Here is a 144,179-nt window from a genome sequence, read left to right on the forward strand (position 1 = left end):
TGGAAAAGCTATTCTTGGTCAAACTAGTGTTGTCTTCCGAGCTAAGCATAAGCAATACTCACACTAGCTTCCAGGGATGCCTTAAAGTTTCAGCAGCCCTCAGAGGGACTTGTCTTCTGAATAATAACTTCAACATGGTCACCATGAGGACAAATATGAACAACAGTTTTTGAAGTGAATTCGCACCATCAGTGCCCCCTTTAGCACCTCTTCCAAACAACTTAACCCTGTGTCTATAGGGCGGTGGGCATTATAGACACCATTCTTCCTTCTCCCTTGCTTCTTTGGAAGCCCACTACTGGGGTTCTGAGGTTGGAGAGTGGAAGGAAGCTGAAGGGGAAGAACAATGGATCTGCCATGTTACTGGCATGCTGTAACCATACGGGGGAAATATAGTATAATTATATATAAGAATTTAGAGAACTCTGCTTTCATGAAGCACTTGATGAGCTGGAAGAAGGATTAAAGCCTGAATATTGCACTGTCTTGACTGTGTGAATGTGAAGATAGAGTACATTGTGTCAGAAGTGAGTCAGCTCTTGCAATTATGCCAAATGAAACACTAGAAATATTGCAAAAAAGAAAGAAAACAAAATCCAGATACAACATAATAATCACTGTAGCATACCAGATTCCTTATCCAAAACAAATAGGCAAAGAAGGGGACATGCTTAGCAACTGGGCACTCTTTAGATCAAAATGGGGAAAACTATGATATTGTAAGAGGACCGACTAAAAAGGAAAACAAAATAAGAGAAGCCACACTGTTAGAGCTAATGGGCAAAAGGCTGTCATGAGCACCAAGATAGATATATCAGCTGCAGGCCAGGAGAACCCATTCAAAATCCTAGAAGTGCTTTTGCAACCCGACAGCAATCTTATATGTGAAAGGTATCTCTTCAACAATTGTAATCAAGAATCTGGAGAAGCAACAGAAGGGAAAGAAGTGTCCCTTTCAATATGACCCAGCAATCTTACCTCCACTCCCTGAGGCAAGTTTTTATGTCTGTTCCTTGGGAAATATCTTACCAGGCTAGTGCTGAGGATCTTCCTTGAGACAGTCCTCAGCCTTATTGTCAGCCACCCCTCTCTGCCTCAGTGCCACCATTTTATCCCAACTGTTGCTAGTCAGACACTTAGTCACAGCTGGGGAAGTTACTCTTCTGGCCATTAGCCCCTTCCTGGCTGCAACCCTGAGAGGTTTATAAAACTCATCACAAATGGATTTGGCAAGGGTTACTGATCAGGAAAGCAGCTACCTCACTGTTTTTGGACACCAACAGGTAGGTACACATGGGTGAGTGTGCCACATTGGATCCACGTAGCAATGGAAGAACATCAACGTCACCAGAAGACATACTAACAGGACTTACAGGCATCACTTATGAGGACATTCTGGTATAGGGACACAGACACGATAGTGGAATTTGTTGAAGATCATGACCACAAACACATCTGTCTGTTACAAAGAGCCAGGGAAGTAAATCTAAAAATAAGATGAAATTGTGATTGACTGCAGTACCATACAAGGGACACTTGGGGACCTCTCAAGAGCTATGACCTGACCCCCAAAAGATAAAAGCAATTCAGCAGATGGCTGCACCCAAAAATGTTATATCAATTCAGAGACTGTTCAGATTAGTAAAAGATTTGACACAATTTCTTCCAACCCTCACAGATGTGTATGACCCCCTGAGGCAACAAGACAAAGACGGAGTATGGACATGGTGCTTCACATGATGCTGCCATAACTTGTATCAAGGAACTGGGGACCAACTATTGTATCTTGAAATACTACAAAGTAAATGAAAAGGCAACCGTACAACGTTACACCAGTGAGTACAGGGCTTGGGGCAACACTCCTACCAAAGGGAGAGCTGTTAGCTTTCTTGTCAATGATACTATCATCAGTGGAGCAAAGATATGCCCAAATTGAGGAGAAATATCTGGTAATAGTATTCACATGTGAAAAGTTTGACCAGTAAATTCAAGAATAGGAAGACATTCATATAGAAAGTTACCATAAATCACTAGAGAGCATTTTTTAAAAGCTATTGCTAGCTACTCCAAAATGCCTTCCACACATGATACTGAAACTGCAAGGCTACAGCTTAGATGTAGGCTACAAGAAAGGGACGGACATAAGCATAGCTGGCTTCTTAACCAGAGCAGCCTGGAAGTATGAAAATATGACAATTGAACTAGAACATGAGATTTTTAACCTGACAAATACAGAAAGGCACAGAAAGCATAAACCTAGGCAGTCACAAGCCAGTTTCAAGGTAGGGGGTAGAAGGAATCAAACTATACAAGGTAAAGATTTGTAAGTGCTCACATCCATCACTCTTAGGATGGCAAGACACCGGGGAGAAGCCCCATCTCCTTCTGAAAAGTACTAGAACTACTGAGATGACATGAGCACACACGATATCATTAAAGCTGGGCAGGAATTCAATAAAAGGCTGTTTTATCAAAACTGAATTTTGTGAAAATATAAGTTTTTACTAAATTCTCATTGGGAAGGTTTCTCAGGTCTTGGATGGAATTTCTGGTCAGAACAAAAGAGAGAGAGAGAGCCAGCCCTGAATTAGAGTGTCACTATATGGATTTACACTAGAAGGATGTAGGGACCATCCTTTATGTTAAACCACATTTGTGGTCATAAAACTATCAAATTAACATTAGTGAAATATTGTTGTTTTACACTTCAAGCTGTCATATAAACTGACTTCAGACAGTATTAGTCGTCATCATTAAACTCCAGTCATGTAACTGGCATCACTGTTTCCATAGTAACTAATATACTCCAAAAGAGAATGAAGGAGAGAGCGAGTTAACAAAAGTGAACAAAACAGCAAACAAAATTAGTCAATTCCATCATTACACTGGAAGTGATCAACGAAAGGGGCACAATCCAACAGGCCATCCGTTTGCAGAAGTCCTGTCAAAGGACCTACAGGAATTACTTACTGTAAGAAGAATTACAATTATGGAACACAGATGCAATTGCACCCTCAGTTTTATTGTGTGGGGTGCTATAACATGTCAAGATTAATGGGGTTAGCCCAGATGCTGCATCAGTACAATGTCTCAATTTTGGTCTTTTCTTGGGAGTCTATTACATACCAGAGCACAGGAAAGATCTTTGTATTTCATACACTCAAAATGGCTGTCTGATTTCTGCCTTCCTTCTGAATCGACTGATTTCACACAAAAAAACCAGATTGACAGAATTGTTATTTGCCTTCTCATTTAATCTTCTGTATGCTTTATCCCTATAATACACTTCATTTAAAATACTTCTTTGTTGCTTCACTTCATTTATTTGGCATAATAGAAATCAACGTTCTATTTAGTGTGTCACAATGGTGAAATGGTCCCAGCTTTACAATAAAACCAGAGGTGTTTATTATATAATGGTAGTTTTTTGTGCCGCCGGAACATGCACTAAAAATGTCATTGGTTTAATATATTAGAATCTGATATTATCAGCCCTGTATTACTTACCATCTGCAAATGTTTCCAAAGCTTATTACCAAAGCTTCAGTTAGCATGGTTTGGAATGTACATTAAAAAAATACCAAACCAGAACTGTTTGCAAAGGATGGATTTTATTGTCATGTGGTTCTACTTCGCACATTTAGGATTCTTTATATGTTACTTCCAAAAAAAAAAAAAAGGCGTAGCTGCAAATATTTTCTATTTATGATTATCTGCCTTTACATTAAAAAAAAAAACCACCTAGGTCCTGATTATTTCTCACTGTAAATGGAAATCCAGAATGTTAAGTAACACTTGTCACTTCTTGTTAAAATGTTACTAAGCACTTATCAATGTTAGTCAAGCGTTGTGTAACAATGAATTAATGTTGGCAATGTCTGTGTGATGCAGGTAAATGTTATTATTTGTTTTGCAGATGGGGAACCAGAGGTAGAGATCTGAAGTGACTTATCCCGAGCCATTCAGTGTTTCACTGGCAGCATTTGGATTGTAACTGTGCAATTGCTGGGTTCAAGTTACTGCTACTTCTTACAGTGTATGTAACATGAAACCATGCATAGACAGCAAGGGCAATTAAATGACTTCAGTGGGCACTGGATCGGGGCCTAAATTACTGTAATAAATTTTGCCACGATCAGTCTGACGTAAGTAATAGTTGATACTGCCAGACTACATAAGATGAGTTTTCTCAATTCATCCCCCTGAGGATAAAGAACATTTATAGAGTACCCTAATTAATATTTACAGAACAAAGAATAAACAATGTGTCTGTGTTTATACTATTTTCACAGGACTGGTGAGTGTTTCCCTGTGCTGTTATCCATCATAAGTATTGATCAGCTATTTAGGTGCATATTATATCATATTGTTATCATTTAGGACATTACAGTACTGAAGATCTGCCACAGTATTAGTACATTTGGATGGCTGAACACTACCTGGCATGTTGCTAGCTTCCTCATTTAAAAGGCAGAAAGAATAATACCAGGAACAGTTCTAAGGAGCAATTCAGTTTTGGAATTACTAAAGGCTTCTTTTGTATTTGTTAGGGGAGTCCAAAGAAGTCATCATTCATTTTTCTTTCACTTTCTCTTTCCTACTTCTCTCCCCACCCCTCCTTCCCCCCCAACATAGATTAGAGCTCAGATAGGTTCTGGCTGCCAGTAAATCTTTATGTTCCCACTGACTAGTGAAGCCCAAAAGATAGCACATGTAACACAAATCCTTTAAAGCTTTTATATCTTCCATTATAATTATCTTTACAAATTAGAGCTAGAGAAAAATCCTCTCAATTAGACACAAGAATTTTAGATTAAAAATAGCACCATTTAAAATGACTACTGTGTCATATTTAAGCAACCTATTAATCCCCTCCAGTGGAAAACAGTGGCTAACAAAATCAGCTATTTATAATCAGAATTTTATTTAGATGTTTGCCCTATATTGTCTTGCCATTAACAGCTTGTTTTCTTGTATCTTCTTTGTGTATGCACTTTTGTTGTCTTTAAATGTATTAAACACAGTGGCCTGGCTCCTTATACCCTGCCCCCACATTCCAAGATTCATATACAGAGAGGATCCTCTGCACCTGGACTTCCCCCATTCAGTATGAAAGACATACCATGCTGTCTTTGCCAGGATGTTCCCCAGTGCCTGTGGAGCTGGTATGTAGGCACAGGTCCCCTGCAAGAATGGTGCTTGCTCCCACAGGTCCTGGGAATGGGAATTTTGGAGGGCTCAAGGCCTTTTCTAAGGGAAAGAAGTCCTTGGGATGGGGTGCATAGGCCCCACACTGATGAGGAAGAGGGGCCCTGTGGGGGGGCTAACCCCACCCCTGTCAATCATGTATGGTAGGGAGGAGACCCTTAAAAAGGAGGAAACTGCAGTCAGGTCAGGAAACTGCTGGAGTGACTCCTGAAACTGCAGGGGGAGCTCCCATCTAGAAGATCTCCACCCCAACCCTATGGAGAGTGCAATGAACGATCAGGGTAAGCCTTAAAGAGCGAGTCCAATTCAGCAGCCCAGCCAGACGTAGTCCCTGAAACCACTATGCAGGCAACCCTGAAGTAAGAAGATACTGTGGACCTTTTTCCTTTTAAATTGGCTCCTGGAAGACATTCTCAGGTCCACTGGGACATTTAACTTCCTTTTTGATTCCCACACCAGAAGATACTTAAGAAGGCCTGCAAAGGGCAGGGTCCCCTTTGCAAGAAATTAGAAACTGGGGAATGTGTATAAGTCACCCAGTGTAAATAACGTCATGATCAGAATCTCCCACCATTTGGGAAAAAAAGCTAAGGGGGCTCTTGTACAGCCCTTCCCCCCCTCCCCAGAGTAGTGATTGGGGGGGGGGGGATATGCAAATAGTCCAACATTATCATTTATCATTGAGCTAATGCCTAGTCTTGACTTCCCATCCTACTTCCAATGCTAGATACTGCTGATATATATGAGTTCTCTTGTTACCACTTCTTAATCTGATAGCACAATACAGATTACATCAGTGTAGATAGTTAGAAAGGCTAAATACATAATTTTGGAAATTTTTAAAAATGTGTTTTTTATACTGTTTAACTTTAAAGATCAGTATACATAGAGGCATGATATGTTAAATATATGGGACTTGACTCAACAGTGCAGATGCAGGGGGATGCAATTTGCACAGCCCTACACTCTTTAAAATACAGTTATTTGTACTTATTGATATAGTCCTGGAGAAGAGTGGAACATATCACAAAAGTAATATTCAACAAATTTGCCCTGTGCAGTTTGTCATTAAATTTATACAAATAACACGAGTAACATCAAATTGAAATAGAGGGAAAACTGGGATAAAAGAAACTAGGGCAGAGGAACCTTTTCTATGGGTACTTAAGGTTATGATAATTTGATTGTCATATTAACTTCAAGTAGCAGGAATGGCAATGAGAATCCACAAGAGAAGATCAGCGGGGAAATTGATTTTGAGGAGGGACTTGAAGGCAGAAAGTATAATTACTAGGTTTTCAGGAGGAGGGAAGCTGAAAGAAGGTACAGAATCAAGAGTGGGAGAAGACAACATAGGGAGCATGACAGCAAACAGAACTGGCATACAGAGCAGGGTATACTAGGAGATGTGAGATGAGGGATAGAGTAATGGAGATTCTGGTGATGACGATATGGAATTTGACTATGCTGTAGAAGGAGACAAAGAAAAATGACACTATATAATCTATGGTATTTATAGATAGCCCATCATCATAGTTGCTAGGCACTAAATAGATTCATGTAGATTTGAATAATAGATCCACAGAGGATACCATGAGAATTTCTGGTTTTTGCCTGTTGGTTATGGCAAGAAGATTTTGTTGTGAATATGTCCAGGCTTTTGTTTCACCTTTTCTCTTCTGGTAGCATGTGCCAAAACCAAACATCCTTGGCTGAGAATTCTTTATCTATCACTCATGAATTGTACTGTAGGTTTTGTTGGCTGTATTGTTCCAGGCACTGAGATATCATGATCTTCACATCCAGGTTATGACAAAATCTTAGATTCTTTCTGCATAACATCTTTAAGATACTGCCTTTTCTATCCATCCACACAGCTAAAACTCTTGTCCAAACTCATATAATTTCTCATCTCAATAATTACAACATCCTTCTCCCTCACCTTGACAAATACAATCTTGCCCTGCTCATTTGTATTCAAAATGCTGCTATTGAGATTTTCTTAGCCCATCTCTTTGATTATATCATTCCTATCTTTGCATCCCTTCACTGGCTACATCATATTAAACATAAGTTACTTGTCTTCATTTTAAAAGCCCGTCATGGTCTATCCCCACCCTACCTATCATCTCCCATTCAATACTGAAAGGTCAACTCCCACCTCAGATCGGCCCATAATGCCAGCCTCCATTGTTTACTTGTTAAATTTTTCAAAGAGGAACCTTCATGCTTTCTACCAAGCTGCTCTACATGCCTGGGAGAAGCTAACTTAGTCTACCTTCAAAGCCCTCCTGAAAACTCTCCTTTGTGGTGATGCATACAAAAATGTTAAACAGCAGTGAAGCTGTCGCTGGCTGAGACCACAGTCTATCATGCTGACCAACAGTGCCTCCTTGTATTCCCTCATCTCTCTGTATCCATCTGTTGTCTCTTGTCTTATACTTAGATTGTAAGATTCTTACAGCTGGAACTGTGTTTTTGTTCTATATCTGTACAGTGCCTAGCACAGTGAGGTCCTGATCCATGACTGGGGCTCCTAGGAACTACAATAATACAAATAATAAAAGAATAAATACTTTGATGGGTTACATAAAATGGATAGTTAGATAACCACACAAGTACAGCTATGGCTGTGTATACAGAAACTGTCTCTGATGCCAGGTCTGAAACAAGTAGGTCCTGCACAAGTTGGAGTCCCGATGTTATTTCTACTTTCAGCCCAAACAGTGAATTGCAGTAATCCAGTCTGGAGGTGATAAAGGCATGGATCACTGTGTTCAGGTCTTCAGCTGAGAGAGATCCGTGCAGTCTCCTTGCACACAAAGGTGGAAAAACTTGTGTTTCTCACCATCATTGCTACTTGGGCATCTACAGTCACAGCAGAGACTCCAGCTGAACCCCTAGGCTTTCTACTACATTGACAAACAGAGAGCACATGCTCTTGATGTGAGGACAGGTCAGACTCTTGATTAGTTCCTTGAAACACTTCTCCTTTTTGGCCAGCATTACTTTGGTCTTACCCAAGTTCAATTTCATCAATCATTTCAAGAACTGACTTTTCTGAAGGCACTGTGACATCTTGTTGACAGTAGTGGATAAGTCTGCTGAAAAGAAAATCCAGGTTCAAAAGTCTTATATAATAGCGTTATTTCCTAGGTAGATTCAGAGCTATTGCTGCTTACTTTAGGGACAAAATTAAGTCTACCACTTTTTGCTCCTTTTAGAATTTCAGAGCCAACAGAGCTATGGGCAAATGAGATGGATTCTAGTCTGGCTCACATGTTGTCAACAGAAATGTGGCCTAAGATTTGGTATCAGAATCTGTATTTCCAATTACAATGCGTGAGCAAAGAAAGAGAGAGTGCAAATCCCAGTTTGAATTTGTGAGATAGTGGTTCAGAAAAAAAAATCTATATAGTTGGCAAATTTGATAGGGAATTTATTGAGAGAAAAATGGAATCCCATTAAGTAACTTGTGAGTAAACCACATTTTGACTGACTCAGTGTTTTGGTAGTAATATACAAACATGGCCTGATTATGAATTCCTTTTGCACCAAAAATTCCCATTGACTTTAGTGAAAGTTCTAGGCATACCAGGAGTGCAGGATATTTTTTTAAAACACATACTAGATGCCCATAATTATTGGACAGAATAGGGTGATTTAAGGACAGTGTCCCAACATTGTAACTCTTGCTTTTCTGAGTTTAATTCAGGTTCTTAAAGTTACTTATATAGAGATTTTTTTCTTAGTAGATTAATATTTATAACGTTTAAAACAAAACCTAATGAAATGAAAAATGTAAGTTAAAAGTGGCTCTTGAGTGTCTTCGGTTGTACTTGAAGCCTCAACCATCCAAGCACAAGAGATCTGGGGTATGCCAGCAACTTGAAGGCTTTGAACACATGCATGATATAACAGATTGGACATATTAGTAAAATAAAGAATTCTACTTTTATTAAAACCCAGTGTGGCACATTTATTTTAACTGAATTTAATGCTGCTTAATTTATTATTTGTGTTAATTCCTCATGAGACAGAACTAAAGGTTTCAAATCTAGCCCTGTAGGATATGGAAATATCATACTTGATTCCTTGATAATTCTACTTTTGTGGGTATGTAGGCGATAGGACATTTCCCCCTGAAAATATATCTATTTTCTAAATCTCCTATTTGTTTTAAAGGGAAACCAGTGGGCCAGATCTCAGCTAGTGTAAATTGACATAGCGGTGTTGATTTCAAATAGGCCAACTGAGGTCTGGCCTAATGTTTTCACCACTTTTGAGGAGACTCTTAAAATTTCTCACTTGTACCAAAGAGAGTGAAGAAGGATGAATGTAACTAACTTGGGAAACTCCTTGTCCTCTGCCCCACCTCTTTATACTGACTTATAACTGAACAAGCTCATTATTCTATAAATATATCATAGCTTTTTAGCTTCCTTCCCAAAGTTCATATTACTGACAAATGAGTCACAGCATATTTTCTTTTCTAATAATGCCACATTTAGTTTTCACATTACTGCAGGTTGAGCTCCAAGGAGATTTTAAGAGGGAAGTATTAAAGCTGAAAAGTTGTTAGCACATAGGCTATTAAACTCAGACACATTCATTCTTGCCATCTCAGTGAGTAGTTAACATGAGGTCACTGGACATTAATGAGCTATTTTGGAGACTTATAAAAGTCATTATATTTGTGCAAGGTCTCAACCTCAGAACCAGAGACACATGCCATTATAGATTTGTGTCCTGTATGTCATTTCCACCTCAAGTGATGCAGTAATCTTAGATTTTCCATCTTTTTCATGATAACTAATGGCTGTGATAAAGTTCTACATTTTGTTTGTGCATGTGTATGGGAGGAAGGGAGGGCCAATAGAAAAAAAGATTAGATGCCCTGTAGAGGTCTATGCTTGACAGTTCAGCTAATCTCTTTAATATGATTGATCATAAATAATTACTTGAACAAACTAGGATGTCTCATTCTTCTATGCAACACAGTGATAATCTTGGTCCCAGTTCCATATGTAAAAATCATCCTAATTGTTCACATTATAGACCAACTTCTTAATTAGTGTAGATTATTACTAAATTATTAACCACTTGGCAACAGACAGCCCTTTTTAAAAAATCATTAATTTGGAGTGAAGTTTTACAAGAGGTTCTCATTATCAGACAACAAGAATATTTTAAATTGAATATTACTAATATGGCTTCCAATTGCAGCCAAGTCATTGGCTGCAGAGGGGAACATTTAATCAAGTTTAATGGCGAGCACCGTATAAAGTACTGGAGAGATATAGCTTTGATGACACTTTCATTAATTGAAGGTTGCCATAACAACTGAAGGTCTGCATTGAAAATCCCTTAGTTACAAAGAAACTAGCTGTCCTCTATTACCTTTATACTCTTTTTTAACACTTGCACATGCATAGCATACTTAAGCAAGAACGATTTACATGAAGACTACATGGAGGTGAAAGGGACATGGCATAAATGAAAATACTGGCAACTTTTGAGAAGTGTCTGCATCCTCATTAATAGGCTCATGGCATTTCTAGGAGCAGAATGTTGATGCCTCAGTAATGAACTGACTTGCATAAAGATCCAGAGTCATCTTTTGAATATGAGAGTATATGAATATGCAAAACTAATACCAATGACAGTAACATTTTTGACCCTGTGTCAGAGGTACAGGGGTGGACAAGGTGTAGGGTTTGTTATTTTTTTTAGTTCAACATTGTCCTTGTTATAAAGAGTTGTTTTTGTTTTGAGACAACGTTGATATGCTATATTTATACCGGAGTATATGTGTAAAATTACCAATTTTCATGAGTAAAAACAGATTTTTCTGCAAAAATTTATGAGCACACTATTTTTCTCAAAACAAAACCATACAATTTAAATAGTAACTTCTCTGAATAATTGACTTCAGTGGAAATTACTTGTACCATGGAGGGGGAGAATTAAGTTTGTGATGATCAGTTATTAAAATATTAATGAAATTAATGTTTAAGAAAAGAAAATTAGGAAAGAAAACCACAGATTCATGGCAATGGTTAGGCCTGCTGCTGTGTTGTGTTTTGGCATGGTTGGAGAAAATGTTACTAATTTGCTGAACTTTTTTTTTAAGTGTCAAATTTAACTTACAAATAAAATGATGAATGTATTGTCCACAGTTATTTCTGAGTTTGGTTGTTCAGGGATCTGATCATGACAAAGCACTTTATAAATGCATACCATCATATAGATTATGTAATCCCCAAGGAGATTACATAGATTCCTGGGGCTCTGTCTACTGGCTGCTCAGTATGGAGGGGGAGCCAAGGCAGACTCAGAGTCTGCCTGGCAACCAACAGGTAGTGAGATACCCTTCCCAGGGAGTTCAGGAAAGGGGAGAAGCCATTTTTGAGTCAGTCTGGCACCAGCCAGAGCAAGGGCAGGACTGGCTGTGTGGGGAGCTGGTGAGTCCCAGGTCTGCATGCAGAGTTCCCCCTGAGAACTGGCCTCTAGGGACCCGACAGCAAGATCCCTTAGCTGGGCTTTTCCTTCTCCACTGATGATTCCCAGTTTCTAGAGTTTTGCTGGGAAACTTCCACAGCCAGGCTGAGTTTGCCCTCCAGCTCCCTAGGTGAAACCAGTCACCACATGGTCAGCTCTGCTCTGGCTACTAGTCAAGGGCTGCTGCGAGTGTGTCTGGATGCTGGGCTAGGAGATTATAGTTTGGATTTTAGTATAGTTGTGTAATTTGCACCTTGAGCCCTGCACTCCTTTGTGGCAAGGGGAAATCCTGGGACCAGAAGCAGCCTGACTCCTGCCTGAAGAGGATCACTGCCAGCAGACATCAGCCTCTCTGCAGTGACTGAGGAGTCCAGAGTAATCTCTGAACCTGAGGATCGTTCATGGACTTTGTTAGTACACCATCTTTTAGTTAGTCAGGGAACTTACTCAAGCCAGGGAGTAAGGGTTTGCGGATTTTATAACCTGCTGCATATTAAACCCATGGAGGGACTTAACCACCTCCTCCTACTTGTCAGTCCTTTGGGCTGCACTGAACCCAGTCAGCCACACTGCTAAACCACGGCAGAGAAGAATTTTGTGGTCATAGGTCGTCAAGGGCCCCAACAAAGTATGCATACGAACAGTACATTAATCTTACATTTGCTACATCAGGTCACGTGACTGGGGAAAGTCACAGGTATTATCAGCATGCATCCGATGAAGTGAGCTGTAGCTCACGAAAGCTTATGCTCAAATAAATTTGTTAGTCTCTAAGGTGCCACAAGTCCTCCTTTTCTTTTTCCTAAAAATAGTGTTTTACCCTGTTATATTTGTCTCCTGTTTAATATAATTATTGTGTTGAATATATTGTATGAGTTCATATTATTTCTTGGAAGTCTCCACCTATGTGGCAAGTAAGTGGGGATTACCCTGTGGTTAGAATTTTCCTCCCAAGCTGCCCTGGTGACCCTGCCAGGAAGGAACGAGGGAAGTGGAGGCACCACAAAATAAATTCATAGGAAAAAATAAAGAAGATACACCCTGCTGAGTGGGTGGCAGGATCCAGAAGAAACCAAACCTGTCCATCAACACCTGTAAGCAGATTGGCATTAACGAAGGTAACTGTGGAGAGGGGGTGCTACAATTATATTCTTGGGGGGGGTAAACAAACAAAATGATGTGTGGGTTTGTGTTTATGCACATGTGCACACAGGTGTGTGTGTGTAGTTTATATAAACGCTAATGCTAAAATGTCAAATCAGGAGACGGGTATACTGAAATAATACTACACAGTTAATTGTGTAACTACACATTAAAACTCATACAGCTTTTAATTATTTTTAAATATGGCAAACAAAATCCATATCTTCAGATTTAAGAGGAAAAAAATGTTAGTATAGAAACAAAGAGAAAAAGAAATAATGATCCTCAGAGCCCCACATGTCAAAAGAAACCTCATGGTTTGGAAATAGCTACATAAAAAGTATACAGTCACCAAAACAGTAATTTTATACCTCTGTGCAGGTTAATACCATGATACTAAAATTGTATGGGAAAACGATGACTAACAGCACAAACATTGAGGGGAGATTGACCAATTCTGTGAGAAGTAAAAATATGTTATATACACATGCAGCAAATTGGATGGCAAAAAGTATTGCGCAGAAACAAAATAAATGACAATTTAACATGGATTTAGATATGCACCTTCTATTTAATATGCCCCAAGATGTGGCAGGGATAACATCTCTTGCCTGGTGTTTTCAGGTTCTTAACCTCTATTTTGTCTCTATCTCCTCTTAAAACCTCCTGGGGTAAGTGGAATGCTTGAGAAGCCAGCCTTAACTTTGCACTCAAGCCATCCTTTACCCAGGTATCCAAGAACATGTATCCTTTCCCAATCAAAGGGCTTGACACAGCTCTTTTAAAATGGAGTCGGGAATCTCCACATATATAATAAAATCAGCTACTGCTCTGTCTTGCGTAACCAACAGTTCAACATTCTCTTTAATCTAATCTTTGAAATCCTTGCAGTTTGCAACATCTGTTAAAAAATTTCCAAGTTTTATTGTTTCTTTCCCCATTTCCTAAATCTGTTCTGTTGTTTAAAGACTTTTGTTCATTTCATCAATCCTTTATATTCCCTTTATCTTTTCCTGTTCTTGTCATGCCTTCTTTCTTTCTGCCCTCTCACTCCTCTGTAAAGTTGCTGATCCTGCTAAAAACTATATTTTCAGGTCTTGTCTGTCCCATTCAAGGGAATATGTGACCCTTATTAGTTCATTCCAAAACTATCATCTCATACTAGAATCTCTGATGCTTAAATTATGCTTCATCATCCTCATTAGTTCCTAGCTCTTAAACATTTGACAGCATCTTCAAATTTATAGAAAGAAACTCTTAGTAACCTGTACTGTAATTCTTGTTCTTTGAGATGTGTTTCACATCTCCGTTCCACTTCAGGTCCAGATACTAGTGCTCGTAATTCAACCACTCTCCTGGCAGAGACGATTGCGAACAAGGTGGCTACCATCATAGATAGATGGAAGTGAACAGGTAGCCATTGGTTCAATACAGGTCTATATGGAAAATGAATCTGGCTATCTGGGCAGAGAGACCACTCATGGTGACTAGGTAAAGATCTGCTTAAAGGGGCTGCCAGATTGGTTTGAATACCCAGAAATGATAATGGCCTTGAGATGGATTGAGTTGGTGATACAAAAGTCCCACAGCCACATTGCCTCTTGATATCGCAGAGTCGACTGGGCCTTTCCCTTCCTGCTAACATAGAACATGACCACTGTATTGTCTGAGAGTATGAGAGGAATTCTTCCCTTGACATGGGAAAGGAATGTTGACAATGTCCCTAAATTCTGTGACATTTATATGCCCAGTTAAATCCTGAGTCAACCATAACTTTTACATCTTCAGCAACCCCTGGTGAGCCCCCCAATCTAAGACAGAAGTGTCCATAACTAGTGTCAAAGCTGGTTGAGGAGGAGCAAATAGTACAACTCCCTCCCCCCCCACACACATCTGACAGGTCTGTCCACCAGTTTAGAGATATCAAAATTAGAATAGGCACCCACACCCCATTTCTAGGGGATGACAAATCAAAGAATACACCAATACCAGCCATGCTTCCATCTTTAGGAGACTGAGCCTGGTGTAGCAGGACAAGAGCCTGACACATAAGCCCTTTTATTGGAAGCCTGGTATAAGGCAGAACCTCCTCACAAAATCTGGCAAGAACAGTGCTAATATTGCAAAAATACACATTTCTAAAAAGTGCATCACAGAGTACTTATACAATGTAGCAGTGTCCTGCAGGGCCCTCCTGGCTCCTGCCCCCACTGGGCTGAGAAAGTCACACAGAGACCTTTAAGTGCAGTGCCCACCTGGGGTTTTTATTTACAGGCTGTGCTCCCACCACCTTTCCACCATATAAATAGTCCCCTTCTTGTAGTCCACCAGCAGGAGAGAGGGGGCAAGCTATCTCTCTCTGCTTCCCCTCACTGCCATTCCTCTACTGCAACTTTCCTCTTTCCAGCTCTACCCCCTCCCTGGCTTTCTTCCGCTGGGGCTCTTATCCAGCCCCAGCCTGATGAGGCAGCAGCTGTTCAAGCTTCCTCAATCAGAGCCAGGTGGTCTACCCAGCTCCAATTCACCTCCCTTAATTGGAGCTGGAGTGACAAAGCGTTGGCTAAGCAGTTTTCTGCTTAGCACCCTGTTGCATGCAAACACATCCCAGTATCAAGTGGCACCAGAACATCCCGATATCAAGGATGGTACAAAAACGTTCCCCAAGAACAAAAGGAACACACTGACCCCTCCTAAAAAATAAGGTCAGGATGGCAGTACATTATAAAAATGTTTTAATTAAACCAACATGTACAAGGTGATAAGTAATAAATAGCCATGACAGGGGGCAGTAACTACAGTAACTTTGTCAGAGGGGCAGTACTAACTTGTTTGTATCAAAATACAAAATGTATCTCAAAGGGAGTATCTTTGTCTGGCCTAGGGAGGAATGGAAAGTCCCGCCATTCACTGAGCTGGTCCATTTTTACAGGCATACATGTATTATTGGTCCGGTAGAGTCTGCGGAATACTAGTACCATACTTTGTCAACAATAAACGTGGTTGCGTGCTTTCATCCATTAACAGATCTTGTGGTCATTGGGCAGTTCGCTTGAGGTCTGCCGTGCCAGTTGTCTGCTCAGGGCTGGGACGACACACAGAGGGAACACATACATGCAGCCAAACATCTACCAACATCTAACCACACCATGTAAGCTGAACCATACAAGTGCATGAGGCCATACTGTCATGGTAGGATGGGCCTTCAGGTCTAATGCAATGGTCAGCATCATCTGAAATCTTATCTGTGAGAAAAGGCTTTGCCTTCTGCAGAGTCCAAGACCATTCCCATAAACTTTATATTTTGTACAGATGACAGGATTGCTTCTCCATGTTGATGAACAACCCTAGCACATCAAAGGTGGTTTGGAAGACAGATACTCTGGACAGTGCCTTAGCCTTAGACTGCCTCTCACTAACCAGTCATCCAGGTAAGGAAACACTTGAACTCCTGGCTTTCTCGGGAAAGCTGCCACTACTGCCATTCACTTTGTGAATGCTAATGGAGCTCCAGACAGCTGAGATTGTAAACTGGTACTGGGATTGATTTACAAAAAATCTGAGGAATTTCCTGTGGCTTTGATGTATTGACACATGGAAACAAACATCTTTTAAGACAAGGGCAGTATACCAGTCTCCAGGTGCAGGGTGGGGATAATAGAAGCCAGTGTGATCATAAAAAAACTTTCATTTCTTCAGACCTTTGTTGAGCTGTCAAAGGTCTAGTATGGGTCTGAGACTTCCCATTGCTTTTGGGATCAGGAAATAGTGGGAATAAAATCCATTCCCTATGTATAGCTGGGGAACTTCCTATATGGCTCCCAAGTGAAAAAAAGATTGCACTTCCTGAAGATTTCACTTGACCTTGTGAGAGTGATCTCTGTAAAGGGACAGGGAGGATAGGTGGGAAGGGGGAATATAAAGTAATTTAAGTGTTTATCCCAATTCCACCATGCTTAAGACGCACTGGGCTGTAGTAATGTGGGACAGCCAGTTGGCAAACAGGGTAGAAGGAGAGGCTGGCACTGCGAAAACTGGTAGGCTGTCCTCAACAAACACATCAAGATGTTTGAACTCCCAGGCTGTCTGGATGAACTAGGAGCTGCCTTGCAGAAGAAGGAGTGGGTGATCTTCTCCTATAACTTCTGCCCTTTTTCTTGGCTAGATCTTGGTGATAAGGCATGAAAGTAGAATAACAAAGAGGCTCTTGAGGATAGAGCTGCTTCCTCTTTGGTGCAGATATAAAAATGCCCAAAGATTTGAGTGTTCCCCTGGAGTCCTTTAGGCTATTCTGTTTGTCATCTCTCTGCTCAGAGAAGAACAATGATCCATAAAATGGAAGATCCTGTATGGTCTGTTGGACATCCTGAGGAATACTTGATGACTAGAGCCATAAGCATCTGCACTTTGTAATGGTCGATGCCATGTCTCTAGCTGCAGAATCAGCAGTGTCCAAGCCCATCTGAAGGGACTTTTTGGATACTAAATTATCCTCAAAAAGAAAAAGAGTACTTGTGGCATCTTAGAGACTAACACATTTATTTGAGCATAAGCTTTCGTGATGCATCCGATGAAGTGAGCTGTAGCTCACGAAAGCTTATGCTCAAATAAATGTGATAGTCTCTAAGGTGCCACAAGTCCTCCTTTTCTTTTTGCGGATACAGACTAACACGGCTGCTACTCTGAAACCTAAATTATCCTCATTCATCATGGCAAGAAATTCCTGCCTCACATTTTCTATCAATTTGTTTTTTAATTTTAATATATTGTCCCAGAGGATACAGTCAGAGAATCCCAGGAAAGCCTGCTGATTGCAATCTGAATGGCACAACAGCTGTTGAATAAAGTTTTCTGCCAGAGAGATCCAGCTTTCCACGAAAACTAATCCAGATTCTTTTTATCCTTTTCTTTTGGGGTAGATGCCTGCTGACCTTGGTGTTTTCTCACTGGCAGGTGCACACGCATGCTGTTAATTGGGAGCACACTCTAGATGGTCCCACAGAAGCTAAGATGTCGACCAGCCTCTGAGACCTTTTTCAACCTCTTCCACCTGAATATCCATGGCAGAAGCCACTCTTCTTTAACAGGTCCTGATGAGGAAACTTCCAATACCACTGTGTAGTGAGGCGGTGTGGTTCCCCGCTGCCCAGGAGAGAGACGTGCCCATCCGGACACCAGAGTGGGTGGAGTCGGGAGCTCTGAGCCCGCCCCCCAGAGGGTCAGGCGCTGCCCTGGAATTATAAAGGCCCAACCTCAGGGCTCACTGGAGAAGCAGCTGCTGGGGAGGCCAGACACCTCTGGCCTAGCTCGTGAGTAGGAAAGCCCAGTGGCCTGCAGAAGACCTGAGGACTGGCCTGACCTGACCTGCGCCAGCTACGCAGAGTTGCCGGGCCTGCCCCACACCAGCTACCCGGAGGAGTTGCCGAGGCTGCCCCTGGCCAGTTACCCCAAGGAACCCATGGTGCTCGACCCCCCTGAGGATACCACCCTGACCTAGGTACCTCAAGAGGGGGAGTCTGGAAGTAGCCCAGGGACAGCCGACCCTAGTCTGGCTGCAGCACTGCCAGAAGCCATGTTGGTGTGTTGTGGCCAGGATCCCCACTGACTCAGCAGCGCGTCTTCTGCCGCTGCTAGGGTCCCGGACTGGGATGCAGTGGAGTGGGAGGGCCTGTGTCCCCCCTGCCACCCAACTCGCGGGTGGCAGTCTCCCCCTCTCCCAGGCCATTTGGAACCTAGGGCCTGGGCCTATTGTTCCTATTTACTGTTGTTGCTCAGTCCCTGCCTGAGCGCTTGACTCACCAGTGCCCCGCCCTGACCCAGGGCCTGGGCTCACTGTGTTTATTTGTACCGTCACTAAGGCCATAGAGGAAGACTCCCACGGCCAGACTAATTTCCCTGCAAGAGCTATTCCCCAAGGTAGTGAGGCAGTGTGGTTCCCAGCCGTCCCAGAGAGAGACGAGCCCTGGCTAACCACTCTACACACTGCCTCATTAGATGATGAAGAGAAGGAAGCCAAAGGTGGCTGTGGTGGAGCCTCTACTGATTCCTGTGAAGGGAGATTCACAAGAGCAATTTCCTTCTGCTCAGTACTGAGTCTGGTACCAGGTGTGCTCTCCCGTTGCACCTGGTATGGTAAATCTTGGTACATCCTCCATGAAGCAGACTGAGGAGGGTGTGGTGACAACCTGGAGGCAGGTGGAAATCCCCATGGTGTCCAAAACAATTATTGATAAGGTCACAGGGCCCAACTTGTCCCTGACTACAACATGTAGGAGCTGACCTCATGAGTATAAAAACTAGTCAGGCTCCTCCAACCAACAGGGGATTGCTTCCATCCATGCCGGGGACTGATGTCAGCAGTCCAGAGATGGCAGAACCAACGGATGTGGGAAACTCTAGAAACAAAATGCTCTGTGTAAATAATTTTCAGTGTTTCCCAGACAAGTTTTATAAATGACACATTTTAATGGTTGGATTAGTTAACGGTTATGGGGATTTCGGTCATTTCACTAAGAAAACAATTTAGTGTCTTTAATCAAAAAGCACATGCAATCATTTGTTCATTACGCCCATATTTCTGCCATACTAATGTTTTTTGAAAAAATCTCCATGAACTTTGCCTGTCTGTTTCAATATTTAGAAAATACATAGGACTTGGTTTTCAGGGTTTATTAATTTCATTTGGGGGGCTATTTTTAGCAATTTGAGTTTTATGCAGCTGCACAAAAATCAGGGGGAAGGAGAGGTGGGTTTTGGTGTTCTCTTTGTATATAATGTAGTGAGTAATGTACATTTTTCATTACACGTGTATATACTGTAATGAGTAGTATCTTTGTAATGTTCCGTGTATATTTTAATGTAATACTCTTTCAAACATTAATGCACACTATTTCAAAAGTTAAAGTGCCCTAAAACCTTTAGTGCACACCAGCAGTGTCTACATGGGACCAATTAACGTACAACATTTTAGTTCCCTTTAGATATCACACCCCCATTGTCTGCATTACTGCTCTGTGTAGTCTAGCCCTTAGATACAGGTAATAATTTCTAGTGTTTATCCAATAAACCATTGCTGGTGTTTTTCAGTGTTTATTGGATAAACACCAACTGTTGGGGGAGATTTCCCTTGTCTGAGGAACTAGCGTTAGGTTCCATCCTTTAAACTACTTTGACACTTAATCCCACCTCCTCCCAGTCACCTTTGGCTCCCTGGCAGTTTGCTACTTCTATATAAAAACTGAACCTCACCTTTTGATTTTAAGAGTAAAATATTTTTTTTCTTTGACAGAGCTAAAGTTTAACCTTTTACCCAGATTTTTTTTTACCAAAAGTGTTATTCAAAGTTTAACTACTAGCCACAGCATCTCCAAAAAAATTAAAGAAGTTCAACAGAAGGGAAAGTTCCTTAATCTTAAAACAGGGAAGTTTGCTTTGTATGCATGCTGGGATCATGGGGATTAAGTGGATTTTTCATTATTATTTTAGTCCCAACTTTTTCCTAGCTTAATTTTTTTTTCAATTTATTTTGGGTTATTGAGTTAGAACTTTTGCAGAATGGTTGTAATAATGTTTGTGAACTTACCCATGATTGAGAAGAAATTATCAAAAATCTTTAAATACCGCAAAAAAAAAAATTGTGTGTGGATGAGATGAATGACCAACTGGCTAAATATTTTCAAAATGCTGACACTACAGAGATTTTCCAGGCCAATACTTCCAGATGGGGGAGGATCTTCATTTGCATACTGCACATAATCACTATGTGATACCAATGACATCAGAAGTGGAGTACTCCATTCTGATAGCAGTAGGAATGAGCCAGGCAATCATCTTTATAACCTTAAAGAAAAGAGGAAAACATTGCTTCTGGCCATGTGATGCAACCATATTTTAGAAAGAATCCTGTGCTTAGTCCTCCATCCTGGCTGGCCAGCAAGAGGAGCTCAATAACATGTAACATCAAAGATTTGACACCTACAAGCAGGAAACCTTTACCCTGATAAAAAGTCCATCAAAGTAATCACTAGCTAATGTTTTCAGTATCACATACCAGCAACAAACAAACAAACAAACAAAAAACCCTATTAGCAGGACACTCCTGTTCAGACCTGTTTCCATAAAGGTTTGTGTGTCTGTATGTGGTTTTGCAAGTGGTTGGAACCCACAGAATTTGTCTGAGAATGGTACCTCTAGAATAACTTTTCAAACATCTGAAGCAGTCCTAGGTTAAAGAACTTTGCTGTCTAAAAGATCACAAATGCAAATATTTTATAGATTGGGAATTATATGTTTAAAGCCTGCAGAACTGTTACCTTCACCTACATTTTTCTCTGTTTGTTAAATGTACCAAGCTGTGTTGTCCTGGATTCTAGTGGAACATCTCATGCAACATTCTGCTGGAAGGAAGAGAAAGCAGGCACCTGTATACCTGGAATTTGGATAGGGTGCCATAGCTGGCCTCAGGCCGTAGTTCACATATTAATTTCAACGTGGGAGTGATCAGACCCTCTGTCTCTCAACCATTTGTAATACAAACAGATACATCAGATGGCCCTGAAATTGATAATTCCCTGCTAATTTGGAGCTGATAGCTAAACAATGATTGTCACCTTCCGAAGTTAAGCTGATAAGCACTTGTTGGGTTTTTGGTATTAACTTGAATAAGATTAATTTAATTTCATATGAACTCATTTTAATTTGAGTTACTTAATGTTCAGTTAGAAGTAATTTTTGTGATGTTTTTTAAATATGTTTTTAAACAGTTGTCTACATCACAACACTATCAATATATATTGGTTTAGAGGTGGCCTTAAACCATAACATTGGGATGTAGATGTCAAATCCTCAAAGTGTGAGGATACTTTAATCAAGGGTTTTGGTTTGGCTCATTATGAAGATACTGGAGAACATCTGTGCCAACATACGGATTCCAAGTGTACAGGGCTAGAGATCCAAGATTTTGGCCCATGTCCATCTCTAAGATCTATCTATCTTAGATTATTAGAGCAGTACTAGAGCTATGGTCTGCCCCCTGTAGAAATAAATTGGACCATATTTTACCTACAGAGGTATTGGTTTGGAGACTGATATATTGATATCTGTCCCCTAGCTACATTCTCCATCATGAGCTGAACTGATCAGAGAATGTCTTTTTCCCCTCCCATGAAAATTTAAATGAAAATAAGAGAGCCCACAACAGTTTTTGTCAATTATCCACTGAAAAATTTGAATTTTCAGCCCCAAATTGAAAACTGAAATACTTTGTCTGAAAATCAAAATATTTTTATTTGGAAATGCTGCTGTGGTGCCTCATGGGGACTGTAGGTAGGTGCCTCATGCTCTGTAGGCTGGGCTTCCTGGTCAGACTGTCTCTCCCAGGATGCACCACAGTCTTCCCGTCTACTGATGGGAGGTGCTTGCATCATGGGAGCACCTGGAAATTGTGCATCACTGGAGATGTCATCTGGCTAGGGGGCTCAGTCCACAGAGGAGAATAAGGATAGGAGGAAACCAAACCACATCTTAACTGAAACATTTCAGTATTAGAGCTTTTTTTTTTTTGACAAAAAATTGAAATGTTTTGTGGAAAGCAAAGACTTTTTGCATAAAATTCTATTTTGCTGAAAATCTAACTTTCCGTTAAAAGACATTTTCAATTGAAAAATTTCACTGTTCCCTCATTAGATATATTCATGTTTTCCGGCTTGGCTTGTTGTTCATCATAGTAGCACAGTCATCTGTTCATTATTTTACTCAGTAGAAGCCAACTGGCTGGGAGATATAATGGTGATAATATTATAGTGTAATTCCCAACTGACATAACTTGGAGTTGACTAACACACAGTTTAATGATAGAATGATTGTTTAAGAGATGCCCAGACCTGAAAAGCAGGAAGGTTGGAATTTAGGATTATAATATTAAAGCTGTGTGGAAAAGGCAGAGCAGCAGCTGACTACACTATACTAGTCTATATCAAGTGTTATTATTTAGTAAGATCTTCACTTTTAAGAGTACCAGATCTTTCCAGAAGTCATTACAAACAATAATGGATCAAATACATATTTCTTTAAACACCAGGAACTCTGTTGTTTCATTCTTAAAAATGGAAATGGCTGTGCCACAAAAGCTGCAGGCCAGATAACAATTCTCACCTCAGAAAATCTTTTTTAGTTTAATTGAAATTCTTATCTTCTCCCTTTTCAAGTTTTGTTCCCTCTTGGGTCTTTCAGTTTTTCCAAGCTTAATTGGAGTATTAATGGATAAATGTCTTTTTATTCTGTTTTAAAATGTACTTTCAGGCAGAAAAATGACTGCATAAAAACAACACCTTAGTATTCAACTTATCTGCCCCTTGTGTGTCTTTGAGTATATCTGCTTATTTTGCTGAAAAAAATCATATTTAGTAGCATTAGCAGTGCAGTATAATTCAACCTGCAACTTGAATCCTTCATATAATAGGGCACTGTGTATCAAGATAATAGAAATAAAAAAAATAAAATTGAATAAAGCTGTCCCCTTAAAACTAACTTTTTTTAAAAGGGCAATGTCAAGGAATTTTTAATAATTTTCACATACAGATTTTACTTCCTTCTTAGTGTAAACCCTAGAACTGTGAAGTGAAACCTATTTGCTTACTGACTTTTTTTTCTCCATTGCTCCTAATTATATGCTGGACTGATTGTTACATTTTTCTCTTTTGAACTGAACAATAAATATGAAAAATGACATGGATTTTACACATACAACAGGAGAAGATTGTCATACTTGGGCTTGGTTACTGACACAACCAGCGTCTCTGTGACCATGTTTTTTAAGAAAGTACTCTCCCCCCCCCCAACACACACACACTAATTTCTAAGGTTAGCTAACCCATCATGCTTAGTTATCCATTAAACTGTGTAATGCATCCTCCTGGAGTACCACAGACATGACTCACTTTCCCAGATGAGACACTGGCATGGAAAATTCAGAGACAACAAATTTAATAATATTAACCTTGTTCCATCCAATGTATTAAAAATGTATATATCTTTTAATTATGCCTGACAACATATGGGTCATTTAAGTACCAGATCATCATTTTACTGCTCCTTTGGAATGGTACAAGTATCAGGAAGAGATCAGAGAAGATGGAGAGGCTTGCAGACTCATAATTTCTTTAGAGACTGAAAGTAATTAGCTCCCAGGAAGCAGTATTAGTTAATAATTCACTTGAAAGAAGGGAGGGAACAGGTTTGGGACTGCTGGTAATTGAAACCAATATGCTAACCCAATTAAAACAACTCTAACAGGATTTTTCACCATTTCCCATGCTGAAAAGCATCCCAAAGTCATATTCAAAAAGGTTTTTAAAAATTAAACAAAAGTAAAACAAATCAACAGCTTCATCCCAAACAACTGAACACAAGGAAATATTAAAATAGAAAGGAAAATTCACAATTATTTTTTCTTCTAAGACTAAAATAAAAATGTAAGCCAAGAAGCAGCTATTGTTGGAGCAACCAGTCAAAGGACATCTTCTGTTTGACATGCAAAAGCACAGCCATTCAGAAAGTAGCGGAAACTGGGATGACTACTTTCAGAAATCTATTGTCATAACAACAATGGATTTCTCCAGAGCCCCATGGCTACTACAATACTTCCAAAAGTTCATTATGGAGAAATCTCTTTCATTTTTACTCAAAGTTGACAATTAAAGAGAGAGTTCTCCACACCAAGCTCAGTAATCTCTCTCCAAATTAGTTATAAAAAGTCCATGAAAATATCCCAGGGTTACAGCTATTCAAACTTACCTGACTGATCAGAAAATAACACATGTAATGTTTGTTTTTAATAAGTACAAATATATTTGTTATGTTGTTGACCATACCACAGAGGATCCTTCACATAGGAGCAGAAGAAAGTGCCAATTCATGACCAACGTCACGGGCAGGAAGAAAGAGTACAGATGGTCTTAACGCATCAAAACATAAGGGTCTCCAAAACTAGGACTTTCCCAGACTTACCTTCCCAACCTTTTCCTTTCAACACTTTCTCAATACCCTTTTGTCTTTCTCCTTCTAAGCCCCTGATCTTCCTCCCTGGAGAGTTTATCAAGCCAGCATAACATCACCCTATCAGCTGGCCAGATTTAATTCTCTGTGACATACAGGAGGAGATGGTGATATATGGATGTCCCTTCCAGCCTTAAAATCTCTGAATCTATTAATTGACTGTGTGCTGATCTACTGATCACTGATTTCCCTTTCTTTTCCCCTCCTTTTTCATTTTGATTGTGTTTTGACTTTTATATTAAATATTAGTCTTAATATCACATTATTTATGAATGTCAATTATAATTTATTATCTTTATCTTTATATTTAATATTTTGACATTATTGGAACAAAATAATATGATTGTTGTAAATGTAATTTTTGTTCTTGAATTTTCATTCTGCTGGAAATTTAAAATGTCATGTTTTATGTTCCAGTTTGGAATGAGAATTTTTTTTCAAAATGTCAGAATTTCCCGAACAGTCTGAAAAGTGAACCCTCTTGAGAAATATTTTCTCTTTTCTCTTTTCAGACATACCATTCGAAAAGAATCTGCTGTGTCAGAGTCTGTTTTTCCTTTTTGGGGACACACACAACATTCAGTTCGATGGAGTATAAAAATACACACAGTTCAGATGATTATTATTAGGCCTTCATAACTCTATATGTATTTGCAAGAGGAAAGAGCATGTCACTTGTCTGACAGTAGTACATATAATGTTAACTAATTCGACACTTCTCACCTATGACAAGCTCAAAAAACCTAGACTAGAGTTTTATATCCACTTGATTATACCTTTCAACACTGACCACCCTTTCCTTTTAGTCCATCTCAGGTCACTAACAGTATGTGCTCTTGAAGCTGCAACAGGATCCTTAAAACAGGTTTTCTAGCACGCTGACACTGAGCACCGCTTGAGTCTGCTGCAAACAAACTTTTGCTAACAAGCCAATGTGCCGCAACCACGATACCTGCAAACTTCAGATGTCAAGAATTATAACATTCATAAACCAGTCGGAGAACACTTCAATCTCTCTGGTCACGCGATTACAGACATGAAAGTTGCGATATTACAACAAAAAAACTTCAAATCCAGACTCCAGCGAGAAACTGCTGAATTGGAATTCATTTGCAAATTGGATACAATTAACTTAGGTTACCTTGCATAATGACTTAGCCACTCCCAGTCTCTATTCAAGCCTATTTCCCCTTGTTTTTTATACCCCCCCCCAGACGTTCTTGTTAAACCCTGGATTTGTGCTGGAAATGGCCCACCTTGATTATCATGCACATTGTAAGGAGAGTGGTCACTTTAAATAAGCTATTACCAACAGGAGAGTGGGTTTGTGTGTGGGGGGTGGAGGTGGGGGGGAGAGAAAACCTGGATTTGTGCTGGAAATGGCCCAACTTGATTATCATACACATTGTAAGGAGAGTGATCACTTTAGATAAGCTATTACCAGCAGGAGAGTGGGGTGGGGGGAGGTATTTTTTCATGCTTTGTGTGTATAAAAAGATCTTCTACACTTTCCACAGTATGCATCCGATGAAGTGAGCTGTAGCTCACGAAAGCTTATGCTCAAATAAATTGGTTAGTCTCTAAGGTGCCACAGGTACTCCTTTTCTTTTTGCGAATACAGACTAACACGGCTGTTACTCTGAAACCTGCAAACTTCTGGAATCACTTCAGGAAAATCATTGTATAGTCCCTGAGCAAGTTGGCACATGTGACTCACTGTGCCCTCCTAAATATTCACTTTGAATTGTTCTGTTACTGACCATATGTAGTACACTCCTTTCTTCTCTGTGTGCTGGCACTGCTGTGATTTTTCACAGGATAAGCTTCAGGAAATGCCTGCAGGACATATTTATTAAGCTCTGGAATTACTTTTTTCAGTAATAACATATGGATGTCAGCATTTTCTCCAGCCCTTTTTAACAGGTAGTCTCTTGTTTGGCTTCACTGCTGATTTTGCTTTTAGCTGTGGATCTACTGCTGAGAGCGGGGTCAGTATGCTGCTCCTGGCATTGTCACTCTTCTCAGTCATGTTTTCTTTAACTTCACAGCAGTAATGATTTGCCTCCTTTTCTCATTTTAAAGTGCTAAGTTCATTGCAAATGAATTATGAAATTCAAATATTAGGCTCTTTCAGGTGCGAAAAGGGAAGTTCCTAGGGCATTCATCATAGATTTAAATTCTGGCAAAGTCCATGGAGGCTCCCCTAGGAAGAATCTAACCTTGTGCCTCCTTTTGCCTCTTAGGCTGACAAAACAAAAACATTTCCAGTAAAGACTAATGGGGAGAGGGACACCTACCAGAACACGTGCAGCTATCCAACAAATATCTGTTTGCCTCTGGAATGCCTGTCAGCAGAGAAAGGGAAGTGGCTGGGTTATCATGTAAAATTGCCATGTCCTGTTGTCTTATTCAGATTTTGGAGTGCAGATTTTGGGTAGGAAAGAAGAGACTTGAGGCTTTGGAGCTGCCTGACTCTGGAGAGTAGGCCAGGCAGAGTTGGGGCTGGAGTTTGGAACTGATGGTTTGAATTGTATGTGCTAAAAGTAACTGTGGCAAGGGTATTAGCATCCTGTTTACGGGGCATTCCTATTAGAATTATCTTGTGTTACTTACTCAGAATCTGAGAGTGCTGATGAGGATGTACCGAGCATTATAGGCTGCAGAGCCTAGTGCTTGGAGTGCTTTCAGATGTTGCCTCTTGTGGTACAGACAGCATCTTAACAGACATCCAGAGGGGACTGGTGTACTATCACAACCACAGTGATACCCCGAAGTAGAGGGGGTAGGTTACAGTATAAATTATAGACAGAGCTGGTAGCACCACCCACTCTTCCCATAATAAGACCCTATTTTCAGTTGCTTGTAACTATGCCAAACTAACTTTGAGCTAAAATTTTCCATGCTGGGTGTCTGCTTCAGGCTGAATTGTTTTGGAAAATGTCAACCAAAATGGGTTGACCATTTCTGAGAACATGGCTGGAGAAAATTACACGGTTTTCTTGGTGTTTTAAAAAAAAAATCTGGTGATCTTGTATTTCAGAAGCTCCAGCACCTTTATACTTTGGACTTTATATTTTGCTTCGAAATCTGGCAAAGGGTGATGGCCTTTCTGTCAAAGGTGTGCCTTTTGCCACTCCTGTGAAAACCCACCCAAATATGATCAAGTTATAGGCATATGAAAAATTATGGTTTGCACATTCTCAGTAGAGCCTTGCTCGAGCTTCACAGCTAAACATTCTGGAGTCTCCATCCACACTGGGCATGCTGCAGCCTGGGGATGAGCAGAACTTTGCCCTGCAATTGCAGCTCTCGGTTGTGGCAGAGCCAAGGAGGGGACTTTTCACCAAGGACCTGAACACAGAGCCAGGGAGATGTGAAATTGGACCAGAAACCCAGGGAAGGAAGCTGGGACTGGGAACCAGTGGGGATGGGGGAATATAGGTGGTGTTGGAAAGAGAGAATGAGTGATTCCATGAGGGGCCAGGAAGGGGAGCAAATTGGCATTGGTTGCCCAAGTAGATTGGAGATAAACCGCTGATGGGGAGGGAGGACTGGGAATGGATGAGCAAGGAACCAGGACTGCAAGTAAGAATGGTGGGGATAAGGAAGAAAGTATGAAGCTTGGGGGGAACGCCCAGTAGAGCACACTCCTCTCCTGGAAAGGAATCAAAGATTCCTCACCAGTCCTGTACTGTCAGAAAATTTCTGTGCAACTCATCAGCAAAGTGTATCATCACACTCTGGTAGTGGTCCACTAAATATGATAGCTTTATTTAGAATAGACTAGGTACTTTCCAAGCAAAGACTAGTGGAAGAGAAATCTGAAAGGCTCAAGGCTTAGCAACAGGGGAACAATTAAAAAAAATAATCTAAAATATTAACTAAAGTTGTGAATATAAAGTGGATTAGTTAAACTACATTAAACCTGTGTGACTTTAATTCAGTTTAGTTCCATGTACTACATTAAACTGAATTAAGGTCCCTTTAATTCTGAATAGCAGCATCCACACAGAGATGGTTAATGAGGTTTAACTAATCTGCTTCAAATTCACACATGTAGTTTATTTGGATTAATTTTCTTGAGTGTCCACGTGTAGACAATCCCTCATTCTAGCTAACCTAAATCAGTATTTCTCAAAAGGAGCCAAGGATTTGAATGAAGGAAACTAAGGGTTTTTTTTTTCTTTCATTTTTATTTACATGAACAAATTAGAAAGCTAGCATGGGAAAAGAGCCATTATGGGATGGACTGGACAAAGAGGTGGATTTGAAGAAGAATGAAGGATGGTTGCATGAGGAGCAATTAGTAAACCAGGAAATATAAGCCAGGGGCAGCATTAGAAATGGGATAGTAAACAATTTTGGAAAAAAGACCCTCTCTTATCCATTCACATAGTACTTGTTTGTTCCCATATCATTACATCAGATTGCTCTTTTCATCAAATCCTCAGAACCCTATCATTTGCACTGCAGCATTACAAAACTGTGACAGAGCAATTGATTCACTTGATTTGGTCCATTTGTCTGTTTGGGGATTCTCAGCAAACAGAAAAATGTTTCTGCTGTTTGAGCACCCTGCTCAGCCCATGCCTCCTCACTGCCTGCTTGTGTGGAGTGATCATTCAGTTTCATGTATTAATATCCTGAATCCTGCAATGCAGGTGCATTCTTATAACCACACAGACTCAAGTTAAAATCAAGGGGGATCCTAATGGGCACAAAGCTCTGCTCACACAGATCCTATTGCAGGAAGAGAATCTTAGTTTTCATGGAAATTACCAGATCTCACCCTGTTCTGTTCTTTTCCTGTCTGTAACACCCACAATCTCAAGCCCTCTAAATCAGTGTCAATGCAGTGGCTGGGTAAACACTTCTGGAGCACAGATATCCATTTACATAAGAAATGCTTTATTCCTACTGATAAAAGCTCCTCCCCAAACACTAATCATACAAATATCAGCAGAACAGTGAACAACAGAGATTGAATATAGCTAGATTAAATTGTTATTCCTATTTTGTGGACATGCTACCATATAATTTTCCTCACTGTTTTCTCAACTTTAGTTTTAATAGCTGCAGGACAATCTACAATAGATATACTGTGCTTTGAGGTCCACTCAAAATCTCTGGATTTGGGAGTTGCCCTTAATCCACTCGGGAGTGTGTAATATTTCTTCACTTGCCCTGTAGGCCTGTCAAAATTACAGTGGCAGAGACTCCCTGAGATGCCAGAAATCAATCTAAATCCAAAGTATTTTATTAGTGCTGTCTTTTTCTCATGCCAGTATTATAGGATAATGTTGTAAAAACAATGTAATTTACTAACAAAATGTCATATGTTTTTTGATGCAAATTTAGTTTGATGCTTTAATAATATATTATTTTAAGGCCCTCAAACATACTAAAAGAGCCATATCCCATTCTCATTATTAATCTGTAATAATGCCACAGTTTTTGCAAGGCAGTATTTTTACCTGGGTGCCATTTTCTTTTTTTCAGTGGTTCACAATGTGACAAACTGCTTTTCACCTGAAGACTCCATTGTTGGAAGAAAATGTTTTAGAACAACAAGAAATGTAACATGGATGGCGTAATTGGAGGTTTGAAACTAAGAGGGGACGAGGAAAGTATGAAATGAGTCAATTTGCCACATTATTTGTCCCTTGAAAGTCTGGGTTCATCAGTTTGGGTCACAGGCAGAATGAACTGATCTACATCCCAGAGGGCATTGGTCTGCTCAAACCACAATTCAGAAGTGATCTCAGGTCAAAAAAGAGCTAACCCTGGGATGAAAGGGATGTTCTGAATTGGGTATGACATGAATGGATAGGCAGAGTACTGCTATACAGTGCACCTTAAAAAACCCCAAAACATTGACTGACTGTACTGGGTTTTAATTAGAGCTTTGGGGCATTCATTTTCTGATGACATAAAGCAAAATTAATTTAAATTTGATTTTATTTCAAGTAACTTTTCCTTTCATAGTTAAATTATTAACACTTATAATTTTACCATCTCCACATTGTAAAAGGTTTTGAAAATACTTGCCCCCACATTTGTGTGTGTAACACTATTGTTTAGGGTTTTTTTTTTCCTTTATAAAAATCAGTCACCTGATTATTCACATTGATTTAGGTTTACACAAGGTCATGACAGAAACAAAGATGCACTGTGTGTTTAAAAACCTATCAGACGCTCCATCTTTGGATGTCTTGCATGTATGTACAATTTATTTTTACAAGTATGGGTATGAAGGATAAAACCTATCAGTTTTGATATCTTTTCCATCATGCATCACTGATTCAGACTGTACATTAAAGTCTATATCATCATAAATGGGCATGTACAAAGCATGCAGTAAATGTCTTTGAATTACTGAGGGCCGTGAAACAGTCTTCTTCCAGATTTATTTGTGCTGTTTTATGCTAGCCACTGCAAAGTCAGGCAGCTGTAACTTTCTTGGGAGTTGCATTTCATGGATTGTTAACTATGCAGTGCAGTCTGGGGAGCTGATGCAGTGAGACTGGGTGAGCCTGCTATTCTGTAAAAATTGGAACATCCCCTGGGTAGTTCATGGAATCCATTTCACGTTTCATCGTGTTAGGAAATGAGATAGAGAATCAGGGAACTTAAGTTATCAGAAATATCTCACAGGATACTCAAACGTCAGTCTTGTTAAAAAAATAATGGAGCTATATTTCCACAGCATTAATTTTGGATGATTAGTTTTAAGGGTTCTTATGTCATCCAGGTATGGGGAAATGGGGGATTTTTCACATACCCCCATTTTCTTGAAAACTTTTCATTTGGGGAATAAGTCCGTACAAAGCTGTGAGTGGATGAAGCAACTTGAAACATTATTTTTTCCTGCCTCATACATAAAGACACTGAAAAAGATCTGCTGCTTCTTTATATCAGGGTAGCTCCATTGAACACAGTGGAGCTATGCTATGTTAGATCTGGATCTAGTATTAGAAAATATAGCAGCTAGAGCACTGGACACCTGTGTTCTTCTGCTGGCTCTTCCACTGACCTGCTGGCTGACTCCGGCCAAGCCACTTTCCTTTCACTCTATGCTTCAGTTTGTCCGTCTTTAAAAGGGGAATAATGATATTAGAAACCACTTGGAGATCAATGGATAACAAAAGTACTATAAGAGCTAGGTAGTTTATTCCAGATTTAAAGACTTTAAGTTGTCATATTGCAGCTTTTCTTGATCCTGCTGAGGATCCTTTTTGATTTGTTGTTTCTTTGGCTTTAGGAGACTTTCCCTAATTTTGTCTGACATCTTGAGCCAGTTCCCACCCTCATTTGGATCTATGCAGCCCCATTTAAGTCAGTTTCCCATGTGATTTACCCCCTTCACATTCACACCTTGACAAGGAAGTGTGATCAGGCTAGATTGGGTGTGGTCTATCACATGCTACCTCCATTTGGATTGTGATATCCTAACAAACAAGAAAACAAAAGGGTTTGCAACAGAAGTTAATCATGGGACAAATAATTAACCTTGCAGTTATTTGTGAATAATAACAAATGTATTTTTGCTGAATAAATAATTTATTATTGTTGATCAAATTTTATTCAGTGAATTAAGATATTCAATTTATATGCAGGCCTCAAATAAATTATTTGCAAATATTTTTGTCATCCGTTCTTATGATGAGAGAGGCCACATTGTTCCTTGCAAATCATCACAGAGACAGGCACAATTGTCACTAGTATAATCTTTTTGTCCCCCAATATGCAGTTAATTTGTTAATTATCAAAAGCAGCTGAAGAACAACTAATGTAGGCAACTTAAAAAGGTGACTGGAAAAAATATTCTCCAGTCCAATGCTAATTCCAAAGTTAGAGCAGTCTCTAATCCTGCAAATGACTATATATCTAAGGTATTACATGGCCTCCATTATCCTAGCATCTGAGCAGTTCACAAGCTTTAATGTGGTTATTGTCACAACACCCTGTGAGGTTGTGAAGTACTATTATCCCCATTTTACAGATGAGGAACTGAGAAGCTAGGGGCTTGTCTCCAGGAACATTTAGTGCCTGGCAAGACTGCCTCATGTTAAGTTTCTGTGTGGGCCCCGCTGCCGCACACTAAAAGTTCTCTAGTGTGCTTTGATTTACAACCTAGGACTAGTCTACATCAGCTTTTTTCAAAGTTAGGGGGTCACGGCATGTAAGGCACTGGGCTGCTTTGGTCAGCACTGCCAACCGGGACATTAAAAGTCCCCTCAGTGTGGCTGCCCAGCTAAGGCAGGCTAGTGCCTACCCATTCTGACACCACGCTGCGCCTCGGAAGTCGGCTGTGGGTCGGCTTCTCGGCAGGGGGGCGAAGGAGCTCTGCACGCTGCCCCTGCCCCAAGCACCGGCTCCGCATTCCCATTGGCTGGAAACCGGCCAATGGGAGCTGAGGGGAGGCGGTGCCTGCGGCAAGAGCTGCACGGAGCCGGTTGCGGACCTCCACCTAGGAGCCAGACCTGCTGCTGGCCACTTCCAGGGCGGAACACTGTCCTCAGTGCCAGGACAGGCAGGAAGCCTGCCTCTGCACCCCTGCTGAGCCATGACCGGGAGCCACCAGAGGTAAGTCTGGGCCCCAACCCTGCACCCCAGCCCTGAGCCCCCCCAACCAGCGTCCCTTCTGCACTGCAAGCCCCTCATACCCAGCCCCACCACAAAGCCTGCATCCCCAGCCCAGAGCCCTGACCCCCTCCAACACCCCAACACCCTGCCCCAGCCCTGAGCTCTCCCCCAAACCCAGAGCCCCTCCTGCACCTCAACCCCCTCATCCCTGGCTCCACCCTATAGCCTGCACCCCCAGCCCAGAGCTCTGACCCCCTCCTGCACCACAGCCCGCAGCCCAGAGCCCCCTCCCACACCCTGAACTCCCCATTCCTGGCCCAATCCCCCAGACCTCACCCCCGCACTCCAACCCTCTACCCCAGCCCAGAGCCCCGGCCACACCCCAAACCCATCATCCCCAGCTCCGTTGGGTTGTGGGCATCAACAATTTTCTTCAACTGGGTCCCCAGAAAAAAATGTTTGAAAACCACCGGTCTGCACTACAGAATTAGATCAGCTTCTTTACATCACTCAAGGCTGTGAAAAATTTCACACCCTGTATGATGTAATTAAGCCACCCTCCATCAAGGCATAAACACTGCTAGGAGAACAGAAGAATTCTTCCATCGACCTAGCTACTGGCTCTTGGAGATGTGGGTTAACTATAGAGATGGCTGTCCTGCTGTAGCATTTCTATTGTAGACATAAACCCACCTTGCAGCAAGCTAAGTGTTTGTGTCGACAAGTCCTTGCCCCAGGTCACACAGGGAGTCTGGTATGTCTACACAGCCCACAGCCTCAAGCCTCCCAGCCCCGTACAACAGACTTCGGCTAGTGCTCTAAAAATAACTGTAGACAGCCCTTTGAAGTTGAGACTCAGGCTCTATTAGCTCACTGCCACAGGCTGCAAGAAGATACCCTCTATGACACATCAGGAACTTGAAGCCAGATCTTTTAAGGCTTAGGTTAGGGCACTCGGGCTTGGACCATCCTTTTTCTCAGTGCATGGACTGGAGCTCTATACAGGCATAGTAGTGAACCCATGCACAGCTATTTCCAAGACCGTGGATGTATTTTGAGCCAGGCTGCTCAAGGGTATGTTCTATGTGCCTTTCGCAGAATTTAACACATATTACAATTAATTTTAAGTAAGAAAAATGTTAAACTTAGGCTCCTGTAGTCATTCCTAGACCCTGACATATTGATCTTCTTATCAAATGTGCTGAGCCCCACAGCTCGCACTGAAGTCAATGAGGTTACAAAAATGCAAGTCCTTGGTTGGAAGGAATCCTTCCAGAGCTACAGAACAATTTTTCTAGCAGCCATGAACAAAATATCCATGAAGGATTTAATGTCTGAGACTTTAACCTTGAATGTAACAATAGTTGACGTAAATATTAATCAATGCCATTTTTTCCTTTATAATATTTTGAATATGATCTTTGTCTTAGAGCAGTTCATTTCCACCTCTAATACCACAGGTTAGTGACAGCATTTTTACTGAGGTAGACTGGCATTTGTGGCCACTATCTTAACAGAAGATACAGTAAAAACCATGCATTTACATGTATTTGCAGTATATTTTCAGGGCCGGAACAGCTTTTCTGAAAGAAACACACACGCCTTTTTTAAAAAATGTACCATATATGTCTAAAATGATTATTTTTGTTTTGTTAAAGAATGTCAAGATCTTGTTAAGTTTCCTGAACCAATGTGTCTCATGTCTGTTTATTCTGTCAGGTTTAGTTACTGATAGGATTGAGGACATGGCAACACCTGACTCATGGCACAGTAAATATGCAATAGCCTGGAAAATGTTACACCAGTTTTCTAAAAGCTGTGGTTAGAAGAACAGTGCAGTTTTAAAAACATAGGTTTTTTCACATTTAATCACGTTAATTTAGTTTAGACTCTAATCTTTCATAAATGAAAATTGTAAAAGACTTTCAAGTTCATGACCCACTTTTCCATCTTTGCAATACTGCTGTGTGGAAACTAGAGATGGGCCAAAACTAGCACCACTCTGTCCCCATCAAAGTTCAGAAAAATAGTTGCTGAAAATTTTCAGGAAAAATGTTTCTGTTTTGTGACCAGCTCTATTCTCCCTCCCTCACCTCTCAAATACCTCTCACACAGGCTGCATCAGACTCTGTGTTTATCACCTGCAGTAGCTCCTGATGCTTGGTGGATGTTTCTTCCTAGTTTTGTCCTTACCTTGCTGGCTGTTTGGTGCTCCCTGCCCTTCCATCATCCCTTTCTGCCTCTCCACTAGAAGAAGAGGGAGTGCAGGACAGGGAGGATGCTGACTAACTGGCATGGGGAACCGGTTGACAATTCCCACTACAGTCCACATTCACTCTGGCACTCACCAAAAGCTTCAGAGGAGGCAATGGAAGCCAGGAAACAGACAAAAAATATCAGATCCTCTGCCCAAAAAATCAGAACTTAGATCTATCTATTGTCCGGTCAAATCTGGCCTCCTAAAAATATACTATAAAAAAAGACCAAAATATTTCCAGGTTTAAAAAATAAACCTGATTCCCATTTAAATATTTTCTCTTTCAAAGCCCAGACACATAGCTGAAAAATATCTTTATGCAAACTACAAATAGTTGCTGGGCCAGTCATTCTAGCTCAAGTATGAGAGTGGGCGAGGGGGTTGAGGGAGATAGCATTGGTCATGGTTTGGTAGGTAGCTCATTTTACCTGGTAAAGGCACAAATGGCAGTTATATGCCTACTTCCCTTTGAAAGTTAAGAAGAATTTAGGCTCCTAACTATCATTTTGACTTTGAGATCTCTCCCTTTTAATGTGTGTATGGTTTTTTTTTTTTAATCTTTTGTGGACCCAAGCAGTGTGCCCTCAAGCCAAAGTCATATCATAGTATTGTACTCTGAGATTTCCTTGTAAAATCCAGAGACAGACAATGATCCACAGAGGCCAGAGGAACAGATCCCAGTCGCACATTTGGCAGCTATCTCCCATGAAGTTCCAGAGGTTCCTTGAGATTACAGGGAATTGAATGGCAACTGGAGTTCCCAGGCTGAATTTTTACTCTTTTGGAGAGAGAAAGAGGAAGGAGTTTCAGAGTTTAATATGGCTAAAACAGAGCTCCTAAGCTATATCTACCCTGCAAAGAAAAACCAGCACCTGGCCTGCGCCAGCTGACTCAAGCTCATGGGGCTCGGGCGATGGGGCTGCTTCATTGCAGTGTAGACTTCTGGGCTCAGGCTGCAGTTGGAGCTCTGGGGACCCTCTCACCTCACAGACTCCTAGAACTTGGGCTCAGGCCTGAACCTGGAAGTCTACACAGGAATTAAACAGCTCCTTAGCCCAAGCCCCTGAGCACAAGTCAACTGGCACAGGCCAACCACAGATGTCTAATTGCAGAGTAGACATACCCATAATGTTCCCCCAACAAGCCTTCCTTGATACCTCCTTTTTCTATCATTGTGGCCACAACTGCCCTCCTATGCTGCCTGTCACTCAGGTTGGTAACATGGACTTTGACTTGGATCTTTCTCTAGTTGCTCACATTCATGTTTAAATCTTGCCAATTCTTTCTGCATAACGTCACTAAGATTTGGACTTTCCTATCCATCCACGTAGCTAGATATGTGTGTGTTTCCTGAATAAAGCTGCTCGGGTATGGAGAGTTCATTATATTTCTTCCCCTCCTCTTGTTACCTGTCATACCCAACATGCTAATCTGAAATTGCACATTTTGCATGGAGATCGGAGCTATTTGTTTTTAAAAAACATTTTTTTTAAACTAACTTATTTCAAAATTGAAATAGTGTGGCCTAACCATTTCTCTAATCTTAATTACCAAAATTCAGCTGTATGCAGCAATGTAAATATTTTGGGATAAGAACTGGTCACTTCATAGTTGAATGTGAAACTCATGGAGTTTGTTTGGCAAGCTTGCATTCATGCCCATCTGTTAGAATCCCATTGTGATGCACTCACAAGGTATCACATTAGTTTCAAGTGAGCATAAATTGCAACAAAAGATTAGTTTAGGAAGAAAGAATTTAGAGAGAGCTCCTGCTGAGTGGCGGGGGGAGAAAAGCCTTCTGCTTTATAACAAGAGATTACATCTGTTGCCACTTGTAGGCTAATGCCACTAAAGAGCTGAGGTTTTTGTTGTTGTTGTTTTGTTTAAAATATATGCTAGGTATTGGGAAAACTAGAAAATTATCAATATGAATCTATAAAGGGTTGTCCTTGTCCAAAATACATCACAAACTAGTGCAAAAGTACAAATAAAATTTAAAAATGCTGGGAGAACAGTAGTTATTAGTTCACCAGCTTTTAATAAGGCATTTCATAAAGGCTCATGCAAAAGAGGACCCTAGTTGTCTCCATAAATGCTGATTCTTTTTTCCACCCATTTTTCTGGATTGCTGATACACAGTTTTTCCCTCATTGCTCCAGCTCTTTCCCTAGAGTATAAGGCTATGTCTACACTGGAAAATGAATGACAAAACCTTTGTCTTTCAGAAGTGTGAGCCCCTCCTCCCCTGCAAAAAGACAAAAGTTTTGCCAAGGACAAGCACCGGTGTGAACTGCGCTTTGCCTGCAGGAGCACTCTCCTGCCAATAAAGCTAACCCCGCTTGTTGGGGGTGAACATTTTTTGTTGGCAGGGGAGCTGACAAATAGCGGCTACACTGCACAACCTTTAGCCGCATGGCTGTAGCAACACTGCTGTGTTGCTAAAAGTTGTGTAGTGTAGACATAGCCTAAGCCCTGGTCTACACTGGGGGGGGGGTCCACCTATGCCTCTCGTGGAGCAGGAGTACAGGAGTCGACTGGCAAGCGCTCAGGGGTCGATTATCGAATCTAGACTAGACGCAATAAATCAATCCCCGCTGGATCAATCGCTGCCCGCCAATCCGGCAGGTAGTGTAGACATACCCTAAGTTGCTACATTTTCTTGAGAGCAATCTACTTAGTATTGTTTCCTAGCTCACCTGCATTCTGATCTCTTCTCCTTTCTAACCAACACCTTGGGCTCAGTAGTATCTGAAACTATCTGCAAACTCCAACCTCTCCAATACAGCTGATCAAGAATTTTCAGTCAGAATAATTTTCTGTATGGAGTCTAGTTGCAGCCGTGTTGATCCCAGTATATTAGAGAGACAAGATGGGTGACATAATATCTTTTATTGGACCAACGTCTGTTGCTGAGAAAAATGAGCTCTCAAGCCACACACAGCTCTTCTTCAGGTCAGGGGAAAAAATCTCCCAGCAAAATGCAAGATGGAACAGATTGTTTAGCATAAGTCATTAGCATATATTCTAAGGACCATTCAAGGTAGAGTGGCCTCTCAACACCTCTGCAGTCATAGGACAAAAAAGGGGTTAGTGGGTTACAGACTGTTGTAATAATAAACAAATAATAAATAAATAATAATAATAAGTCAGAAAATGCCCTTTTCACAAAACTGAAGTTTTCTGTGGAAAAATTTCAATTTTGCTGGAAAAAAAATCAATTTTCCATTGGGAAAAGTCAAAATGACAGATTCCCGCAGGGAGACAGTGAAATTGACAAGAACCTTCCTGGTGGCCAGCAAACAAGCTGAAAAATTCCACTTTGGTTCTCCTTAAATGGATTTTTGTCTGGAACCCCTTTCTGAAAAAAAACAACACATTTTTTGACAAAAGTTTCAAAAATGTGATTTATTTTATTTATTTATTTGCAGTAATTGATTTCCGTTTTCTGGCCAGCTCTGTTCTTCTGATATTACCACTACTGGCTGTCTCTCTAACTGCTTCTTCTTCTCCCTGTACTTCTCTCCAGCTCCCCGTTCAACTGTTTCTTCCTCACTGCCCAGCTTGCATCCTTCATTACTGTCCCTTTTCCATGTCCCTGCTGCCAATACTCAACCAGCCTTCCCTGCCTCAGAAAGCTCCTGTCACTGAACTACATTAAAACAAAAGTTAGGAGTTAGGAATTTACGGGTTGCATTTAAAACACAAAAATAGACACCTAAGTAGAGATCAGCAAATAAGCTTGCATAGGTAATTGCAGGTACTCACACTGAAGTTTTTAAAGTGGCCTACAGGAGTTAGTCACCCAACTCACAGTACCTTTCACTAGGTCATTCCCATTGACCAACTCCTTAGGCCCCTTTGAATATCCTACACCACATGGATAGTTGGACCTACCACTTCATATTTTTGCCTGGATGTTTACCTGATTGCTCACATTCATGCCTATTTGGCACACATATGCTTTCAAACTGTGGCCCTAATGATACAAGGTGATTTTCTATTTAGTTCCCCCCTCGCTTATTGTTACTCGTGTTCCCTGTCCACTGTGGAATAATGGTCTAATCTCTATGTGAACAGATAAGTGAGTGGCTCTGTACAAACTTAACACGTTGCCCCATTCTTCACTCAGGAAATGCTGTAAGATGTACTTAATTATTTTGCATAACTTGGCAAGGCTTTCCCCACACTTTTGAGGCAGAGTTCAAAGCTCATTTTCAAGTAGTGTGAGCAGATGTCCCAATTTTATAGGGACAGTCCTGATTTTGGGGTCTTTTTCTTATATAGGCTCCTATTACCCCAGACCCCCTGTCCCAATTTTTCATATTTGCTGTCTGGTCACCCTATTTTCAAGTGTGAACCCCTAACACAGAGTTATTTGGGCTAATACACTAACACAGAATACATGTTTTTAATATTTACTTAATTGAACTGTACTAGTGTCTCTCTCACAAGAAAAAAAAAGAAGGGTGTTGAACATAGCTTGATCTCTGGGTGTCAATTTAAATTTGATTCATTTTCACTGGGATTCATTTTCTATTTAAAATTCTAATATTGCTCCCACTTTTCCAAAAGAAATGGTAAACTTCTTTCAAGAAATATTTGTGAAGACTTTTGTTTATCGGACTCCTTAGATCTTACTTCTTCATATCACGCTAAATTAATATATATTGCTGCTCGGTTGATTTCCTTTATGGCATATGCCAGCAGTAGGTGCAGATATGACTGACAGTTCTGAAGGCAATTACTAAAAAAAAATTAAAACAAAAATTAGGGACTACAGTATCAGGTTCACAATATCAGGCTGATATTGAGTATTATTCTTCATCAATATTTGTACTGTGGCAGTGAATAGGAGCTCCCATTCTAGACTGGAACACAACAAAGATGGGTAGTTACCAGGTGGAATCAGAAGGGAGATATGGGCACAGGCGCTCACTTCTGTTTTTGCAGATGGGTGCTCCTCTCTGCCGCCTCCCACCATGCAAGCAGTGGGCAGAGCCTTGGGGGCAGGAAGAGGCTGAGCTGGGGCAGGGCCTTGGAACAGAGAGGCGGGTGCTGCCTTGGGGCAGAGTTTGCACATGGGGTGATGGTCCAGGTGCCGGAGCCCACAAAAGATTAATCCAGTCCTGTGGGTGCTGAGTACCGACTTTTTTTTTTGGTCCATGTTTGAGCCCCAGAGTGAGCACCTATGGATATGGGTACTTTTTTGATAGTTGTCCACTTTAATAATATATATTTTTACTGCATTCTCACCTCTGGTAACGTGATTCTGAATGCCGTCTGAAAATAAGGTGAATTAGTAAATTCTGCAGAATTTTAAATGTATTATTTTATCTGTAATTATAATATACAAGTCTGAATTTAGCTAAATTCTCTTTCATGACCTCCCATGAGAGAGAACTTTTTTCCTTTAACTACGGAAGTTGAGCTTTGGCATAATTTTATGCTGCTCTATATTGTTTAGTAAAAAGTAGATAGATAATGCAGTTTTAGCCAAACCTTTGTATGACCAAAGGAGCATACAGATACCTTTTGCCTGATGCAACACCGTTTGTTAAATTACTTTATTGATTGTGTAGTATTGCAATGTGTGTTTCATTGCTTCTTTGACAAGTTTATAGATTTCCTTGTAGTGTATTGTGATTATATGACATGTGGTATCAGTGTATGAAAAGCCTCTTGTTTCCTTGTATCCTATTAAGAAATTTTAATATGGATGTCTCTTTTAATTTAGTCATACACATGGTGAAAGCATTTCATGTCTTTTTAGAGCAACATCTATCAAAATATCTGCACCCAGTACTCTGGGAGAGAGAAATTCGACAGCGTCTCACTTTATGAACAGAGCGTGCTCACCTAGTAGTAGCTATTTTGGTGAAGTATGTTAGCTGATATTTTAAAGATGGCTGCAATCTTCTCCGCTTCCCCATCTGCTCAGCGGAAGTTTCACAGGGGCTACAGTAGCCTCACAGGGCTAGATTCTGCCAGTGTAGAAAAGGAGTAGGGCCATAACCTGGAAAAAAAATAGTCAGTCCCAGTCCAGTCAAAACTGGGCTGTGCTAGCCAGGGAAGGAGCATGATCAAGATACCCAGATATGCAATTATTTTCAATCTTATGAGAAGTCTTCACCAGCATAGAGCCTATAGTACAACTTCTCCCCTAAAAGAAAGTCCAGAGACTGCAAGATGCTTATGTACAGCCTGCCCACCCTCAGGTTAACTATTCCTTAGGGCGTAGGGCTCTCCTTTTAGCTGTTATTTTGTTGATATGCCAGAAATGGTCTAATAGGTTAGAGAGGCATAAATATCCTTTAAAGCAGCCATGTTGGTTTGTCCCTATCATATGATGATCAATCCATGCCATGCTTAAAAATATACTATATTCAAAAGTATGATGATGAAATTTGTGTGATTATTATGAATGTCAAGCCAAGTAATCATTAAAATATTCTAAAACTATGAAGATATCCTGCTCCTTAAATGAGCACATCCCCCTTTTACCAGTTGAAGAATATGATGTTCCACAAGAGCTAGACAGAAAAGTTATATTTTCCATTAAAAACTGGCCTTTTTAAAAAAATTGCTTTCTTTGGCTAAATCCAAATGTGATTTTTTTTGGGGGGGGAGGCGGAAGTGGGGGACTTTTTGTTCTCCTTCCTTCCTCTTTTTAACATTCTTTTACAGTAGAAAAACGGAAAATGCAGGAGAAAAGAAAAAAGGGAGTATCAAAGTGATTTAATTTTTTCCCCTACCATTCCTGTGACATGTTTTCACCATACAACACTACTTTTACAATCCTTCTCAGCTGGGGCAAACTGTCATAGCTCCATTGGCTAAGTTTCACAGGGATACATTTTACCTTTACATCAGATTCGCTTTGCGTTATCCATTCTGACTATCCATTCGAGCTTCAGTGGCATCCACAGCTCAGGTGAGCTGTATTAAATCTATCTGTCAATGTTACAGTCTTCCAGCTTATCCCCTTTGGTGCATCTGTTTAAAATTTAACTGTATGAAGCATGCCTGCTGTCAGAGGTCCAAACATCCTCCTGGTTGGTTTAATTTGAATAAATCAAATACTGCTACACATATTTACTAGCTATGTTCCTGTACTCTGTCAACCCGCTACAAGCTGCCTCTATAACATATGATGCAAAACTGCAGGTGTGGCATGTAATTATGCCACTCTCTTGAATAATTTTTTAAGTCATTTTAAGGGATTTGGTTGCTATCATCGATAGAGCAGTGTATCATTCCTTCAGCTTGCTAGAAGGCATTTTTGTTTTTGAAATAGAACATTCAACAACACTTTCTCCCCAAGTTTTCAACAGCTATTTTTATCTCCTCCCCTACAACATTGCATTGTATTAATCCATTTCATATTTTCCATGCTGTGTTGCAGGAGAGTGAATGGATGGATAGTTAAGTGACCCACATTGAAATGGGGAAAGACGAACAAAAAGAAAAAAAGCTATGACATCTTGAAGCTGACACCAGTTGTCCACACAAACTATGAATGGTTTGAGTAACATGTGAGCTAAGGTATATGACCTTCATGGAGCTACATGGCCCAGGTGGTCCTCCCCACCCTGGGGAGCCCGCTGATATCCTGATGGAAAGGCTTTTTCAAGGGAGGTTGCATATGCCTATGCAGCCAGCCAGCCTTGTGTCCTATGCAGAAATGTAGTGCTTGACTACTCTCTCCCTCTGCTGTATGTTGAAAGGATTCCGGAAGGCACTGAGCATATTCCGTATCTTCCCTACTCCGTGAGTCAGGTGGGTTGCCTCTTAATTGACCAGCTGTGGAGAAGGATAAATGGAGGACTAACAACTCCAAAAATGGAGGAGAAATATCTCCCACACACATAACAAATAAGGGAGCACTCCCCGAGTTAACTATGTTGTTTCACTATTACCAACCCCTCTCCACTCACGCTTCCCTTCTCTGGCAGTATCCCTTATGGAGATGGCCTACAGAAAAGAATAGAATCACCTTTCTACAAGTTTTTAAAACCATCCTCTGGGATTTAATTGAGAATTATATTGCTACTTTATACAAATAAAAGCTGCTTTGAACATCTACTCCTATAGCACACAACAGAAGCTACTCATCTGAGTCCTAATGTTTAGAGATTGTTCAAAAAGAGCTACAGCTGAGTCACTACAGATGTGATTTGGAATATAATTAAGTTCAACATTTCATAACTGTCCATTTTGCAGATTCTGCACTATCTTGTGAAGCACTTGCCAATACTGGTCGATATATTATGGCTGTTCCTATATTCCTTTCCTAAGGACTCTATTCTGAAAGGTGAGCACTCCAGTCCCCTTTAGGAAAGCATTTATGAAAGCATTCCAGCAACTGTTTCGGTTGTTTTCCAAATCCAGACCTGAAGCACATGCTTAAAATTAAGCATGACATAACTTACATTGGCTAGAATGGAAGTTAAGTAAATACATCAAAAAGAAAAGGAGTACTTGTGGCACCTTAGAGACTAACCAATTTATTTGAGCATAAGCTTTTGTGAGCTACAGCTCACTTCATCAGTGCTCTGATGGATCTAGGCCAGAGTGATCAGCACCTTGCAGGATCACATTCTATATCCTGAGTCAGAACATGAACCTGTACACCATGGTGCTGGGCACTTTCAACCTTCCACTGAAAGCAATGAAAATTGAGAGCACTCAGCGTTTCAGTTAAGAGTAGACATAAAGAGAGAAGGTGACATGCATTAGGCATGGAAGGACAAGGGCAATACTACCACAACTCTGAGATTTCCTAAATTTTAAGTTCTTGACTTTGCACCCTTAAAAAGAACACTGTTAAGGTAGTGTGTGTAATATATCACTATAGGCATTATATACCTTTAACTACCTGCTTTTATAAGCCTGTACATATACAAAATAAATATGCATTTGTGTAATATAATTACACAGAGGTCATCCTCTAACACCCTCTAGTTTATTCTGTAGAGCATAACTAAAATAATGGAGTGAGATTCAATTCAATTTACTGATGACTGACATGGGAGCTGTCACTAACAGCTGGACCTGGGTCAGTTACAGCAGGATAAGGAAGTTGAGACATGCAATATGATAGAATTTGCAGATGTCAATTATGTTAGTTCAGCCAATCACTGATTTGTATTTGTATTGCAGTACATCAGGGAGATGAGAAATAAACAAGCTTGATGGACAAGTACCATTTTAAAGTATTGATAATTTCCATGTAAATTAAAATGATATAGCTGAAAGGGAACTACCCGGAGAGATGTTTGGCAGTCTGCCTGCTTATTTCAACAATTCAGTCACCAAAGGAGGGTGTCAAGGCTATTTAGAATTACAGCTGTTACTTTTCTTTGATGCTGAGTGACTGGGGATTAGTAAATACTTCTTAGGGGCCAGTCTGGGGACTTGCTGTTGGTGCTGTTCACTGCACTGATAGTTAGGAAGATGGCAGAAAACAAAACTCTGTGTGTTTCACTTCTACAAAGCTGTCAATAGCACTTGTTGCACAAGTTCGTTCATGGTACAAAACATTTGCACTGACTGCAAGGGGAAGCCTCTACGGGTTGTGTAGACATGGTAGAAGAGAAGCTAAAATAAACCGACCAACCGAAAAATTGAAGTTAGTGACTTTGTTAAACAAAAACAGCTTTGTGATAAGAATCATGTATGCACACACAGCCATACAATTAGGAAGGGGAACAAGAAAAACCTAGGTAGAAGAATTTTATTTAAGAAGTGCAAAATTGATGAAAAATAACTACCTGTCCTCAAGCTTTAAGTGTTTTATTTCTCCTTTTTGTTTTTAGGGGCTATTAGAGAAAGTGGGTGAGACTACAGTCCATGGGCTATGATTGTGACAATAAAGCTGAAGACATAGGACACAGAAACTTCAATACCAGATCAAACCCACTGTCCTAGTCCAGTGGCTGATAATGGGCAGCATCAGGTGCTTCAGGTGCAATAAACCATTCATTTGACAGATTGGAGAATATGGGGCACATAAAGTCTCCTATTAAATCCTTTAGAGATTGGTTTATAATCTGAAGCAGGAGGTTCAATATCACCTCAAAAATGTTAGTACTAATTACTATAATTCTGGACATTTTTGTTATCCATATATTTGTAACTTGCTAAATTCTTGGCCACAAAAATAGCCAGTAACACTGAGCTCCACAGGTTAATTATGCATTGTGTGAAAAGTATTTCTAGCATCATTTTTTAATCTACCACTTTTTAATTCATTTGACTGCTTACTTGATTTCCTGTTATGAGTCAGGGAGAACAAAACCTCCCAGTCTACTTTCTCAGTACCATTCATTATTTTGGGTACTTTTATCAGGGTCATTTTATTCATTTCTAAGGTAAACAATCCCAGTCTTTTCAATCTCCCTTCAAATGAGAATTTCCATGTCCTTAATCATTTGTCACCCTTGTCCTTAATAATTTGTCACCCTGAACACCCTCCAATTCCACAAAATCTTTTCAGAAATGGGGTAACCAGCACTGCAGAAAAAAGCAAAGCCTCAATTGCGGAGTATTGCGAGGTACAGTGGACTAAATTCAGCTTTGTTGGTTTGGTTTATCCTTATGGACATTAATGCCATTGGAGGTTGCCTGGGTGTAAGAACATACTGTTGCCTAGAACTTTGGTTTTAATCCTTCCTTAAATGAAGTTGCTATGGGCCAGTGTAGGAAGTTGGTTAGTAGGCTAGATGGACTGATCCACTAGGTTAAACATGTTATGGAAGCAACTACAATTCAGATGAAGATCATTACTTCTCCCAGCACAAAAGTGTTCCTTGAAATGATCCCTCAAGAGTCCAAGTCAGAGTCAGGTGCTGATGCTATGGCTACATATTGCCCGGGTACCAGTAAGGCATACTTTGTCAGTGTGCCTGAATTAGTGTCTTGTCAAACCACAAGCAGAAGCAGTGTTAGTGGGCAAGACATCACTCACAGCCAGAACAAGCCACGAGGCAACAGTACAAAAAGCAAATGAAGGTTCCTTACTTGAAAACTGAGTTCTTCAGGATAATCTCTGCATATTACAAAGGGATCTGAAGAGGTTCACCTCCATCCATCTTTTGCTGTGGTTGGAAGGAACTGAAGTGGCAGGTTGTATCACAACCTGTTTTATAGCCTCACTCTCAGAACATTCTCAAATGCTGATAGTAAATGTTCTAATGGGCACTACCACCAGAAGATTCCTGTCCAAGGTGCACCAATCAGTGCATCCCAAGAGTGCAAATTTACAGAGGACACTGGAAGAATTTTAGAGTAGCAGCCGTGTTAGTCTGTATCCGCGAAAAGAAAAGGAGTACTTGTGGCACCTTAGAGATGAACAAATTTATTTGAGCATAAGCTTTCGTGAGCTACAGCTCACTTCATCGGAAGAATTGGTAGTTATAACATGACAATGGAAATAAAATGACTTGAGTCACAAGATGACAGCTAGATGAGCATTTTATTGGGTTTTCAGAAAAAAAAAGAACTTCAGAACAAAATACCTAAGCACGCAAAGATGGGATGAACACTAACAACATTGGCAAGTGATGCTATTTGTTTGTTTTGTTGTAGATCAATAGTTGTTTCAAGCTGTTTCGGGAATAGTTGTTGTCGTCATCATCACTAAGGTCTCATCCCACTCCCACTGAGGTGAAAGGCAAAACTCCCCTTGACTTCCATGGGAGAGTATCAGGACTTAGAACCCCACTTTTCGCTTTACATTAAACTACTTTAATAATGAAACAATTCAGTTAATAGAAAGCTCCCACAGTTAATGAAAAAAGGCATCTCAAAACTTTTGGTTGGGGAGTCTTCTAGACAACAGCCAAAGTACCGAACAGGCAGTTTTGTTGTGCATTCTGGATTAGTTACATTTCAGTCTTTCCATTTTTAAGAACTTGCTTCTTTTATTTGGGACAAATAAGTCAGTACAAAGAACAGATCAAGTCCCCTCATTCCTGAACCATGTGGACCACTATCCCTGGAAGATAGCCATACTCATTTCCATCACTGGTCTGTCTGGTTTATTACTGGCTTCTGTTTTTCTTCTTTGAAGAGGCTGTACATGGCTAAGCAGCTGTGTGCATGTGGACTATTGCTCACTCATGTAGACTCTGTTTCAATTTAGCTTTAGAGAACATTTTGCTTCCACATGAGTCACAAGTTGTTATCCCAATAATGAAACTATCTAACTGCTGCATTAGAGGATAGCAAGGTGCTGCAGTCCTCTCTAATGAAGGACATCCCCCCGACCCGTGGAAAGAAAATGAGGTACATTTCTGAGGTATAGCCCCAGACTACTCAAGAGAGTCTGCGTTGGATTTAACTGTGAAGAGTTACACAGGGATCTCACAAAACTGGGTGACTGGGCAACAAAATGGCAGATGAAATTCAATGTTGATAAATGCAAAGTAATGCACTTTGAAAAACATAATCCCAACTATACATATAAAACAATGGGGTCTAAATTAGCTGTTACCACTCAAAAAAGATCTTGGAACCATTGTGGATAGTTCTCTGAAAACATCCACCCAATGTGCAGTGTCAGTCAAAAAAAACTAACATAATGTTGGGAATGATTAGGAAAGGGATAGATAATAAGACAGAAAATATATTTCCTCTATAGAAATCCATGGTACATCCAAATCTTAAATACTGCGTGCAGATCTGGTTGCCCCATCTCAAAAAAGATATACTGGAATTGGAAAAGGTTCAGAAAAGGGCAACAAAAATGATGAGGGGAATGGAACAGCTTCCATATAAGGAGAGATTAATAAGACTGGGACTTTGTAGCTTGGAAAAGAGGTAACTAAGGGGGAAATATGATTGAGGTCTATAAAATCATGACTAGTGTGGAGAAAGTAAATAAGGAAGTGTTATTTATTCCTTCTCATAAACACAAGCACTAGGGATATCCAAATGAAATTAATAGGCAGCAGGTTAAAACATAAGGAAGTATTTCTTTGCAAAACACAGTCAATCTGTGGAACTCTTTCCCAGAGGATGTTGTGAAGGTCAAGGCTATAACAGGATTCAAAAATGAACTAGACAAATTCATGGAGGATAGGTCCATCAATGGCTATTAGAGAAGATGTGGGGGCTGGTGTTCCTTGTCTCTGGTTGCCGGAAGTGGGGAATGGGCAACAGGAAATGGATCACTTGGTGATTACCTGTTCCATTCATTCCCTCTGAAGCACCTGGCATTGGCCACTGTCAGAAGACAGGATATTGGGCTAGATCAACCCTTGGTCTGACCCGGTATGGCTGCTCTCATGTTCAGGGAGACGATAGTGACCAGGCTACCATCTGCTCAGAGTTACAGGTGTCCTTCCTGCCACAGCGGGATGCCATTTGCTCTCCTTGTACCCAGGGGCTAAGTCTGGCCCTCGGTATGTGAATGGAAAAAAATGCATTTGGTGGGCAGCAGTAAGACTACCAAGAGATAGAAGGAGAAGCAAGATGAAAAGTTTTCACACATCTTCAAGAGATGTATGTTTAAAAAGAGTTATTGTTCTGTGAAGGATGAGATATTTCATGGGCATTGAGTTAAAAAAAAAAACACCACACATTTCCAGGCCAGTTGGGCACAACAAAGTAGTCGTACTGGGATCCAGGAAGTGGGTGGGCAAAGCCCGCCCACTGATAAAGGATCCCCCCCCAGCCTAAGGGGGGGTCCACAGGACCTGTAAAACCAAATAATTACGGGTGACAACTAATGAACAACAGGGACAGGAATGCGGTCAAAGAGTCAAACAAAGGGAACCGGATGAGGACACCGAGCAGACAACCCCTGAGAGCGCCCACTGCTCCTCGAAGGCGTCAGTACAACAAAGTAGTAGAAGGCTGATCTACTGGCCACTGGATTAGCAGTTTTCTGTTCCCTGACTGACCAGAGCAGGGGCTGCTCCAGGCTAATGAGAACACCTGACTCCAATTAACCTGAAAAGAGTCAGGTGAGGCCATTAAGGTAATGTGAACACCTGACTCTAATTAAGGCCCTTCTGATTCTATAAAAGGGCTCACTCCAGTCAGGCTGAGGGGAGCTGGGGAGCCAGAGGAGAGGAAGTGTAGCTGAAGGGCTGGTTAATGAAGATACCCTCAAACCATTGGTAAGGGAGCCCTAAGGTAAGAGTGAAGAAGAGAGAAGCGGGAGAGCTGTGGGAAATGTAGCAAATGTAGAAGTGAGAGGCCCCAGGGAAATGTAGCAACTCTGGCAGTGAAAGGTCGGCTGCCAACAGCTGCTACCATTAGAGTCCCTGGGCCAGCACCTGGGGTAGAGGGCGGGCCCAGGTTCCCCCCAACCTGCCACTACAGAAACACCTCCTGGGAAGGAAAGACAAGCCCCTGTCAGGACAGGAAGCGCAACTGTTTGGGAATAAGCCCATAGGGACAACAGAGACTGTGGGAGTTCTCTAACCAACCTCCTTGCTGGCTTATGATGAAAAGGGATCAGTAGACTGTAACTCTGGCCCTAGAGAGAGAAGGGCTACGTGGAGGGTCACAGTGAGCCTCTGAGGCTAGCATAAACTGGCTAGAAGTGTGGGACCCACGGGGACAAGGTTGGAGCTCTGCCACAAGCATAAATCCAACTCTGCCCCCGCCCAAGGTACTTGATACTAAAATCTATACCTGCCTGTATACAGATGCTACAACCATAGAATGCCTTTTCCTGCTACATACTAGGTGTGACATTTTGCAACTACATGCAGCACATTTGGGGACCACATTGTAGTTTTAAGCCTAAACAGAACAATCTCAAAAAGCCATTATACAGAGATGGGTCAGACAGTATGAGCTATACTCATAGACCTCCATATTGATAAAGGTGGGGTGAGTGGGCATGTTTGTGTTTTCTTAGCTCATTGGAGATGGATTTCCTGAAGAATCTGGAATCACTAGAGAATTTTGCATTAGCCACCCCATAACACTAGCTATTCAAAAAGCACACACAAACACACACAGCTTTTTGAAGCTTCCCCCTAAGGAGGGGGCCACTGATCAAAGGCCCAAACAGCTGAAATGTTCCAAAGGGGGGGGCACTTTTCTGGTTCTTGAAGTACAATCTGAAATGAACTTGTAAGCGGAACACATCCAGTTGAGGGGTTTCAAAGACGGATACATACCTGTATGAATTTTTGTTTTTATACAGTCTCTGTAATGTTCTTGCCCTAAGAACAAGTGTATTTTGCTTTGTGAAGGTTGGTTGGTAACTTGTATATGCTACTGTAGCCCCTGGAGAAAGGTTAAAGAGTCAGACCTGCTGGGGAAAACAGTGAGGTTCAGACCGACTGCGCAACTCATCCCCCATTCTGGAGGGAGAGAGATGTGGGCTCTGCCCAAGAGAGGTAACTGCTCAGAAGCCACAAACCTTAAGTGGGTACCCTTAAGGAAGACCAGCTGTGGGGTTCAAAGGTACAGTTAACCCTGAAACTATGATAAGAAGAACTAAATATGTATTGTCTTGGTCTGACTTGAGCTTCATCTTGAAAATAGTCACCGTCGTCATTTAAAGTTGGATTTGCGGTTAGATAAAAGAACCACATTATCTAAATAAGAGTCGAAAGCTATCCATCAGTGTGGGCATCATTAAGTAACCTAACATGAAACAGCATTAAAATCAGCCAGACCAGTCCCAGATAATGTCAGGTTTTTCAAAATGAATTATACCAGGGAGGCAGTATTGCACAAAAATTACTTTATGGAACATTAATATGAATGAAAAGCTAAGAGCTACCCGGATGTGCTTTAACACAAGATGTGCCCAACACTGATTTTTCTGAATTACTTTTGGAACAAAAGCAATGTTTACCTTCATTATGTTGTTGGCCTTTGTGTTGGGCTTATCATCCTAACTATACATGAGCTGAATTATAAGGTTTTGAAAATAAAGCTCAAGTCTGTAGTTTAGCTCTTTCGTTGGTTTGATTCTTGCTTACTCTACCCTCAAACGAGTGGATGATACCTTGGCCCCATTGAAGTCGATAGGAGTTTTGCCATTAACTTCACTCTCACCGGGTGAAATCCTGGCCTCATTGATGTAGTAATCATTAGTTGAGAATGTGCAAAGAAAGAGTGGTGTTAATATTGGTTTCCTTACTTTCTGCAGGAAAGACAGGGAACTCTTTCTTTCCAAGACTGATTATATATTCTTTCCAAGACTGGTTACATATATTTGTACTCAGCCATTCATAAACATATAAGCAGAACCAAAAATGCATCATCAGAAAAGTTAATATGAGTTAAAGCCTCCAGGGGAAACATTTCAACACCCTTTATCCTATATACCCAATCACTTGGAATATGCCCTACCATATTCACTTGAGTCACCTAGTGCTGTTGCTATATGTTATACAAAATTCTCAGTAGTAATGGGGAAATTCAGTCACTCCCATTTACCCTCTCTCATAACACAAATACAAAAAGACATTCAATTAAAGTGAAAATTTTAAAACTGAGTAACAGATTTAAAAAACCCAATAGAGCATGAATAGATGTGGAACACACAGCTTCAAGATATAAATCAATGGCAAGAATTTAGTAGAATGCCAAAAAATATTAGATTACATATTTAAGGACAGGATCTGGGTTTTTGTGTGTGTTCATGATCCAGATTGGGGTCTCTGGGTGTTAGAATTCCATACATATTGAATTATAATGAAGATTAGACATTTATATAGATCTTTACAACTTCCAGTTATGTTACATAGGATACAACTATGGGATATAAACTCTCATTCTTCAGGATTTTCCCTCTAGGTATGTCATTCCACCACTAAGGGGTGCCTTACATCTTTTTTCTGAAGCATTTCATCCTGGCCACCATCAGAGACAGGATACTGGGCTAGGGAGACAAATGGTTTGATCCATTATGGAATTCCTCTGTCCCTGTTTTTGTTTTTGTTTTTTTTTTAATTGCCACACCAACAGTCACTTTGAACTGGATAATACAATGCAATTCTGATGTAACCCCAGAAATAACGCTGGTTGTTCAAGGGGGTTGAGAAAGAGGGAGAAGGACAGAAGCATGTGGATGGCTGTAACTCCAGACAAGGGCCTACCATGAGCAGGCCCTCAAGCCAGGGGGAGACTGAGCACCTGACTGGGGACATCCTAGGATGGGGGCCAGGAGGAGCACCAGGCCAGGAAGCAATCACCTGAGAAGAACAAACCAGAGTCAGACCCAGTATCACCTCGCCTAGATCCAGATGGGGCCAAGAGTACTGGGGCGTGTGCTTTTGGGAATAAAGAGAGGGGTTGTATTTAGTTAAGGTGGGACGTTGTTGATCTTAGTGCATTTATGGAGAGTGGAAAAAGAGAGCGCCAGAGGGGTTTGTTGGGGAAAGTTTACCAAAGATGACAAGGCGCACCCAAGGCTTGCTACCAGATTGGAATTGCCCAGCAGGCCCGAACCCTGAGTCTAGACTCAGTGCTCAGCATCTATCCTTTCGTTCTGTAGTAGTACTGGGCCTCGTGTTGGATATAACCCTGTTTTATCTCTCCCCCTATCTTCTTTCCCTGTTTTTTTTTCTATTCATTCCTCTGTAAATAAATATTTCCCTTTTGTATATGTGTTGAACTATTCTGGGGTGTGAGTGTTTGTGAGTTTACTCAGCAGAGGTGGTGGTGGGGAGGGGGGGGGGTTTGGAACAGATGCCTCTGGGATGGAAGGGAGTTTCCCTGCTATGTTGCTGTGTGTGGCTTTTCTTTGCTAGAGTCCAACTCCTGCACAGCAGAGTACATCTTGGCCACAAGGATGCTACAGTTACACCTTCTTCCCTTGTTACTGGGAATGAATAATACCCAATATAACAGGCAAGTCTTACAAAGAGTTTTTACTTCTGCTTAGTGAAATGATGCACTGACATTTTCAGCAGTGAATAATTTCACCACTGACACATTAATAATATTTAAATTGAGACAGGTCATATTGTACTTCAAAAAGCTTCTGTACATGATATTTTTCCCAGTGTAAAGAAGGCTTATTTCTTTTTAGGAGAATGAATTGGTATCTTTTATGAGTTAAGGCCAAAATTTAAAAAAAAATGTGTCCAAAGTTAGGTTCTTAAAACCATATGTAGGCATCTAAATAGGCTTGCATCTACATTGCAGCCTGAGGGGTAATTTGGATAGACATACCCACACTAGCTGTAGGCTAGCTAGCTGGTTAAGAACAGCTGTAAGGACATTGGTGTGGGCTTCAGTGCAGTCTGTACAAGTCCACCTGTCCCAGTGGGTACATGCTTGCATTGCTAGTCCACAGCACCAGGTCCTTATTGCTATTTTGAGTGAGTTACCTGTATTAGCTGTAATCTAGCTATGTCTGTATGAGTTGCAAGTCAAACCCTCATCTGCAGTGTATACAGAGCCTAGCAGGCTTGATTTTTAGAAATACTGGGCATCCACAGCTCACAGTGAAATAGCTGATTCCTAGCTTTCCAGTGAGGTGTAACAGGTTTTCTTTTGGGCCCAATGGAGCACAAAGTATAACTTTTTGATTATGTTCTTGCCTTCCCAAAAGGAGGGTTAATTAGTGCCACTTCAAATGGTAGTAACGTCATGCAGACATTTCTCTCCATTCAGAGACAGAGACAAGGAGGATGGATTGTGCAGTGGTTAGGGCACTACACCTAGGACATGGAAGAACTGAATTCAGATTCTTGGTCTGCCACACATTTCCTGTAGGACTTTGGGTGAGTCACTTAACCTCTCTGTGCCTCACTTCTTCATCTGCAAAATATGGATAACAGTACTTCCCTCACACAAAGTGAGTGTTGCGAGGATAACTACAGTACATTAAAGATTTCAAGTTGCTCAGGTACTGCAGGAATAGTGACCATATAAATAACAAATAGAGAGAACATTTTTTTTTGTAGACAGCCAAAAAACTGATGGTTGATAATTTGGTAACAATCTGACTTGGGCTACCTTTGAGCTAGTGACTTAATGGTTGTCATATAACCTACTAATTCCTTGAGCCATCCAATACCACTAAATTAAGTCCAGAAGGCAAAGTCCATTCGGATGCAACATCATTAAGTCAAAATACTTATTTTACACCTCTATAGCATCATTTCAGAGCATTTACACTATAGAATATCTTTGATGACAATTAGCAATGTACCAGATAAAAAACAAATCAGTAAATATAGATCTTGTATGTTATCCATGCATGTAAAAATATTGTTACCTTCCTAAGAGCTACCATAGCAGAATGATTAAGTCTGCAACTCAGTTGTAATGGGATCAATAATTTATACCCAGACAAAGTACAATGAATCAGAGTGCACACATCCAGTACTTTGAGTGAAACTGAACAAACAGGAATACTCCTTAAATTATTCAACTAGACTTATAGAATCTTTTTATAAGATAGGCTGAGTCCACTTCCAAATGGAGTGGTAATTAACCAGTAAAAATAGATATATTAAACATACCTGCAATGGTTTCACAATAATCAGGGCAGAAATTTTGTAAAAAATTACGAGTTAGCACCCCAAGTGCTTTTATTCAAATGAGTCTGGTTTTCGTTCAGGGCATTAGAGAACTCATCACATTTCAGCAAACACGGACTTAAATATAAACCTTATTTGTTCATTATTGCAGATCTATGCAGACCATTATTTTGAATGCTGGGTAGTAAAACAAAGATTGAAACACTATAAAGCAAAGCAGAGAATATCCTTTTAAAAAAATTAAATGGGTGGAAATGGAATGATTATAACATTAACTGGCAATACTAGAGGGATCTTTAATAATATTGTCAGTGTCAAAAGCAATTTGGTTTATAACAGCCCTCTGTGTTCCAAACTGTCCTTTCACACATGACCAGCTCTGCTGAACAGAGTTAGTCTTTTGGTTTTAATAATAGAGAGGGCATTGAGCCTGCAGGCCATTCTATTACTTTTGATCTAAAAAAAATCTTTATACTTATGATTTAGAACAAAAACTCATGTTCAATTAATGTTCTCCATGATGCCAAATTTAAAAGCTTACTTTTTCTTTTTTTACTCTTCTAAAACCACCATCTGGATAATTCCCTGCTGTCAAAGAAACCAGTGTTCTTTACAATGAATGATCCATTGAAAACTCTACAAATGCCACTTGGATTTCTTCCTGTTATTAGGGGAATCAAAATGGCAGCTCTGCTGCTGTGGATATCACCACCTGTGAGAAACTATAACTGGTCAGAACTGCCCCCTGCACACACACAAATTAATTGACACACCGAGTGAACAGTTGCCTTTCTAAACCTGCTCTCAAACACACTCTGTGCACAACGTAGAGTCAAAACTCACTCCATTTCTGAGATTTGGTTTTATTAACTCAAATTAACAACAAGGTATAAGAAGTTCAACTCAAATCTTCTCTCCCAATTTGACTGCTCCAAAGGTTTCTTCCTCTGGACTTCTGAGCTTGCAAAACTGCACCTGCAGAGAGGGAGCCATAGCCTTCAGCCCTTTGAAAATTGTACCCGTAAATTCTATTGGGGCCTTCTTGTTAGTATCAAGGCCAAGATTAGCAGTCACGACTTCCTTGTTCCTACAGCTGTTTTCCAGTCACTGGACCATAACTCCACGGCCCCAACCCCATCCCCTTACTTTTAACCCAGCAGCTGTACATTCCCATGATTCAATGATATACTATAAGGAAAAAGGATTTATACATAGATTGTCAGAGCAGCAGAGTTTTGGAGGGAAAATACAATGTTCTGGGGAAAAACACTTGTCATTTGCAGATGAAGAAAGCAAAATATGAACAGGAAACATTCATTTCATTGTCATTCTACAAAGACAGGTAAAAAGAAATTCCCCAATAGTGCAAATAGTAAAATATTCCTTTACACTAAGCTGTCTAATCAGTTAAACCTAAGATCATTTATCCCTTAAGGGTTTAAAGCACAAACATCACACCTTATATATCCTGCTTTAAAGTCCATGGGAAAAAGGAAAGCCACAACATGCATGCTTGATGCCTTCCAGAAGGGGGTGCTGGTTCTGACCTGGCCCACCGATGTTTAGCCTCAAGGAATCTTAAGGGGTCTATACAGATTATAAAAGACAGACCTTGTGATTTACAGCTCTTTATGAAAGTTTTTGGCCAGGGAGAAAAGGTCAGGACAACAGTATTGAAAATTCCTCCCTCCCCCAATCACTGGGAGGGACGGGAAGGGAGTTCTTAGAAATAGCATGAAGACAGTTCACTCCAACACCCCCAGCTTTGTTTTTCAGACAAATGCGTGAACCAGAGAGTGCCATTCCATAAAGTTACATCAACATTCTGGCCGTGGTTGGTCCAAAGCAATGGGAAGAGCTTAAAGAGCACAGACATGTGATGAATTTGAGTGAACAAAGGTGATAGCCACATAGAACTTCATGAAAATACAGTCAGTCTGGGACTTACACCAATGCCCATCCTTGCAATAACCTTTTATTATGGATAATATAAGCAGCTTTGTTTGAGAAAGTCTTTAAACTAAGAACCTCTAAGGGGGTTTATACCAATTATGCTTTCTGAATTACTTGTATAATTATGCCTGTTTAATGCTGTTATTATTTTCCTAGCAACCAAATGTGTCAACCCATCTACCCTGAACTATGCCGCAGTTGGAAGTTTACCACATGCTCGTAATGATTGGAAACGTGATATAAGATATGTAGATTGCTTAACAATGGGGATAGGAAGAAAGAATGTGAAATGAGGAGGAATTTTAGGAACCTTACTCTGAAATAGTGGCTATATGATTAACATAAAGCTATTTCTCCAGTCTGTAATTTTATGGTAATATTCTCTCCCCACATCCACCTGGGTTTCTATGTACTCCACCATCATTAAAATAAGCATACATTTTACAACAAAGGTCTGCAGGATCTGAAATACCTGCAGGTATGTGCTGGTCTCTGACAGGTCATTGCTCTCTAGTTCTCTAGAGTATTTTTGAGAGAGCAAGTGTTAACACAAACCTTTGGTGCCTTTTGAGAATGAAAGAAGAATACATATCATATTTCACGGCAGTTTATTTAAAAAGTACAATCTTGATAGCAATATTTTCCCCAAAATGGATGTTGGGTTAGATGGTGACATTAGCCAGAACTAAGCAACAGATGATAAAATTGCTCCACCCTAGGAATATCCCCAGGAGGCATCATCCATCAGATACATACCTCTGAGTCACATTCCTCCCCTGAGGAAGGAGGGGGGTTGTTGTTGTCAGCGGGTGGCCAATACCACCAGAAAGTTTCAGGAACCACTAGTGAAGGCTCAGCTGCACTGGTCAGCAAGTGTGGCGAGCTAGAGAAAAGGCTAAGATCTTCCCTGCTTTTAATCTACTGGCTCCAGGAGGAGGGGTAGGCTGTGCAGGCACAGTGTCTGCTTACACTGGGTCTGATCCAATGCCCGCTCAACTCACTGAGAGTCTTTCCATTGATTGTAATGGGTGTTGGATTGATCCCCCTCTGGGCTCAGACTTATATCTGGGTAGCTGGAAAAGGAGGCATAAATTGGTAGCTGGATAAGGGGGCATAAATTGGAGGGCTCTAATTTCCCTTACTTGGGCAAGCAGTCCAAGTCATAGAAGATAGCCTTTAACACTTGTAAAATTGCTGAAACAAACAAGAAGATTTCTACTTACACACAGAGGAGGTAGACCAGAAGTCCCCCCACTGCTCTGCCAACTTTTCTAAGTTACCATGGAGGCAGGACACCTGACTAAACAAATTACTTGTATGTTCCAAAAAATTCTCAAAATGAAGTTGCATCAGTTTCATAACATTACTGGGTGGCTACCATTGCAAGTCAGTGTCAATAGATGTGACCATACTCACATATTTGGGATATGAAAAGAAGTGTGAGAGAGGGGGGAACAGTTTTCCCTGGATGTTGACTTTATTTTAAATAGTACATGTGGGGGGGGGGGAGGAGCAAGGTTTTTTTTAAAGTTGGATCTGAATTTTAACAATGTAAAAGCTACATTGATCATATATATTGAATATTGTCAAGGGCATAGGTTAATCAATGTTTCTAAATTATGACCCAACATTTTTCGCACCACTGATGCAGTTTGAATTTACACTGAGAAGCATGAGGTAGGCAAAGAGCTTTGCAGACAGTATAACTGGCTTATCTTTCTATTAATAAATGACTGAAAATGCATCTGCCACTAGAGTTAAATCTAATTTTCTTATCTAATAAAGGGAGATAGATCACTATTTGCTGGGGGCTAGAAGATATTTTCTCAGGAATATTAAAATACATGAGTTAAAAATCAATTGTTCTCTAAATATTTAGCAATATAACTGTGACAGACCACAATTTTTATTAAAATACATTTATTGTCAGCCCTTTTCTGGCTGTGTGTGCACTGAAACAAGATTTCAGCAGCAGGGTTTTTATATTTTTTTATTATATACTTGAAAAAGAGAGGAAATAGCAGCTAAAGAAAAGTGTAAGCAAGGAACTAACAAACAAGGAGGTATGGCCTAAAATTAGGACCCAGTTCTGTAAGTGCAGCTTCCAACGGAGTTGAGGTCACACATGATAGGTTCCTAGTGCTCAAATAACCTGTTAACCTTTCTTTAGTCCCAGAAGCAACACTATTAAACAGCTAGTTGTTCACTACTTCTGACACACAGTATATATACAGATATTCCCCGACTTACGCAATCATTCCATTCTGGAAAGCCTTGGTAACTCAAATTTTGCATAAGTCGGAAATGTATACCCGAACATTTTGCAAAAACAAACAAACAAAAAAACCCTCCTATTTCTAGCTTACGGAAGTTTTTCCATAAGTGCGAATTTGCGTAAATCGGATCTTGCGTAACCCAGGGAGCGTCTGTATAATAAGACATACTAGTAGTTCAGGTCTGTCTGTGGTAGATTTTCTTAATGCTGATGTTGCTACAGTTCTGACAGTTTCCCTCCCCGTTGCAGAGAATTTCAGTTCTTTGCACTGGGCACAGGATAACTAGGAGGGACCATCACATAAGACACAAAGTTCCAATGTCTTTGGATAGTGTTTTGTTATTGTTTAATAAATTAAATACAGAAGGGACTATTATTATCACCTAGTCTCACCTATCACATAACAGAAGACATAGAATTCCTCAGTCAGTAATTTCTGCATCAAGGCCAATAACTAGAAAACCCACGCCCTGTGTTATAGAGGAAATCAAACTAGGTGAGCTAATGGTCCCTTGTAGCCATACATATCTGAGAATAAATGAGCTTGTGGTTGAACTAGAGCATACCGTTAGAAAGACATCCAGTCTTGATTGACAGATCTCATGTGATGGAGAATCTACCACACCGCTTGGTAAGCTCAATGATTAGTTATCTTCACTGTTAAAAACATGCACTTTACTTTCAGTTTTGATTTGTCTAGCTTCAATTTCCAGTTAGAGTCTTAACCTGCTGAAACTGTATAGTCAAACTGAACATGGTTAAGGCTTTCTACCCACACCTTCTTAATCCTTTGAACCCACAGCCACAATTCTTTAAAAGCCACAGCACAGAGTTTTCCATGCTGCACGGAGTACAACATAAAGAGCACACAGAAAACACATGAAGGGAAAATGGAAAAGAAGGCTGCCACCACCATTAGAATGATGTAATGTGACTTCTGTGCCCCACTCCAACGCAGGAAATTTGAGGCTGACACCTGATATTTCCATATTATATCATCAGCTCAAGAATTACTGGTTTACAAAAGATATTACTATGGAAGGAGGGAGAGAAGAGATTAGAATGACAAAATGTTGACTCTTATTACCAGGAATCGCCTCAGGGATTCTGTGGATGCGCCGGTAATTCATTCTTTTAAATTCTCACTTATAGCCAGTTGCCCCATGTAAGAATGGGCCCAACTTGTCAGAGTGCTATGACTTATAGTAACTTTTGTTCATTTAATCTATTCAGGAAGAACATGCTGAAGCTAAATATTAACTCGAACTGACAGACACATGCCAAGTGTACTTCAGTAAGACCCAATGAGCAGTTGCAGTTATGTAACTAGATGCTGTGTATCAGTAATTGTTTTTTATTTTCCACAAGGTTTTCTGTGGACCTGGGCAGTTTACTGTAATCAATATGAATTACTATGAGTTTTTGCACAAAAAGGTAAGTCAGAAGAGAAAGCAAAAGCCTAGTCCAATTGTTCTACAAATATTGTTTGTTCTTACGCACTACATCTTGGTCCCCTTTGCAAAGCCCGAATGAATGGGGAATGGCCTCTTCACGCAGTAGAGTGCCTGCACAAGTGTTTCACAGCAGCTACTACAGCCTATTAGCTACTGCAGCAGCCACCCCTGAACCACTGAGAAGGGGAACAACACAGTTCTAGACTCAGAAGCCAGCCCCTTCCTATACTCTTCCACCAAACCTCTTGTTCATCTTGCTGTGGGGAGAGCTGTCAGCATTTAGCTCCATAGTGGACAGGGGTACAGAGCTGCTTTGTGAGGCCTCTTCATCACTTGGCCTTTCTACAGCAGACCCACAGCTGATCCATTATATTTGTATGCTTCCTGCCCCCTCTTCCCCTGTGACTACAGACTTGGCTGTAAGACTATATGCTTCAATCAAGAAACTATACAATTTCTGTAAATATTTTAGATCAAACCAGAAAGTAATATAATAAAGTCAATAGAATAAGACTAGAAGTGGGCTTGAACCACAACACTGACTCCAAAGCCAGGGTTCATACATAAGTTTGTAGACAATCTGGATACCCCCAAACTTGGTAGAGTTTGTAGTGTTACCTAACATCTGTGCCTTCAAGTTTTGGTTCTACAATTAAGGCTTGTTTCTGCAGTGCTAAGTACTCCCAAATCGCCCTGAAGTCAATGAAGCTATGCCAGTTTACATCAGTTGATGATCTAGCTTGAAGTTTGATCAAGATCACCTCTAAATACTATTCATAATTACAGTTAAGTTTTCAGTAAGCGAGCAGAGATGCTGGATTGGTTGCTGGAAAATTGCCAGCATCTGAAAATCTGAAACTGTGGTCCATCCCTAACAATTTTAACGAAATTGTTACCAAAGTATTCCCTGTGCTGAGAAACTTCCACAAGTCCATGGCAACATTATCTAGTCAAAGCCAAACTAGTATATTTTAAGGGTGTCTGTTGTATTTGGGATCTAAAGCTATTTTCCTTGTAAAATTAAGGTATTGAGCTTTCTTTTTAAATTTTAACAAAGCAACACCATTGATCAAGTCTCTACAGATAAACACAAGTATTGATGTTTTCAGTCTATTTTAAACTGTTAATTATAACTTATACTAATTAAAGATTTAAAATTCAGAACTAGTGAATTACACTGTACAGCATATTTGAATTTTACTGACTGCAGCCTTCCAATAGGGACCTTTACAATGCACTGATCCCTTTCCCCCAGTTTAATTACAGAGTTTTGACAGGGATTATCCTGAGCTATAATTAAGATGTCAGAACTAAAGGGACAATATTATTAACTGAATTTAATATTACAGAGATACACATTTAAAAATGACTTCATTATAAGGCCAAAACATAACCAGTCTACCTGAAAAAGGTTTGATCTAGAACAGGAGTGTCAAAATCATAGCCATAGACCAGATCCTGCCCAGGTGATATATTTATGTAGCCTGCAAAATGTATTTAGATTGATTCTGCACAAACATTTCTTATATTAAAAAAATAAGCAGCCCTTATGAGTGTTAAGATCTCTTCCAAATGTGAGCCAAGTATAAACTGATGAAATGGTATCTTCCTGAAATCGCAGGAAATCTGAAACAATGAATCAAAGCGGTAAATTCTTCTATCACCTGTTCATTTAATTGGGGCATGACCTCCAATGCCCCATAATGATGCTTTAATGTAATCATTAGCTATTCCATCCCTGGTAATTTTAAGGTAAGGGATGATACATGGTGTGAGAATGAAATCCATGGCAGGGATTTGGAAGCTGGTGTAGGAAAGGAAATGCATCAGGAAGAACAAAAGACACACAAAAAAGACAGGGAAGACAGAAACACAGCAGAGGTGGGGAAAGAAGAAAAAAACCCAAGAGCAGGTTTTCCCATTGCTTTGGAGCTATAAAACATTCAGGGGCTGGAAAATCAGACAGCCTACATCTCAGGGGTTTAAGGTGGCAGGGAATCCAAGTTAAATATCAGACAGGTTTACAAAACCACATGCACCAGAATTCTTCAACTGCACAGGGAATAAGGTGGGTTTAAGGGATATATGGTTTTCTAATGTCCATATCAAAACATCCTTAATCAAAAGTCCTCAAACAAATTTCTATTTCTATTTCTATTCAAGACACAACAGGTACATACTTGGTAACTAGATTAATGAATGTGCACTGCAGCATATAGGTTTCATATGTAAATTTCATTAAAGTACTCTTCATAAGTAAAATGTGCATTTTGGTGTGTATTATTACTTATAACCAATAATGTACTCTGTGCTGTACAATAACATGAAAAGAGAGTCCCTTCCCTGAAGTAAGTAAGGCCTAAGTCCTGCAAAAAGATGCTTTTAGTATGGACCCTGCACCTGTGTGGAGTCTCATTTAAGTCAATGGAACTCCATGACTGAGGATCCATGCTATTACCTCTATATGCAGAAAGTAGCATGCATTGGGAAATCCAGAGTTGGGGATAACTAATAAATGCATAAAATAATAAAATAATAATAATAATAATATAATAATTTTTATTAAAAGCAGTGCTCTTCACCAGTAGGTCTAAGTTGGACCTCAATGGAAAAAGGGTAGAAAAAGGGTGGCTAACTGGGTTTTGCTGTGGGTTTTTTCTCTCATATTTTCTTTTCATTTTTGCTGTCTAGGGAGTTTAAAAAAGACCCACCACCATCAGAATATTATACACGTTTTTCTCCATTGAGTTTAACTGCTATTCAGCAACAGTTTGTAGCTATATACTTGATAGGTTTTCTTACCTACTTCTATGCTTTGTCTGAAGCCTAATGCACTGCAGCAGCAGATCCTGATTGACTTCAGTAATAGAAAAATAGATTTTTGAAGTTTGCTTTTATATAATTTCTCAGATTAAATAAAGATTTGATATAGACATTCAATAGAGTGTATTGAATGGAATAATGGTGATATTGTACATTGTATGCAACCTCATTCTTTTGCTTATAGGAAAAGGATCTTTCACTTAGTCTGAATGTGGCTGAGAGATAATCAGAATATTTTATTTGATTTAGTGAAGAAAGATAGAAGGTCACAGAATCCGCTTTTTATTCTGAGTCACTTATAGAGCTGTTTGATATATCCAGTATGTATTTAGCCCCTTGTGTAGTTAGAGAATTGCTCAGATATCTTCATTCTTTATAAGTGCTTACTAAATAGGTGGAATGAATTTTCAGACAATGGGCTGTTCACGGTCTGTTTACTTCAACGATTCTCTGGTAGTATTGTGGGATTGGTCTGCTAAACCACAGCTTGTGAATGGAGTATGAGCTGCCTGGGCTTGTGCCTTCTATATATCTGTATCTGTTGTGGACCTTTGATTCACCAGTAAAAAAAACCTGCACAGCCCAGAAGAGACAGCAATACAGGATTGACTGGGAATCCTCTGCCAGCTCAAGCACCTAGTGGAGAGTAAAAGGGGCAGATCCTCAGCTATGACAATTTACATCAGCTGAGGATGTGCCCCTGGGTTTATAAATGAGTATATAGATTATTGTTCAGACTAATTGAAGTTTAAGAACAATAGCATGTTTGTTTATTTATTAGAGGACTACCATTCAGCAGTTTCCAAATGATACATGCAAAGCAGGGAGATTCATGAAAGGATCAAGTAGAAAAAAAAGATTTATCACATCAGAGTTTTTAACTGAACTGACCTCTAAGGTGAGCATTTACTTTGATTTGATAAAATTGAATTGCATTGCAGTAGAACTACTATAGGCTTGGAGTCATACTCACAAATATAACAACAGAACCAATCAGGATAGAAAGTCAAGCGTTTAGCAGTATGAGCATGCTTGAAGCTATTTGTAAGGAATAATGTTGTAGAACAAACATCTCTCTGTAAGGGAGCTGAAAAATAACCTTACTGTATTCCCAATCACTGTGCATCAACTGTACAGACTGGCTGGCTGCCAGAGACAGGTTAAGTATGAAAGTTATTTAAAATTACATATAAAGCACTGTTAAAAGAATATTATTAAGGTTGCAAAGTCAAGAACTCAAAAGTTAGGAAATACAACCTTAATTTGACACCATTGTGTGTTTGCATTATTATATAGTCTTTAATTACATGATCATGTACTATTTTTCCACAGAATCCCTGCCTCATTCAGTGCCTGCAGCAACTGGCAACAACAATTACAGCCCTAGGGATTGGAACAGTCAGTCAGTGGGGATGGCACATGGACAATCTGGTCTTCACAGGAAGGAGCTTTGAGGGGACAGATCATGGTCAGTCACACTGCAGAAATGACAGGTTTCAGAGTAGCAGCCGTGTTTGTATTGGCAAAAAGAACAGGAGTACTAGTGGCACCCTAGAGACTAACCAATTTATTTGAGCATAAGCTTTCGTGAGCTACAGCTGGTGTACCTGCAGTCTGATCAGCACTAGAAGTTGTGAGAGGCTCAAGCATGCTCAAAGAGGACAGAATCTTCTGAGGTCTAAGAGGTCTCTAATGATCATGTACAAATTATTTTTTTTCAAAGATTTATAACTCGGGCAGATTTTCACAGGGACAGCACAAGCCACATCCCTTACACATAAGCCACTTACCTACCAAACTTCAAGTCCCTGCTCCAAAGCATGGGGGCACTAGAGCTTCTCAAAGAAAAGGCTTCCAGAATTTTTTAACAGAAAAAAAATGTTATTCCCCAGTTTCATTCTCAGAAACAGCTGAACTATTGGACGCACTTCAAGTTTGTCAAAGTTAAAAGCAACTGAACTAGGGTCTTATAATGTGAAATGCTGGCCAACCTTAATAATGCCTCATATATAACATAGAATCATAGAAATGTAGTCCTGGAAGAGACCTCGAGAGCTCATCAAGTCCAGCACACTGCACTGAGGCAGAACCAAGTATACCTAGACCATCCCTGACAGGTATTTGTCCAACCTGTTCTTTAAAACCTCCAGTGATGGGGATTCTATGACCTCCCTGTGAAGCCTATTCCAGTAATTAAGATTCCCTCAACTTCAATTGTTCTGTAATAGTAATGTCGGTCAGGCCTGACAAACTCACTACACCAAAAACATGGCTGTCTTAGTATTTATCTATGAAGAGCATTGTGTAAGGTATCATATGAAAGCTTATATATACTGGTCATCATAAGCATTATGCAATGTATGTATAGTTGGTGCGTAATGGGTTATGTGTATCTAGACAAACGTTTTAAACTGTGTAACCAGGTAGAGTTGACAGTTTGTTTTGCCAGACTAACTATGTTTAGTCACCTAGCCCTGTCTCTGAGGTAAATTAAGCATTATAAAACACACACAGTGGAAGCCACATTTTACATGTGAAAGTGAATAGGAAAAAAAGTCAATGGGGGGATGTGAAACAAACAGGATTATGGGAAGACTCTTGGGAGCCAGCACCTCAAGAAGGGAACCACAGTGGCCATCCTGCCTCTGGGGGACAAAATGAGTTTTGGGAAATATAAGGTGAAGCAAAAAAGACATTTTAGCATCTGTCATAAATATAAAGGGAAGGGTAACCCCCTTTCTATATACAATGCTATAAAATCCCTTCTGGCTAGAGGCAAAACCCTTTCACCTGTAAAGGGTTAAGAAGCTAAGATAACCTCACTGGCACCTGACCAAAATTACCAATGAGGAGACAAGATACTTTCAAAGCTCGAGGGGTGAGGGGAACAAAGGGTCTGTCTGTGTGATGTTTTTGCCGGGAACAGATCAGGAATGCAGCTCAGAATGCCTGTAAAAAGTTAGTAAGTAATCTAGCTAGAAAATGCATTAGATTTCCTTTTGTTCAATGGCTGGTAAAATAGGCTCTGCTGAATGGAATGTATATTCCTGTTTTTGTGTCTTTTTGTAACTTAAGGTTTTGCCTAGAGGGATTCTCTATGTTTTGAATCTGATTACCCTATGAGGTATTTACGATCCTGATTTTACAGAGGTGATTCTTTTACCTTTTCTTTAATTAAAATTCTTCTATTAAGAACATGATTGTTTTTTCATTGTTCTTAAGATCCAAGGGTTTGGGTCTGTGTTCACCTGTACAAATTGGTGAGGATTTTTATCAAGCCTACCCCAGAAAAGAGGGTGTAGGGCTTGGGGGGATATTTTTTGGGGAAGACGTCTCCAAGTGGGCTCTTTCCCTGTTCTTTGTTTAACATGCTTGGTGGTGGCAGCATAGGGTTCAAGGGCAAGGCAAAGTTTGTACCTTGAGAAAGTTTTAACCTAAGCTGGTAAGAATAAGCTTAGGGGGTCTTTCATGCAGCTCCCCACATCGGTACCCTAGAGTTCAGAGTAGGGAAGGAACCTTGACAGCATCCATTTACTGAAGGGTGGGGGGGGTATTCATAAAAACCTTGATCCTGTCTGAATACTAGCAGCCCTATCAAAGACTATATCCTGGGAGTGTATCTGCTCTATTAAACAGGAAATGCCACCATTAATAAGTGTAGACCTAGGATTGTGGTTTATGTTTAGTTTTATATATGTAACCAATTCTGCTTCCGGTATTTTTGCTCACTACTTATTTGAATATTTCAATCTCTGTTTCTGTTAATAAACTTATCCATATCGTATTATAAATACAACTCATTGCTGTGGCATTAAGCAAAGTCTGAATCCTCATTTGAATCAAACAAACTGGTGTGTGTTCTGTTTCCTTGGGAATAGTGAATCTGGTTATTACAGAGATTGTCCAGTGACAGGGGATGGATATTACAGGGGGACAGTTCTGAGGAGTTTGGGGACTCGGGTGCATTAAGTGTTCACTTGCGAGGCAAAGTAGGGGCTGGCCGAGGCCTGAAGAGAGTGCTTAAGTGGCTGAAGGGCTGGCCGTGTCAGGGAGCTGATGTCTAGCTACCACTGGAATGACTTGATCATGCTGGAGGCAGCGGGGTAACAAGGTGACCCACAGTCCTTGGTCCCAAGTAAGCATCACAACCAGTGGCATGCCATCTATATGTGTAAAGCATGCATTGCATGCCCCAGAATTCACAAAAAATGTAACTGGCAGCCTGTGGGCCACATCCAAACACATATCGTAGAACAAAATGGAGTCCCCTATATAGTATGACCTTGCACACACCAAGATCATGTTGCATGGAGAACATAATTTTGTGAAATGTCACTAAAAAAGTTGGACCACATAAGGCATGCAAGTATAAGATTGAATTGTCCATGATAGAACAGAAATAGCGGTGTGAACTCCTCATCAGAATGGAAAGTTTACTGCAAAATTTGTTCACTAAAATGTTGTTGCATGCATTACTAAAAATGTCACAGCATGCTACTGGTCACAACTATCCTTATAGTTAGAAAGACTTTCCTAATACCTAACCTAAATCTCCCATACTGCAGATTAAGCCCATTACTTCTTGTCCTACCTTCAGTGGACATGGAGCATAATCGATTTGTAAAAGCATTTAACATATTTTTAGATTGTTATCAGGTTCCACCTCAGTCTTCTTTTCTTAAGACTAAATATGTCCAGGGTTTTTTTTTAACCTTTTCTCACAGGTCAGGTTTTTTAAAACTTTTATCATTTCTGTTGCTCTCCTCTCAACTCTTTCCAGTTGTCCACAGTTTTCTTCAAGTGTGACACTCAGAACTGGACATAGTATTACAGCTTAGGTCTGACTAGTGCTGATGTGTTACACATGTCCATTCCACTGTTGGTGACTCACGAGCAGTCCCAACTGGAGGTGGGTTTGGAGTCTGTTTGAACAGGGACTGGAGGACCACGTGTCCACATTTGCATTGTCTATGGATTGTTGAAAGATAGTGTAGTGAGAGGCAAATGTGTGACCTGATGACCAGGTTGCTGCTTTGCAAATGTCCAATATGGAAACTTTAGCCAAAAAAGCCTCAGAGACCTAGTCTAATGGACCCAACACTTTATCCAGGGGCTTCACATTATCCTACTGGTAACATAGGCAAATACAACTGGATGTCCAACATGAAATCCTTTGTGTGGAAACACAATTGCCATTCATTCTGTCTGCAAATTAAATGAATAATTGAGTTGAAGCCCTGACAAGTTTAGTCAGTGCCAGATAAAACACTAAATCTCTTCTAAAATCCAAAGTGTGCAGTCTCTCCTCCACCTTATTATCACGAGGCTTTGGGAAGAAGGTCAGTAAGAAGACTGCTTGGTTAATATGAAAAGTGGAGACCATTTTCGTAAGAAATCTTGGGGGAGGATGAAGGTAGATTATCCATGTAGAAAACCATATATGGAGAATCCAATAATAGGGTACTCCCCCACAATTCCCCCACTCTCTTGGCCAATGTAATGGCTACTAAAAATGCTACCTTAATCAAAAGGTGCAACAGAGAACAGGTTGTTAGATGCTCTAAGGGAAGGGGAGGAACCACCAGCTTTTTTAAGACTAGATTCAGGCTCCATGAAGGAATAGGGCTATGTACCTGCAGATATATTCTGTCCAAACCCTTTAAAATTCCTACAGACTTCAAGATGGAAAAAAAGAGAGCCGTTATTAACAGGTGGATCAAATGCTGATATAGCTTCTAGGTGTGTTCTGATCAAGCTAATCACCAATCATTGATGTTTCAGGGACAGAAGATAGTCCAGTATGTGCTGAATAGAGGCAAGAAGAGGGAAACCCCTTTCAGTCTGGACCAGGTGAAAAACCTCTTCCATTTTGCCAGCTAAGTAGTGCTAGCTGATGGTTTTCTGCTACTCAGCAGCATGTCCTGAACTTCTCTAGAGCAAGACTCCTCCACCAATGTTAACTAGGAAGCCTTCCAGCCAGCAGGTGAAAGGCCTGAAGACTGGGGTGGAGGAGGCAGACGCGATTCTGTGAAATCAAGTCTGCATGAAGCAGGAGTGGCAGTGCGGGAGTGATGAAAAAGTTCTTGAGCTCTGAAAACCAGTGTTGACAGGGTCATACTGGGATTATTAGTATAAAATGTGCCTTGTCCTGTTGATATTGCATAGAACTCCAGGCAGAAGAGGAATGGGTGGGTGGGGAAAATGTGCTGTAGATCCTCTGACCACAGCAGCAGAAAAGCATCCATTAATGAACCTGGACTATAGCCCACATGGGCGCAAAACTGGTAACATTTTCTGTTGTCTTTTGTTGCAAACAGATCCATTTGGGGAATTCCCTGGGACTGGAAAATGGACCTTACTATGTCTAAGAGAAGTGACCACTTGTGGTGAGTGATAAACAGCCTACTTGGGTGATCGGACAGTGTATTGTAGACACTTTCAGAAATATAGTGTTGCTGATGCAGAAATCCCAAAGCATAATTGTTTCCCAGCAGGCTAATGAGAACTGCCCCGACCCCGTTTATTTGCATAAAACAGGGCCGTCTTATTTTTAGTCAGCACCAAAACACCCATTCCCCTAATGTGCAGAAAGAACATCATGCAAGCTAAATTGGCTAGCTTGCGACTCCCTGATATTGTGTAGACTATGGTGTTGGAGAGACCAGAGACCTTGATTTATGCTCTGCGGGGTTCCCAAGTGAGCCCCTCAACTCAGATCTGAGGCATCTGTTTCTAAGCTAAGAGATTGTTGAGGCAGGATGAAGGGAACTCCCTTGCAGACATTGGCCAGATCCATGCACCAATCTAGATATGTTAATATCCAATTTGGTATGTGGACTAACATGTCTATGTGGTGCCTCCTTTGAGAATATACCTCTCCCAGCAGCAGTTTGAAACAAGCATATTGAACTATATAATTGCATGCTGCCATATGCCCCAGCAGCCTTAAACAGTTTCTCACCATGGTGAGGGGATAAGCCTCTATGAAACCTTGCTTATGGTAGTAAGGCCCTGGCTATCATCAAGTCCAGGACCACTCCAGTAAATTCTATTTTTTGTACTGGAGATAGGACTGATTTCTCTGTGTTGATCAGCAGGCCGAGTGCATTGACTGTGGATTAGATTATGTGAATGCTTGACAATACCCATGACCTGGATTGATTTTGGGAGTTGATCTCAATAGGCCCACAGTGGGCTCTGGAGTCAACAAACTCCCTTGCCTAGAAATGTGCTCTGGACTGTACCTCTTCTTTGAGTGCACTCCTGAGTCTTTAGATAAGCTCCTTCAAAGACCCTTGTACCAAGTCTGATTTATGGTGCCTGTTCTTTGGTACCAGTGACACTGATCTACCTCTCGGCACTGGTAAAGTTGGTGGTGCACTACTAACTGATGCCAAGGTACCCAGACCGAGATAGATGGCTCAGATAGAGGATGTAGTGCTGATTCCAGCCGTAGATAGTTTAGGGTATGTCTACACTACGGAATAAGGTCGAATTTATAGAAGTCGTTTTTTTAGAAATCGGTTTTATATATTCGAGTGTGTGTGTCCCCACAGAAGTGCATTAAGTGCATTAACTCGGCGGAGTGCTTCCACAGTACCGAGGCTAGAGTCGACTTCTGGAGCGTTGCACTGTGGGTAGCTATCCCACAGTTCCCGCAGTCTCTGCTGCCCATTGGAATTCTGGGTTGAGATCCCAATGCCTGATGGGGCTGAAACATTGTCGCGGGTGGTTCTGGGTACATATCGTCAGTCCCCCCCTTCCCTCCCTCCCTCCGTGAAAGCAAGGGCAGACAATTGTTTCGCGCCTTTTTTCCTGAGTTACCTGTGCGGACGCCATACCACCGCAAGCATGGAGCCCGCTCAGGTAACCGTCACCGTATGTCTCCTGGGTGCTGGCAGACGCGGCACGGCATTGCTACACAGTAGCAGCAACCCATTGCCTTGTGGCAGCAGACGGTACAATACGACTGGTAGCCGTCCTCGTCATGTCCGAGGTACTCCTGGTCGCCTGTGTGAGGTCGATCAGGAGCACCTGGGCAGACATGGGCGCAGGGACTAAATTTTTAGTGACTTGACCAGGTCATTTTTTTTAGTCCGACAGTCAGTCCTATTGAACCGTCTTATGGTGAGCAGGCAGGCAATATGTCTTTCTGCACCGTCTGCTGCCAGCCAAAGATGTAAAAGATAGATGGAGTGGATCAAAACAAGAAATAGACCAGATTTGTTTGTACTCATTTGCCTCCTCCCCTGTCTAGGGGAATCATTCCTCTAGGTCACACTGCAGTCACTCACAGAGAAGGTGCAGCGAGGTAAATCTAGCCATGTATCAATCAGAGGCCAGGCTAACCTCCTTGTTCCAATAAGAACAATAACTTAGGTGCACCATTTCTTATTGGAACCCTCCGTGAAGTCAACCCTGTAAGCCGTGTCCTCAGTCGCCCCTCCCTGCGTCAGAGCAACGGCAAACAATCGTGCATCTGAGTTGAGAGTGCTGTCCAGAGCAGTCACAATGGAGCACTCTGATTGGGCTAAAACATTGTCGCGGGTGGTTCTGGGTACATATTGTCCGGCCCCCGTTCCCTCCCTCCCTCCGTGAAGGCAAGGGCAGACAATTGTTTCGCGCCTTTTTTCCTGAGTTACCTGTGCGGACGCCATACCACCGCAAGCATGGAGCCCGCTCAGGTAACCGTCACCGTATGTCTCCTGGGTGCTGGCAGACGCGGTACGGCATTGCTACACAGTAGCAGCAACCCATTGCCTTCTGGCAGCAGATGGTACAGTACGACTGGTAGCCGTCCTCGTCATGTCCGAGGTGCTCCTGGCCACGTCGGCTGGGAGCGCCTGGGCAGACATGGGCGCAGGGACTAAATTTTTGGTGACTTGACCAGGTCATTCTCTTTAGTCCTGCAGTCAGTCGTATTGAACCGTCTAATGGTGAGCAGGCAGGCAATACGGATTGCTAGCAGTCGTATTGTACCATCTTCTGCCGGGCAGGCAAGAGATGACGATGGCTAGCAATCGTACTGTGCCATCTTCTGCCAGGCAGGCAAGAGATGAGGATGGCTAGCAGTCGTACTGTGCCATCTTCTGCCGAGCAGCCATGAGATGTGGATGGCTTGCAGTCCTTCTGCACCGTCTGCTGCCAGCCAAAGATGTAAAAGATAGATGGAGTGGATCAAAACAAGAAATAGACCAGATTTGTTTTGTACTCATTTGCCTCCTGCCCTGTCTAGGGGACTCATTCCTCTAGGTCACACTGCAGTCACTCACAGAGAAGGTGCTGCGAGGTAGATCTAGCCATGTATCAATCAGAGGCCAGGCTAACCTCCTTGTTCCAATAAGAACAATAACTTAGGTGCACCATTTCTTATTGGAACCCTCCGTGAAGTCCTGCCTGAACTACTCCTTGATGTAAAGCCACCCCCTTTGTGGATTTTAGCCTCCTGAAGCCAACCCTGTAAGCCGTGTCGTCAGTCGCCCCTCCCTCCGTCAGAGCAACGGCAGACAATCATTCCGCGCCTTTTTTCTGTGCGGACGCCATACCAAGGCAAGCATGGAGTCCGCTCAGCTCACTTTGGCAATTAGGAGCACATTAAACACCACACGCATTATCCAGCAGTATATGCAGCACCAGAACCTGGCAAAGCGCTACCGGGTGAGGAGGCGACGTCAGCGCGGTCACGTGAGTGATCAGGACATGGACACAGATTTCTCTGAAAGCATGGGCCCTGCCAATGCGTGCATAATGGTGCTAATGGGGCAGGTTCATGCTGTGGAACGTTCGATTCTGGGCTCGGGAAACAAGCACAGACTGGTGGGACCGCATAGTGTTGCAGGTCTGGGATGATTCCCAGTGGCTGCGAAACTTTCGCATGCGTAAGGGCACTTTCATGGAACTTTGTGACTTGCTTTCCCCTGCCCTGAAGCGCATGAATACCAAGATGAGAGCAGCCCTCACAGTTGAGAAACGAGTGGCGATAGCCCTGTGGAAGCTTGCAACGCCAGACAGCTACCGGTCAGTTGGGAATCAATTTGGAGTGGGCAAATCTACTGTGGGGGCTGCTGTGATGCAAGTAGCCCACGCAATCAAAGATCTGCTGATATCAAGGGTAGTGACCTTGGGAAATGTGCAGGTCATAGTGGATGGCTTTGCTGCAATGGGATTCCCTAACTGTGGTGGGGCCATAGACGGAACCCATATCCCTATCTTGGCACCGGAGCACCAAGCCGGCGAGTACATAAACCGCAAGGGGTACTTTTCAATAGTGCTGCAAGCTCTGGTGGATCACAAGGGACGTTTCACCAACATCAACGTGGGATGGCTGGGAAAGGTACATGACGCTCGCATCTTCAGGAACTCTGGTCTGTTTCAAAAGCTTCAAGAAGGGACTTTATTCCCAGACCAGAAAATAACTGTTGGTGATGTTGAAATGCCTATATGTATCCTTGGGGACCCAGCCTACCCCTTAATGCCATGGCTCATGAAGCCGTACACAGGCAGCCTGGACAGCAGTCAGGAGCTGTTCAACTACAGGCTGAGCAAGTGCAGAATGGTGGTAGAATGTGCATTTGGACGTTTAAAGGCGCGCTGGCGCAGTTTACTGACTCGGTTAGACCTCAGCGAAACCAATATTCCCACTGTTATTACTGCTTGCTGTGTGCTCCACAATATCTGTGAGAGTAAGGGGGAGACGTTTATGGCGGGGTGGGAGGTTGAGGCAAATCGCCTGGCTGCTGGTTATGCGCAGCCAGACACCAGGGCGGTTAGAATAGCACAGGAGGGTGCGGTACGCATCAGAGAGGCTTTGAAAACCAGTTTCATGACTGGCCAGGCTACGGTGTGAAAGTTCTGTTTGTTTCTCCTTGATGAAACCCCCCACCCCTTGGTTCACTCTACTTCCTTGTAAGCTAACCACTCTCCCCTCCTCCCTTTGATCACCTCTTGCAGAGGCAATAAAGTCATTGTTGCTTCACATTCATGCATTCTTTATTCATTCATCACACAAATAGGGGGATGACTACCAAGGTAGCCCAGGAGGGGTGGTGGAGGAGGGAAGGAAAATGCCACACAGCACTTTAAAAGTTTACAACTTTAAAATTTATTGAATGACAGCCTTCTTTTTTTGGGGCAATCTTCTGTGGTGGAGTGGCTGGTTGGCCGGTGGCCACCCCACCGCGTTCTTGGGCGTCTGGGTGTGGAGGCTATGGAACTTGGGGAGGAGGGCGGTTGGTTACACAGGGGCTGTAGTGGCAGTCTGTGCTCCAGCTGCCTTTGCTGCAGCTCAACCATACACTGGAGCGTACTGGTTTGGTCCTCCAGCAGCCTCAGCATTGAATCCTGCCTCCTCTCATCACGCTGTCGCCACATTCGAGCTTCAGCCCTCTCTTCAGCCCGCCACTTACTCTCTTCAGCCCGCCACCTCTCCTCCTGGTCATTTTGTGCTTTCCTGCAGTCTGACATTATTTGCCTCCACGCATTCGTCTGTGCTCTGTCAGTGTGGGAGGACAGCATGAGCTCGGAGAACATTTCATCTCGAGTGCGTTTTTTTTTCTTTCTAATCTTCACTAGCCTCTGGGAAGGAGAAGATCCTGTGATCATTGAAACACATGCAGCTGGTGGAGAAAAGAAAAGGGACAGCGGTATTTAAAAAGACACATTTTATAAAACACTGGCTACACTCTTTCAGGGTAAACCTTGCTGTTAACATTACATACATAGCACATGTGCTTTCGTTACAAGGTCGCATTTTGCCTCCCCCCACCGCGTGGCTACCCCCTCAACCCTCCCCCCTCCCTGTGGCTAACAGTGGGGAACATTTCTGTTCAGCCGCAGGCAAACAGCCCAGCAGGAATGGGCTCCTCTGAGTGTCCCCTGAAGAAAAGCACCCTATTTCAACCAGGTGACCATGGATTATATCTCACTCTCCTGAGGATAACACATGAACGGATGTTGCTTGAACGCCAGCAAACATACACTGCAATGCTTTGTTGTACAATGATTCCCGAGTACGTGTTACTGGCCTGGAGTGGTATAGTGTCCTACCATGAAGGACGCAATAAGTCTGCCCTCCCCAGAAACCTTTTGCAAAGGCTTTGGGAGTATATCCAGGAGAGCCGCGAATGCCAGGGCAGAGTAATCCTTTCACATGCTTGCTTTTAAACCATGTATAGTATTTTAAAAGGTACACTCACCGGAGGTCCCTTCTCCGCCTGCTGGGTCCAGGAGGCAGCCTTGGGTGGGTTCAGGGGGTACTGGCTCCAGGTCCAGGGTGAGAAACAGTTCCTGGCTGTCGGGAAAACCGGTTTCTCCGCTTGCTTGCTGTGAGCTATCTACAACCTCCTCCTCATCATCATCTTCTTCGTCCCCAAAACCTGCTTCCGTATTGCCTCCATCTCCATTGAAGGAGTCAAACAACACGGCTGGGGTAGTGGTGGCTGAACCCCCTAAAATGGCATGCAGCTCATCATAGAAGCGGCATGTTTGGGGCTCTGACCCGGAGCGGCCGTTCGCCTCTCTGGTTTTCTGGTAGGCTTGCCTCAGCTCCTTCAGTTTCACGCGGCACTGCTTCGGGTCCCTGTTATGGCCTCTGTCCTTCATGCCCTGGGAGATCTTGACAAAGGTTTTGGCATTTCGAAAACTGGAACGGAGTTCTGATAGCACGGATTCCTCTCCCCATACAGCGATCAGATCCCGTACCTCCCGTTCGGTCCATGCTGGAGCTCTTTTGCGATTCTGAGACTCCATCATGGTCACCTCTGCTGATGAGCTCTGCATGGTCACCTGCAGCTTGCCACGCTGGCCAAACAGGAAATGAGATTCAAAAGTTCGTGGTTCTTTTCCTGTCTACCTGGCCAGTGCATCTGAGTTGAGAGTGCTGTCCAGAGCGGTCAAAATGGAGCACTCTGGGATAGCTCCCGGAGGCCAATACCGTCCAATTGTGTCCACAGTACCCCAAATTCGACCCAGCAAGGCCGATTTAAGCGCTAATCCGCTTGTCAGGGGTGGAGTAAGGAAATTGATTTTAAGAGCCCTTTAAGTCGAAATAAAGGGCTTCATCGTGTGGACGGGTGCAGGTTTACATCGATTTAATGCTGCTAAATTCGACCTAAAGTCCTAGTGTAGACCAGGGCTTAGTCTGTCTTCCCTGTCCCTCCTGGAACATTTGTAATACCGTTACAAATGCTACATATGTTGCTCACATGAGCCTCCCCCAAGCACTTAAGGCAGCTGGGGTGATGGTCATTATTAGGCATTGCCTTACCACAAGAGTGGCAGGGCTTGAAATCCAGAGAGCACACCATATCTCTCGTACTGGAGCTGGTACCCAGACTGGGTGCCAGAGCGACACAAAAACCATATATTTTTTAAACTACACCAACTAACTAAACTGCACAGAAACTATAATGGGCACTGTTTAGATGCTTGATGAAAAATCTTGCAGAAGCCAGGAAAAGGACTTCCAACAACCATCAGAGGTTGTAGGAAAGAACTGAAGGCGATCGGGGGCAGGTCCATCCTTTATGCCTCTCAGCCCAGGTCCACTGCCTTCTCTTGGTGGTGCTCATACTAGCATACTAAAAATAGCTGTGTAAATGTTTCAGCTCAGACTCTCAAGCCCGGAGCTTGCAGAGGTGATGGTGCAGATGCAATGCAGATATATCCTAGCTGCTTACAAATTGATTAATAATGTATTCCGTTATCTTCCCAGGTGTTGAAGTTAGACTGACCGGTCCATAATTCCGTGAGTCCCCTTTTGAATGATAGGCACTATGTTTTCCCTTCTACAGTCCCCTGGGACCTCACCTGACCTCCATGAATTCTCAAAGATAATTGCTAATGGTTCAAAGACTGCTTCAGAAAGTTATTTAATTACCCTAAGGTGAATTTCATCTGACTTCAAAATGTCTAAGTTATCTAAATATTCTTTATTATTTTCTTTGCCTTCCTTCCCCCTTATTGTTAATACTAATTGTGTTGGGTATTAAACACGTTGGGCTTCTTGATGTCATTCATTATTTTCTCTCTTCTCCCACTAAGTAGAGGATGGACACTATTCTTCACCTTACTTTTACTCTTAATGTATTTATGGAACTTCTTTTTATTGACTTTTATGTCCCTCGCTAAGTCCCTATAATGCTATTCTTTTGTACTCATCCTTCACAATTTCTCCATGTTTTCACTTTTTGTAGGATTCCTTTTTGATTATCAGGTCATTAAAGAGTACCTGGTGCAGCCACATTGGCCTCTTACTATTCTTCCTACCTTGCCTTTGCACTGGAATAATTTGCTGTTGTGTCTTTAATATTATCTCTCTGAGAAGAAGTGCTCTGTATAAGCCAGAAAACTTGTCTCTCTTACCAACAGAATTTGGTCCAAATAAAGATATTACTTCACCCACCTTGTCTCTCTAATAAGCCTCCTAAACAACTTTGTCCTCAGATTTTCTTCCCTGGGGATCTTACCCACTTGTTCTCTGAGTTTGTTAATATCTGCTTTTTTGAAAGCAGGGCAATGGACTTTTTTGAAGTCCATTGTCCTTATTCTGCTGCTTTCACTCCTTCCTTTCCTCAGAATCATTACTTCTATCATTTCATGACCAATTTCACTCAAATTTGCCTTCAACCTTCAGTGTCACAACCAATTTCTGCCTCTTAGTCACAATCAAGTCTAAAATGACTGTCCCCCTGGTTTCTTCCTCCAACTTCTAAAACAAAAAGTTGTCCCCAGTAGATTCCAAGAACTAACTGAACATTTTGTATTTTGCTGTATTAATTTATGAACAAATTTCTGGGTAGTTGAAGTCCCCCATTACTACCTGGTCTTGTGTTTTGGATATTTCTGATATTTGTTCTAGAAATATCTCATCCACCTCCTCCTCCTGATATGGTGGTCTATAGCCAACTCCTACCATGACATTGTCCCTGTTTCCCCCCCCTTCTTCAACTGGTCTGCCTCTCACCTCCTTCTGGACAACAGAACATGTGTATCTATTTCTGGTGTTTGTTAGTCTCTGAGGTGCCACAAGTACTCCTTTTCTTTTTGTGAATACAGACTAACACAGCTGCTACTCTGAAACCTATTTTTGGTGTATAATGCAACATCTCCTCCATTTTTCCTTGCCTGTTCTTCCAGTGTAGGATTCATAAAGGTTTATGCACTTGGCAACATTCAGGGCACACCCGGAGTGTTGTGTAGGAGTAGTGCACACACTGCTCCATCCAAGGGCATCAACCTTGGAATCTCGCCAAGATGACATGAACCGTGGGAAGCCTCTCAGGACTGGGCTCAAGGCCCGAGAGCAAGGAATGCGGTAGATAGAAATTGGTAAATAAGAATGTTACACAAAGCCAGTGTATTCCTTTTATCTGTTGGAGAATGTAATGCGCGGGGGGAGAGAGAGAATAAAGGGGAAGGTGGAAAGCTGACAGGCAGAAGCCTGTTAGCAGAGACCAGCCTGCTTGCTTGCTAAAAGCTGTGTTCTGTCTTGTCATTGAACTGCCACAACTGGCACCCAAACGTGGGGCCCTCAGCACTCACCTCGCCCGGCAAGGGTTTCAGACGTGTCACTCATCCGCCTCGCGGATCCCGGTGAGTATTTTTCGTTGTGGTAAGTATGGGAAGCTCCCTCTCTGCTTTGCAAGTGCAACACTGCAATGAGCTACAGTATTTGCTGCGTAAGGCTCAGCATGACTGCCCCGCTCGAGAACTCACTCTCCTGCTACAGGAGGTGAGTGCCCAGTGCCCGTGGTACCCTGAAGCCGGAACCCTTAAGCTAGCGGACTGGGAGCGATTGGGCCAGACATTGCATGAAGAGCCTCGGGCGTCTGTGCAGGCTTTACATGCCTGGCACCTCTGCCGCGATGCGATACAGCGTGTCGCCTCGGACAGGCCCTCCCTCGCGAGGCTGGTGATCTCGCCACACCCGTCGGCTCCTGCAGCCACCCCCCCTCCTACCGATGCAACACAGTGTGTCATCTCAGAAAGTCCCTCTCCCGCGCCAACAGAGGGGCTGCTGATCCCTCCACCCCCGTCCGCTCCTGCAACCATCCCTCCCCCTGCTTCGCCCCCAGTGCCTCTATTACCACCGCCTCCCTGGCCTTCCCCACCGGAGCCGGTGTGTGATCGCCCTCCGCTCGTGGGGCCCCATGCTCCGGGGCCCCCCGGGGGGTCGTCTGCATCTGCTCAGGGGCTTTCGCTGGTGCAACAAATGGTTCACGCAGCGAAGACTCGCTCAGATCTTACAGCAGAGGAGCTGGCTGATCTGGTCTCAGTTTGTCCGGTGACCTGGCAGGATGATGGCCAGGGCAACCAGGTTGCATACTGGGTCAGTTTGCCTTACTCGGTGATCAGAGAGGTAAAGAAAGCGATTCGTGAGTTCGGCCTCACTAGTACGTATGTACGTGGTCTCATTGAAGGGCTAGGTAGTGGGTACTCCCTGATCCCTGAAGATTGGAAGGCGCTGTTGCGCATGATGCTGACACCTAGTCAGTATGTTATTTGGCTTAGTGAGTATCGGCAGACGGCAGAACACCAAGCCCAGGTATATAGAGAGCAAGGTATCATTTATGAGCAGTTGGCAGGGGAGGGCCAGTTTGCTCCCGTTCAGCTGCAGTCTCAACTCCCTCAGGCCGTCTTCCCCATTATTTCCACCTGCGCCCAGCATGCTTTCCGGAAGGTCCCGGATTCAGGCAAGCCTACCAAAAGCTTTGCCAGTATCCATCAGGGTGCATCAGAGTCCTTTATGGATTTTACCAACAGATTGCAGGAGGCTATCCTCCGACAGGTGGATAGCCCTGCAGCAGCTCAGGAGATCCTGCTAAAAATGGCGGTTGAAAATGCAAACGAGGATTGCCACCGTGCTCTCCAGGCTGCACAAGCCTCTGGAATTCTAGAGCTGTCGGACATGCTGCGGGCGTGCCAAAACATCGGAACCGAAGCACATAAAGCTGGGGTTCTGGCCACCGCCCTGCGGAAAAGCGGGAAGGAGGGGAAGCGTTGTTACCGCTGTGGTAAGGAGGGTCACTTTCAGTGGGAGTGCCGCTCATCGATGGCGCCCGCCCGCCCCTCAAAGAAGTGCCCCAAGTGTCGGAAGGGCTATCACTGGGCTAATCAGTGTCGTAGCGGGTCGGGAAACCGCACGACGGGTCCCCCCCCGAACCCAGGGCCAAACGGGGGTATTTCCCACTCAGACAACTGTTCCTCTGCCTTACAATCCATAGACTCCATGAGGGCAGCGACTGCCGGAAGTGGAGGGCTTGATTTGATTATGCCGGAGGACGCTGATTTTCAGTTGCCGGGGGAGGTTTGCGCCATACCTACACAGGTGACAGGACCTCTCCCTGCTGGATTTGTGGGTCTGGTTCTCCCTCACTCACACGCTGGGAAACAGGGTTTTTTTGTCATCCCAGGAGTCATTGACGCCGATTACACCGGTGTTATTAAGGTTCAGGTGTGGACCCATCTTCCGCAGTCACTCCCGCGTGGACGGTCAATTGCGCAATTGATTTTAGTCCCCTATCAGGTGCCAGCCGCAGAGGATCGAACCCGGGGTGGAGGCGGCTTTGGATCGACGCTGGCTCAGTCGCCATCTCACAACACGTCCTCTCCACTTGTTGCTCTAACAATGTCGGTCCGCCCCTCGAAACCTCAATTAACACTTTTCTTAAATGATATTCTTTTTACAGGGTTGGTGGACACTGGAGCTGACGTTACGGTGATTCGTGATCCGGAGTGGCCGGTCGGTTGGCCAACAGTTCCTTCTAAAGAGTTGTGGGGGATCGGGGGTAGCAAACCCGGGCGCCAAAGTTTGTCTTGGGTCACGGTCTCTAAACCAGGAGGCTGTGCCCTTGCTACAATCCGCCCTTTTGTACTCCCTGTCCATCTCAATATTTGGGGCCGTGATTTACTTACAAAGCTGGACACCACCCTTGATATTAATATATAATGGCCCAAAATCCTCCCTCACCCACCTTGCCATCCGCGTTACCATTGGTATGGCAATCCTTAGAGCCCGTATGGATTGACCAGTGGCCCCTCCCTCTAGAAAAGCTGAAAGCGCTTCATTCACTTGTACAGCAATATTTGCATGCACAGCGCTTGGAGAGCTTTACTAGTCCTTGGAACTAGCTGCTGTTATTTTGGCCTTTCAATTTTTTGCTGATTGTCCCTTTAATTTGATTGTGGACATGCATTATGTTTATCAGGTAATTGATTATTTACCCCTTGCCCTCATTACCCCTCAGGTCGCTGCGGACCTTCTTCGCCTGTTTTTGTCTTTATAGTATCTCCTCACCACTCGTAATTTCCCTTATTTTGTTGCTCATATTCGCAGTCATACCCCTCTGCCTGGGTTACTCACTGAAGGCAATGCGCGCCCCGATCGCGCATTATGTGGTCAGGTACATTCCCTTTTTTCTGACCCCATTGAAAGCCATTCCTTTTTTCATCAGTCTGCCTCTGTTTTGGCCCGACAGTTTTACATTCCTGCTGATCATGCACGTTCTATTGTTCATTCCTGCCCCCACTGTGCCGCTGCTGCCCCTACCTTTTCTTATGCCGTTAACCCCAGAGGTACCGCAGTGAATCAGCTGTGGCAAATGGATGTCACTCACGTGCCGCAATTCCGCCCCTATTCGTTTTTACATGTCTCCATTGATACCTATTCGGGATTCCTCTGGGCGACCCCACAGCGTGGGGAAGCCACTCCCAAAGTTATTCACCATTTGCTAGCCTGTTTTGCTGTTATGGGTCACCTGAGCCAGATAAAAACGGATAATGCCCCAGCCTATTGCTCCACAGCCCTCTCCACCTTCTGTGCCCGATGGGATGTCTGTCTTAAACACAGGATCCCTTATAATTCCACAGGCCAAGCTATTGTTGAACGTGCAACTCTCACGCTAAAAACCTTGCTTGACAAACAATTAAAACAAGGGGAGCTGCGTCTCCGAACCTTAGGAGACATTCAGCAACAAATGCATATCCTTTTGTTTACTTTAAATAATTTAACGCTGAACGCAGATCAGCAGACCCCCGCGGATCGGCATTTTCACAAATCTGAGGTACTGGAAAGACCGCGTGTCTATTACCGTCAGCTGCCCGATCCGCAATGGTTGGGCCCAGTGCCTTTAATTACTTGGGGTTGGGGATATGCTGCTGTGTTTCTCCCTGCAGGACCGTTGTGGGTTCCGGCCCGGTGTGTGCGACCGGCACTGAAACAGCATGGCATGGCACCAGGGGCTGTCGAACCCCATACCGGAGTTTCAGCTGACCTTGGAGGAGAACGCGGTGCCTCCCGGGTCGACAATGGCGGGACGGAGACGGAAGAGACGTAGCATCCCAAGCCAGCCCGTGACATGGGGAGCAGTAAAAGCATTGGTCACCGCGGCTCAACGAAGACTGGCAGTAAACCAACAGCCAGAGACTCCTGAGACTCTGTTTGTGGCGATTCTTGCCCAAATTACTGCTAATTCTGTACTGATTGTATGCCTTTTGTGCCTGCTATTTCCTGCAGGGGTTGACTCGGGAGCGCTTCCTCCATTACGGGCCCAAATGACATATAACCTATGGGAAAGATTGGCTTCAATAGCAAATGTTATTTTGTAGCAGCTGAAGAATTGTTAGGTACATGCCTTATTTCAGTATGTCATCACCCTGAGGAAACTGGGAATGAGATGATGCTCGCCGCTTACTCGAACCTCTCTTCCCAGTACTCTAGCATGGCTAATTGGGGCCCGGCCAATTACACTTTACCTTCTTAAGCTTATTTTTTGCTGCTGCTGTGTACAGTGTATTCCCTCTTTGTTAAGGCTTTGTCGAGACCCGCCCTGGCAGGCTCCACGAGTTATGACCTTGTCTGTCCGGGAGTTAATTGGCTTGCAAAAGCAAATTGATGGCTACCATGAGATGGCCGAGCACAAATAAACAAAAAAGGAGGGGATGTAGGATTCATAAAGGTTTATGCGCTTGGCAACATTCAGGGCACACCCGGAGTGTTGTGTAGGAGTAGTGCACACACTGCTCCATCCAAGGGCATCAACCTTGGAATCTCGCCAAGATGACATGAACCGTGGGAAGCCTCTCAGGACTGGGCTCAAGGCCCGAGAGCAAGGAATGCGGTAGATAGAAATTGGTAAATAAGAATGTTACACAAAGCCAGCGTATTCCTTTTATCTGTTGGAGAATGTAATGTGCGGGGGGAGAGAGAGAATAAAGGGGAAGGTGGAAAGCTGACAGGCAGAAGCCTGTTAGCAGAGACCAGCCTGCTTGCTTGCTAAAAGCTGTGTTCTGTCTTGTCATTGAACCGCCACATTCCAGAACAAACTATCCCCCTCTGTACCAATATTTCAGTCATGAGATTTAGCCAACAAATATCAGTGATGCAATTGTCATAATTTAATGTTTCTACTAAGAATATACTGTGATGATTTGGGGAATCTGTCAGTGTTTGATTATGAACTCTCTGTATATATCTTTATCCAGTTGCAAACTGTCTTTTAAATGTGGAACCCTTTGCCTTCTCTGTTGTCCTTTTACCACTGGACTGAAATTCCAAGGGGTAGTGATACAGGGCTGACACAAGAACATAAGAACTGCCATATTGGGTCAGACCAAAGGTCCATCTAGATCAGTATCCTGTCTTCCGAAAGTGGCAAATGCTAGGTGGTGCCCCAGAGGGAATTAACAGAACAGGTAATCATCATGTGATCCATTCCTTGTCGCTCATTCCCAGCTTCTGGCAAACAGAGGCTAGGGACGTGATCCCTAGACATCCTGGCTAATAGCCATTGATGGACCTATCCTCCACAAATTTATCTAGTTTTTAGAAACCTGTAATAGATTTGGCCTACATAACATCCTCTGACAAGGAGTTCCACAGGTTCACTGTGCGTGGTGTGAAGAAATACTTCCTTTTGTTTGTTTTAATCCTGTTGCCTATTAATTTCATTTGGTGACCCCTACTTCTTGTGTTATGAGAAGGAGTAAATAATACTTCCTTTTTTACTTTCTCCACACCAGTCATGATTTTATAGACCTCTATCATATCCCCCTTAGTTGTATCTTTTCCAAGCTGAACAGTCCCAGTCTTATTAATCTCTTCTCATATGGAAGCCGTTTCATACCCCTAATAATATTTTGTTGCCCTTTGCGTAACCTTTTCCAATTCCAATATATCTTTTTTGAGATGGGGTGACCACATGTGCACATAGTATTCAAGATGTGGGTGTACCATGGATTTATATAGAGGCAATATGATATTTTCTGTCTTGTTATCTATCCCTTTCTTAATGATGCCGAACATTCTGTTTGCTTTTTTGATTGCCATTGCACACTGAGTGGATATTTTCAGAGAAGTATCCACGACTCCAAGATCTCTTTCTTGAGTGGTAACAGCTAATTTAAACCCTATCATTTTATTTGTATTGCTGGGATTATGTTTTCCACTGTGCATTACTTTGTATTTATCAACATTGAATTTCATCTGCCATTTTGTTGCCCAGTCACCTAAAATCATAGAATAGAATAATAGAATATCAGGGTTGGAAGGGACCTCAGGAAGTCATCTAGTCCAACCCCCTGCTCAAAGCAGGACCAATCCCCAACTAAATAATCCCAGACAGGGCTTTCTCAAGCCCGACCTTGAAAACCTCTAAGGAAGGAGAGTCCACCACCTCCCTAAGTAACCCATTTCAGTGCTTCACCACCCTCCTAAAGAAAAAGTTTTTCCTAATATCCAACCTAAACCTCCCCCACTGAAACTTGAGATCATTACTCCTTGTTCTGTCATCTGCCACCACTGAGAACAGTCTAGATCCATCCTCTTTGGAATTTCCTTTCAGGTAGTTGAAAGCAGCTATCAAATCCCCGCTCATTCTTCTCTTCCGCAGACTAAACAATCCCAGTTCCCTCAGCCTCTCCTCATTAGTCATGTGCTCCAGCCCCCTAATCATTTTGTTGCCCTCTGCTGGACTCTTTCCAATTTTTCCACATCCTTCCTGTAGTGTGGGACCCAAGACTGGACACAGTACTCCAGATGAGGCCTCATCAATGTCGAATAGAGGGGAATGATCACGTCCCTCGATTTGCCGGCAATGCTCCTTCTTATACAGCCCAAAATGCCATTAGCCTTCTTGGCAACAAGGGCACACTGTTGACTCATATCCAGCTTCTTGTCCACTTTAACCCCTAGGTCTTTTTCTGCAGAACTGCTGCCTAGCCATTTGGTCCCTAGTCTGTAGCAGTGCATGGGATTCTTCTGTCCTAAGTGCAGGACTCCACACTTGTCCTTGTTGAACTTTATCAGATTTCTTTTGGTCCAATCCTCTAATTTGTCTAGGTCCCTCTGTATCCTATCCCTACTCTCCAGTATATCTACTCCTCCTCCTAGTTTAGTGTCTTCTGCAAACTTCCTGAGGGTGCAGTCCATGCCATCCTCCAGATCATTAATGATAGTTTTGTGATATCCTTTTGTAGCTCTTCACAGTCTGCTTCGACTTAACTGTCTTGAGTAGTTTTGTAGCATCTGCAAATTTTGCCATCTCACTGCTTACCCCTTTTTCCAGATCATTTATGTTGAGAATGAGTACGAGTACCTCTCTCCATTCTGAAAACTGATAATTTATTCCTACCCTTTTTTTCCTATCTTTTAAGCAGTTACCAATCCATGAGAGGACCTTCGCTCTTATACCATGACAACTTACTTTGCTTAAGAGCCTTTGGCAAGGGACCTTGTCAAAGGCTTTCTGAAAATCTAAGTACACTATATCCACTGGATCCCCCTTGTCCACATGTTCATTGAGCCCCTCAAAAATTCTTAGTAGATTGCTGAGGCATGGTTTCCCTTTCCAAAAACCATGTTAACTCTTTCCCAACAAATTAAGATCATCTATGTGTCTGACAATTTTGTTCTTTACTATAATTTCAAGCAGTTTGCCTGGTACTGAAGTCAGGTTTACCAGCCTGTAATTGCCGGGATCACATCTGGAGCCCTTTCTAAAAAATAGGTTACAGACTACAGTTAGTCATCTAGTCATAGTTACAGACTACAGTTAGTCATCCTTCAGAACTCTTGGGTGAATACCATTTGGTCATGGTTACTTATTACTGTTTAATTTATCAATTTGTTCCAAAACCTCCTCTAATGACACCTCAATCTGGGACAGTTCCTCGGATTTGTCACCTAAAAAGAATTGCTCAGGTTTGGGAATTTCCCTCACATCCTCAGCCATGAAGACCAATGGAAATAATTCATTTAGTTTCTCCACAATGGCCTTATTATCCTTGAGTGCTCCTTTAGCATCTCGATCGTCCAGTGGCCCCACTGGTTGTTTAGCAGTGAGCTGTAGCTCACGAAAGCTCATGCTCAAATAAATTGGTTAGTCTCTAAGGTACCACAAGTCCTCCTTTTCTTTAAACAAAATAAATTGCTATTACTTTTTGAGTCTTTGGCTAGCTGTTCTTCAAATTCTTTTTTGGTCTTCCTAATTATATTTTTACACTTCATTTGCCAGTGTTTATGCTCCTTCCTATTTTCCTCACTAGGATTTAACTTCCACTTTTTAAAGGATGCTTTTTGGCCTCTCACTGCTTCTTTTACTTTGTTGTTTAGCCACGGTAGCACATTTTTGGTTCTCTTGCTAGGTTTTTTAGCAATGGAGGGTTGTTGAATCAGGATAGTCCTCTGTTCAAATACAAACATCCTAGACAATTTCCATCTAGAAGAAATGGTTTGCCAGAGGAGAGGCAATGAAGTTACCTTGTAGGGGGTCTGTTGTCACCTGAGGAGATTGATTCAGGACTCACCTGACAGAGGAACTGGAAAGTTTAAAAAAAAGGGTAGGAGCTAATTTAGTTGAAATGTCTGGCCATTTTCACCAACTCAAGCAGAGGGAAGATGATAGAGGAGCTGGTCAACCTACCTATTTGAACTCAGATGGTTCCCCAAGGACTTCCATGCACAGAGTGAGCTAGAGCAAGGTGCACTGTGTTCAGGATATTTGTTGTCTTTTAATGATCTGTATTTTCTCATGCTATTAAGTAAAGAGTAATAGTGTTTTAGAATCCTGTGCAAAGTCTGTCTGTCTGTATTATGCCCTACAGCTATCATGTGTCCCTGAAAAATTACCCTATGACCCGAGAGTGTCCACACAGCTGGAGTTCTGGGAGAGGGGGTGCTTAAGCTACGGAGAAGTCTAAGAGGTCAACACTAGTATTAGGGATTAGGCAGTTGGACCACGAAGTCTAAGGCCTCAAGAGACAATGCTCGATATTGGATAAAGGCACCAAAGAGTGTGCCTAAGAACCCCAAGCCAGGGGCAGCAGTGAAATTGACTGTGTTCAGACTCTGAAAACTTAAAACACATGGGATCCAGTAGTTGGTTACTTCACAACAGTCTAGTGAATGCCCAAGAGGAGGTATTAGACTAGACCTGTGGCTGCCCCACTCTAATAACTCTGACCTAGAGGCCACCTGTTCCAATCACTTCCAGTGCTCCCTTTTGCACACAAAGCCTACCTCCCTCATTCACAGAATGTGTCAAGACTCCACTTGCACTTTGCCTTCCTTCCATCTGCACAGGGAAACTGAAGCACTGAGGGACCTTCATGGCTCCTCCAGAGTTTGGAGACTTTTACATTAGAAGAAAAATGGGAGTGAAAAAATAGAGACAGACACACAGCTGGATTACAACAGCATGTTCACCAAATCCCACAAAAATGAGGAGCTATATTTTCATGGGTTTGCAAAGAAGCAAAATGTGTTATTCTCACTTCAAAGTTTTGGCATCTAGTAAAGACAATTTTAGCAGGATGAAAACTTATTTTGCATCTGAAAATATTTTGACTGAAATGTTATATTTACACTTGGAAGAAAGTCATGAACATTCATCATTTTGCCATTCTCACCTTGAAAAGCTGAGCCCAACTGGCAAAAATGCAGAGAGTTTGCCCCAGATAAAGTTTGTCAGTACTTTCAAATATGCTGTATTCACAAAATCCAATCAATATATACTACCCTGGTCTATATATCTGTTAACTAACTTGGTTTAATTTAATTCCACAGATATCAGTTTATATATCACTTCTGATCACTAGAACTGGTCAATTTTTTTTTCCCAACAAAACTACAATTCTTCAGAAAAGGCTGATTAACTGAAGCAAAATATTTAGCAAAATTAGTCTAAACTTCTATCAAAACACGGGCAGATTTCCATTTGTGTTCCAGGGTCAGCCTCATAGCAAACAGCCTGGTTGGACTTTGGGGGCTGTTAGCAAATTCAAAAATATCAAAACTTCTGGTGAACCAAAACCCCTGAATTTTGGCCAGTTCTACTAATTAGAATGTTAGTTTAAAGGAGAGAATCAGTAAGTAGGTTAATATCAATCTCCTACAGCAAGTTAATTAAAAAACCCCAATTGATGTAATTGTACCATTGTAAGGTGTCTTCAGTGAAGATTTAAGTCACTTAAGAGGCATTATTATTGTGCACTCATAATTCCAACTAAGGCTAATGGAAGATGAGACTATGCAGAAGCTCTGAAAAAAGGCCCTTAACTACTAAGGAGGGGCAGTGTTCAATACATTCTAAGGTTCAGCTTAGTGGGAATATTGGAATGTTTATGTAAATGTCTCCTCTCTTTCTTTCTTCCTTTTTCTAGTTTTGTTCTCTCTTCAAGACCCAATCAGATCCTTCTCTCTTGTCCTTCTCTTTTCTTGTTCTTAAAACAGCTCATTTCCCCAAATCACCAGTTCCTTTTTTCTGAGTCCCAGTTTCCAAGCATCTCTCTACCTCTTGTGTCACATCATCTGAGCGAAGTGGACAGCCCCAAGTTTGATACTTTCTCTGCTATTCATTGGCCAGCTGTGTCTCCAAGCTGTGTGGCTCCAGTAGTTTTGCGGAGACAAAGGAATCCCCAAATTTTCCCTACCAACTCATCCCACTCTTGGTTAATCCTAAAGATATGTGTAATTTGCAGGAAGAAATCAGTGCAAAATTTACCAGACCTGTTGCTCTCAGGCTCTGCTTCCTTATCCCAAAATGGACTCTAGCAAATGTTTGTTTGGAGATCTAGGCAGGTGTCTAAGTTGTTTTCTTTATTTCTTATAAATATATTAATCAATGCCTCAGACATCTCAAGAATTGGATTTACAAAAACGCTTAGTGTCGGTCTAACTTTGCTGCATTCAAGTCAATGGCAGAACTCCCATTGATTTTAAAGGACTTTGAACCAGGACATATGGGCATGTATTTCCCTCTTAACAAAAAATTAATTAACCTGCTCTGGAAATCTAGACTCTCCCATTCTTTTTCTTCTAGCAAGAAATATCTAGTTTTGCACAAGTTATATGAGGAGATGTAATATTATTAATTTTAAATATCTATACAAAAATACTAACCTAATAAGAAAAAAAAAGCTTCTCTAAAGCTTGCCTTATGCTTAATAGTAAGAGCTAAAGACTGAAAGTTAGCCAGCTATTTCAGTATAATAAGGTAACAGTGGAAATTAGCATACGACTGTACATGAAAGTAAGTCTGCTCACATACACTGTAGTTCCAGTGAATGTTACAAAATATACAGACAAATCCTTTATCAAGAATCTCTTTAACATATAATGACCTCTTGATGATTAATTGAAAAAAAATGCTGAATGACTAGAACTATTGTCCTTAACACTGAGTCATAATTTGTGAGCCACATATTTAAGAAGGCACCCCTATCCTCTCACTTTTCAGGAAACTCTCAAATGATTGACAATCAAGGCCTCTGTGTAACAATCTATCTCAAGTCAAGCACTAGGAAAAGTTTGCATTTCTTCAGCTGGCTTTTAAAGTGTTAGCATACACTACTTCTATTGAATTCAGCTCAATGTTAGCCAGTTAGATAGCTGGGAATCATGCAATATGAGTACAGAGACATCTGTATGAGATACATAGGAAAATGCTTCAAAAGAGGCAGAATCAATCAGCCAGGTCACTTGGAGGGAAGGAGAGAAAAAGCACAAGAACAAGGACAAAAAGTAAAATATCAGAGAATGAAAATAAAAGAACAATAAGGAATGAAGAAGAGTGGGCATAAAAAAAAAGAAAATAACTTTCACATAAGAGAGAGCGTAAAGCATCATTTTTAAAGAGCTGGAAGAAAAAGTAAATACAAATCCATTCTGTTATAATACAGAACATGGAGATGTATTGATATTTCATATCTTGGAATTGGGATTTATCTTCAACATCTAGGGATATGATGTCACAATGCCACAATATACTGTTACCATTTATCTCCTAGCTACTCAAGATTAATGTGCTATCTGAAGCAGAGCTATCATATGTGCTTTTCATTTGACAGATTTTTTCAAAATAAATAAAAAAAGATCTGATGACATACAAAACATTGAAAGGAAGGGCTGATACACACAGAGTGTTGAACTAAGTGTTTATCATCAGCAGCCATTTATTTCAATACTATGAAAATAAACATTGAAATATTGAGAATAATGGGATTTTGGGAGGCTCATGAAGCATGATTGCCTGTGTACTTGTAATATATATTAACTGGAATCAAGTTTATTATTCTACACTATTTTCTTGGCATTTCAAAATCTGAACGACAATTGGACAAAGTACCTGAAGTTATTAGCTAAGAGCATTACCACCCACCGGAAGTAATTTCTTCATCCCAAAGGGCAAGAATTTTTTACATGTCAAGGTCTTTAACCCGTTGTAAATATTTTAGTTCTAAATGTGCTATGGTTTCAGATTTCCTCTGGTGAGGCTTTTAATTATAATGTAATGCTTTGATTCGTTGCTATTGAGTGAGAAAACCATTCCCTCTCAAATTGCTGCCAAATTCCAGCTCCAAGTGAAAGTGTTCTTTATCAGAATGATAATGTATGAGATAACAAAACATTACCTTTAACCAACAGACTGAATACATTGTGGCCAGTGGTACTGAAAACTGTATGATTGCAGTTATGCACTTATAGAGGTCTAGGCCATGCTCTTGAGGCATGGCCCATAGTAAGGGGCTACATGTCTGCTGCTACGAATGCCTTTGTGGAAACTTGGAAAGCAGTCAGCACCAGGCCCTGGCTGAATCTGGCTCAGAGGGTATCACTGACTGTTGCTTTGCACCTTGTGTCGTCATTGACATTGGTGCAAGGTGGAAGTGACACGCTATTATTTTGATTGCCATGGTATCAATAATCACCTTGAGTGACCTCCAGAAGAAGAAGGGGGAATGTCCAAGTTCCAGCAATGCAGACACAGGTAACTAACCGCTTTCATGTTCTCTCCACAGGTACCATTGCGGAGAGTGGACCAGACGATACATCTGGGGGGAGAAAGCAGAAGGAGACTCCGCTGGTTGGAAGGCATGAGATGCGATGTCCTGAGGTTGGGGGTTCCACGACCACCGCTCCCAAGAGAAGGAGACGGGTGGTGGTGGTCGGGGACTCTCTCCTCCGGGGGACTGAGTCATCTATCTGCCGCCCTGACCGGGAAAACCGAGAAGTCTGCTGCTTGCAAGGGGCTAAGATTCGCGATGTGATGGAGAGACTGCCGAGACTCATCAAGCCCTCGGATCGCTACCCCTTCCTGCTTCTCCACGTGGGCACCAATGATACTGCCAAGAATGACCTTGAGCGGATCACTGCGGACTACGTGGCTCTGGGAAGAAGGATAAAGGAGTTTGAGGCGCAAGTGGTGTTCTCGTCCATCCTCCCCGTGGAAGGAAAAGGCCAGGGCAGGGACCGTCGAATCGTGGAAGTCAACGAATGGCTACGCAGGTGGTGTCGGAGAGAAGGCTTTGGATTCTTTGACCATGGGATGGTGTTCCATGAAGGAGGACTGCTGGGCAGAGACGGGCTCCATCTTACGAAGAGAGGGAAGAGCATCTTTGCGAGCAGGCTGGCTAACCTAGTAAGGAGGGCTTTAAACTAGGTTCACCGGGGGAAGGAGACCAAAGCCCTGAGGTAAGTGGGAAAACGGGATACCAGGAGGAAGCACAGGCAGGAACGTTTGTGAGGGGAGGGCTCCTGCCTCATACTGAGAATGAGGGGCGATCAGCAGGTTCTCTTAAGTGCTTATATACGAATGCACAAAGCCTTGGAAACAAGCAGGGAGAACTGGAGGTCCTGGTGATGTCAGGGAATTATGACGTGATTGGAATAACAGAGACTTGCTGGGATAACTCACATGACTGGAGTACTGTCATGGATGGTTATAAACTGTTCAGGAAGGACAGGCAGGGCAGAAAAGGTGGGGGAGTAGCACTGTATGTAAGGGAGCAGTATGACTGCTCAGAGCTCCGGTACGAAACTGCAGAAAAACCTGAGTGTCTCTGGATTAAGTTTAGAAGTGTGAGCAACAAGAGTGATGTAGTGGTGGGAGTCTGCTATAGACCACCGGATCAGGGGGATGAGGTGGATGAGGCTTTCTTCCGGCAACTCGCAGAAGTTACTAGATCGCACGCCCTGGTTCTCATGGGTGACTTCAATTTTCCTGATATTTGCTGGGAGAGCAATACAGCGGTGCATAGACAATCCAGGAAGTTTTTGGAAAGTGTAGGGGACAATTTCCTGGTGCAAGTGCTAGACGAGCCAACTAGGGGGGGAGCTTTTCTTGACCTCCTGCTCACAAACAGGGAAGAATTAGTGGGGGAAGCAAAAGTGGATGGGAATCTGGGAGGCAGTGACCATGAGATGGTCGAGTTCAGGATCCTGACACAGGGAAGAAAGGTAAACAGCAGGATACGGACCCTGGACTTCAGGAAAGCAGACTTTGACTCCCTCAGGGAGCAGATGGGTAAGATCCCCTGGGGGACTAACATGAAGGGGAAAGGAGTCCAGGAGAGCTGGCTGTATTTCAAGGAATCCCTGTTGAGGTTACAGGGACAAACCATCCCGATGAGTCGAAAGAATAGTAAATATAGCAGGCGACCAGCTTGGCTTAATGGTGAAATCCTAGCGGATCTTAAACATAAAAAAGAAGCTTACAAGAAGTGGAAGGTTGGACATATGACCAGGGAAGAGTATAAAAATATTCCTCGGGCATGTAGGAATGAAATCAGGAGGGCCAAATCGCACCTGGAGCTGCAGCTAGCAAGAGATGTCAAGAGTAACAAGAAGGGTTTCTTCTGGTATGTTGGCAACAAGAAGAAAGCCAAGGAAAGTGTGGGCCCCTTACTGAATGAGGGAGGCAACCTAGTGACAGAGGATGTGGAAAAAGCTAATGTGCTCAATGCTTTTTTTGCCTCTGTCTTCACTAACAAGGACAGCTCCCAGACTGCTGCTCGCAATATGGGGAGTAGATGGCCAGCCCTCTGTGGAGAAAGAGGTGGTTAGGGACTATTTAGAAAAGCTGGACGTGCACAAGTCCATGGGGCCGGACGAGTTGCATCCGAGAGTGCTAAAGGAATTGGCGGATGTGATTGCAGAGCCATTGGCCATTATCTTTGAAAACTCGTGGCGAACAGGGGAAGTCCCAGATGACTGGAAAAAGGCTAATGTAGTGCCAATCTTTAAAAAAGGGAAGAAGGAGGATCCTGGGAACTACAGGCCGGTCAGCCTCACCTCAGTCCCCGGAAAAATCATGGAGCAGGTCCTCAAGAAATCAATCCTGAAGCACTTAGACGAGAGGAAAGTGATCAGGAACAGTCAGCATGGATTCACCAAGGGAAGGTCATGCCTGACTAATCTAATCACCTTCTATGATGAGGATTCCGCCTTCTGTGGATGAAGGGAAAGCAGTGGATATATTGTTTCTTGACTTTAGCAAAGCTTTTGACACAGTCTCCCACAGTATTCTTGTCAGCAAGTTAAAGAAGTATGGGCTGGATGAATGTACTATAAGGTGGGTAGAAAGTTGGCTAGATTGTCGGGCCCAACAGGTAGTGATCAATGGCTCCATGTCTAGTTGGCAGCCGGTGTCAAGTGGAGTGCCCCAGGGGTCGGTCCTGGGGCCGGTTTTGTTCAATATCTTCATAAATGATCTGGAGGATGGTGTGGATTGCACTCTTAGCAAATTTGCGGATGATACTAAACTGGGAGGAGTGGTAGATACGCTGGAGGGCAGAGATAGGATACAGAGGGACCTGGACAAATTGGAGGATTGGGCCAAAAGAAACCTGATGAGGTTCAATAAGGATAAATGCAGGGTCCTGCACTTAGGACGGAAGAACCCAATGCACAGCTACAGACTAGTGACCGAATGGCTAGGCAGCAGTTCTGCGGAAAAGGACCTAGGGGTTACAGTGGACGAGAAGCTGGATATGAGTCAGCAGTGTGCCCTTGTTGCCAAGAAGGCCAATGGCATTTGGGGATGTATAAGTAGGGGCATAGCGAGCAGATCGAGGGACGTGATCGTTCCCCTCTATTCGACATTGGTGAGGCCTCATCTGGAGTACTGTGTCCAGTTTTGGGCCCCACACTACAAGAAGGATGTGGATAAACTGGAGAGAGTCCAGCGAAGGGCAACAAAAATGATTAGGGGTCTGGAACACATGACTTATGAAGAGAGGCTGAGGGAACTGGGATTGTTTAGTCTGCGGAAGAGAAGAATGAGCGGGGATTTGATAGCTGCTTTCAACTACCTGAGAGGTGGTTCCAAAGAGGATGGTTCTAGGCTATTCTCAGTGGTAGAAGATGACAGGACAAGGAGTAATGGTCTCAAGTTGCAGTTCGGGAGATTTCGGTTGGATATTAGGAAAAACTTTTTCACTAGGAGGGTGGTGAAACACTGGAATGCGTTACCTAGGGAGGTGGTAGAATCTCCTTCCTTAGAAGTTTTTAAGGTCAGGCTTGACAAAGCCCTGGCTGGGATGATTTAATTGGGGATTGGTCCTGCTTTGAGCAGGGGGTTGGACTAGATGACCTCCTGAGGTCCCTTCCAACCCTGATATTCTATGATTCTATTATTCTATGATCAGTCCATCAGCTCTCACAGAGAGAGCGCCGATCACAACATGTCATTCATGTTGTTTTAGACAGTCCTTCAGCCACCCATTGGCCAGGCTGTCAGTTGCACTGCAGCCCAGAACTCCTGAGCAACCCACCAGCCTCAGTTTCCCAAGTAGCTGGAATTACCGGCACATGCCACTGCACCTGACAGATAAATAATAAATAATAACACCTAACTCTTATTTAGCACTTTTTAAAGATTTTAAAGCTCTTTACAAAGCTGGTCAGTACACAAGGTGTGCCTTTTTAGTAATTAGAGAGAGACTCCGAGTACTCAAGGTTGATTGGTATTTATTAATTGTTAGTACAGCACATAACAAAAAAAGCCCATATTTTACCAAGTCTGTGGAACTAAAGCTTGCAGTCAATGACAAATATGATAGACTGATCTCAGTACAGTCTTACTTGACTCATTTCCTGCAACTGGACTTTATTATAGGTACCTTGTTTACAGTTTCACTTTAAGTTGATTTTTCTTTCCATAAACAAACTTATCCTTATTTTTAGCACATTTCCAAAATTCCCATCATATTTCATAAACTTCAAACTGCAAGATCAGCGTTTGGTGCTTATTCATTGCTTCTGGCATTTACATCTATGGCTATAGATATAAATTTCCAATAAATACATTAAATTTGTCAACTTAGCATCTGCTAGTCTTGCGGTTAGTACATTCCTTGCAAAAATCACTCACTAAGCTAAACAACAGGGCAGTATGTTAGAAGTTGTTTTATATACTTGGCAAACTGACATTTTTCTCATCCTACAATTATTTAACAGCATTTTTAAAGCACCTTGTGAGTTTGGTTCACCAGCAGGCCCTAGGCCTAATATAAGTTTGGGCCATGGTCAAGAAAGGGAAAGGTGATTTGGCCCCTTAATATCAAAACATGTAATTGCATATTGTAACCAGGGAGATCATTAAAAGCAGTACTTTTGAAACAGGGCCTTTAAGGTATGTCTACACAGCTATGTAAGCCCAGGGTTAGTGGGACTCAAGTCAGCTAACCCTGGGTTACAGAACCCAGGGTTTGAGTACATACACTAATTGTTAACCTCACATGAAGAATTTTCTGACCTGGGTTCAAATGTGGGGCACTATTGTTTAGATTGCACCATGCAGACCCAAGTCAAACCCACCATATCCCAGACTCCCTAGTGCCTTCCCAAAATGTGGCTGCTCTAGCCCCCTGAGTGTGGTATGCTGTGGGAAAAATTGACTGGCCATCCCAAATTGTCATCCCAAATTGACTGCCCATTACAGGAAGTTTGAACAGCCCACCAATACATCATCATTTTGATCCGCATGCAGCCAGAAACATGGAGAAGAATTTCTCTTGCTTGCACTCTCTCTCTTGTGTCAGGAAACAGACAAAGCTTCCATGACACGCTGGCGGACAGTTTGGTTTTCCGACCCACCAAAGGCACCTGACAAAGTTTACAATGGAGCAGGAGCAAGTGGAGGACACAGACATGGAATCCAAACTGTCTCATGCTGCTCACGACACATGGTGCATCTGCTGACGCTCCCCATGTAGACCGGCACCTCTGGAGCAGGGCCACAAGCACAGACTGATGGGACCACATCATCATGCAGACCTGGAATGACCAGCAGTGGGTCCAGAACTTTTGCATGAAAAAAGCTACATTTCTGGAGCTTTGTGAACAGCTTGCCCCAACTCTCTAGAGTAAAGACACATGCATAAGGAAAGCCAACCCTGTCCAGAAGCAAGTTGCTATCACTGTTTTGAAGCTGGCTAACCTGGACTGCTATAGTCCATTGCCAACCAATTTGGTGTAGGAAAATCGACTGTGGGTAAAGTGGAGGCAGAGGCTTCTGAGGCAGTTAGGCATGTGGTTTACCCCAAGGTGGCAGGCATAAAAGATATCCCTGAGGTAACTACTGACTTTGAGAGAATGTGGTTTCCAAACCACACTGAGGCCATTGATAAGAGTCAGGTACCCACAGTTTGCCCTTCTCAAGGAGAACGAGTGCATAAACCACAAATGATACTATTCCATCATTATGCAAGCCATAGGGGACCAGACTGAAAGCCCACTGGAAGTGTCTGTAGACCTGTTTGGATTCCAGAGTCATCAGTGCTGTCCGCATTACTGTGGCTTGCTGTGCGCTTCACAAGCTTTGTGAAGCCAGACATGGGCCATTACTTCCTGACTGGATCTACGACAGTGAGGGGCAACTGAATAAGTCAGAAAGTGCACCTACTACAGCTGGAGCTGGATGCATCTGGGCAACAGCAGACAGCGGTGCTTTGTGTTGCCACATTATGGACTTGCATGGCCCAATGTGAGAGGGGTAATAGCACCAACCTTTATGAATGTTTGTGTGGCAATAGGATGTGGCTTATTGATTGTGGGGGGCTTCAGTACTTGGGGAGTGTTGGGGAGGTTGATTGCCATGCAATGTACATATGAATGACATGACTGCTTATAAATGTGTGTGTTTGTATGTGGGGGTGATTCACAGTATGGAGGGATGTAAGGAAGTGACTGAAGTATGGATTGATGTACACAACTGTACTGAGGAATACTGTTTGCATACTAATTCCTAATTGTCCCTGATCGTGTGTTTACCTTTATTATTTTAAATACACATTGTTTGCTGTGATGCTATGATAGCAATAAACTTTCTTGATAAAATAAAAGAACTTTATTTATAAATGTGCATTAGAAAAGTACAACATTAAACCAGGCAGTGACATATAGTGATATACAGTGATATATAGCACATCTCTGACTGGAGTGGGCTGGTCAGCTACTAGTGTGGTCCAGGAAAATATACCCTTCCCCAAAATGTGACTATCTGGAATTCCTGTTTCGGGGGGGGGGGCAAAAATGCAGCTATCAGCACCTGCGACTGGGCCAGAATTAAGAGGATGATGCGTTAGATTCCACATGGCTTAACCTGTTATGGCTGCATGCAAACCCACAGAACTGCACAGCCATTTTCCTTAACCACCCTCCTCCACTGCTACATTTCTGGACAGAAATCAAGATGTGAGATAACCAGTGATTGCTATAGGCCCATTACTGGGCAATATTAAGCATCTCAAACTCCAGTTTAACTTGACAAATATTGCAGGTATCCAGCATTGTAGCAGGATCAGGCCCTATCTGAATTATATTAGGCAGTTTTGTCTTCCATTTCACAGTCCAGTATTGGATTTAAAATAACTATCAGGCAAATGCCGTCTGCCTCTGAGCCACACAGAAGCTTATTCAGCACGTGGGACTCATTTGAGCCCTGATGCAGCAAAGTACTTAAGTATGTGCTTAACTGTAAGCCTACAAATAGTGTACTTAAAGCCAAGTACAGATTTAAATGCTTGACTAGATCAGGACCTAAACTATACAATGAAATATTATTTCATTGAAAAACTTAAAAAAAATTAAAATGTGTGTCCACATACCCTAAGGAGTGTTGGTGTTAGGAGAGAAGTTTCTGAAACCATGTGATCTTTCACTGAAAATGTGGCAGATATCTATTGAATGGGTAACACATCAAATGAACTTATGACCTTGAGGAGGAGAGAGGCTATAAAATCTGATGATTAAACATAAGGGTATAAGGAGACACACCCCTCAGCTTTGTTGAGCAAGATCATAGTGTTTAAGTTAACTGAGTTTTAAGGAATAAGAAAATGATGTGTGTACAATAACATTATAAAGTCCAGGCTAGGAAGTAGGTAGCTTATAAAAAGTTTTTGATAAAAGCATACCATTTCCATTGTTGGACAGTATATATCTATAGCTTTATTGTCCCAGGAACATTAAAAATAAAATAAAAAAAATAAATTCTCAGTCATTAATTGATTTAATCATTCTTGATTAGTTATGAGATACTAAATTATCAAAAATAAGCTTGTTAAAATAATTCACATTGAAAAACAGAACTCCCAAGTAAATACAGACATACTACTCTGCCATTTGATAAGTGACAGTCTCAATTAATCACAACACATTATTATTAAAATATATTGAATAAATTCACAAGTACCACTCTCAGTTACATCTATTTATCTATTTTTGTTGGCATTTCTAATGTGTCCATCACCTTGGAATATGAATGTTCTCTGCAATGTCTATTAATGAGCATACTTTTGTCTTTAATGTACTTTATATTTACTGAGAATCACAGAATTCACCATATTTTGTTATAAAAGCAACATTATGAATATATACCCATATCCTCAGTTGCTGTAAATCAGCACAGGTCCACTGAAGTCAATAGAGCTATTCTGATTTACATCAGAAGAACAGGTTCTATAAATGTGTCTGTTAGGGGCTTATTCCTTCACCCACTTACTTCCCTGGTCCTTCTCGCATGAACAGAGAGCAACAATACCCGAAGTCCAAAGGTGAAAACAATTCGATGTTTATTGGGGTGAACTTCCAGCAAGCGTGATTCCAGTTTCCTTCCTTAGTGTCCCCCTTCCCAGCTCTGACACCACAGAGCCTTACACCTGTGTCCCTGTTCCCATTCCTGCCCTTCGCCAAACATGATTCCAATTTCCTTACCCCCATTCCCTGTTCCCATCTCCCCCTTTAGCAAAACATGATTCCAATTTCCCCACCCCCATTCCCTGTTCCCATCTCCCCCACCCACACATCCACCCCCTCACTTCCTGATTGACTGCAGACTATATAGTAAAACTTGAGTTCCGCTTAGCTATACCTTAACCAATCATTTTCCTGAAATGTAACTAACCAATCCTAACATATTGTAACATGATTATGTAACCAATTATATCCCACCACTTGAATTAGTTTACACCCAGCAAAATTAATTATACAGCAGACAGGAACAATCACAGAACCAGACAGACATTATACAGACAAACAATAGCAAAGTGGGAACTATAATGACAAAACAATACAGAAGTGAGGATTTCACATCCCAGCTATCGATAAGTGAGTTCTTGCCAGACAGGATGCTATCAAACTAAGTTTCCTTTTACATTTTCTAGGCACTTCCCTTTCTCTGGAGGTGATAGGCACTATCAGGACAGGATTGTATTCCTAACAGCCCAATAGTCACATTGAAATAAGGTGCTAGTTTGGAATGTGAGGATGTGACCGTACACTTCCCAGCTTATGGCTGCCTCTGGTGCTTAGCCAAAGGCCTTAGCCTAAGAACAGGGCCTCAGACTGTCACAGTAAGAGAAGGACCTTACACCAGCAGACAGTGATTTTGATTCTTTTATATCTCTATAACTAGCCAAGTGATAAGAATACACCTAAATTCTTCGAGTACAGGCCTTTACCGACATGCCTGAATATCTATATCCTAACAGTGTCTACTCAAGAAACAAAAACCATTTGTTTAAAATGTGACTAAAAGGAGATTTTAGTAAGAGTGGATAGATGCTCCAACAAAAGCTTCGTGTGTATACTTTAGCAAAAGCACTGTGTACACTTTATTTCCAATTTCATATCTATGATCCTAAATTCTTCATGTTATGTTATATTTTAACTTGTATGAAGATTTTAAACTTTGAAACATATTGTAATAAATGGAGAGCCAAGATGTAGAAACCCCTCTGGGGGTGTGTGGTGGGGCTAGTACCTCGACGGCCCCTTAAGTCAAGGAGGCAGGAGGTAACACAGCCTGTCTATGCCCAAGTCCATGTTCTAAACCTCTCTCAGTTAGCACAATGTGGCCCAATGGACAGGGTCCACCTAGTTCTCCTCCCCTAGTGGGGTAATGCAGCCTAGCATCTGAAGTCCATACAATGCGCCCTAGGGCAGTGCAGCCGAATGGCCAGAGTCCATCTAATTCCCCTCCCCTAGCGGCTTAGTGGCTGGAGTCCAATCAACTCACTGTTTTGGGGTCAACCCCTCTCAAAGGTGGGTGGCTGAGGTAAGGGGACCCAGTCCTGCCCCCTGCACTGGGTCCCGATCCAGGGCCCTTTTAGTGGTGAGTTCTCCTCACCAGTGGTCCAGCGGGGATCCTCCCAAAACACACCGGCCTGAATGGCCTCAGCACTGTTCCCCTTCAAGGACTCCCTGGGTAACTTCCTAACCAGTCCTCAGATTAAGCCAGATCCACAGCATCCTCTGCCTCCCCTCTGTAGTGCGTCTGGGCGTGTCTGGCCTCTGCGTCCTGGGGTGTGGGCCTCTCTTCTTCTGGAGAGAGTGATGAGCTTCCTTCCCCTCCGACAGTCCACCCTGACTAAGCAGCTCTGCAGGCTTTTATAACTGACTTCCAGGTGGAGCATGTCCAGCAGAGCCTCAAGGGTGGAGCTTCTTCTGCTAGGAGCGAAGGATTAACCCCCACCGTACCAGCGTGGGGCTGATCCACCCCATCACAGGGGGGAAGAGAAAGGATATGTTCTGGATCTTTCTTTGGTTCTGCCTTGAAGGAGAGGTTACTCACCTTGAGCAGTAACTGGAGTTATTCGAGATGCATCTTGTTAGGGGCTTATTCCTTCACCCACTTACTTCCCTGGTCCTTCTCGCATGAACAGAGAGCAACAATACCTGAAGTCCAAAGGTGCAAACAATTTGATGTTTATTGGGGTGAACTTCCAGCAAGCATGATTCCAGTTTCCTTCCTTAGTGTCTCCCTTCCCAGCTCTGACACCACAGAGCCTTACCTGTGTCCCTGTTCCCATTCCCCACCCAGCAAAACATGATTCCAATTTCCCTACCCCCATTCCCCACCTTACTTCCGGATTGACTGCAGACTATAAAGTAAAACTTGAGTTCTGCTTAGCTATATCTTAACCAATCATTTTCCTGAAATTTAACTAACCAATCCTAACATATTGTAACATGATTATTTAACCAATTATATCCCACCACCTTAATTAGTTTGCACCCAGCAAAATTAATTATACAGCAGTCAGAAACAATCACAGAACCAGACAGAGATTATACAGGCAAGCAATAGGGAAATGGGGACTACAATGATAGAACAACACAGAAATGAGGATTTCACATCCCAGCTATTGATAAGTGAGTTCTTGCCAGACAGGATGCTATCAAACTAAATTTCTTTTTACATTTTCTAGGCACTTCCCTTTCTCAGGACAGGATTGTATTCCTAACAGCCCAATAGCACCTTATTTCAATGTGACTAGATTGGAATGTGAGGAGGTGACCGTTCGCTTCCCAGCTTATGGCTGCCTCTGCTGCTTAGCCAGAGGCCTTAGCCTAAGAATAGGGCCTCAGACTGTCACAGTGAGAAAAGGCCTTATACAGTCAGGCAGTGATTTTGATTCTCTCTTTTATACCTCTATAACTAGCTAAGTGATAAGAATACATCTAAATTCTTAGAGTATAGGCCTTTACAGACAGGCCTGAATATCTATATCCTAACATATCTCCCTATGGATGCTCCACTTCAGATGCACTTTTACCCTGTGCACCTTTGATCAGAAATGTAGCAGTGCCTGTATGGCCCACACATGTACCCCAGACATCCTCGCTCCCCATACTGAGAATACATGACCTGCACATGCCAACCACCTCCATTCCTCCTCTACAGCACAGTCCTATGAGACAAAACTCCAAAGCAGAGGAGAAGGAGGGTGATTGGTCCCCCTATGGGTGCTTCTCTATCTAGATGAATTCCAATTACTCACAAGGTGAGTAACCTCTCTTTCTACTTTGAGTAGTGTACCTATGGGTGCTCCCCATGTTACTCCTGAGCAGTATCCCTGGAAGGAGGAGAAAGCTTTGGAGTCAGATCTAACACTGAAGACAGAACTGCACTTCCAACCGTCGCACCCCATCCGAAAGCATGAATAAAGGCATAGTGCTTGAAGAAAGTATGTATTGAGGTCCAGGTTGCAGCTTTGCAAATCTCAGCCACTGGAACATCTTTTAGTAGCTCTGCAGAAGTAGAGTGGGATCTTGTGGAATGGGCTAGCCCACTAGAATGTTGCCAGCCTCATAACAAGGGATGATGCACCCAGAAATCCACTTTGAGAATGTTTGAGTGTAACTTCTACATCCTTTGGATTTGTCCACATATAAAACAAACAGTCTGGGGGACTCTTTCAGTGGTTTGGTTAAGAACATAAGAATGGCCCATCCTGGGTCAGACCAAAGGTCTATCTAGTCTGGTATCCTGTCTTCCAACAGTGGCTAATGCCAGGTGCCCCAGAGGAAATGAACAGGTAATCATCAATTGATACATCCTATGTTGCCCATTCCCAGCTTCTGGCAAACAGAGGCTAGGGACACCATTCCAGCCCATCCTGGCTAATAGCCATTGATGGACCTATCCTCCACAAATTTATCTAGTTCTTTTTTTAACCCTGTTATAGTCTTGGCCTTCACAACATCCTCTGGCAAGGTTCACTGTGCCTTGTGTGAAAAAAAATACTTCCTTTTGTTTGTTTTAAACCTGCTGCCTATTAATTTCATTTGGAGATGCCTAGTTCTTGTGTTATTAGAGGGAGTAAATAACACTTTCTTAATTTACTTTCTCCACACCAGTCATTATTGTATAAACCTCTATCATATCCCCCTTAGTCGTCTCTTTCCCAAGGTGAAAAATCCCAGTCTTATTAATCTCTTCTCATATGGCAGTCATTCCGTACCCTTAATAATTTTTGTTGCCCTTTTCTGAACCTTTTCCAATTCCAATATATCATTTTTTGAGATGGGGCAACCACATCTGCACTCAGTATTCAAGATGTGGGCATACAATGGATTTATATTGAGGCAATATGATATTTTCTGTTTTATTATCTATCCCTTTCCGAATGATTCCCAATATTCTGTTCATTTTTTTGACTGCCACTGCACATTGAGTGGATGTTTTCACAGAACTATCCAAAATGACTCCAAGATCTCTTTCTTGAGTGGTATCAGCTAATTTACACCCCCAGCATTTTATATGTATAGTTGGGATTATATTTCCCACTGTGCATTGCTTTGCATTTATCAACATTGAATTTCACCTGCCATTTTGTTGCCCAGTCACCCAGTTTTGAGAGATCCTTTTGTAGCTCTTCGCAGTGTGCACTGGACTTAACTATCTTGAGTAGTTTTATATCATCTGCAAATTTTGCCACCTCACTGTTTATCCCTTTTTCCAGATCATTTATGAATATGTTGTATGGGACCGGGGCCGGTACAGACCCCTGGAGGGCAACACTGTTTACCACTCTCCATTCTGAAAACTGGCCATTTATTTATATCCTTTGTTTCCTATCTTTTAACCAGTTACCAATCCATGAGAGGACCTTCCCTCTTATCCTATGACAGCTTACTTTTCTTAAGAGACTTTATCAAAGGCTTTCAGAAATCTAAGTACACTATATCCACTGGATCCCCCTTGTCCACATGCTTGTTGAACCCCTCAAAGAATTCTAGTACTTGTGAGGCATGATTTCCCTTTACAAAAACCATGTTGGCTCTTCCCCAACAAATTATGTTCATCTATGTGTCTGACAGTTTTGTTCTTTACTATATTTTCAACCAGTTTGTCCAGTACTGAAGTCAGGCTTACTGCCCTGTATTTGCCATGATCACATCTGGTGCCCTTTTTAAAAATTGGTGTCAAATAGAAGGCTAATGTCCTTGTGACATTCAATGTGTGGAGGGAATCTTCCTCCCTCATCTGGCGTGGCTTCTGGAAAAAAACCCAGATGGTGAATAACCAGGTTAATATGGAATTTGGAAGGTATTTTAAATAAAAATTTAGGATGTGTTTATAACAAAACTTTTCTCCTGAAAATTACTGTAAAGGGAGGATCTGCCATTAAAGCTCCCATTTCACCAACTCTTCGAGTGGAAGTGAAAGCCACCAATAAAGCTGTCTTCAGGTGAAGAAGGTGAAGTAGGGAACAAGCGGCCAGTGGTTCAAAGGGAGGTTTCATAAGGCAATTGTCATGTACACCTTACTCACGGTAGGTTGCAGGGCTGCTACTAGCTGGTCAGGCTCTTGTACCTGATATAGACTGGCTAAAGAGAGATACACAAGACACATGTTCTCTCTAAAAGATACTGTAATGTACTGTCTGGTATGGTTGAGGTTAGCTTAAATGAGATATATTACACACAGCTCTAGCTAGTGACTGAACAGTATAATGCAGTTTAGGATTTCATTTTCAAAGTTGAGGACCAAGATTAAAAACCTTACAAGGGCTGGTTCTCCAATCTGAGGAAAAAGGTTAATCAACCCCTTGATGAATCTTGCCATTATGGTGTGGGTAAACACTGAGAAGCCCTCTACATATGAATGAAAGGTTGTGATAGCTGCCAAGGGAACCTCTACTGAACTCATTGAAAGTCATGAATATTTTTTTTAAATCCAGCAGATAATTAAGAACCATGAAGAGGGAAGAGTGATCAGGCAAAAACTGGCACTGGAGACACCACTGATTAAAACTCTTCTGTTACCTCAATTTCCCTAGAAACCAACCCAGGGTCACACTTACATTGTTTTATTACGATGTCACTGTTGGGTGGGTCACACTCACAGTTGCATACTCACGCTCCCAGGACAGGCACGGCATGGCACGGCACTGGAGATGTCAGGATACTTCAAGGTAAGTGTTTCACAATACAGCGATGGATGGTGTGATGAAGGTAAGTCTTCCCAGGCAGTCCGGGCGAAAGGCCTTCATGGGAGGTACAAGCTTGTGAGTGCACTCCTGAGCACGTAGCCCCTTCCCCTTTTAAGGGCCTGCTCCTCATGGCCTGCGACTAGAGATGACTTGGCTGCATCTGGTTGGTCACACTCCACATTGGGCAGTGTCCATGTAGTCTCCATGCATTGGGTGTGTGATCGCTGCCTAATCAGAGTGTCATGGCCCATGACTAAAATTGATTTGCCTGCGTCTGGTTGGTCACACTCCACCTCAGGCAGCTTCCATGCATTGGATGTGTGAGCGCTGCCTAATTAGAGTCCCAGACACCTTGTTTACCTGGGAGCTCTTCTGATCTTCCAACTGTTCAAGCAGCCCATTCATCCCACAAGCATTCCAGGAGGGAGGGGGAGGGGGAAAGCCACTTCACAGATGTCAAGGTTCCTTCCCCACCCTGAACTCTAGGGTACAGATGTGGGGACCTGCATGAAAGACCCCCTAAGCTTATTCTTACCAGCTTAGGTTAAAAACTTCCCCAAGGTACAAACTTTGCCTTGTCCTTGAACCAAGTGTTTTAAACAAAGAACAGGGAAAGAGCCCACTTGGAGACTTCTTCCCCCAAAATATCCCCCAAACCCTACACCCCCTTTCCTGGGGAAGGCTTGATAATAATCCCCACCAATTGGTACAGGTGAACGTAGACCCAAACCCTTGGATCTTAAGAACAATGAAAAATCAATCAGGTTCTTAAAAGAAGAATTTTAATTAAAGAAAAGGTAAAAGAATCACCTCTGTAAAATCAGGATGGTAAATACCTTACAGGGTAATCAGATTCAAAACATAGAGAATCCCTCTAGGCAAAACCTTAAGTTACAAAAAGACACAGAAACAGGAATATACATTCCCTTCAGCCTAGCTTATTTTACAAGCCATTAAACAAAAGGAAATCTAACAAATTTTCTAGCTAGATTACTTACTAACTTTACAGGAGTTGTAAGGCTTGCATTCCTGATCTGTTCCTGGCAAAAGCATCATACAGACAGACAAAACCCTTTGTCCCCCCCCTCCAGATTTAAAAGTATCTTGTCCCCTCATTGGTCATTTTGGGTCAGTGCCAGCGAGGTTACCTTAGCTTCTTAACTCTTTACAGGTGAAAGGTGCCTCTGGCCAGGAGGGATTTTATAGCACTGTATACAGAAAGGTGGCTACCCTTCCCTTTATATTTATGACAACAGGTATTCAAAGAGGGAGAGGAGACAAAACAGGGGGGGAGGGGTAACAGACCTTTTGAGCATACAGGTTATACAGAGCATAGTCATACAGAGCATACAGATCACTGCTGCTCCTACAACACTCCGCCCCTTGATCACACTCTCTCTGATCACGTGATGGAATATTGCAAAAGTTGGAGGTTCATACAAACGGTAACTGAAAAGGTTACAAACCTTGCAAAGGTTACAAAACTTAAAAGACTATGCTAACAATAACTGAAGTTACAAAGTCTGCAAAAAGGTTGCAGAACTTAATGATACAAGTTACAGATCTTACAATTGCATTTGAGCAGAGGCTTTACATAACATATTCCATTTTTGAAAGTAAGTGTTTTGTTTAGACACCTTCCTGTTGTTTAATAATGCCTATTGTACTTCTGCTGAACAGGAAGTCTCTGTCACTGAGCCCCATCAAGAAGCCAAGCACTGAGTCAAAGAATGTCCAGGTTGGGATGGAGAGTCCACAGGAACTCTGTGATAGCAGATGAGGAATAATTGGGAGTCATTAAGGCCAGACATGAAGCAAGACAAATGAGATAAAGGTACCATATTGGTTTCATTCAAATGGGTGCAATGAGAATGAGTCTGGCTCTGTCCTGCTTAATCTTGTTCAGCTCCTTGAAGAGGAGAAGTATGGGTGGATATGTGTCCAAAGATTAAGAAATACATCCTCTGAAGACTGATGTCCCAATTGACCCCTCAAGCAGGATTTCTTGCATTTTTTGTTTGCATGTGAAGCTCTATATGTCCTCAATATGGGGCACAAGAATATCTGCAGCCCATGCTCAGGCCAGACAGACATTGCTATCAAAAATCTCCAGTCAAAGGTGCATAGGATGCAAGTGCTCCTGAAGTGGAGCACATAGGGACACTACTGGAAGAAGAACACAATGTTCTGAAAAATCAGAATTGGCCAAAACTAATCCTGAATTGTTTACAAAAATTAAAATGTGAAATGGATACAAATAATAGCATCAAAACAATGGGAAACAAGGGAGAAAAGTGCAAGTATGTGGGGACACAATCCAAAGCATTATGACTCAGGTCCTCTTATTGATTTTCATTGACCCTGGATTAGGCCCATATCCTATTAAGAAAAGGTTGATGTTCTAGGCCTGGATCCACTAAAGGACTTAGGTGTCGCAATGCTCACCAGAGGTGCGGAATAGAACCTGGGTCTGCCAAAACCCATCTGCATGCTCTACCACTAGGCTAAAAGTTATAATCACCTCCTTCAGCCAGAATTTGAATGGGACCCAATCCAGTAGGTGACCTCTGACACAATTTAGGCAGATAAGCACATATTTTCCCCTGATTCTAAGGGAGATAGGTGTCCAGATGCCTAGAGTTCGGCAATAGGGTACATAATCAGAGGTAGGAGCATAGGTGCCTAGGTAACCTCTACTGCAAAAATGTAATTGCCAGGTGAGTTTAGGCACTTATAGGATTGGGCAGCAGCTGCCCAGGAGTTTTGTACATCACAGTAGAGCCTAAAACCGGGACTCAGGGTGCTTGAGTCTGAGGGTTGGGTGCCTAAGTAACTTTCTGGATCTGGGGCCTTGACACTAGATGCCAGTTAGGATGGGAGAAAGTCAAGCAGCTTGTCATTCGTCAGGGAACGATTGGGCAACAAATATGAGGGGTGAGGGTTGAAGTCTGACTTGTAGAGTCTGAGATAACTATTTCGTAAGACACTTGCTATGATGCTGCCTGCATTCTGGGGATGGAGGCCGGATTGGGGATTCTTTAAGGATGGTCAATAGCCTGTTTTGGGTAAAGCCCCAGGTCTTGCCACTAAATCCAAAATCAGAAAAAATCAGGTTTGATTAGGTTACTACAATAGAGTAGGTTCTGATTCACATGAGAACTGTTCATTCAGCCACAGCAATGTTATCTCCTGTTAGTAAACACTGGAGTCATTCCTTCTTTTGAAAAACAAATTTGTTACTTATAGTGGACTATCGCTCCTTTAGTTCTAGCAAATTAAATACACATTATATTTGTTTTTATTGATTAATATACTCCTAAATATTGCAGATGATCCAGGTGGCATTTTACTGAAAAGTTTATTTTAAGATTACCGGCAGATACTTTGAACTGTTACATGTTGATGTCATATGGTCAGTCAATCAATCAGCATTTCCAATACTTTTGGGTAGAGCCTCCAGGAATGATAAGAACAGCATGGTGGTATGCACATCAACACACAGCATGAAGAACAAAATATTCATTCTATCCAAATCTTTCACAGTTTGTTTTCCTCATCTGTAATCAATGTGGACTTTAAATAAAAATTCTCCAACTTATAATGAGGTCAGATGGAGTTAATTGCTGTGGTACTAATTAGAAGATCTAGTGCAGCTACAAAACAGAGATACTGTATGTCGGTATAAAAAAATTTGAAGTACTTTCAATGCTACAAATGAATTGCTTCTTCATTAGCTGCCCAAGTTACTTTGTTTTAAAAAGTAAACTTGCTCTCGCTCTTGGTTGATGGTCAGTGTTTGATCACAAAACTGTTCAGACCTTCAATTAATTTCTGATATTGTAAATGACTTTAGTCCATGGTGTAGAAAGACCAAACAATTAACAAGAGACTTTATAACATGAGCAACATAACACAAAATAATGTGAGTGCAGAATATAATCAGACTGTCAAAAATATATGATTTTTCCTCACATCAGATATATACCTTGACAAAATAGGAGCTATGAAAGGAAAAGTCTGCCTAATGAAGATTCTGTGTGTACCTGCCCCAGTCAGAACTAATTAAGCAATTTACTCCCTTCTCCATCAGTATTATTCTTGAAAGCCATCAAACCAATCTGAGAGGAAATGTTCTCCCTAGTACTTTTTTCTCCTCTAACATACCATAGTTTGAGTGTACATTTTGTGCACACACACACACACACACACACACAGAGGAAAAACATCCTAGAGTGTATGTTACGTGGTGTACATTAAGATCAACATAAAATAGGCACACTGGCTGGCTGTGCAGGATGGCTGTGCAGGATGGCTTCCGTTGGCTGATGGGATATAAGTGTATACTAGGGCAGAGAGCAGCAACCCTAACTTACACCTCTGAATTGTGCCCCCTTCACACCACAGAAGGTGGAGTGTCTCTTCTGTTTAGAATAGACAGAGTCCTTTTTCCTTTGTAACATAGCCCTTTATTGATTTGTGCTCCTCCCCAGTTGGAGCCACGAGCCAGTTGTGTGTAGGCTATGAAAATACTTAGACACTAAGTGGTTCCTAAAACCAAGAGCACTACCTATAGCTGAGGATGCAGAGTTATGTTAGGGAATTCCGTCCCCCTGGCTGCTTCCTTTCCATTGGACCAGCAGACTGTACTCCTTCATTCCACATGAGGAACAGGAGCAGTAGCCGTGAATAGCGTTTCTAGCCTCCTGACATTGCTCACACTCTTATACTAGGACTGATCTCTTTTTTTAACTCACTTGCTCCACTGACATTGGTTCCCTTCATATGACAGCTGCAGCCATTCAGCTGTCCAGCCTCTCTAGCCTCACCCAGTGTGGTTCTCATCATACTCTCTGTCCTAGTATACACTTGTATCCCATCAATCAATGGAAGCCATGCTGCACATCCAGCCAATGTGCCTTCACTCCTCTTCCCTATCTAGCTCCCCCCTTCAGTTTTTCTCTCCCTTCATACATTCACATTCTACTTGAACAACCTTTCTCTTTCCCAATTGAGCCCAGAGTACAAAAATATTTTACACACACACACACACACTCTCATACTTAGGGCCCTACCAAATTCACAGCCCTGAAAAATGCGTCATGGACCATACAAACTCATTTCTCCTGTGAAATCTGGTCTTTTGTGTGCTTACACAGATTTCATGGGGGAGACCAGCATTTCTGACATTGGGGGTGCTGACCCAAAAGGGAGTTGCAAGGAAGTTGGAAGGTTATTTTAGGGGGGGTGTCACAGTATTGCCACCCTTACTTCTGTGCTGCCTTCAGAGCTGGGCAGCCCTGCCAGCAGACGTATAGAAGTAAGTGTGGCAATACCATACCATGCCATCCTTACTTCTGCTCTGCTGCTGGTGGCAGCTCTGCCTTCAGAGCTGGGATCCCGGCCAGCAGCTGCTGCTCTCCAGCTGCCCAGTTCTGAAGGCAGCGCCGCAGCCAGCAGCAGCACAGAAGTAAGGGTAGCAGTACTTCAACACTCCCTACAATAATCTTGCGACCTCCCCCACCAACTTCTTTTTGGGTCAGGACCCCTACAATTACAACACCAAGAAATTTTAGATTTAAATAGCTGAAATCATAACATTTATTATTTTTAAAATCCTATGATTGTGAAATTGGCCAAAATGGATATGAATTTGTTAGGGCGCTACTCATACTACATGAAACTACCTGTCATGGTCACTGTTTTTTAGATTAGGAATATTGGGTGGGGTTTTCAAAAGCAAGTTCCCCATTGAAGGTTAGTGGGATTTGTACTCCTAAACTACTTAGGCACTTTTAAAAATCCCACCATCTTAATATAGAGCACAGCAGCTGATATCTTCAATAGTAACAGTAAGAGTACTGAATATACCCAAGCCCCTCCTGAACATCTAGGCTTCTTGGCTGCAAAGGAGGGGTTTCAATAATGGGCTAAGACATCTTTCTTGTGTCCTGATAAACATGTGCACAGAAGTAACATTAGAAGCCAGAATTAATACATGTACTAAAGAAAATCCTCTCAATCAAAGAGTCATTAATCATATTCTGATCTCCTGGTACCTCACATTAGAGAATAGCAAACATGAATTAATGAATCCTTGTTTAAACAATATTGATGGTCAAAATCAAAATAGCAAAACTCGCATTTGAGATTGGTGACTGTGGTCCAGCAACATGTCTATGGTATCTACAAAGCAATCCGTTTTAGTCATTCGTGACCTATACCACATTCCCACTATGGATGAGTTGTTTTAGAAGATCCAGCATTCCCTTTCTCTATGAGTCAATCAGCTGGATATATTTGTTTGTCATTCTGCTTTGACTCTATGTGACCTATGCTGGCTTGTTTGAAATCTGGATTCAGCATGGCTCCTCCACGGGCAAACAAAGCTGTTTTCAAAGGACATCACTTGACACACAGATTTTTACAGCACATGCAGTATTCACAGCACGAGCAGGGCCAAGGAATGAAGCTACTTGCACAACATGCCCTCTCTACTGGAACTTAGTGATGAATTACTCTCCTAACCCTCAGACCAAAAGCACATTAATTGCTTCAGATGGAATACGAAAGCTGTCCTCCATGATGTCCTAGTTAGCCACAGATTTGTGACAATTCTTAGCACTTTGTACCTATAGATATCAAAATGATTATAAGGGGGCAAGCATTATTAACCTTAATTTACAGACTAGGAAATGGATCACAGAGGTCAGTTCACTTGCAAAACATTACACATCAAATCAGTTGCTGATTCAAGAAGAGATTCCACTTCTCCTTGCTCTTGGTCCTGTGCACTATCCCCTACGCCATACTGCCTATCTTCTTAAAACATTTAACATATTTGTTTTTGTCAGAGCTTTTTCAGTACCAGACTAGAGAGCAAGGAATAGGAAAAGAAAGGAGACAAAGTTACAGCAATTTCTTAAAATGTTTAATCCTTAGAAAGAGTGTGGATAATAAGATGTCTTTACCACTGAAAGCAATAAAATCAAAGAAAATAGTGTGAAGATAAGGAAGACACAAAGTTGGACATGCAGACCAATTGATCATACTTCTCTTTGTAACGATCCTTAACATATTTGAAGACCTATCACGTTCACAGCCCCTCACTCCACTTTTCACAAGACTAAATATGGTCAGTGGTTTTAACCTTTCTTCATAGATCAGGTTTTCTAAACCTTTTATCATTTGTGTTCCTCTCCAATTTGTCTACATCTTTTCCAGAATTGGACACAGTACTCTAGCTGAGGCCTCACCAGTGCCAAGTAGAGAGGGACAAAATTAACTTGTGTCACACATATGACTCTCCTGTTAACACTCCCCAGAATAGTATTAGCCTTTTTCACAACTTCATCGCATTGTTGACTCATCTTCAATTTGTGATCCACTATAACCTCCTGATCCTTTTCTGCAGTACTGCCATGTAGCCAGTTTGACCCCATTTTTAGATGTGCATTGTATTTTTCCTTCCTAAGTGAAGTACTTTGCACTTACCTTTATTGAATTTCATCTTGTTGAATTCAGACCAATTTTCCAATTCGTCAAGGTCATTTTGAATTGTAATCCTGTTATTGTAAACCCCTCCCATTTGGTGTCATCTGCAAATTTTATAATCATATTCTCTACTCCATTATCCAAGTCATTAGGGGAAAGAATTGAATAGTGCCAGACCAGGACTGACCCCTATGGTACCTCACTTGATATGCCCTCCCAGACAGAGAGCCAATGATAACTGTTCTTTGAGTATGGTCTATCAACCAACGGTACATCCACCTTGTAGTAAGTTCATCTAGACCACATTTCCCTAGTTTGCTTGTCAGAATGTCATGTGAAGCTGTGTCAAAAGACTTACTAAAATCCAGATATAGTAAATGTACTGCTTCTCCCCTATGCACTAGGCCAGTAACCCAGTCAAAGAAGGAAATTAGAATATTTTGGCATGATTTGTACTTGAAAATCCATGCTGGCTATTCCTTATAACCCTGCTATCCTTAAGGTGCTTACAAATTGATTGTTTTACAATTTCTTCTAGTATCTTCCCATGTATTGAAGTTACACTGACTTGTCTATAATTCCCTGGGTCCTCTATGTTCCCCTTTTTAAAGACAGGTACTACATTTGCCCTTTTCCAGTCTTCTAGGACATGACCTGGCCTCCACAAGTCCTCAAAGATAACTGCTAATGGCTCTGAGATTTCTTCAGCTAGTTCCCTAAATATCACAGGATGAATTATATCAGGCCCTAACAACTTGAATACAGCTAGTTAATCTAAATATTATTTAACCTGTTCTTTCTTTATTTTTGGCTTCTTTTCCTTCCCCTTTGTTGTTAATATTAATTGTGTTGAATACCTGGTCACTGTTAACCTTTTTAGTGAAGACTGAAGCAAAACAAGCATTGAACACAACAGGCTTCTTGATATCATTGGTTATTAGCTCTCCTTCACAACTAAGTAGAGGACCAACAATTTCCTTCATCTTTCTCCTGCTCCTAGAGTATTTATAGAACATATTACCTTTTTATGTTACTTGCTAGGGTTAACTCATTTTATTCTTTAGCCTTTCCTGATTTTGTCCCTACATGCTTATGCTTGTCCTTAGCAATTCATCTATGTTTTCACTTTTTGTAGGATTCCTTTTTGATTTTCAGGTCACCGAAGAACTCCTAATGGGGAGCCATGTTGGCCTTACACTATTCTTCCTAGAGTTCCTTTGCATTGGGATAGCTTGTTGCTGTGTCTTTAATATTGTCTTCTTGAGACAGTGCAAGATCTCCTGAACTCTTTTTTCCCTTAGATTTTCTTTCCATGGGACCTTTCCTACTGGTTCCCTGAGGTGGTTAAAGTCTGCTTTTTTTAAGTCTGTTGTCCTTAGTCTGCTGCTCTCACTCCTTCATTTCCTTAGAATCATGAAATCTATTATTTCATGATCACTTACACCCAAATTACCTTCAACCTTCTGATTCAAAACCTATTTCTCCCTGTTGATCAGAATCAAATCTTGAAGAATGAAAGAGGCAAGGACAACATTATAAGGTGTAGGGTAGTGGAGGCAGTTATACATGATCTCCTACTTTGTATGTGACTCTAATCCAACCATGTGTCAGAAATCAGGGTCTGCAGCAGACACAGTAACTGGGCAACCTAACATATGTAACTGGCCTACAGTAGGCTGTCGTATTGGCTACACCCCTTGGTTGGTGGAAAGAATTAGCGGGCCAGCTCTTAAGCCCAGCACAGCAGAAGTTCAGTGGCTGCTCAGAGCATTAGCCTATGGCTGCAATAGCTCCTGTACTTCCTTGTTGCCAGCCTGGATCCTGCCTTGTTCCAGCCTTGGACCCAGCACTGCTCCTGCCTTGCCTTACTCCAGCTAACCCAGTTCTAACCCTCAGCTTGAATTCCAGACATCTGACTTTGGCTCTGACCCTTGGCTCTGGCATCTGGTTCTGACTCCTGTTCTAACCCTTAGGTTGGATTCCTGACGTAGGCTCTGACCCTGGGTGTCTATTCCTGGCTACTGACTTTGTCTCCAACCACTGGGCACAACCGCCGATGTCCCAGTCTCTGGCTCCAGACCTAAGTAGGGGACAGGATCTGGTCCAAGATGTGAATATAGCCGGACTGCTTGGTAATAGGGGGCGGGGTGGGGCAGGGGTGTTCACTTTTGTGCTATTAGAAAGTTAGCAACATTATCTATTAATGATCTGGCTCCAGTGTAGAAGCTGAGCCCCACAAATCTGTATCCCAATTCAGAAAAGCATTTAAGAAAGTTAAGTCCAAGATAGATGGCTGAATTGGGGCCCTTGAGAAAAGGATAGTGGTGACGGGAAGGAGGCAGGGAATAACATAACTATTCTACAGGGTACATTTCTGTCGAAAGACAACATAATTTCATTAAGCTATTGCTTGCCCAAGTCGTTATTCCTTCACTGGTGCTTTCTATTCTATATAGTTTTTATAGTGCACTCATCACCAGAGTACCTAAATGCCTTTCAATAGTGCATTAAGCAGTGTTACTACACTTCTGTTGCACAATGCTTATTTTCTCATCTCTCAACAAAACAAGAAGTGTGTGCAGTGGAGTCTCTTGTTTGGGTAGGTTTGTCTTTTAAAATAAATATACCTGTTGCTATTGTTTACATTAGCGAAGGCAAGGTCAAAGAAAAGGAAAGGTTTGTGATGGTCCTGAGCTCCTGGTTGGGAATTCATTAAATAATCTCAGATTGTCCCCAAAGAAGGTTCTGGCTCCTGCACAGACAAGATTTACATTGTTCCATTGTGTCAGAGGAGCATAGTTGTCAACCATGGTCTTCATTTTTTTAGATGGTCTTAGGTATCCTGGGTTTGAAGATACAGACTGAAACCTTGAACTTGATTTGAAATTCTATGGGAAGTCAGTGCAGAGAGTGGATGGCAGGTGTGAAGTGCTTGATGTACCCTGTGTTGCTGAGGAGATGCACTATAGCATTGTGTAGATGCTGAAGGTTTCATGCACTCATATATTGCATTGTTGTATTGTAGCTGAGATGTGACAAAGGCTTCAAAACTGGTCTTCATCCTGGTCTTCATCCACTAGAATGGAGAGGAGAACTTGTAGTCATCCCCACCAGCTCTGGGCCCTAGCTCCCAGAAAGGGCAATATGGCACAGCAGGCACTCTGAAAAGACTGAGGAATTCTCATGATTTCTGCCAGCTGTTTCTTGATGGTTTTAGGCCAGAAGGGGAGCATATGCCCCAAAGAGATGCCCTTACTCTAGGAATGGCTGTTTTGTAAGTTGAGTAGAGGTACATTAACAACAATGTACAATGGGGTTTGCATAGCACCTGCCTGCACTACACCTGGCCCTAGCACTTTAATCCCTCACTTTCATGAGTACTAATTTTTTTTTAAATTTTTTTGAAAAAACCTATGAACTGATGGTGAGTGGCAGAAAATAAAAAGAGAAAGGAGGAAAGAAAGGGAAAATGGAAGATCAAAACTGCAGAAAGGAGTCAATAAGTAAGTGAAGACAAGGTAACAAGGAGATGAACCATGCCACACAAGACAGAGTCTAAAAACTGTGTTTCCATTCAGCATTACTTTTTAAAGCTTGCAACTAGATGTTCTTTTATTATTACAGCATACCCTTTCTTTAAGAGGATGCAAGTAATAAGGTAGGCAATTTCCAGACTTCACATGTTTATACATTCCTTTGTGTTGCACCAATGGGGAAATTTCTCAGATACCGCCAGAACATAGGAGCTAGGAGTGAAAGCAGAGAAAGAAGTTCTCGGGATCACAAGAGATCATTAGAATGGGTCAGAGAACAAAAATGTATGCCAACTTTAACAAAACAGTTCCCACCCACCCACCTACACTAAAACACCCTGAAATTAAGTCATCACAAAGTGTAAGATATATAGTCTATTAGAGGTGGTATTAGTGCATGGCCTATCTAACCAAGGTTTATATCTTAAATCTCGTTTGCCTTGCTGTAAGTAGTATTGAATAATATAATGCTGCTTTATTTGGGACTATTGTTTAGTCAGTTCCTTCGTCGTTATCACTGTTACTTGCGGCTACTGTATCCCCTGTAGAGAACTGAGAATGTCAGATGTTTAATTTACAAAAATGACAGACTGCATTTTGGTACCAATCCAAATCTTGTGACAGTGATGTTTATCACAGCTTGAAATGTTTGTTCAAAAGGTACACTAGCTGGCTGGCAACTTAGACACTCAAAGGTTAAAATGCTAAGGTCAGGCACCATTCTTCTGTACTATACCAATGAACTGCTAGTGATATAGATTGCAGACAGCAGTAGACCACTACAGCAACTGTTTGCTCATTATATTTTCTTGACTGACATGGAATCAATATAGAAGAGGTGTCTTCAATTGTTAATATTTCCAGTTGTGATCTCTGGCTATGGTGAAAAACATATTAAAAATGCAGAGCTGACTGCTGGAACTTGCTGGGGATCAGGGAACTGAATACTAAATTTGCTGAACAGCACGAGTATCAGTGCTATTTGTGAGCCAGCTGCAGTCTGGATTGTCATTGCTAGTTCCTCTGACAGCAGCAGAATCAGAGTTGATCAGAGGTCCTTTAGTTGGGTCTCCTCTACACAGAAAGGGGCTGAAGATCCACAAAGCTCCTTCTCCATATTTGGGGTAAAAAAATTCCATTATTTGCCACTCTCTGTAAGTTTTACATGAAAAATAAAAATCCTCACTAAAGTCTTGGGTCAAAATAGCTCAAACTACATGCATGTATAAGCCTGTTTGTGGAAGGTGAGTCCATAAAGGAGGACTGGGTCCTGTGGGAATAGCATTGGTATTGGGATCACTCTGACAGTCATGAAAACTGCCCTGGAGATGTTGCAAGATAGCCAGGAGGGTGAGAAAATGGATGCTGGCCCTATCAACTTCTGCACAAATCCTATTTATTTGGGCCTTGCTTGGAGAGAGCTGTATTTCACCCACTATCAAATACGTTGCAGCTGCAATCAGGTTTGAAAATGACTAGGAACTTTGCTTTTTTTTTTATAATTGAAAGACTAACAGTTTTTGTACCTCTCAAGAGCTGGAAATCTGTAGGTTTCCCTGATATATAAACATTTTCCAATGTTAATTTATTTTAAAATACTTGTAATATCATCACCCACACCAAGACTACAGTCTTCCAATATACTGTAGTGTCATTGCTTACTTTAGGTCATTAGCTTATTTCCTTAAGTGATCTGACCATTTTTTTTTACAATTAAAAACAGAAAAAAATGTTTAAAATGAAATGGAGCCATTGTCTAGGAATCTTGGTAAAGATTTGAGATGGATGAAGAAAAGCAAAGTCAATGATTAGTGTTGATTTCATCATTAGCCTGATTATTACTGTTCTACATGAGACCTATAGTGTGACATTGTGTGTGTTCTCTGAGAAGAAGCAGGGACCAATAAACAAATAGGACAGAGGGCAACAATTTTCATTTAACCTGTATTCCCAGTGGGGGAAAAAAATGCTTTATACATTAAGCCAGAAGCAGCTCACTGCATCCTCTTATAACTCAGATCCTCTATTTGTATTCCTGCACCCCTGCTTTTGTTTAGCAATAGGAATACTTCTAGCAGGTTTCAATATTTTCAGTTTAAAATCATTGTTGGAAGGTCAGCTTTTGAGCCAGGGAACTCATGTATCTGTTTTCCTAGGCATATAGTACAGTTTGATGTTGTTGGTGTCAGTATCAAAAAACCCTGTAGAACAAGAAACATTCATATATGAATGTGGAAATGATGTATACAGTCAAATTGGTGCTGTTCCAGATGAAGAATGTCTATAGTCTCTGGAGTATCTGTTACATTTTTATCGCAGCTTGAGTCAGCAGGCGATTTCAGGGATACCTTCCCATGACAACATCTGGGATGATGAATAAGAGTGGATTCATCTAAATAAGCATAAGTTCAACCTTTGCTGCACATGCTACCCTGCTGAGTTATCAGCAGGGATCAACCATGCTAATAAAGGATAAGACCCATTAGCTAGTAACCTTTCTCCTCCTGCTGATGGGAACATCAATGCAAAATGACAGACCATATTCTCCAACATTACTATTAGATGTTATTAGCTGCTGGTCTGACAGGTGTTCTAAGTACTTCTTACTTTATTTGAATATACATTCTGTTCTCTTAGGACCAGATGGAAATTTTCAGCCATATTTTTCTTTCCCTTCCCCTCTGGTTTGTTTGCTTTTTCTTAGATGATGTAGTTGTGCAATAATAATAATAATATCTTTCATTTGTATAGCGCCTTTCATCCCAAAGGTTCCCAAAGCACTTAGCAGACCATATACATTTAGCCCCATTGACACACAGCCACTTCTTAGATGGAGGGCAGCAACAAACTTTTACATATAGCAGGTGTCAGAGGAAGAGCAAATCTTGCTTAAGTACATTGGGCAAACCCCTTCTCTTATCAAAAGCACCATGAGATCCCGCAAAGGCCGTGCACAGCAGACAAAAAACTTTTTTTTTCTTGTAGAGAATCTTATCTCAAAGATTCTCTCCCCCCCCCCCCCGAGTAAACTACATGAAACCCAATATAACGATCTAGTCTTTTCTATTCAACTTCTTTACCGCCCCCTTGGTATCTAAGCATCACAAAAGGACAAGCTGAGACAACCCTGGCTTTCTTTTCTTGCAACTCGGTGTGATGTTTCTTTGACTATGCATTTGTATTTGAATTAACCTTTAGTACTACAAATATGGGACTGGAAATTTCAGTCCTGACTATGGTGATCCTGGATGCCATAAAAACTCCCCAAGGTAGTTAAACAGCCCTCTGCCTCTGGGTACACATTAGAACATGAGTTAAGTGATCAGTACTTAAGCATGTTCATAGAATCATAGAATCATAGAATATCAGGGTTGGAAGGGACCTCAGGAGGTCATCTAGTCCAACCCCCTGCTCAAAGCAGGACCAATCCCCAATTAAATCATCCCAGCCAGGGCTTTGTCAAGCCTGACCTTAAAAACTTCTAAGGAAGGAGATTCTACCACCTCCCTAGGTAACGCATTCCAGTGTTTCACCACCCTCCTAGTGAAAAAGTTTTTCCTAATATCCAACCTAAACCTCCCCCACTGCAACTTGAGACCATTACTCCTTGTCCTGTCATCTTCTACCACTGAGAATAGTCTAGAACCATCCTCTTTGGAACCACCTCTCAGGTAGTTGAAAGCAGCTATCAAATCCCCCCTCATTCTTCTCTTCTGCAGACTAAACAATCCCAGTTCCCTCAGCCTCTCCTCATAAGTCATGTGTTCCAGACCCCTAATCATTTTTGTTGCCCTTCGCTGGACTCTCTCCAATTTATCCACATCCTTCTTGTAGTGTGGGGCCCAAAACTGGACACAGTACTCCAGATGAGGCCTCACCAATGTCAAATAGAGGGGAACGATCACGTCCCTCGATCTGCTCACTATGCCCCTACTTATACATCCCAAAATGCCATTGGCCTTCTTGGCAACAAGGGCACACTGCTGACTCATATCCAGCTTCTCGTCCACTGTAACCCCTAGGTCCTTTTCCGCAGAACTGCTGCCAAGCCATTCGGTCCCTAGTCTGTAGCTGTGCATTGGGTTCTTCCGTCCTAAGTGCAGGACCCTGCATTTATCCTTATTGAACCTCATCAGGTTTCTTTTGGCCCAATCCTCCAATTTGTCCAGGTCCCTCTGTATCCTATCTCTGCCCTCCAGCGTATCTACCACTCCTCCCAGTTTAGTATCATCCGCAAATTTGCTAAGAGTGCAATCCACACCATCCTCCAGATCATTTATGAAGATATTGAACAAAACCGGCCCCAGGACCGACCCCTGGGGCACTCCACTTGACACCGGCTGCCAACTAGACATGGAGCCATTGATCACTACCCATTGAGCCCGACAATCTAGCCAACTTTCTACCCACCTTATAGTACATTCATCCAGCCCATACTTCTTTAACTTGCTGACAAGAATACTGTGAGAGACAGTGTCAAAAGCTTTGCTAAAGTCAAGAAACAATACATCCACTGCTTTCCCTTCATCCACAGAATCAGTAATCTCATCATAGAAGGCGATTAGATTAGTCAGGCATGACCTTCCCTTGGTGAATCCATGCTGACTGTTCCTGATCACTTTACTCTCATCTAAGTGCTTCAGGATTGATTCCTTGAGGACCTGCTCCATGATTTTTCCGGGGACTGAGGTGAGGCTGACAGGCCTGTAGTTCCCAGGATCCTCCTTCTTCCCTTTGTTATGCAATAATAAATGCTTGCAGCATGTTTTGTCTTGTCAACATTCAGCACCACTGCCACAACATGAGAGAGAGAGAGAAAATAAAGACATATAAGGAGAGGAGATTAAAGCAAGACAACAGTGAGCAGGGAAAAAGCTCCTTCAGAATGATGAGGTGTCTCATCTCCAGCCATTAATTCCTGTCAAGTTATGCAGATAGGTCAACCATGGCAAAGAGAGGACAGCCAATCTAACAGTTTCACAGAAAGTGTGTTGTCTGTGTCTTTTAGCCCTAATTATAACAGTAATCATATCATGAGGGCCTGGTCTGCTCTCATATCACCTGGTGGAAAGCTAGACAGGCTCCACTGACTTCACTAGACTTATTTTGGTTTGACAATAATTTGAATGAAAACATAATTTGGCCATTATTGTGAGTATTTAATATTATCCCTATTAGGTATTCTTCTGTTTGGAGAACACTTAAGCATTCTCTTAAATGACTTCTATATTCTGATTTTTTTCCTTTTTACTATAACTAATTATTTTTTATAACTTTCCCAACTGCCTTCTCAGTTTCTTCAAATTTTTGCAATGCATTCATTTCTACATAGCTCTAAGAACCAAACAAACCTTTTTTTGATTACATTATTTTTATTGTCCTTTTAGCTTTATTTTATTTCATTTTACCATGAATGAGCGCTGCCTGGAATAGTTTCCCACTTTTCTGCAATTGATTTCTCATGAATTATTGAATTTCAGCCAATTTTTCAACTAATTTCCCATTCCTTCACAGTCAGCTTTTTAAAAATCCAAAGATTTTGTGTTTACTGCCCTTTCTATGGACACCCATCAACATTTCAAACCTAACAATATTACAATAGCTAAATCCTAGGTGCTCTCCAACTTCCACTCTAAGGTGCCACACGTACTCCTTTTCAACTTCCACTTAGTTTATCTGACTGTACTTGCCTTATCTCCAGAATAGCCTTTGACTTTGTTGGCTGTTCAGCTTACAGTATAAGGAGAAAATCCTGTCCTAAACTTTGTGCTGGAGCTTTTCCATTATTATTTTGCTAGTCAGTGTCTGGGTAGAGGAAATCACCTATGACAACTGTATTGCCCTCTTAAAAAGCATCTTTTAGCTATAAAATATTTCATGTTCTACCTCCTTATCCTGTCCAGAAGATCTATAATGAAATATAAGGATCAGACTTATATCTTGTTCATTCTTTACCTCAATCCACTTTGTTTCTGCGATCAGCCAAAAAAACCCTAATATAATTTATTTCTGTTGACACAATATTCTCTCTCCCATGTTTCCATGCTATGAGTAAAACCCTGGCCCCTCTGCTGCTGGCTTTCACCACTCTGATGGTGTAAACTGGTTTAACAGGCTAATCAAAGATTCCCTCATCATGGGAGAATCCCCAAGTGGCATAGGATTGGTTAGCGATTGCTACAATTCCCCTATATTCTGTCATAGCATAGGGATTGTGGCTGGGGAGCTGTTATGTCTTGTCCACTCCCAGCTTCCATATGAGTACCCTAGATGCTGTCACCAGCCAATGTAACTTATAGCAGCCTTGCGGCTCTGGATCTGGAAGATATAAAAGTTGCCGTAAAACAACCTTTGCACCCACCTTCCTGAGCTGTGCTGGACTCAGACAGGCAGTGCCAAGATCAGGCCAGTAATTTAGGGCTCCCCTTGAACTCAGTAGCAGAACACCTATGCTACTGACTTCAACAGGAACAGGACTGATTCTTTAATTCCCTAGTCAGTGGCTGGATTTAACAAAGTTTAATTTACTCTGGTGACATCATACATGCTTCTAATTTCTTTTTCTTTGTCTAGCAGTTCTGCTAAGGAAGGTCCTTTTGTGTCAGAATAATTTTCAGTTTCATTCCAGTTTCCCTAGTTGAAAAGCCTAGCCAAGTCATTCTGTACAGCCAAAATCCTTGGCACATAAGAGCAAAAAGGACTAGCAATATGGAAGGCATGGGGAAGACCAGTTAACTAAGGCAGAAACACAATATGCAGACTCAGTGATTCTCAGGATAGGGGGAAAAAAGAAACATGAATCATAAATAATGCAAGTTAAGAGAAGGACTATTAACAATATTTTTTTAAATCTACCTATAGGGCAAGAAACTTGTAGACTGGTTACATAACACTGCTGATGATAAAACACCTAGCGGTTTTATTAGAATCATAGAATACTAGGGTTGGAAGAGACCTCAGGAGGTCATCTAGTCCAATCCCCTTGTCAAAGCAGGACCAACACCAACTAAATCATCCCAGCCAAGGCTTTGTCAAGCCGAGTCTTAAAAACCTCTAAGGATGGAGATTTCGCCACCTCCCTAAGTAACCCATTCCAGTGCTTCACCACCCTCCTAGTGAAATAGTGTTTCCTAATATTCAGCCTAGACCTCCCCCACTACAACTTGAGACCATTGCTTCTTGTTCTGTCATCTGCCACCACTGAGAACAGCCTACTTCCATCCTCTTTTGAACCCCCCTTCAGGTAGTTGAACGCTGCTATCAAATCGCCCCTCACTCTTCTCTTCTGCAGACTAAATAACCCTAGTTCCTTCAGCCTCTCCTCGTAAGTCATGTGCCCCAGCCCCCTAATCATTTTCGTTGCCCTCTGCTGGACTCTCTCTAATTTGTCCACATCCCTTCTGTAGTGGGGGGACCTAAACTGGAAGCAATACTCCAGGTGTGGCCTCATCAGTGCTGAATAGAGGGGAATCATCACTTCCCTCAATCTTCTGGCAATGCTCCTACTAATACAGCCCACTATGCCGTTGGCCTTCTTGGCAACGAGGACACACTGCTGACTCATATCCAGCTTCTTGTCCACTGTAATCCCCAGGTCTTTTTCCGAAGAACTGCCGCTTAGCCAGTCAGTCCCCAGCCTGTAGCGGTGCATGGGATTCTTCCTTCCTAAGTACAGGACTCTGCACTTGTCCTTGTTGAACTTCATCAGATTTCTTTTGGCACAATCCTCCAAGATCTTGAACAAAACCAGCCCCAGGACTGACCCCTGGGGCTCTCCACTTGTTACCAGCTGCCAACAAGACACTGAACCATTGATCACTACCCGTTGAGCCCAACATTCTAGCCATCTTTCTATCCACCTTATATTCCATTAATCCAATCCATACTTTTTTAAGTTTCTGGCAAGAATACTGTGGGAGACCATATCAAAAGCTTTGCTAAAGTCAAGATATATCACATCCACTGCTTTCCCCATATCCACAGAGCCAGTTATCTCATCACAGAAGGCAATCAGGTTGGTCAGGCATGACTTGCCCTTGGTGAATCATAGAATCATAGAATATCAGGGTTGGAAGGGACCTCAGGAGGTCATCTAGTCCAACCCCCTGCTCAAAGCAGGACCAAACCCCAACTAAATCATCCCAGCCAGGGCTTTGTCAAGCCTAACCTTAATCCATGTTGACTGTTCCTGATCACCTTCCTCTCCTCCAAGTGCTTCAAAATGGGTTCCTTGAGGACCTGATCCATGATTTTGCTGGGGACTGAAGTGAGGCTGACCAGTCTGTAGTTCCCCGGGTTCTCTTTCTTCCCTTTTTTAAATATGGGAACTATATTTGCCTTTTTCCACTCATCCAGGACCTCCCCTGATCACCACAAATTTTCAAAGATAATGGCCAATGGCTCTACAATCACATTAGACAACTCCCTCAGCACCCTTGTATCCATTAGATCTGGACCCATGGACTTGTGCATGTCCAACTTTTCTAAATAGTCCTGAACCTGTTCTTTCACCACTGAGCGCTGCTCAACTCCTCCCCATACTGTGTTGCCCAGTGCAACAGTCTGGGAGCTGAACGTGTCTGTGAAGGCTGAGGCAAAAAAAGAATTGAGTACTTCAGCTTTTTCCACATCATCTGTTACTATGTTGCCTCCCCCATTCAGTAAGGGTCCCACACTTTCATAGAATCATAGAATCATAGAATATCAGGATCGGAAGGGACCTCAGGAGGTCATCTAGTCCAACCGCCTGCTCAAAGCAGGACCAATCCCCAATTTTTGCCCCAGATCCCTAAATGGCCCCTCAAGGATTTTTGTCCCAGATCCCTAAATGGCCCCCTCAAGGATTTCCCTGACCTTCTTCTTTATATTCTATTATATATTACTTTTTATATATTTACTTTGTTTGTTCATTTGGTGCCATCATGCAAATTAGAGAAGATCAGAAAACCAAAATGTTTCTTATGATGCATTTTCAGGAAAAAATCTCCAGTTGAAAATTTTCAGTTTTTCCTAAGGAATTTGAAAATGAGGCAAAATGATTTTTTCTCACTTTGTTTTGATTTAAAATGTCTACTTGTGTCAGTTTTTGGAAACCAAACATTTTAAATTTTCCATTGTTTTTGTTTTTTCCCTTTCTAACTTATTTTTTACTCTCTGTCTCTTCTACTGAAAATGGAAAACCAAAATGTTTCAGTTTCCAAAAATTTGCAACATTTTAAGTAAAAATGAAATAATTTATTTCATTTTGAAAGGTTGATTTGAGATAACATTTTTCATTTTGAATTTTCCTGCCAGAAAAATAATTTAAATCATAAATGAAATTGTAATTTTTCAAAACAAAATTTTCATGAAACGAGAGTTTCTGATGGGAAACACTTTGACCAGGTTTTTTTTTCCCAGTTATTGTATAAATATTTCACCCCTTTGTACTAGCCAGTTGGTCCAATATAATAAAATAACCGCCTTAGCAAGTATAAAGTGATAAAGATGGGGAAATCAATTCAGATAAAATAAGAATGCCTCATATCCCCTAGTTTTCACTAATTGTTCAAAACAAATGTAAGCCAATCTTTTTTTTTTAATCTAAATATGTGCAAGTACAATATGTGGCTCCTTCCCTAGCATTTTCATGTACAGCTGGCAATGGAAATGCCAAAAAAAATCTTATAAATAGTCCATACAGTTTCCAGTTGGCAGACTTGGGAGTTTATGACAGTTTGGATAAGGGATTAGTGTAGTGCTTTCAGCACCCAGTGGCCAGCCAGTGACTGCTGGAAAATGCAGTTTTGGCTATGACTCCATATAGAACAGACTGTCAATAAAATGTATTCAAACAGACATATAGTACAAAGGCCCAACTGGTCTCAAAAGTATGATTTAAGTGCTTATGTTTTTAAAAGATATGCATATGGACAGTTAAGAAAAACTAACAAGACAAAAGAATATTAGACACAGCTGCAATGGGGACCTCCAATAAAGCAGAGCATTTCAAACATATGCTGTGTCTTTTAAAGATGGTTATTATAAGTAAATGTTGCTAATGAGAAGGACAGGAGAACAACTTGTGCAGCTGGCAAGGGGAGCCTAATGTGTGTACAACTTGAAACAACAGTTGGCTAGAGCAAATTATGGCTAGCTGAAGCTGTGAGAGGTGCTTGTAAAAGCTAAATGGATCATTTTTCCCCCATAGAAAAGGTAGACAGAACTTGTTGGCAGACATCTTGGGCACGATTCTCCTCTCATTCACAACAGTTTTACACTAGTGCAATGGCAATGATTACCATGGTGTTACTCCCAATTTACTCCACTGTGAGAGGAGAATTAAGGCTATGGATTCACAAGAAAACCCACTTTGAAAGGGGACTTCCTTGGCATATGAATATAGCTTATTTATCTTGTCTACCTTATCCACTTAGAAAAGACAAGAAAAGTCATAACCTGAGGCTATCATCCTCCTTATTTTGTCCTGTTCTTTTCAGTGTGCATTTGTGGATAATGAGGGAGATATTAATACTATTTTTCTTATAAGCTTCATGTGCCTCAGTTTATCTGCTTTATAGACTTCCAGAGTTTAAGGTCATAATGGAACATCATGATCATCTAGTCTGACCTCCTGCACGTTGCAGGACACAGAACCTCATGCACACACTCCTGTAATAGAGCCATAACCTCTGACTGAGTTACTGAAGTCCTCCAATCATGGTTAAAAGACTTCAAGTTACAGAGAATCCACCATTTACGTTAGTGTAAACCTGTGAGTGATCCATGCCCCATGCTGCAGAGGAAGGCAAAAAACCCAAGGGTCTCTGTCAGTCTGACTCAGGGAAAAATTCCTTCCTGACTCCACATAGGCAGGGAGGGTGTCCTTATCTTCTGTTTGCCAGAAGCCGGGAATGGGCGACAGGGGATGGATCACTTGATGATTACCTGTTCTGTTCATTCCCTCTGGGGCACCTGGCATTGGTCACTGTCAGAAGATACTGGGCTAGATGGACCTTTGGTCTGACCATTCTTATGTTCCAATGCAGCAATCAGTTAGACCTTGAGTATGTGGACAAGATCCATCAGTCAGATACCTGGGAAAGAATTCTCTGTAGTAACTCAGAACTCTCCCCATCTAATGTCCCATCACTGATTGTTGAAGATATTTGCTGCTAGCAGTCACAGATTGCTAACAAAGACATGTAGCCAGTCTCATATTACCACCCTCTCCATTAAATTATCAAGCTCAGTCTTTACGCCAGTTAGAATTTTTGCCCCCACTGCTCCTTTTGGAAGGCTGTTTCAGAACTTCACTCCTCTGATGGTTAGAAACCTTTGCCTAATTTCAAGTTTATATCCATTTGTTTTATGGTCCACATTGGAACTTAACTTAAATAACTCCTCTTACTTCCTGGTATTTATCCCTTTGATGTATTTATAGAGTTCAATCCTATCTCCTCTCAGTCTTCTTTTGGTTAGGCTAAACAAGCCAAGCTCTGAGTCTCCTCTCGTAAATAGCTTTTCCATGCCTCGGAACATCCTAGTAGCCCTTCTCTTCAGTTGTTCCAGTTTGAATTCATCCTTCTTAAACATGTGAGACCACAACTGCACACAGTATTCCCGATGAGGTCTCACCTGTGCCTTGTATAATGGTATTAACACTTCTACTGGAAATACCTTGCTTAATGTGTCCTAGGACTGCATTTATATTACTCTGTCTTTGTGGAGTTACATCAAAAGAAGCTGTTAGGGAAAGTGAGCAAGCAGGAAATGAAAGAATGACTAGTGGTATGATAGCCTCCAGGGAAAATACTTCAAGGATTCTTAGGAGAACAATAGGTGGGTTATTAATTAGGAAAACCTGCCTGCATGGCTACAGATAGTTAATAGGATTTTTTTTTCTAGGCTGGGGCCTAAGATCAAAAGGATAATGAATCACTGAAAAATCCCTGCCTAAGAGAGAAAAGGGGAGTGGGTTGTCAGCAATTGCTCAAGGAGAAAAGTCTGTCAGAGAGATATGGAGAAGAGAGACAGAGGAGAGAAGGCAGCAAGGCTTGGGGCTCTGTAGGTCTGAAGCAACTAGGTTCACCTAATCTTTGAGAGAGGTGATGAACTTTAGGCAAGGTTCAAGTGGGTTAATATTTTGTGGTCTCAGTCCTTTTCCCTGCTGTCTGTATACCTTTCGGTGAATAGACAATATATCTATTTGGAAAACAGTGTTCTGAATTACTTTAATCAGCTGCTGCTTACAGATTCCTGGAGAGAAGTACTTTGCAGGTACCAAATACAGCTGGGTGTCCTGGTTTAGCAAGGTTGGGAAATAGGGGGTGAGGGGACTGCCAGCCTACGATCTTGTCTATGGGTATGTCTAAACTGCAGCTGGGAGCATGCTTCTCAGCTTGGGTAGACAGACAATTGCTAGATATGCTCGAGTTAGCATACTAAAAATAGCAGTGTAGCCAGGGGTAGCACAGACAGCAGCTTGGACTAGTTCCCTGACTATAAACCCACCTGGATCTTCTGCATATGTGCTCAGGTAGCTAGCCCAAGCTGCTGCCTGTGTTATCCTGAGGTACACTGCTATTTTTCAGTAGCCTAACTGTTCTTAATATTTTTAGAGATAAGATAGATGAGGTAATGTCTTTTATTGGAGAAACTTCTGTTGGTGGAAGGTACAAGCTTTCAAGCTACAGAGAGCTGTTCTTCAGGTCTGTGGAAGGAAGCTGAGTGTCTGAGCAAAATACAAGTTGGGATAGATTGTTAAGCAGAAGGGGTAACCTACTGGAGGCAGTCACTTGAAATGAAGTGGGAAATAGGGGGTTAGATTGTTGCAGAAGCCATTCTCCTGCCATCAGCATTTTTCACGGATTGTGCATTGCTCTGTCAGGCCAGAAGTGTGGTGGCAGACATTTTGATTGGGGCATATCCTCTGGACTGCATCAGAGAGACTGAACATGTCTATTAAGTTGAAACTAAACAAAAAACCCAACAGTGTACACAGAACATTGCTAACCAAGGTTATGTGACAACAGATCTATAAAGGGTCAACCTCATCTCCCACAACCACACAGTACACTTTACTATACTACAGTCTTAACTTCAAAAAAAAGTCACAAATTTCCCTGAGTTTCCTGTTCATGAATCTCATTCCACGCTGGGACTCAAATAGGAACTCTGGCTTGAAAATCTATTTATTGCAATGAAGGAAGATGACTGTACTACAAAACTTGCTATGCTTTTACATTTTTCAGGAAATGAGGTGCACCATGTTTTTAAAACATTGCCTGACACTGGGGATGGTAAGGACTAGGAGAAAGCAAAACCAGCACTTGCAAGGTACTTTAGACCACTTTAAAACATTTACAATGAACAATGTGTGTTCCGGCAAGCACATCACCAAGAAGGGGAAAACATGGATGATCACCATGCATACCTATGTCATCTTGCAAGTTCATGTGAATTCACAAATGTGGATCATGAGATTAAGAGGGTGGATAATGCAAAGATGTTTGTCAGCTAAGCTAAGAAGACAAATTCTCTGAGACCCCTAACTCACTATCATTAGAATACTGGACACTGCTCGAGCGAATTAGGAGTCGGATTCACATGCTCAACAAACAGAGCAAGTAAATCTGGCAAAAAGTACAGAGACAGCACATGTACTCCACACCAAGGACTCAATCAGAAATTGAGTGTGGCATTCTCAAGACAGTAACCAACCAAACAACCAGCCACAAAGATAACAAATGGAAAGTGCTACAAACATTGAGACTCATACCCACATCAAGGTTATTGCCTAGTAAAAGGGGTGTCATAATTACGGAAAATGAAATCATTATGCAAAAAAGTCTGTGGATCTACTATTCCCCTAAAGGTCAAGAAAAATTTCCAAGGAAGATTTCAAGATCAAGTGAATGCACTTCAAGCTGACAGCTCAGAAGAGGACAGCTCTTATGTCTTCACAGTATTCCACAAAAGAACAGTCTTCCAAGCATATTGTTCAACCACAATGCAACGTCACCATAAAAGAAAACGAGGCTGAAGTTTTAACTGACACTGGTGCATCAATGAATGTAATGGATCATTCATTTGTATGATGCCATGCCACAGAAACTGTTTTTATAACCAACATCAATAAAAGTATATGCCTATGGAAATCCAGACCCACTGACAATTGTGTGGTATATTCTTGGTTCATTTTGTAGTTAAGAAAAGGTCTGTTACCTTTCTAATGTATGTGGTGGCTAATGATGCAGTTACACTGATTAGAGTGCATTAGGATTGATTCAGATGATCCAAATGGTATAGTCTAGCAGGTTAAATCAACTCCTCCAGTCTCATGAGGCCATGTTCAAAGGAATAAGAAAGTTGAAGGAACAGCAAATAAATTGAACATTGATGACATGGTTCAGCCCATAGTTCTACCACACTGACACATTTCTTTCCATGTCAGAAAGCTGGTGGAAGAAAAATTAGCACACCTAGAAGAGGTTGACATCGAGTGAATGGAAGACCCAGCAGATCCTAAGAAAGTGAAGGACATTCACAATGCCACTGTGACCACCAACCCCACTGAAGTTAGTAACCTGCTAGGGCTTGCAAATTACTGTGGGCAGATTCATGAGACAACATCACACAACTTCTGAGAGGTCTTATCAGGAATGATGCAATGTGGGATTGGTCAGGTGAACACCAAAATGCACTTGAAGAATTAAAGAAAACCCTTACCAGTGATGTAGTGAGGTCATATTTTGATTCCAGTAAGAGAAGTGAACTTTTAGTAGATTCCAGCTCTATTGGATTAGGAACAGTCCTCACACAGGTTGACCAGCATAGTAAAATTCACACCATCGCTTATGCCAGCAAAGCTCCTTTGCCCATCGAACAATGATACTCACAGTCAGAAAGGGAAGCTCTTGCCGTAGCATAGGGGTATTCCTATTTTCATGATTCTGACAGATCATAAACCTCTTGAATCTATGTCCAACAATCTTCTTTTTTTTTTTTTTAATTTTGCCTACCAGCTCTCATTGAGCGGTGGATGCTCAAACTACCAGGTTATGACTATAAAGTTATCTATCAGCCTGGAAAGGATAACCCTGCTGGCTACTTCTTCAGGCACCCTATTCCTGAAACAGCTAAAAAATCACAACACTACAGAGAAAGCAGAAGCTCACATGACCTTCCTCCTCTCATACACATTCCTAAAGCTCTCTTGTTACAAGACAAAATAAAAACAACCGCAGGGTCGGACACATCTCCAAATTGTCATCAAAACCATGTGAAGTGGTAAATGGAAAGAATTTCTGCATCACCCACAACATTTTACTCCTGAAACCCAATTTGTTCTATGATCTTTTGCCCATGTTAAAGGTGAACCTACTGTCACAGACTATAATCTTCTACTCTAAGATACAATACTTGTTATTCCATGTTCCAGAGTAGCAGCCGTGTTAGTCGGTATCCACAAAAAGAAAAGGAGTACTTGTGGCACCTTAGAGACTAACAAATTTATTTGAGCATAAGCTTTCGTGAGCTACAGCTCACTTCACAAAAGCTTATGCTCAGATAAATTTGTTAGTCTCTAAGGTGCCACAAGTACTCCTTTTCTATTTGTTATTCCATGTTCTTTGTGGGATCACACAATTGATTTGGCTTGTGAAGGTCACCAGGAACTGGTGAAAACAAAATCCCTGCTCAGAGAAAAAGTCTGGTTCCTTGGGATTCCTAGCCTTTCTTGAATTAAGTCCTGCAAACTATGCCGGACAGAAGTTCTGGAAGAAAAAAAAAAAAGCACACTCTTCCATTACATGTATCTTTTCTGCCCACATCCCCTTGGATAGAAGTTAGCATAGATTTTTCTGATCTCCCTAATGAAAATGAAACAAAACATGTACTGGTTGTTATAGATGACTGTCCTCATTACCCAGAAGTTGAAATGGTTAGCACTACTTCTATCAACATCATTATACCCAAACTAGACAAAATTTTGTCAGCCTATGACATACCTGCTATTACTAAAACAGACAATGGTTCTTCCTTTCAAGGCTCACAATTTACAAAATTTGCAGAATATCTTAGTTTCAAACATTGTAAACTTTCTCTACACTGGCCACAAGCTAATGGAACACTCAAGAAAGAACTACAAAATGCTGCAGCAGATGGCCTGGACGTAAAAAATGAGTTATTCCTTTTCCTCAGCAATTAATCAAGACACTCCCCACTGTTCAACTGGCCTGGCACCAGCAATTGTATTATTCAGCAGACATCTAAGAACAAAATTGCCACAACTTGAGATAAGAGTGGATGATGACCCTCTACATCAACATGACAATGAAACAAAGCTTGTCATGAAAAAATAGCACAGATGGGCCAAGTCCACATCTTTTAATGTGGGAGACATAGTTCTTGTCAGAAACTTTCAGCCTCACAATAATGTCTCTATGCTCTTTTATCCTGACCCTTACAAGACCACAGTGATCAAAGGCACTATTATCACTTTTCAGAAAGGATTCCATAAAGTCACATGAAATGCCTCTCACATCAAACCAATTCATGGCACTCATTATGCTCTCATTCCACAAGAAGATAATGATAACATAACAGAGACTGAACCCCCTATACTCTCTCCACGTCAAGTGAATGAGTGAACCCCCTGTGCTCCAGAGACCAAAAGTCACCATTTCCAGAAAAGAAGTAGCGACAACTTCCAGTGTATTTGAAGGACTATAACGTAAGTGACTATATCAACCTTCTGTGGAGACGTTGATCAATCAAATTTATGACACAGCTTAATTTATTCTATATTGTATTATATTTATAAGGTGGAAATATTTCAAAGTGGTGAATTTAATAATCATTAATTGAAAACTTTTGGGGGAAAGGATGGATGTGGTATTTGTGGAGAATCCATTCCGTGATCCGTGCTAATCTTTCAGAGTACAGAGTATCGCATCTGGGTCACATAATCCATCCCAGGTTTTGGTTTTGACTGGAGAGCGCAGTTACTTAGAGTGATCTGTGGAATGCTACTTTTAAACTTTATACTGCATCTATGTGAATCATTCCAGAAGCTCCTAATCAGTGAGGACAGAACAATAGATAGGATGGGGAATAGGCTGTGAAGGACCTTGAAAGTGATGACAAGTAGTTTTTGTCTGATATGATAGAGAAGAAGGAGCCAGTGAAGGGATTCAAAAAGAGGGATGCAATGGCCAAAGCAACAGAGTTGAAAAATGATCTTTGCAGCAGTATCCTGAAAGATATAAGTGGGGCAAGATTACATACATCATATATCAAGGACAGAAAAAAGGATGTTACAGTAATCAAGACACAAAATAATGAGAGTCTGGACAAGAGTGCTATCTATGTGAATGGATAGGAGAGGCTGTATCTTAGAGATGTTATTCAGAAAGAATTGCAAGACAGATCCAGGCTGGATGGGAAGACCAAATTGAAGAGGACACCCATGTTATGGGTTTGAGTAATGGTGGTGTTTTCAACTGTGATCAAGAAAAGTGGCCACGGGGAACACTTGTGAGGGAAGATTAAGAGCTCTCTTTTAGCCATGGTGATCTTGAGCTGAAAGCTAGACATCCATGAGAAGATTCCCTGAGATTTTACTTTGAACAGATGGAGACAGGTCTGGAATAGAGAGTGAACTGTAAATCATCAGCAAAGAGGTGGTAGCTGAATTTGTGTTTGTGAATGAGATTACCAGAGATATGGGAAACAGGGAGAAGAGAAGGGCGGGGGTCAAGGAGTCATCTCTTCCTTTAAATCTGCCTGTTATGCTTCAGTGTCTGCTGGGATGCTCTTTATCTAGTCCATTGTTTTACCTTTCCTGCCTGTTTCCTATAACAATCCCTTTTGATCTAATTCCATAGCAAGCAATCCGTCATAAACACACCACAGAGGCATGCACCATGTTCATAAATATAATACAGATATTTTCTAGTTCATTATAACATCTATCTGCATTCTTCTTGTGCCTAAACCCTCTGAAAATCTGGTCCTGGGTGCCTTAAGCGCCCATTAAAATCAGTAGAAATTCAGTGGAGCTGGTTGAAAATATTTTGTCCAGAAATTTTTCAATCCCCCCTTTCCCTGGCTGAAAAAGAGACTTTTCTAATTATATACTTTTTAAAAAACAATATTTGAATGTTTCCGATTTTTTCACAAATTAATTCAAAATGATTTTTGTTTGCATTCTAATGGAATCAAATCTACATTATTTTTTCAATCTGAATCCCCCGCCCTTTCCCCCCACCTCTCTCTCTCTCTCGCTCTCTCTCTCTCTCTCTCTCTTTTTTTTTTAAGAAAAAGAAAAGGTGGAGAGGGGGAGAGATGAGTAAGAAAAATGAAATTTCTTTCTTCAAATTGATTCAAAATGAAAAAAAATCATCTTGACTCATATCATCAACAAATAAAAAATTGGAAATATCCACAAAAACTTCAGGGCAAAACGGATTTTTTTTTCATTTCATTCCAGAATGCTTAGTTCATATTTTTCAACCAATCATACATCACATATTTGATAATTAGTATATTGTGTTAATTCCTTAGTAACAGTACATAAGGCATGCATAAAAAAGAAAACAGTGTTTTCTTAGAAAACTGGCTTGTCATGAAGCAGCAAAAGTACTGGTATAAGCTAGATAAAACCTGGGTTCCTGGGTAAAACCACATTGAGATTGAATGGTTTGAACATACCCTTCAATTAACAGTATTGTAAGGATAAGCCCCTGCCTAGGACAAAAGGAGGATGTGAACTCAGAAGATTTTGCTGAGTAATGTGTGTGTGCGTGTGTATGTGTGGGAAGGCAGAATACAGAGGACGAGAGAGATAGACAGAAAGTCTGAAGCAGCAGCTGAAAGCATGGTGTCTGACCCTGGAAGAAACCTAGAGCAAGGTTTTTGGTCTGAGGTGCAGGCTGAAAAGGGTGCTCTTCATGGTGTGGGGAAAAGAAGTAGTTTCCTACTACCAGATTCCTTGTGCATTCGGAGACACAACACTTCATACATTCTTTGTAAATAAATAAATTTGCATCAAAGAAATACCATACTATGACCAATTTCTCCTTGCAACTGAAACATCCCCAAGGCCCCGAACTTTGACAAAATGCTCAGGTAGAAAAGGGGCGCCAGTACAGAGGACATTCCATGCAGCTTTTATAGGACATCATGCACAACTAGCTTGGAAGTTTGCTGCAGTTTGGGAATGAAAGTAACTTTAACAAGCAGAAAAGATTTCAGTCAATGCTGACATGGGAGCTCAATATACTGTAAAGCCCAAGTTTAAAAGCTTTGGACAATTGTCTTCAACTAGCAGACTGAGAGAATGACAGCCACAACAGACATAAAGCTAGATTTTAAAAGCACAGCCTTATTTTTCTTGAGTTGATGTGTTGCACTATGACATACCATGTCAAACTGTGTCAACAGAGCAATTTAATAAAAGGTTTTCTTAAAAATCACAGCAAAGGAAACTGCTATTTGGGGTAAAAGCAAACTTTTCAAGACTAACACACACGCGCACGGTTTAAGTCATCCAGCCAAAAGTTTTTGTGACTAATTAGTGCTACACAATCTTTCTCTGTCTATGGATTGTGTCAGCTTTTAAAGTTACAGCTTTTAAAGTCCCATTATAAAAGTATGTCGCATATACATATGGATGCCAAAGCAATAAACACATTTTTTTAAATGATTATTCACACAGTTTAGCATATAAATGAGAAATGCAAGTACAGGTTTGTAAAAACCGGGTGATGTTTTTAGTTTACACATTGCTTCATGTACCGATATCTTTCATTTTATTGATTATAGTTCTTCAGATTAATAAGCCTCCAATGGTACAGAATGCAGTGACTGAAGGGCTTAGGAGCAAGCATCCAAGGATGGAATTTTGTCCTCAAAGGCAGAAACGTTTAACTCCAGTCTTACCACTCTTGCACTTGTTACAACTTGAATATTTTGCATTTTATTGGAGAAAACATAAAACATTTTTGCAATCTGTGAGAGAGGGGAAAAATGTTCACTCGTACATTGATGGTCTCCAACATAATTAAAGATTAAGTAATTAGTAGAGTTGTGCAAAAGTGTTCACCAGTAAAGCAAAATGTTACGTTTATGCTTTTCTTATGACAGATAAAAGGTTAGTACTATGGTCCTGGAGCCTTAATATTCCCCCTAGCTTACAGGAAAGATTTTTTTTTTTTTAAAGAAACTTAATGGGCTCCACTCACCACAGGAGACAAGGAACAGATTCATGAAGTCAGTTACAGCTCCTTGATTCCAAGGACCACTCTACACCAACCTGAGTAATAATTCAAGCAGCTGAGCGGTTGAGCTAATTTATGCAACTGGTGCAGAGTTTCTAATGGACATTAAGCCAGTAAAAAAAAAATATAGATGCAGTAGCACTCTCAGATGTCACCACTTCCCATCCCCAAGCAAATAGAATCGTAGGAGAATCATAGAATCATAGAAGATTAGGGTTGGAAGAGGCCTCAGGGGTCATCTAGTCCAACCTCCTGCTCAAAGCAGGACCAACCCCAACTAAATCATCCCAGCCAGGGCTTTGTCAAGCTGGGCTTTAAACACCTCTAAGGATGGAGATTCCCACTGCAGGTAACCCATTCCAGTGCTTCACCACCCTCCTAGTGAAATTGTTTTTCCTAATAGCCAACCTAGACCTCCCACACTGCAACTTGAGTCCATTGCTTCTTGTTGTGTCATCTGCCACCACTGAGAACAGCCGAGCTCCATCCTCTTTCAAAGCCCCCTTCAGGTAGTTGAAGGCTGCTATCAAATCCCCCCTCACTCTTCTCTTCTGCAGACTAAATAAGCCCAGTTCCCTCAGCCTCACCTCGTAAATCCTGTGCCCCAGCCCCCTAATCATTTTTGTTATCCTCCGCTGGACTCTCTCCAATTTTGTCCACATCCTTTCTGTAGCGTGGGGGGGGGGGGGAGGGCGGGGAGGGCGCAAAACTGGATGCAATACTCCAGATGTGGCCTCATGAATACCAAACAGAGGGGAATAATCACTTCCTTCAATCTGCTGGCAGTGTTCCTACTAATGCAGCCCAAAATGCCATTAACCTTCTTGGCAACAAGGGCACACTGTTGACTCATATCCAGCTTCTTGTCCACTGTAATCCCCAGGTCCTTTTCTGCAGAACTGCTGCTTAGCCAGTCGGTCCCCAGCCTGTAGCAGTGCATGGGATTCTTCCATCCTACGTACAGGACTCTGCACTTGTCCTTGTACTTGCCCTCCTACCCCTAATAAGTTTCCTGCACTGGAGAAGAAGTGGCTGGCACAGGACCCACCTCCACCAGCTTTAAGCCAGTGAGGTGTTCCCTTCTGGGAAATTCTCTTCTGGCCACTACTTATGGCCACATTCTAGTCCCTTTGCACCCCGTGTGTGATCTAAATGGTCTGGATGTCAATAGACAATCTGGCCCATGTTTTTAAATTGAATTCAGTTTGCAGACTATGATAAGCCCTGCAGTACAGATGGAACGTAAAGGCTCCCCAGCTGTATGATAATAGCTATAGGATCTCCAAACCTAGGGTACTGACTAACCACATTAATTTTAAAAATGTTATATTAAATTGCATCAATCCAAGCACTGCCACCTTTGAAAGCACTATAGGTACTTCTGGGAATAATATCACATTCTCTGACCACACCGATGTACTTGCAATGTAATGTACTTCCTTTCTGAAAGTCCTGGTGGGCAGCAAAGTAATTCAGGATCCATATTTATATACATATAATTACAGAGAGAGAGAAGCTCAATACAGGGCTCCAAATTTTATTTATATATTATGTATATATTTATGAGAAAAAGGTGTATATGAGATAGGTCATTCATATATATATATATATATGAATGACCTATCTTTATTATATTTTCCACAGCTTATGTATCATATACACCTTTTTCTCATGAATATATACGATCTGCACATACTTAATCCTCTAAAAAGTTGTATCTCTCCATTGAGTATTCCAGAAGGGTTTGCAGAGTATGCAAAATCATGTGGGAATCTGTATTATAGTTTATAATGCTGTATAGCCTGTGCCCTAAAGGACCTGCAAAATAAGTAAAGTAATGGCCAGTGTCTATTAAAAACATAGTAGTTATGGCAACACCCATTTTTTTCATGTTCTCTGTGTATATATAGCTTCCTACTGTATTTTGCACTGCATGCATCCAATGAAGTGGGTTTCAGCCCACGAAAGCTTAGGCCCAAATAAATTTGTTAGTCTCTAAGGTGCCACAAGGACTCCTCATTCTTTTTATCAAAAACTAATAACTTTCCTAATTCAGTTTTGAAAAACAAAGCAGTATTGGAGTTATACCACTCCAACAAACTAAGTCCAGTGCTCGAAAATGGAATGGGAGCTTTTACATTTCTGTAACTCAAGCTTAGCTGAGCCAAATTTTCCCAGCTGTTGGGAAAATATTTGCTCTGAAACTGAAATCAAAAATGTCACGTTTATTGCCACAAGCAACTTTTGATTCCTAAGTGATAGTAATAAGTGAGTGGATGTAAGGACTAGTTATGAAAACCTTAATCTGAGCACCCAAGAGAGATGCTACTATTTATAGAACAGCATACACATTTATTAGAAGCTTGATTTTTTTTTAAAAAAGGGAAAGCCTATGACTGGATTTAGAAAAAAGAAGAAAGCAGTAAATTTAATTAAATAATCTTAATTGTATGAAGTTATAAGAGGACAAGTAGTCACAGGGCCAACGGTAGCCCTTTTGTAAGCCAGTGCAACAACTTCAGGGCAGATGCATCCATTTAAAGCAGGGCTCAGCTGGGCCTGAAGTCTTTATTTTTAATAATTTATTAATAAAAAAGTCTCAGTTTACAGTACTTGCACCCCTAATCTTATTACATCTGATATAAACTGACAATGATTAATTGTATAGACAAATCCTTATTGAACATAATTACTCATCAGTAACACTACTGAATCAATTAATCTTATGGTATCTCAATTTTAATTTCACGGTTCTACAGCATTCAGAAAAATAACTAACCCACATGCCTACACTGCAGCATTTGATTTTTTTTTTTTTTAAGTTCAAACAAAAGGCAGAGAAGCAGTGTAGAGGAAACATGGATTTTAGTTGGAGTACTCTGTCTCTGCGCACATACAGAGAGCACGGCAAGGCAGCTTAGGTAGGAGGGCGCAGAGACATCTAGAGGAAGGGTGTACTAGTTACTAAACAGGCTCAGTAACCGTTTCTGAAAATATACTGAAATTTCCCATTAAGACCAAGCAATTTTGCAAGGCCCATACATGCTCCAGCTGAGCCAACTGGAGATCAGTGGGAAAGATTATAAGTATGTCAGTTAGAATTACAGGATCAAGAGAGGCATCTGCTGTGAAGGCTGCGTTATAATAACTGTACCCCTCTGGATACAGACTACAGATTCCCTTCATTGCTAGAAACCAAGAAGACAGTCAACTATTGCCTGAAGGACTGGCATTGCTGGAGGAAGTAGGGATTTTCAGGCTGTTGTTTTCCTGAGGAGATTCTGAAACATTTGGAGGTAAAATGAGAAGCTATCATCTCCTCAGGTTCACATATTACAAACACAAAAATCTATGTTAAAACAACATTAAGATTGCAAATTCTAGAACTCTGAAATTAGGAAATGGCAGAATTAAGATTGCCCGTGGAACCTTAATTTGGTTCCCTTGTGCATATGAACTAATACAATCTTCAACTACATTATCAGATACTATTTTTTCCAAAGGACCCATCTCATTCAGTGCACAGAAAGGATGGTGCTCAATTAATGAGCAGCTATTTAATATTTTGTTTTATCCTCATTGTTCAATATGCAGCATCACGCCTTATTGACTGCACACCATTTAAGACCCTACTACGAAGACAAGGTTACATGGGCAACCTTAGCTATGCATTTCCTAGTTTTCAGAAGTTTGAGTTTTGCTCAACTTAATGTTCTGAAGGGGAACAACATACCACCAAACAACCTTAACTTTGTGTTAACATAGGGCTTGGGGGCTTTTTTGTTGCCGTTTAATAAATTAACATTTTGGGGAGACAATAACTTGGGAACCCCTTAGTCCAGTGGTTCTCAAACTTTTTTTCATGGACCACTTGAAAATTGCTGAGGGCGTCAACAGACCACTTAATGATCTTTCCAAATGTTGTTTGTATCGTTAGCTAACTACTGTAAAGCGCTTTGGATAAAAGAGCTAAATAAAAAAACCCTGATAATAGTTAACATTTTTTGTTCTACAAATAAAAGCACACAACTCATATTTTAATAGCAGTAGTATTACCTTTCTAATGTGAGGGATGTGCCCTCTGTCCCCCACCACAGCAGCCCCCGAGCTGGGGCTGGGAAGGAGGGGAGTCTCTCCTCTGCCACAGAATCCACAGAGCTGAGGTTGGGAAAGAAGTAGGAGTGGGTCTCTCCCTGGCAGCCACAGCCTTGGAACTGGGGAAAGTTGCCTCTTTCTCTAACCACCACAACCCTGCACGTCCCAAATTCCGCCCCCCCCCACCCTCTTCTCACCCCACCTACCCTCTATTCCGTACAAGACCACAACCTCACCTTACATGTGCGTCTTCTCCAGGGTCCAGACACCTAATTAATGGAGCCATGCCTGCGTGGCTCCACTAATTAGGTGGGTGGATCTTTATTCTCTCGTGTGTGGCCGCCCTGGTGTGCACCCTTCAGGGAACTATCTGCGAACCACCTGAATGGAGCGTGCGGACCTCTGCCTTAATCAAATGACCCCAAATCTGAATCACTAACAGCACCCCATACATCCCCTGAGGGCACACCATTTTCTAAAGCAAACAGAGTAACCATTCAGATTTTGGAGCACGGCTTTAAAGCATATACAATGGCGGGAATAGTAACTCCCTCGCTGTCTTTCTGTATTGGTTCATGCACCGTGTAAAAGTGTATATTTTCTTATATACTGTTCTCTATTTGGGTCCCCCAAATATTTAGTAAGTGCCATTAACTACATTGGGTAAAACCCGACAGATTGAGCCCATTTTGATCTTTATCACAGCAACAGTTGGATCTCTAGATCTGGCCAGAAAAAACAAACACACACCTAGGATTTTTTTTTATATTACTATTATTTCAGAGTTTATATCTCCAGAACCCCTGGCTCAAATGACTCCAAATTTGGGTCACTAGCCCTACCCTGCACCCTGCTGTGGCACATCACATTTCTAAGAAATGTGACAGCACATGTCAATTTTTGAGGACTTAGAATGGTCAACCTCTAAACAGAAGTTCTGATGCAACCTTAACTGTAGTGGCATTGGCGCACCATTATAATTTTTGCAAAACCTTTAACTCCACTTGACAGTTGGGAGCACAGAGGAATTAAGGTGAAAAGTGTCCAATAATGTTGGGTGCCCTATTTGAGATGACTAGTCCCTGATTGCCCTGCTCCCTCTGCTATGTAATATTATACTTAACATTATAGAGCACTTTGTATGTTCAAAGCACAGCTCCCATTGTCTTTAGTTGCAGCTGAGAGTTCTTAACACCTCTATAAACCAGATCTGAGAGGCTCAATTTGGCCACCTAGAAAATGGGGAAACACAATTAGTGACCACCTGTGAAACATGTGGTTTAAGTGACTTGCCCAGTATCACACAGAAACTCTGTGACAGAGGCAGGGATAGAATCCAATCCTCAGTCTCCTTGCCCAGCCAATTCTAGTCTCCCACTCCCAGATCACACTACCCGTTTCATCCCTAGTCTCCCAATCCCAGTCTCCCCAAATCCCCCAGGCTCAAAGTTTCAGTTTATCTCTTTCCCCCAAAAGCTTTTTGTCCCAATCAACTCTGCCAGTGGTCTCCTCCCTATCCCCCCTGGTCTGACTCTTCTCTTCTGAATTTGAATCAACTGACTTGCTCTCCCTACTGCCTCGGTGCCAGCAAATAGTACACTGAAAGCACAAGAGAGACAAGCTCCCTGGTCTCAGTTCCAGTGCCCAGCCCCATCTCAGCCTTTTGCACCCAGGATGGAGCAGCAATTGTAGTGCAAGTCTACTTCAGACTCTGCAGTCCAGAGAATTTAGCTGTGATGCTCTAACTAGTCTTTGAGCATGTGTGAATGGAAATTTTTCAAAGGCCTATACTTGGCCAAGTTTCAGCAGACTTGCACTGGGACATGAAAAGGCACATCCCTAATGCCAAGGCCACCCACCCCTTCACCACCTCCAATAAATGTCAAGTCCATTCTCCACAGCTGGGGGCACTAGAGCTTCTCAAAGAAAAGTTTGCCTACATGAAAACAATTCTGACAACCAATGTAATTTGCCCTAATCTCATTCTCGGAAATGACTAAACCATTATGTTGAAACTTTCCCGAAAGAGTCAGACTGAGGCACATACTCAGTATGGAAAATTTCAACCCAAATGATTCAAAGTTCAGTAAAGTTATATGCAACCGAAAATAGGATTTTACAATGGGAAGTGTTGGGCAATCTTGGAGGTAGAGATAGTCGTGCACATGCAGTGAATTTCTTTAACGTAAGATTTCTCAAGTCTATTTTCTCAGAAAAGCACAAAATGATAAAAAGCACAAAACATAAATTAAGGAAACAAACAGTAATATACAATACAGTTCCATTCTCCCAGCATTATACCACTACCATCTCAAGCACACAAACACACTAATACACCTTCTAACACTTTCACTTTGTAGCCTTTATCTAAAATTGAATTGATAGTTGTGTGTTAAACTCAAGTGTACCTAGAGAGTGAGCTTAGCTCCTGTGGTGCTACAGTTTTCAGATCAATAGGGTGGAATTACCCTTTATGAGTCTCTTAGATTGGGAGACTCTCAGGAGCACATGGAGAATGACTACAGTGACCACAAACACAGGTAGAAGTAAAAAATTTTGTTTGTATTACAAGTTACACTCACATACA

General features: G+C 41.8%; 1 protein-coding gene across 1 annotated transcript; it reads right to left on the bottom strand.

Annotated features, from left to right (window-relative positions):
* Positions 1 to 8,224: 8,224 nt before the first annotated feature.
* On the bottom strand, positions 8,225 to 76,464 carry LOC141984500 (uncharacterized). Its single transcript, XM_074947575.1, has 3 exons — positions 75,912 to 76,464; positions 74,894 to 75,332; positions 8,225 to 8,312 (listed from the first exon to the last, which is right to left on the bottom strand). The coding sequence occupies exons 1-3, from the start codon at positions 76,462 to 76,464 to the stop codon at positions 8,225 to 8,227; spliced, it is 1,080 nt and encodes a 359-aa protein (XP_074803676.1).
* Between the last annotated feature and the right edge of the window lie 67,715 nt (positions 76,465 to 144,179).

Source organism: Natator depressus, chromosome 3 (genome assembly GCF_965152275.1).
Source record: "Natator depressus isolate rNatDep1 chromosome 3, rNatDep2.hap1, whole genome shotgun sequence".
NCBI classification, from domain to species: Eukaryota; Metazoa; Chordata; order Testudines; family Cheloniidae; genus Natator; species Natator depressus.

Excerpts from the sequence above, each read along its gene's own strand:
- LOC141984500 (XM_074947575.1), bottom strand. The coding sequence starts at position 76,464 with ATGGAGTCTCAGAATCGCAAAAGAGCTCCAGCATGGACCGAACGGGAG. Across the intron at positions 75,333-75,911 it reads AGGCGGAGAAGGGACCTCCG|CTGCATGTGTTTCAATGATC; the intron begins GTGAGTGTACCT and ends TTTCTCCACCAG. Across the intron at positions 8,313-74,893 it reads CCCAGACGCCCAAGAACGCG|CAGACTTATCCACTACTGTC; the intron begins GTGGGGTGGCCA and ends TTTTCTTTTCAG.